The sequence below is a fragment of the Cheilinus undulatus genome, linkage group 4 (genome assembly GCF_018320785.1).
Source record: "Cheilinus undulatus linkage group 4, ASM1832078v1, whole genome shotgun sequence".
NCBI lineage: Eukaryota > Metazoa > Chordata > Actinopteri > Labriformes > Labridae > Cheilinus > Cheilinus undulatus.
The window spans coordinates 21,160,636-21,304,814 of NC_054868.1; the positions used below are offsets into that span (position 1 = coordinate 21,160,636).

Here is a 144,179-nt window from a genome sequence, read left to right on the forward strand (position 1 = left end):
CGTGTGACCCCCGATGACCCGTACTAAGAATGAAAGCAATATGATTAAGCCTTTACATCTTGTTATGCTGTACTTTAAGTCTCCCCATACTGAATACCTATGGTATGGAAAGATTCACCCTAAAAGCACAGCCTACAAAACTGCACCCAATAACCCTGAACTGTGGAACTGACCTAAAATCACAAAGAGGAAGTTTCCTTTTTGTTTGCTGGCAGTGGCACCTTCTTAACTCCAAACAGGGCTGCTCTTAAATAGGTTTCCTTCCTCTCCTGTTACCCCTTGCCGAGGGTGGAGAGGTGAAGCAGGGGCGGGAGGGACCTTCACAGATTCCCCTGTGCGTTGGACTTGAAAGTTTCTATCTCTGTGAACTTAACATCAAACGGTCACAGGCGGCTGCTGGCTCTTTGAAGTGGCAGAGGAGGGGGGTATCGGAGCTGAATACAGCCTCAACATGTTCCGGTTCAAAACGGACTCTGGCGCAGTGTAAAAACAGAACGGCTAAAGGTCCTCTGAGAATGGTACAAGATCAAGGCGAAGGACTTATCTCTCAGTCACCATTCCTGACACACGGTGAAGGATCTATAAACAGGGTCTTAATACACTTTGTCACTGATGTCTCTTTCACTTCACTTTAAGGCTCAAACTAGGTTTTTTCTATTATTCTTATAAAATCAGTTTTAGCTACTGCTGCTTTAATTCTAGCATTCTCTTAACTCTACCACACTAGCCCTAGTACACTTAACCACACTACTACTGTTCTCTACATATTACTATGGAGGCAGTGAAATGTGCACAGCGCATCCAAGATAAATTTCATATCATATCTTATGGTATTGTTTGATATCGTATTGTATTGTATCACATCGTATGGCAGTTTTTGCATGGTATTCTTTCATATCGTAATGTATTGTATCATAATGTATAGTGTTGAATTGTATTGTACTGTGTTGTGTTATAGGTACCGTATCATATCGTATTGTAACGTATCGTTTCACATGGTATGGTATCGTACCGTAATGTATCGTATCATGTCGTATTGTATCGTACCGTACCATACCGTACCGTATGGTATCGTACCGTTTTGTATCGTTTCGCAATGTATTGTATCGCAACGTATCGTATCGCAACATATTGTATCGTATCACAACGTATCATATCATATTGTAGCGTCTTGTATCATATCGTATCTTATCACATCGTATTGTATCATATCGTATCATATCATACCATACTGTATCACATCGTACCGTATCATATCTTTACTTATAATTTTTTATAGTATCGTTTCATTTTTTTATTGTTTCTTATTGTTTTGTATCATATCTAACCATGTAGTGTTGCTTGCAGATGTGGGTATACTCAAATTTATGGCCTAGATTTTTTGTTAGCGTTCCATGTAGGAAACATGACTGGATAAAAAACAATCTCCTTATTCATACTGATTCTCATTTTTGTGATTAAGATATCAAGTCATATAATCCAGAGATATCTATCAAGGCCTGCTCTTTCCCCATGGCTCCTCCTTGCACTACTCACATTATGCTACTTGAGACATGACCTGGACTCACCTCTCAAAGCCTTTGGTATATGATTGGAGATTTTAAACTTATGCCCAATCATTTATTTTGTACATTTGGTGCGTTACCATTATAGGCTTAATGCCGCCCCATAAGGTGCTTGAATATCAGTTCTGGATTTTCCTAGCAATAGAAAATAGTAAGGTCAACTGCACCCTCTGGGAATGGGGGTTGCCTGAGTCAAGGTGTGTCACAAACAATTATTTGTCCAAATACAATAAAATCTGAATATAAGTCACTGCCCCAGGATTTGCTGCAGTTTCTTTTTAAATCTCCCAAAGGGGGAAAAGGTTTAAACCATCCTCTCTACAAAATTCTGTAAGTTGGCTAATAGCCACGAGTGTTAAGGCCATTTTCAGCTCTGTAACATTAGATCATAATTCCATCCTTCAATTCAGTCTTAATGTTTTGCTCTTTGACAGTCAGGCGTCAATGTTAACTCTAGTGAAAAGCTGTAGTTAAAGCCCAACCAACAGAAAACCAGTAACGTTAACTTGGGCGACATCACAATTGTCCAAGTAAGCTAAGAGGCCACGGCTTAGCAAGAAGTCATTTGGTCATGCTTCTGATGTCATACAGATCCCAATTCTTATTTTCATTTTCAATCACTTTCATTTCCTTTTACTATATCGCTGCAACACTTTCTAAGACAGAGATATGGGAAGGACCTAATGACCCATGCCTAACTTTCCATACTGATAGGCCTAAGCAATCATATTTTTAAGAAGTGTGTATTTGATTTAGTCATAAGAGTTATATATTTTAAACCAATTTTACAAACCAACAACTCTAATAGATTTTTACATCAGCCAGCAACTAATGGTAAAAAAATTTACACTGGCAGAGTATAATGTCAGTATCATTTTCACTCACTTTCATTTCCTTTTACTGTATCACTGCAACACTTTCTATGTAAGATAGAGACATGGGAAGAACCTAATACACCGTGTTCCACATTATTATGCAAACTACGTTTGTCTCTGATTTTCTAAAAATCAATGCAAATGACAGTCAGAATATTTTTCAAGTCATCAACAGTTAGAGTATAATTCAAATGTTTTTGAACAAACTTCATAATGATAACTATTATTTTTTTAAAAATAAAAACCTCAAAATGCACTTTTCCACATGTTCCACGTTATTAAGCAGGCCACAGGTTTCAGCAATATGGGAAAGAAAAAGGATCTCTCTGCTGCTGAAAAGTGTCAAATAGTGTAATGCCTTGGTCAAGGAATGAAAAAATTTGATATTTCAGGAAAAAATAAGCATGATCATCGAACTGTGAAGAAATTTGTGGCTGATTCAGAGCTCAGACGAGTTTGTGCAGATAAAGACATAATGAGGGAGGTTTCTGACGGACAAATACATCAGATTAAGAGAGCAGCTGCTAAAATGCCATTACAAAGCAGCAAACAAGTATTTGAAGCTGCTGGTTCCTCTGGAGTCCCACCAACCTCAAGGTGTAGGATCCTCCAGAGGCTTGCAGTCATGTATAAACCTACTATTCAGCCACCCCTAACCAATGCTCACAAGCAGAAATGGTTGCAGTGGGCCCAGAAATACATGAAGACTCATTTTCAAACAGTCTTGTTGACTGATGAGTGCCGTGCAACCCTGGATGGTCCAGATGGAGGAGTAGTGGATGGTTGGTGGATGGCCACCATGTCCCAATGAGACCAGGACGTCAACAAGGAGGGGGCGGAGTCATGTTTGGGCCGGAATCATGAGTAGAGAGCCGATAGGCCCCTTTAGGGTCCCTGAAGGTGTGAAAATGACCTCGGCAAAGTATATAGAGTTTCTGACTGACCACTTTCTTCCATGGTACAAAAAGAGAACCGTGCCTTCTGTAGCAAAATTTTCTTCAAGCATGACAATGCTCCATCTCATGCTGCAAAGAATACCTCTGTGTCATTGGCTGCTATGGGCATAAAAGGAGAGAAACTCATGGTGTGGCCCCCATCCTCCCCTGACCTCAACCCTACTGAGAACCTTTGGAGCATCCTCAAGCTAAAGATCTATGAGGGTGGGAGGCAGTTCACATCAAAACAGCAGCTCTGGGAGGATATTCTGACATCCTGCAAAAAAAAATTCTAGCAGAAACTCTCCAAAAACTCACAAGTTCAATGGATGCAAGAATAGTGAAGGTGATATCAAAGAAGGGCTCCTATGTTAACATGGAACTTGTCCTGTTAAGATGTTTTTGATTGAAATAGCTTTGATTTCAGTAAATATGACCCCCTGATGCTGCAATTTCTACAACAGTGGAACAGCGCATTTTGAGGTTTTTATTTTTTTTAAAACTAATTTTTGTCATTATGAAGTTTGTTCAAAAACATTTGAATTATGCTCTGATGGCTGATGACTTGAAAAATATTCTGACTGTCATTTGCATTAATATTTTGGAAAATCAGAGAAAAATATCATTTGCATAATAATAACATATAAGCCTTAAACTTCCATATTTTTAAAAACTGTGTATTTGACCTAGTCATAATGAGTTTTAAATTTCAAACCATCTTTATATACCAACAACTCAAGAACAGTTTTGTATCAGATAGCTATTTTTGGTAAAATAACATTATGCTGACAGAGCATGTAATATGTCAGTAGCACTACTAATCAGTGCAAAGCTGTGAACTGTGTGTAGCCTTTCTCCTATATTGTAAAAGTTTGTGAATGTTTTCTCTGTTGCTCAAGCTGTATGCACACATGCACTCTTGAAAAATCTGAGAAAATTTCAGGATGCTCTACCCATGAAATTCCTTTGAGCTGCTTTTTCCACATATGTCCCATCAAAGCATGAAGTTTTCCCTATCGAGGAGTAAGGGTCTGAGGGGCCCAAGATTGTTACAGAGCTTTTTAAAGGATGCATGATATTGTCAGTATGGCATTGGTAAAAAAAAAAAAAAAAAGTTTATTATCGATGTCTGCAGATAAAAAAATATTTTGCTCATAATTACAACCAATATATTGGCTGCACATATATGTGCACATCTACAGTAAATATTACCCATTTTCCCTCTCATGTATACAGAATATCTTTGTAAAGTTTTAGGCAGGTCTTTTATTTGTTCAACCTCAATTCCCAAACTTTGAAGTGTTTTCTAAGGACTGAATTTTGTTTCTCTGTCCATCCTTGAGAGTGTTTTAACGACTGTGTTGGTCTGACTTACATTTTTATTTATGTCAATATCAGTATCGGCTTAAATACATTTGTAAAGATCAGCATATTTGCAAAAATGAAATATCATGCATCCTAAGTACCACCCCCACCCTTTATAGCAATAAAATTTATAATTGGACGTATCACCAATAAATGGAAAAAAAAAAAAACATATTTGCGGACAGAAGAGAGTAAGAAAAGGCATCATTACTTGTTTGGCCATCTTGCACACCAGATGTGTTATATAAATGTCATCACTATTGCTGTCTTGTTTGCAGTAATTTTTTCTGAATACTAGAAAACCACTAACTACATTCACTCCAATTAATGTAATTAAGTAGCTTTTTTATGCACTTGTATTTTTTAGTTACATTTTGAAATCAATAATTTTACTTTTACTTGATATATTTTCGAGGATGTCGCAGCATTGTATAAAAAATTAAGCACTAAAAGCCAAAACGAAAAGATCCAAGCTTTCCGCCAACATGAAATTGTCCAGTAGTTTGGCTTTGACAACACATGATAGTCAGTAGCACATTAGGAGAGAATGTTTCCACATTTCCTCCCAAAACAGCTGTTGCATTTTGCTTGAGATTAAGGCATGCTATTTAATAAACACCCTGCTTAGACATGCATCTTATTCTCGTGTTTTTTTTTTTTTGGGCACAATAAGGAACAATATTTCACTGTAGAAGCTCACTGGGTATCAAAAGTAGCTACTTGGCGCTTTGAGGAAACTCTGAATGATCTACTTTAGCACTATGATAGTCTTGTACTTCTTCCATCTCTACTGAATATTACCTGTTACTGTTTGCACAAACAGATGCATGAAGCTCATCCCAGGAGTTTTGTGCATGTGTGATAACAACATACTACTTCTATTGCAACCACCATCATGATACCTATTGGCCCTTTAAAACCCACTGAGTCCTAACATTACAAACCTACATGTAGCTTCGGTTTTGTGTATAAAGTAGAAGTTACAAACCAGAGGTGAAAGAAGTACAAGATTATTGTACTAAAGTAAAAGTACACTTACGTTGGTTAAAATTCACTAAAGCAGAAGTAAAAGTTAACCCGACACACCAGATGATGGTTTCATATATCCATTACATGAGATACATTTCACATTCATCTGGGAAAACTGCCATACAAGAGTTTAGGAACAGCAGGACTTTCCCAGAAACTCGCAAAGGGTTATTGTCACATTCAATACAGGCCAATCAGAGCAACAAGACAAAAGGAGGTGGTAGGCATGCGCAGTTCCCAAGAGTCACATGAGTTTGGCAGGCAGTCTACTTGAACTACAATATGAAGCAAGATACAACTCATGCAAAAACACATTCTCTGCGAGGAAAGGTTTTCAGTTGGGTTCTTTATTGCTTTTCAGCAAAGAAATGATGTCCAGATCTGATAGGCACTACCGTTGCAGCTACATCAGAGCTAATCGCTACACCAGCAGCCATTGTGACTTATACAGTACAGCTAAGCCCAAATATTGCAACTCATGCCAAAGCAGGTCGATAGAAGAGTGAAAGCATCTTTTCCACCAAGAAAAGCTTTCAGTGTTGTTCTTTGTTCTTCTTTTCATTAAGAAATTGGGTTGAGTTCTGATAAAACTGCTGCTATACTAGAGCTATTTGTGCTAACCCCTCAGGACCGCCAGCCGACTGTCAGAACAGCTAACTAAACTGCAGCTACCGCCTTGCTCTCCTCAAAAGACACTGATTGATCCAGTCTGTTCTCACACCTGGCAAAATCGTCCCAGATTGGAGCATTGCAAGATGGATCCACCTGATGACGGACATGGAATCTGGCCAATTCATCTGCTTGAATAGGCAAGGCTAAGAAAAGTAAATCATTCAAAATTCACTCAAAGTAGCCTACTTAGTACTGAGTGGCTACTTTGGTGAAATACGGTCTCTCCTTATTGCGCAATAACAGCAAAAGAATATTAATCTCCAACCACAATATCTGTTGTGTGGTGAACCTTAATCTGAAGTAAAATGCAATGGGGATGAAATGGAGAAACACTTTCTCCCAGCATGCTATTCACTATTATGTTGTCAAAGCCAAACTAATGGACAGTGTCATATCAGCAAAAATCTTGGCCTTTTTCGTTTTGGCTTTAAACGCTTAATTTTTAACACAATGCTTGGTGCTTTAAAAATGTAGCAAAGAATTTTACTTCCCCAAAGATATCATGAATAGTTAGTACTAGTAATTACTTTCCACCTCTGTAAATAGCCTACATTTCTATGTCATAAGAATAATACATTAATATGTAATACTAATAATACTTTTATATGTAAAACTGAGTCGTTGTTTTTTGTTTCGTAGTCTGGGAGACTAAGAGCTTTAGGACCATGCGGACTCCTCAGATAGAGGGGGGCCGGGCTCTGCTTTTCCCATGCACCACCATCTACTGACATTGGCTGCTGTTCCACATTAAACACCCCGCATTCATAAAAAAAGAAAAAAGGAAAGAGGAACCATCTGACTAGAGCAGCATCCACTGGTAGCTGCCTCACTGTTTACTGCGCTCAGCTCGTCACCAGAACAAAAACTACCGCACAAACTAAGAGGAAAAATGGCCAAAAGTGAGAGGCAAAGGAGAGGTTTGAAGAGTGAGGAGTTCTTTTTTGATTCCGAGGCGTCTCTCTTGGATCAGCAAGATTTCGAGATGTCTAGTTGTCCTTTCAATGACGTCTTCAACTCCAAAGACTCCCACATGGAGCAGATCAACACTTTTCTGAAAAATGTACAAGTTTTGCTGGAGGCTGCTAGGTTTCTCGAGAGCGCCGAGAGGAAGGACGGAAGTGAGTTTATTTGTGCTGCGTTTGATCCTTTTTTTTTATTTGCATCTGAATTTCAGGAAAACAAGACTTCATTGTGACAGACTCAGACAACAAAGAGCTGAGTTCATTCAACTAAGCACTGTCTGCTATATGCACTGCCTATGTCCGAACCAGCTTAATAGGAGTGATAGTGATCATTACCATGATTTATGGGAGTATATTAAACAGTGCTTTATTTCTTTGCTGGACTCCATTATCTGCTTGTTGGGAACTATGCATCGCTTTTCGTCTGCACAACTCGCGGTATATTTTCTTACAGCATTGATAAAGCGATATGACATAATCATTGGGTGTGTGGGTGTGCATGTTTGCTTCCAATCCGATATGATAAATTTGGCCACATTGCAGCGCCCTCCAGCTCGGATCATGATGATGTCATTGTGCCCCCGCAAACACGATCGGAAAAATATGAAACTTTAGAGATAAGGGGTTGAGGATGTATCTAAATGCCCATTCTGACTTTTAGTACACACAACAAGATCTGGTCTTGCTGTTTGATTTGATTATAACCTTTAAACTGTGAAAAGTGGAAGACTCATACAGTGCTGCAGCTATCGCATTGTCTCTTCCATTGCAAATGAGCCGTGGCCTAAAAAAGTAACTGATGGTGGATCATGTTAATTTATACTATTTTAAAGGTGATGATTACAATGCAGTAATTTTCAATATTGTCGTGCCTTAATCAAACAAGTTTATTGTTAAACACGTTTCTGCTTCGCCTCCGTATGCACGCACCTGATCACGCAGTGCGATTTTGGGTAGAAACTGGACCATTATGAGTAAACGGGCGTTGCAAAAGTCCTTTAAGAAATATCCCCTGTAATAACGTAACGTGGGAATTCTGCAGCAGCAATCGCAGCGACTCAGCTCTTCTCTCGCTTGTTTGCTTCCTGCTATTTGTGGGCGTGTCGCACTGGCTTCCACATGGCGCAAAGCTCCCCTGCAGTTGGTCAGATGTGGGCTCAACCCTCGACGCCTGTCAAAAACGTGCGCCAATCAGACGCCCGGTGGGGAGCTACGTCATGTGTTGCTGGGCCTGGCTTCGGCCGAGAAATACACACCCCCGGTCGTGATGAATCATGGGACTTGTAGGGCTATGATTAAGCAGACAGCGGGGACTGGAGGAGAGAGGAATAAATGACTCAATAGGAAAGTTGATCACTGGTTTTAAGCGTCCAGTAACCACGCTGATTAAACCAAAAGTAGGGCTTTAATTATTAAAACCTCCCTTATTTTTGCAACTACTGAAAAATGAAACATATTTCTGTCACAACTTTTAAAAGGGAAAATGATTGAACACTTTGTTGAATCTACAGTTGTGGTGCTGTCTCCTTAAACTTAATTAGCAGCAAAAATCGCCATTAAACTTTATGATATATGACTATATTTGCCTTTCGTGAATCTTTGTGAACTATGGAACTATGACAACATCTGAATGAACTTCTGAACAGCTGCCCTGTATGATTCAGATAAAATCATACAGTAACATGGCGACTTTTGGTCAATTAAACTCACTGAAGGCAGATAAAACTAGAAAATAATGATTATAGTCCACAGTCGCCTGTAATTTACAAACTCATCAAAATACTCCTTTTCCCAGAATGCATCGCGCTCAGACCGGTCTTTCCCCCATTAAGTGCCCGCCCCTCAGCTGTGCAACTAGGTAAACAAACAGGAGAGGAGAGGAAACGAGCAGCAGCAGGCACTTTGCTGGCTCTTGGCTCCCTCGGGGGAATTTTATATTGTTTATATACATTTTTTTAGCCATTTAGTATCGTTTTTCCTACCAACTTTTAATACTTTACTACAATGGTTTTATAGCAACAAAGCCTGGCAAGAATTGGTTGTAGCCAGCTTGGAAACCCTTGATTTTTTCCCTCCCTCTCCTTTCGACAAAGGCTGCCGATGAGCCAGCAAGGAAGCTGAACTAGATAATTACACGACGTTTTTATTTGCTAAGAATAAAATCCAGTGAAGTTATTACCGATGCACTGTCTTCCCTTAATTTAAAAGCGACCTACCGTTGCTGCTGTCGCCAAAGCTAACGTTTCGTTGACGGAAGAGAGCAAAGCTAACGTTAACGGCAGCCAGCCTCAGGGAAGAATGACGGCTGTTCAGCTAATCAATATCCAACGGTTATTGGAAGCTGCGGAATATCTTGAAAGGAGAGAAAGAGGTAATTGTGCATTAAATATCTTCTGTAGCTAAAAATGCATGCTAATCGATGGGCAGCGTAAATCACTTCTTATGACTGCGTTTGAGTAAGCGTGAACGCTTGAAAAGAGGAAGTGTTGTAAGCAGCTCTTACCTGCGACACACATCAACCTTGAAATTGTCTAAAGTCAGAAAACTGTTAACCACGTATGTTTTTTTGTTTATTTGTTTTGTTTGTTTTTTCTTTCAACAGAGTGTGAGCACGGATATGCTTCGACGTTTCCATCAAGCCAGAACACAAACTACCAGAGGCAACGAAAATTCAGAAATAAGAAGTTTAGCAGTAACCACAACAGGTAAGAACCACGTCTTGGACATCCTTTGTTCTGTGTTTTAGCATACTATTCACACAGGCCTACTTGTTTTAACTGATAGATGATGGTGAAGTAATCTGCCTTTATTACTGCATGCACTGGGGTGATGAGTGTCATAAGTAGCACGCGTTTATACACTCACTTCCAAGGTTTTATAGCAACGTTTGGTAAACAAGCGAGCTGTCAGCAAGGGGTGATTACAGGTGCTGCCATCAGTACCACGGGTCAGGAAACACATTTTATGCACAATATGTGTACATAGGTCAGTAAAGGACGTGTTGTGGACTTGTGGAGACGATTTGGATATATACGTGGACGAATGACCATCAACAGAGCTGTTTTGTCGGCTTGGGGGAGGGGGAAGCACCAACGGCTCTGCTAGCTTTTCATCAGCTGATTGTCAAACGGACTGCAGTGGCTGAGGTTAGGGACCGCGGTGAAAGTGAAGGTCTCAAAACGAAAAGAACCATTTTGAAGTTGTATTTTCCTCTCGACCACGGATGAGTACACACATACAAATATACTTTGTTTCAAAATTGGATAGGGTAGTTGTTTTTTGTTGTGGTCATACGCATTTTTTCCTACGTCAATCGCATTCTTCGCTGTGGTAGAGAGTGGTAGTTTTGTCATGTGCCCTAAGGGAGAAGAGCAGCTATTTATGGCCGGCGTTGTTTGCAGACATCTAAAGGTGAATACGTGGAGGCTTTTCAGGACAAAAGTGTTTAAAGTAACCAGTGATTTACTGTCTTACAACTAGAGAAAATCATAAATCCAATTTTTTTCCACGTTTGTATGTACCAACATGCATTAAAAGTACTGTGCAAGCTGTTGATGAATGTTTTTGAACATATGTTGAACAATATGCTTTTATTAAGCAGCCTGATGATCAGATTGCCAGCTGCCACAAAGGCTGTGGCACATGTCAAGCATCATACCTGCATTGATAAACAAAAACTTGAACATAGAAGTAAGAGAAGCAGGTGAGAATCTCCCAAGCTAACCCCTATTGGCATTGTGTTGTTCTTGGTGCTAGGCTGCTTACATTGATCTGTCTATAGACTGTCATACATCAAAAGCAAAGCCCACTTTCTCTCTCCTGCTTTCTGAGCCTTTTTAATATTAATGTAAGAGCGGGCCACAAACAGGAACTGCGCATTACTCATCACAAGCGCAGAACGCTGCCTAGTTCTGCATGGCAACAGTCATGATCAGATATAGGTCTGAGGCTGTATTCACAGAGCGTCCAGAGAGTTCTTGTTCATAGGGATTATTCTTTATCAATGCAGATGTGTCAACAATTATCTTTAGTATAAAATGTATCCTCTGGAAACTGAAAGCCTTTCACAGAGAATCTGGCCCTTAATACAGCTTCTACATATTTTTCCCTGCTCCCTTCAGAGGCATATTCACAACTCATTCAGTGAGGTAACACCATTTTGCATTTAACACCATTTCTCAGCTTCATGTTGTGATGCTGTTTATTTCATTCCCGCTGGACTTGCACACCTTGCACAACAACCGAACAACATTATTTTTACATCTGTATTGCTGTAAAGTTCCCTTATAGAGCACACCTTTAGAGGATTACTTTTATTAAACAGTTTTATTTATGATACTGCCAACATGGGTCTTGTTGATTGGACAAAGTTGTGTATTTGTCCTTGTGAAATAACAACTTACCACAGAAGTAAAAGACTAACACTAGCTGAAGAGGGTTGTCGAAACATTAACAACTCACAATTTCATCATCCTCAATGTGTGCAATCTGAGTGAAAAATGGTAGGGAGCGATTTGTGTTTAGCTACTCATAATATCTGATTAAGATGAGTAGTGTCTACGGAATTTTCATGCAAAGTATGGGCTTTATGATAAGTTTGAGCACATTCAAAAATAAGTACTGAGATGAGCACAATAAAACAATGACTTTATAATGATTTCAAAAAAACCTCTAAGAGAGTATTTTAAACATGGTTTGCCGTTGAGCAGAAGCTCACTCCAGCTGTAGCTACCTTCTCAGTAGCGTGTTGAGGCTTAAAGTGATGGGCTTATCTGACTCCATCCTCTGGTATACTGTTTATAGCAGAGGCTTGCTTTATCTCCTTGACCCACTCTGTTTCATGCACACACACATTTGCACACTTGCGTTCAACTCTGCTGGAACTCTGCTGCACTTGTGTGTGGCCTTGAGGCAGTTAGAATCTGTATTGCATTGTTGTTGAGCTCCAAACACACAAGTCTGATTTAGGAGGCAGTTAAAGAAGTTCATGATGATAAGTCGAAGTAAGCTTACTCAGACTGAGCAGTCTGATTGTAGTGTTCTAATGTGTAGTTCACTATCTCATTGTTGGGGACTCAGATCAAGGAGGGCAAGTTATTGTTTGAAGGGGGGAAAAGGTGTGTGGGAGGTTAGTACTGCCCTTCTGGTTCAACAGTTATACCTCTTAATGTTCAGACCAAAGATTTACGACACAACAAGACCACTTTAGAACATTTAAAACTGAGCTAATGCAGGTGAAATCAAACCATCTGATAATGTTGCCTAGGATTCAGCTCATCAGGTTTCAGGCAGCTGATTGCAGGATGTTGCAAACAGATAAATGTTAACAAGAGAAGTAGGAATCTTACATTGAAAGGCTATAAATGGGTATTTTGTGAAATAAAATCAGGCAGGGTGTGAATTTTGGAAATTATTACATCTAGTGGTGGGGAGTAAAATTTAGGGATGGGACCAATCCAATATCGGTATCGGGTCCGCTATGGATGTAATTAATAGATTGGATATCTGACTGATGGTGCCAATCCAAGTGACCGATCCAAATCCATCCTACAGTTTGTGGTAGACCATAAACACACCACAGTCGAGTCACACGAGACCGTCTGTGTGTAATTGAGCTAGGATTAGTTAGGGATGTTCTCAGCGGTATATACCTGGTCGATTAAACGTAAATCTATATTTAGAATAGTCAAAACTAGTCTAAAGATGAGAGAACACAAAGAAGAGTGGGTGTGACGTTAGCCTGATAATACTCTCTACAGCGTGGCTAGCATTGAAAGCTAGCGCTGCCCGCCTTCGTTCCTCTTTGCAGATTAATATCATGCTTTGATATTTGGCCTTTTTTCACTTCAGGTGAGGAGTCATATGTGAGCTTAACCCTTGACAGCCCACATATCACTTTATTTGTATTTACTACTTTGGAAGACTGTCATGCCGCGGTGTTCCTACTATACGCCAACAGCTTAGCCACTGCCGAGCCTCTCATTTTTTACATCAGTGAAGGATCAGAGAGGAAGGCTGGGGACATTAACTGAAGCTACAGCGGTCTCTAGTGGCGGGAGTTTCATTAAAGAGCATTATAGACAGGGATTTCAAGCCCATGTTCATAAAAAATGATAGGTAATTGTTGTTTATAACTTATACTCAGCTGTAGTTGTTTTTTTGGATAATGTTGATATTTATTTTTTAGTAGTAGTTCAAATACATTTGTTTGGAATACTTTTAGTGCTGTCAAACGATTAAAATTTTTAATCAGATTAATCACAGGGTTGCTGTGGATTAATTTCGATTAATCATGATTAAATATCATTAATTTTCGATCTACATTAATCACGTTTCATTGTGCATAAGCAAACAGACTCCAGAAAGAAGGGAATATATATGCCAGGGCTATTCAGTTACAAATTCAACTGGGCCAAATTTTTAAATCAAGAAATATAGCTTGGCCAGACATGTTTGGCACCCAGTAAGCGGCTGGTAATGTCAAATTTCGAAACAATACAGATCAATTCAATGAAAAATATTCACTTTTATTCATAGTCTCCCTTTTAAATATGGCAACATGACAAAACCACATCAAAAAGTGCATAAAAACACAACAACAGAGCTTTTTTTTTTTTTTTGTACTCAAATTTCCCATCAAGAGGGCCAACGTGCTGTTTAGCGTCTTCCATATTGAGTTGGTTGGTCACTATTGGATCAACGGCCCATATGCGTATGCGCGGCGGCATGCTTGGCGGTAACCCTACTTGGACAAACTGCCCGAAACGCGTTGCCAGAGTTGTTTTAGGGATTTTGAGTCATTCTACGCTGTAGATGGGTTAATTTCGTTAAAATTTTTAATCAGATTAATCATGATGATGGATTAATCCACATTAACGCATCAGTTTTGACAGCCCTAATTTAAATTCAATTTGTCATGAAATTTTTTTTTTTTGCTTTTTAATAAGAGGAGCTGGGTGGTTTACTACAGCCTCATGTCAGTATCGGCACATATTTACCGGAATCGGATCGGAACTGAAAAAAAGTGGATCGGTGCATCCCTGGTAAAATTCTAAAGGTATAGTCACGGACAACATTTCTGCAGTAGGTAAGATTTTTACCACACTGTCATCAATGGTTTTGAGTGTTCGTGTGCACACATGAGGCCTAAACGATGCTGCTGTTAGCATTAGCATAACAGAGTGATATGTGACAGACAACAGCTCAGTCTGTGTCCAGTCATCAGCATGTTTAACTCTGATACTAAAGAACAGCCAGATAACAAGCCAAACATCACCAGTGTGTGTCCGTGTGATGAATGTAAAGTACAACAGTAAGTTAAAAGATGTGTTCCCTTTTCCTAAAGTTTGATGTCTGTAATAACAGCAACATCAAGCAAGTATTCGCTTTGCACAACATCTCTGCTGGCTTGTTGCAGTTAGTTTTGAGCTCAGCACTGCAGCGATTCAACTTGCAATGGCTGAAGCAACTTATCAGAGGTGTGTTTTAACTCTTGACTAAGTCCATGATGAGCCAAAGAAGCCCACTGTGGCATTAAACAAGGTCAGAGAAGCAGGGGGTGGGGTGATACTTATCCTGTTGCCACCTGACTTTGCTAGTTCTGCCTCCCATTATATGTATCTGTTATTAAACTCCATCCTTTGATTTCTTAAAGTCTTTCATAAGATTTGCAGCTTTTTGTTGAACACTGATGTGACCACAGTAGTGATAGAATAGTAACAAAATGATTTAACATCTTTCTGAGAGTGATCATCAGCCCAAAAAGCATGATAGTATTAAACACTCTACACAGAATGTGATTGTGGTGAAATGCTTGGAATTTGGAGAAGATTACAGATCTGAATGAGAGTTTCCAAGCAACACGGAAAGTGCAAGCACAGTGGCAGATGATAACGCGGATTAAGCACTTCGAGGTATTTGTCTTCTTGGAGCATAACTATCTCCTGAACTCATAAACAATCGCAGATATCAGTTGATCTAGCTATTAGAAAGTGATTTAATTTGTTCATGTTCATGAAAGCCACCATTCTCACTGCAAAGATAAAGTGCAAACTGTAAGCTCATTGAAAGACATTTGTGATGGTAGCTGAAGTCAAAGAAAGACTGTTTTTAGGATTTCTCAGTTTAGTGATTTCTCTATGTGGCTGGTCGGCTGATGCTGAGCACAGCCATGTATGACTTCAGGCTTGTAAAATATGTAAGATGAAACCTGTCAAGAGTATGCGTGTGAGCACTTACGCTTTCATAGTATTTAAGGAAATGGTACAGGCAGGCCAGCTTCCTCATGAGCACCGTGTTTTGCTGTGATAGCAGCCACTCAACCCGGCTATGGACCTTGTCATGTTAAATCAAACACACTGCCACAGTTCACTTAACATCCAGTCTTGCATACACAACTATATGACCAATAATGTATTCAAATAGAGACATATGGTGTTTTTATTGGTGTAAATAATTAAACTTGAAAAAATAATGTCTCCTGAGGCAGGGCCACATTTTTTACACATTGAACCACAGCCTTGGATGCTCCCTCCGTCCCCCCTCTTTTTTTATCTTGATTTTTTTTCCATATTGTCTGTTTTCTCAGAGAGAAGCTTTGTCAGCTGAGCTAAGAAAAATGGATGAGAAAAGCATATTGCTGTATTAATAACCACCACTAAAGAAAAGTGCTGCATACATGAATCAAAAGAGAATGAGTCCATCATGCCGCTCTCAAACATATGCACCTTAAGGCAAGGTGGAGTGCGGTGATTGTAGATGGGATCTTGGCCATTTATGCATCAGGAAGAAGGGCTGGTTGTCTCCCCTCAGCATGTTGCCACACAAAGAGACTCTTAGGAACCAGCTGATTCACTTTACATTATTAACAGAGCTCTGAACCCTTGCTGCTGCATGCACAGATCAAGTGTGTATGTGTGCATGCTCACACTCGCCCAGCAGTGCACACATACATACAGCTGAAGCAGTGCAGTGCATTATTTAAAAAGTGGCTGTGTAATGCCACAGTGAAGTCCTGATTGTCACCGTGACGTTTGTTGGTATAAAGGCTCCAGTGCACTGGGTCTCGTTTGGTGTAATTAACATCTTCCTAAATTAAATTTGACAAGTTGATTCACCATGTCTCTTTCAGCCCATGCTTATCTGGCTCTTATTAATACTATAAACCTCTTTCCTTTTTATCATGCCTGTGATCAGCTTGTTGGGTTTGCATTAGGTGAAGTTGACAACTTCTGTTTTTTGTCTTTACAGGTCCACACATAATGAGCTGGAGAAGAACAGGTAAGCTTAATGATAACCTTGGTAAGATTACCATATTATTATACCATTCATATTTTATTCAAAGCTAAACACCAGTGATAACTGCACTTTAATGTTACATTTTATAATGTCCAGACAGCATGCTATATAGGTTTGTTTACTGAGCTGAATGGGGAAAAAATGTCTATAGGTTGACCAGAGATGTGACGACACTCTTATCTCATGTGATGAGATGAGACGAGACGAGATTTTACTTTTTTTTTAATTTTGGAAAAAAATACATGAGTGGAAAATATGTCCTTCATACAACTGAAAGTTATAACTCAGCAGTAACAATTCAGGTCTATTCAGAAATGTTTAACCTAACTCCTGTCGTGCTGAATAGGCTGTCAGTGCTTACACATAGTTTGTCTTTTCTAACTCTGACTCAAACTGTACATTTTAATGTACTTCATATCAAACCTTTCATTTTAATGGTCTGCAACATCTTGAATTTACCACACTATGCACTCATTGCTACAATTATAACCATAATTAAAGCATTTAGATTATTTTAAAGTACTTTAAAAAACTGTTTTCAACAGACTGAAATTAAGAGCTGCATGAGTAAAATTGATCTATTTCTTATCTTCCTTAAGTCCATCCATATTTAAAACACTCAAAACGAAACCTTTCTATCAATAACAGGTTTGCTTTTTTACGGTCATATACAGAAATAGATTATTTATCATTTTTTTGTCTTTTTTTCTGATACGAGCTTTGAAAGTGTTGGACATGACATCCAGACAAGCGTGTATGTTAATGTGTGAGTGTGTTGGTGAGCAAGTGTGTGTCTCTGCTCTGTCTGCTGTCAGGCATTTAACAGGGTGTGTTTAACTGGGGCTAGAACTTCGCTTTTTGGAGCTAACAGTGGACTCTATGGTGCTGCAGTATACAACGGCCCGACAAGACATTTGATTAAATCTAGTTGTGAGGATGAGCAGCAATATAATATCAATATAAAAGATGGGATCATGAGCCTTCTAACTTTATAACTCAAAATCGTAAATTTTTATACCACTGCTGTTACAAACAGATTGTCTTTGGATTTGTCTTTCCACCAAACAACAGAAAAGGGCTACTGTAATGTTTACAGTTTTATAGTTACTTTTCTGTCTTATCATGGAAATGCTGTTTAATGCATGTGGTATCAGAAAAATATGAAAGTGTCAAAAATTATAGTACCTTTCTTAGCCGTGATATTTGAGATCATGAGTATCGTGATGTGAAATTTTAATATCATACACCCCTAGTCCAAACATTTTCATAATCACCTGCAGACACATGCTCACCCTAATCTGACACATGCTCACCCTGATCTGGACCTTGGACCTTGTCCTACTTTCACTTTACCCCAACAATGATTTTGCACTTTTGTCAAGCAGGCACTTCCTTTCAGTAGGTCTTTAAAACCAAAGGTATGAGGTGACCCAGTTCTGTTCAGTAAAGGACATACACTTCTCTTTCTTGTCTCCCTGTTTCCCCCTTCATGCACAGTCTTTGCACCTTTTTTGTTACGCAAGTGTTTAATTGCTAGGTGAAGGGCTTTGGCTCAGACAGGCAGGCAAGGTTGCATGCAGGCAGAGCAGAGTCAAAAGTTCAGTGTTTGTTTTGATAGAAAGATGTTTCAATGTAGCAGTGTCAGCAAATTCAGCACTATATCTGAACACAATGTCCTCACTGTCCTGAATACAGTTCTCTCTGCATTCAAGATGGTATCTAGTTGAAGAAATGTGGGGTATTCAGGGAGACCTTAGCTTGTGATGGTTTACCACACATCTTCTGAAAGGAGCCAACGCTGGTTTCTTGGAAGTCCTTATCAGATGGAGTCCATCACCCACATCGGGTGCTTGCTGGTGTTTATGCTCTGTGACTTTGCAGCCTTCAAGAGTCACACTGTAAAGGGGCTTGTTTGACACCATAAAGAAGAGCGGCTAGACTTACAGGATTTATGGTAAATGAAAAAAAGCCTGCCTTCCATTTCATTATCTCCAAGGGTGTGGGTACAATGAAAGGATGTGGGAGGCTGGATCCATTCAGTGTAATTACATATCACCTCTGCCTGTTTTTCTCGCCGTTCTCCCTGGCAGCCTGTTCTAAAAGGATGGGAACATTGGAAGGAGAGGTGTCCAGTGAGTTAAATTTAGACAGGAGTTGATGTGTCATCTCGATGCTCATATGTGATGCCACACAAGGCTTGCCGGTCGGTCGGCTGACTGGCCACAGCAGATTGCGGCATCCATGCAGGGCTGCATTTTTTCCTGTGTTCCACCCACGCAAATACATTTTAAAAAAGCTCAGATGTTTGTTCCTACAACTGCGTGAAGGCTGTTTTCGTCACTCCTACCACATTCTTGCAGCCAGCCACTTTATAGTACGGCCTGTTCCTGTGGCCATTTATGGCCTATACAGTCTTTCCTCCAATCAGAACTGACCTGTGTAAAGCCTGTAGGTGCCAAAGCAGAAAGGATCAGTTGTGACAAGTTTCAATACTGATTTGTGGTTTATGAACCAGTAAAGGGATCACTTTATTGTGGGAAATGAAACTCCATGCATGATAACAGACAAAATGAGACAAAAAGATGATCTGCCCACTCATTTGTGCATTTGACAGCATCACTGTTTTATTCCTGTCATGAGAACAACACCCATTGAAACCTGCATCCTCTGCCTCTTCCCTTTCCTGTCTCCACCTTGCTGGTCCATAGACCCAGTGAGAGAATAGCGCCTGATCATAGGGTCTTGTTGCACAATGCTATACCAGATCCAGATACACCCATTTTTTATCACTACTCTTGTCTTACCTTTCAGCAGGACACAGGGATATTGTTGTTGATCTTTTTCTCTCTTACTGCACAAGTTAAATTTGAATTTTCATTAGCAGGGAAAGAGGGCAAAATTGAAATGGTAATCCATCTTTTTAGAAGCACACTTAAAGTCAGAATAATTTATAATCCCGCTTTTTGCCAGCAGTTAATCCAATTCCCTTTAAGCACATGCCTCACTGTAAGCTATATGTATCAGGCGTAGTTGTTCATCCAAGTGTGTCAGGCTTATACTATGATTCTACAACAGTAGCAGTGGCAGCCTCTGTTCCATTCAGCAGACTTCCAAGTCTTGTAAATTGGAAGCAGCACAGTTATGGTCAAGCCTTTCTGGGGCCCTTTTTCAACACTTATCAACCCTGTTTATCTGCTGCCAAAGAGACAATTTGCCTTGCATGGCTAGCGCAGGTCTCGATAACCTCTGTGATGAGTAGAGTCGTCGTGACAGCAGAGGCCACGGGATGTGGATGAAAGGGACCCAAAGAGGGGGAAGAGAAAATCACATTCCAGATGCTCACACTGTGCAGTGGGACCAGATAACAGGGTGGCTCTGCTGCTTTGATCATGTACCTCCTAACAGCCCTATTTCACTTCCACATGTCGCTGCTAAATTACACCGCCTAAGAAGGATTTAACTGTAAAAGGCTTGTACGAACGCTGTAGTGGCTCTTCTGCTTTGATCTCACAGTTGTCTGCTTATTAGCCCCTTCTCCTTTAAACAGGTAGATAACAAATCCCCTCTGCTCAGGTTAGTTGTTTGGTCCTTGTTTGTTAGGGTGCTTACAGCAAACAGCTTAGGTATTCCAGAGTTTAATCTGTTGTTAGTCAACCTGTTGTTTTTTCCCCTCCAATGATGATTTTGTTTATGGATAATCAATACAACAGCCTTAACTTACCACAATAAATCCACAAGACACATCGCTTATTCATCATCCTACCCCACCTTGACCTGTTCATTTTAATAATGTTTATCCAGGCCAGGCCTATAATACACTCAGTAAATTGTTTTCCCCACAGTGCAAAGGAAGCAGAAGCAATATTAGCTTTTCCGTTTGTTTCTTTATGAGGCGAATTGGGCAAACAGTGTGGGTTAAACACCTTCCTGTGCATGCCTGTGGAATATTAAGAAGGGCCTGGAGCTGGTTGTTCTTGGGTGGCATGTAAAGGCCGGCTCAGACTACACGATTTTTTTGGTCGTTCATGATGGCACCATGTCAGACTATTCAACAAAAATCTTGTCCCGTCTTGGGTGACAGACTGGCCACTAGCGTTAGGCGTTTGGAAGAAACCTGCCAGCTCGATCATCTATAATGTTAACAATCAATTAATTGATTAATCGTTATGTATGTATAAAAACATACATACATGGGCATATACATATAACATTTCCCTAACAAACAAAAACAAAAAACATTAACAAAAACAGGTAACTAATGAGTGTGTTTCTCAATGATTTATTCATTTTCACCCTTCGAAAGCCTAGGGCTCTTAAACATAAACAAGGCATCGTCCCACTCACAATGTCATGACAGTAGATATTGTTGTGCAGTGCAGAGTAAGATGTGTTTAGTCTCTTTATTGAATGCCAACATCAGATCGACTAAATTTTTGCAACACCGATGCCTATGTTGTGTTGTAGTGCACCAGAAACATTTCTACTGCTATCATTGGCGCAGCAGAGTAATATACGACAGGCAACAGCAACACAGGTAACACTTTGAGTCCTGTTATCAGCATGTTTTGCTCTAGCATTATGAGCTGCTGGGTAACTAACCCAAATTCACCCACTCGTACCACTGTAATTAAGCACAGTAAATAGGTAGAACAGTTATTCTTTCCTCTCCAAGTTTGACGTCTGTAATAACAGCAACAAACAACGGGTGTGCATGCTTTGCAAAGCATCTCTGCATGGCCAGTCTAGGGCTGTAACACACTCCGTATGCTGCATTAGACCATCTCAGTTTGTCTTGAGCCCCGCACTGCAGCGATTCAACTTACAATTACTGAAATAACCTTTTAAAGGTGTTTTAAGTCTTGACTTGCTTTTTTTAGTCCACAATGAGTCAAAGAAGTGTGCTGTGGCGTTAAACAAGCTCAGGTACCTCTGCTAAAGCAAATTTCTGTCAAGGTCTTCAGAGTTAAAGCACATAGTTGTTATTTTTCTTAAAATGCTTCAACTGTGAATGCCTACACCAGAAAATGTTCTTTAGTCAGTGGCAGCTTAACACACCGGAGCAGGGCAAAGGCAACACTTAAAACTATGGATCTAGTTAGAAAGAAGGGAACACGGAGACACTTAAAAAAATCACCTTTCTGAAATCATATGCTTAGACATGAGCTCAGTATGCAACCACAAGCTCATTTAAGGAGGAGAAAGGGGTTTCAGCACTTGTATATGCAATTAAATGCATCACCCTTTTTAAATTTTGTAATAATGTGATATAATACCGTTGCAAGGGGCCAAAAAAAAAGTCATTAGATTTTTAGACTGTATTGTTCAGGACTAGCTTAATTGCAATCATTTGTATCATGTGAATGTTTACCTTGGTGTGTGTTTTTGTCTTTGTGTATGTACGTACAAGTCAGATTTGACAAAAGGAGCTTCACCATATGTTGTTGGGTTTTAGACCTTATTGTCCTAATTTGATTTAAATTGTTATATTAAACATAACTATTCCAACTGCAACATGTTCCAAGGCAAAAACATCACTAGAATAGATGTCACATTTTCCGATATGCTGGAATTGAAGGACGTCATGCAGGTCCATTTTTTCTAACCACTGGGCTATAAATCCAGCACCATTGTTCCAGCCTTGGGCAAAGTTGAGCATTCAAACATGCCTTGGTTACAGTTTCTAGTGCTGTGTTCCAGGAAAAAAGGCAAACTGCTTTACCAGCCTTTCTGTTGTCTTCCCAGTGAGTGTAGCCCATTCTCCAGCTTCCCTGCAGGGCCTAAAACTGGGACCATTTGTTTTGTCCAACGTGACAACTTGTAAGCTTTTCTTGGCTCAGAAAAGCAGCTTAAGGGACTTGATCTTTGGTCTAGTGAGCCCAGCTAGAGCATGTACACGTGCTGGGGCACGGCTCCCCCACCTCCCAAAGCCACCCAGTGTTAGTCCTTAACAGTGTAGCTTGACTTTGTCTTAGCTAACAACCATGTTAGAGGAAGAGGATGTAATTGGCAGGCTGATGGGATGAGCACAGGGATAGGTTAAGCACACCTGACTAAGGGAAGCTTTGAGAAGCACGAAGGCTTTATCCAAACTCCCACTGTGTCAGCATGAGCGCAGGGAGCATTTCCGCTTTATGATTAACATTGTGAGACTCGAGTCTGAGTAGAATCAGCCACTACTGTCAGAATGTGACACAATATGGCTGTTGTTTTACACCTCTTTTCAAACCTGCATGAGTGGTAGTCAGATGTAATGAGGAGATCATATTCTTCTAATGAAGTTAGTTTGGTTCACGAGGCGGTGAATACACCTTGTCCAAGGTTAAATTTGCTCTGCAAGAAAGCACCCTCAGGCCAAGAAAAGATCGTTTCATTTTCACCCAACTGAGGTTGAGCAGGGATGAATTACTCCTCATTGATATACCTCTTCATAACACTTGCTTGCAGATTTCTGACATGGGAAAATTTCTGTAGTTTATACTATTAAGAGAGGAGCTTTGCTTTTATTTACATTGTGTTTGGATTTCTTTTAACACTCCGTAGCCCTGAAGACAAAAAGAGTAGAGTCATTTCCTCATCAGACAAATTCTTACATGAAGGGCGCATGACAAGTACGACAGAAGAAAGTTAGACTACATGGACCTTTTGCATCAGAAGCATCCTGTGGAAATAAGCACAACATTTCCTGTAGCTTCTTCTTGCAGAAAAAAACCTCCTTGTATCACAAAGTAAGCCTACTACAATGCATTTGCTACAGTTCTATGGACTGGTATTCCCACTAGCATCCTGTCAGAATATGAAAAAAAAATGTCAAAGATGAGGTCACTATATTTCCTCTTAGAACCCTCAGAGTCCATTCTGCACAGATGTTCTTTCGACAGGTGTAAAAATGCACCACACAGGGGATCAGATGTCAGCACTTGAAGATTCACCCATTACTCCAGATTTGTCTCTCTCTCCTGACTTGTGCTATTTTGACATTTTTTGTTGCACCCTTATTCTGAAAAAGTGCATGTGCGCAGCATTTAGTGGGAGGACAGGATAGTTGAAAATGAACTAAATGGGCATATGGGCTTGGTCAGCAAGTTTTAAGTAGGCTGTCCTGGTTTAATTAAATTAGAACATTTTCAGTCATATCACTTTGTTTGTAGGTGATGAATGAATCAACCACAAACAGACTGTATGTTCAGGCTCTTCTGTGTTCAGCTTAATGTGCTGTTAATTGTACATATTGTTTTTACTCACCCTCTGCCATTAATGGCATGTTAAAAAGGCTGATAAGCCCACTTTGTGTCAAAAAGATGAGGCTATGGTTACATGCTGTTCCAGGAAAAAATGCTCCTGTGCTCCTTCTTGTCTTGGAGCAGAATGTCACGTGAGCAGCCAAGCTAACTTAATATGTACCTTAAGGAAAGAGAGATGAAGATAGAAAGGAGAGAAATAGGATGCTTGTTGAATACACAAGACAGACTCAATTAGACTAAATCTGACCACAGTTTCTATTTTTAGTCATACAGCTGGGGAAAAAGGGGAAAACACCACTGCCTTCTGACCAACCATAGAGGTTAGTTTTTCACCAATGAGCACAGCGAGATGAAGAGAAGCCCCCACCCTTTACATTTACACTCTTAGCATCCACCTTAGATGCTCTCTACATCAGGGTGCACACTGAATATCAGTTTATGCCCTTTTTTTTGAGAACCTCAGCTGCACAATGAAAGTGCCAACTGGGTTAAGTGACTTAGCAAGTTAGAGAGTTCAAGCAAGGTGAGGGAGAAAGTGAGAGTGTGCCTCCATGTGTTCAGCACTATAGTGTGTGTTTGTGCATGAAGTGTTGATTTGGATGATTTGGATTTCAATCCTACCCTATCCTCTTTTGGATGTATTAAAAAACATCCACAGCTGGAGAGAGGACATGGTCTGATGGGACAGCCCTTCACCCTCCCCCCTTTTCTGCCTTCCTGTCCTCAGCACCAACATCTGGCTAGATCCCTAGCTTTACATTGGGCACATTTTTAGGAGTCGGGCCATATTGGAGTTTTAATCCAAAGCCTCTGCCCTCAGTCAGGGAGTCAGGGCTAAAGGGGAACGTGAGGGTTTAGGGATGGGTCAGGGATGTCATGTGGCACTGTGTGGAGAAGGAATCAGGAAAAGTTGAGACCTGGTGCATTAGAAGTAGGGCTGAATGATTTGGGAAAATAATGTAACTGTGAAATTTTTCTCCCAATATTGCAATTGTGATTTAATTTTTAACTGACATTTTGACACATTTCAGGTAAAGGAAATATTGCATCTTCTGACATAATGTGATTTAATCTAAATTTTGATTAATTGCCCAGCCTTAATTAGAGATTTGATGCCCTGAAAGCGCTAATCCGTAGTTCCTTTCAGTTGTTGCACATTCTCATTCTAACTTCAAATACTCCCAAAAATAAGTTAAACCAGTCAGACAAAGCATGATGATACAGTAGTCAGATTGACTACTTGGCTGGTCTTACTCTGAGGTACTGTCACTGATGTAAAGCCCACCTAAAGGCATGTTCTCTCTTCCAAATGTACCCCCCTCAATCCAACCTCATCTCCCATCTCCCCCTCTTTGTTTCTATGCTCCATCTCCTTGTCTCTCACCTACTTTCTTTTTTATCTCCCTCTCTCTTTTCCAACCTTTGTCACTGGAGCAGATTAAAAGGCAGTGTGCACGTGTGAACTAATCCGTGTGTTAGTGATGGGCTTCAGCCACAGAGTATCTTGGCCCTGCTGAGCAGCCAGCATTCCCCCTCTAACCTCACCCCCTCCCACTCCTGCTTCCTCTACTCGAATGAACTCTGCATGTGTGTGTCTGTGTGTGAGCACGTGTATGTATCTGTGGCTACTGTTTGAGGAGGGCAAATTACTGCACTATTTTTTCATTCTTTCCCTTTCAAACTCAACCTGTCTTCTGCTCCGTCTCTGCTTCCTCTGTTCCTACTTTTTCCTGATCTGTCTTAAATCCCTCATCTGCACTGTTGCTATGCATCATGGCAGATGCTGTTGCATCCTTGGGTTTAGCATGACAACTCTGTTGATCTGTGTAGTAAACAACTGTTTCATTCTGTTTACTACTTGTGAGTTTAGTTGAGCAGCATTGGGAATGATAATCATGATTGTTTTAATCAATATTGGGATTGACAATTATTTTTTATAAATCTCAAAGACATTTCTATTTTCATTGCTTATTTGAAACCTTAAAAACCTTATATCCTGCTGCTGACCTCTTGTAATGGTTAGGCTGAGACAACAAAATCAGCTCTGGCATTTTGGTCCTTAACATTTGCCCTAATTTTTGTTCAGATATGACACAGCAGCCCCTAACTGCACCAACGGTTCCACTAGCCTCACAATGTATGAACTAAAAAGAAGACCTACTAAGAAGTGAATGTCAAAGAATAAGACTAGATTTTAGGATAAATCCTCATCTAAGAATGTATTTTATCAAGTAGTACTAAACATTTTACCCTATTATGATTGCTTTTGAAAGTCATTCAGTTAATGTTAATGATTCAACTTGAATATTTTCACAGCAAACAGCTCTTGCTGTGCTTTTATTTTTCTGACATTTCCACAGGTATGGAGATAATTGACTTTTATTGATAATGATTGCCTTATTGATAGTCCTTTTTGATCTGAGTACTTATCAATACCACTATCGATACTTTTCTGTTGTTTGGAGGGCAGGCAAATTAATAACAATGAATTTACAATAGAAGTGGTATAAGCTGGCTAGAGCTTGAGTTAAAAAGTTATAATTCAGTCTGTTTGGTCTATTTTATATCCCTGATACACAAAAATGTTTCTCATTGTCACTACTGTATTTATTTAGGTTTCTCATCAAAAACTGATCTCTGTTTTCTTGATGTGACATTTACAAACACCCTGATATTTTACTCACATCACTCTTTTTTACTGAGGTGATCTGAACGCATCATATGTAGTTATCTTTGAGCTTGTTAAGTCAGCTGATGAACTTTTATTCTGCTGATCCTACCACAGATTGGATTAATATTTTTAACTAACATGACTCGCTGCAAAGTTTGGAGCACTTTGCAGCACTTATCTGAGCAGGTGAAGAAGAAAACTGACATGAAGCAGCTGGAGCCAGTAATATGAGGGCATGCTACTGGCAGTGTCCTTTTGTTCTTCTAGCTGACAGTTGAGAGTAGGGCTGGGCATTAAATCGATTCAATCAAGATTCGGAAAATGGAGATTTTCTTAGAGCAGTAACACCAAAAGTGAAAGCTTTATGGCCTTCTGATGGTCTTGTTTACCTGCATAGATCATAAACCAACATCAGCATTACTTTTAGAGCTTGGGAGTTAATTTAAGCATCCCCCATCATGGGATTTTTTTAGACAAGTCTACAGCTGATACATCAACCTATAGAGGAAAATTCAGTTTACTTTTGTTACATGTTATTGATAAAATAAAAACAAAACCATTTGAATTGTTTGTTTTCCATTTCAAAAGAATCAAATTTGGTGTGAAAAAATCAGAGATTCAATCTTCAACATATAACACCAAGACCTAGGTGAAGGTAGGGCTGAATGATTGGGGAAAAAAATCTAATTGCAATTTTTTTCCCCAAATATTGTGATTGTGATTTGATATGCGATTATTTCTGAAGTTCCTTATCTTATGATGATTTTGACTCATATTGCACATCGGATATGAATTTTTGTATTGAAGGGAGTGATAATTTTTATATCATTCTTATGTTCAAGAAGAAAAATGTACAAAAATGAAGAAAGTAGGATTTTTCCAATACTCTTCTGAAAAAAATGACACTTGAATGATTGCATGGCATGTACTGCATAACATCTCTGCTGCAATTAAAAAAAAGATATAAAATGTGTTTTGGCACAAATTTCAGGATCAAGAAATATTGCACCTTCTGCAATTTGAAAATTGCAGCAGGCCATATTGCCATTTAATCTATGTTGTGATTAATTGCCCAGCCTTACTGCACTTTGGTTAAATTTGAAGCACAATAGTGATGTGCTTTGAGCATATGTTCTTCTTGCAAGAAGTGATGGATGTTTTTACACCAGTGGTATCATAGAATGACATTACAGAGCCTGTGAGACTGGATAGCTGTATCAATAAGCTGAAATGTTACAGATTTTTTTTTTTTAACCCACAACCCATCTTTCAAGGGTTTCAATCTTCATCCCTAGTTATACATGTCTTTGTACAGTCTAATGAGTGTTGCTCTTTACTTTTGGCATGGAAAATGCTTTTATTTTGAAAGACAAACATCCAGTTCATCTGCAGTTACAGTGGTAACTTAAAGGGTGAAGGAATGAAGAATGGAAACAACGTTTAGAAATTACATTCAGCTCACATGTTACAGAGGAATCATGAGGAAAGCTGTGTAAACAAGATATATAACCAAACATGATCTAAATAGGATAATGTATTCAAAATATTTTAAAAAGATGACCACATAGAGTTTGTACTTAAAAAGTAGATAATTAACAGTTGTGTTTCTTCCGCTGTGGGAAGGTAAAAAATCCTGATTAAGATTCAGTTACAATGCAGCTCTAGTGTGAATCTGTGAGTCCAAATACATTTGTGAATCCTCATTTACATTCTTAGACAAAGTTTTAGGTGTGGTTTCTGCCTAGAATCTATATGATTTTTTTCGTTAGTGTTACAACCAATTGAAAGCTTCCTCCACTCTCCTCCACACACTCTGAATCTCTTCTTGGGATTGAGGTCACAACTGCACGAATGTTCAGAAGTATCAAAGTCCCTTTCCCACCCACTCATACGCAGCAATGAATTTTTACTCCTTCTGCATTTTCTTTTTATTTTTTTTTCCTCCTGCTGCTTTGTAACTAGAATATGGGTCATCATATCTCATAGTTCCCATGAAAATTCCAAGACTTTTTGATATTTTTTAAATTTCCAAATCTTGGAAAAAGATGCTGTGCACAGAAAAGAGATGAGCAATCCCATCATTCCTCGGCCATGCTTGGTAAATGTAACAGTTTGCTGTTAGTTAAGGCAGGTGGATAACTGATGTGAAACCATCTGGCCACAGTCAGTAATATCTGAAAACAAAGCGGCTGAAGAAGAGCATTTCTGTCTTGTTTATTCAAGCTTTATGCCAGGTGAAAGATAAAGATGATTAACAGAACTTTTCTAACTCTCAGGTGAATAGTCTAAGGGGCTTTCACCTGCTGTCACTGTCACAACAAAGACCTCACTATGACTGGCTTAGCTCACTTAGTCCCTTCTTCAGTGAGGCTTCGTGAGTAGAGTGCTGCTTTTAATCTTTCAAGGTTAGGGGTTAAATTTCTCCTGATGCCACCCATGCATAACATATCACACTGGTGTCACTTGTTGAAGACACAAAGCACGCATATCTGTGGTGTGTTTTTTGGGTGGTTGTGTTGATATAAAAATTTGATTCAGAACTTGAAGCGAGTGAGTAGATTTGAGTCACTCCCCCATTGCTAAACCCAGCGGAACTCCTGACAGTCTGGCTCTCGTTTGTGCCCATGGCTAGTTTCTGGGCAGATTACACAGACAGAAACCCTCCCCTCCCTCCCCCACTCTCTACATCTCTCACCCTCTCTATCTCTCGCTCCGACTCTGTGCGTCTATCCCATCTGTCCGCCTTTCATAAAGGAAATGAGGGAAGCATCAGTCTGTCAGGAAAAAAAAAGAGAGCCTACCATCGCTGTGGGGCAAAGATTGCTCTAATCTTGTGTGCTTGTAGAAACGTGACAGACTGACTGGCGCATCAGCAGCGGACGAAATCTAACTTTGAGCCAACACACACACAGAAATACAGATCAACTAGCAAGCATGTCATTCAAAGTCCTCCAGTCCTTAAGCTTTCAACAGTAAGCGGCATGGTCCGATGCATTGTCCAGTGGGTATAAATTACATGAGTAGTATCACTACAACACGAGTTAGTGATCACGTGCCATCCTTTAGCTAATGCCATAACCATCTGTCAAATCATAAATCATCACTTTTCAACAAGACAGTAAACCTAGAATGGTGATTTCACCATCCTAATGTGACTCCATTAGACATAAAAGCTTGTTTCCATCTGCATTTGTCATTTCCTGAACCTGCCATTTATAGCTCACATCATAAAGCTAGAGTTGGTTAAAGTACATACTGCTGGCGCCGGTCCTGCTGCCAGGCTGTTTCTGTTTGATGACTGTTCCAGCAGTCAACCTAGTGAGTAGTAGTTTCTCTTGGTAAAAAAAAAAAAAAAAAAAAAAGAAAGAAAAAACCTTTTCAGTCAGGTGCCACTTTCTGTATGGATTAACATGTGACCCTGACAGGCAGCAGTCATGTGAGAGGAGGAGGGAGAGTATGTGTGAAAGAGAAAATGGGAGAAATACGTACATATAGGGGATAAAAAAACAGAGAATCCTAGAAGAAGCAAATTTAGCAGAAAAACAACTATTCTTTGTGTTAACTCAGTGAGCCACAAAACAAAAGTGGTGAGTAAACAGAGAACTGTTGTTCCTATAGTTCAGTGTGTGTTTGTGTTTAAATGCACACAAGTGTAGACACAATGTCACACAGACAGCTGGTTAATGCAAATTTCAGGTTTGTTTTCATAATCTAGAAGCTGCATCGCATTTTACTGTCAATTCAGCCAAATTAAGGAGCTCAACACATAGGTCATTACCATCCTGGAATTAAACTTACTAACTGCTTTGATACTACAGCAACAAAAAAGTCTTCACTACATGCTGTATTGCAGCATTACCAATTGTTTTTTACAGTTTAGTCTACATGAGTTTCCCTGCATTTTTTGATGGATTCATTCCAATGAAATAGATATGTGGTTGAGTGAAAAGCAGAGGAGAACATGGAATTTTACTAACTGATACTCATATGTAACATTGTTTGGCTTATAGGCCTTCATCAAAACACCTGTGTCTGAGGCAGCACTCCAACCACCTGTGTCATGCATGCCTTAAGCCTGCTCTGTAGGTCACAGCAGGTGACATGCTCACCATCTTATCAACAGTGAATAGGCTGCTGGCGCTCTGGCTGCAAAGGGTTATCCAAGGAAATGACAATGGGCTCAAACTTGCATTGTGCCACAAATACGGAGTTCAAGTTGAGTCTGAAGCCTTTGAGGGGCAAGTAGGCCTACAGGTTAAGCCTAAAGGCACATCTGCGTGCCTGGTGCACACACACACACATCTCCCTCTCCCATTCTGTCATTACATTGATGTGATGAGGTAAAAAAATCTTATAGCACAGACAATTATCATGTACTGTTACTTGCTACTTTGTATTGCACACAAAAAATGTTTCTCATGAGCAATTTTCAGTCCATGTCAATGACATAGCTTTGAACATTCATTTCATTTTATCACCTTGATAGATCAACGATGCTACCTGCTCGTTATGTGGTTAAAATTATTTATCAATTGCAAGGTAAATCATAGTTTATTTTCTTAGGGAATTTGGGTGGCTAGATGTAGCTTTCTCTGGTAACATCATAAGATTGGAAAAGGTTGGTGACCACGGTTTTAACTGATACCAATACTGATGCTGATAGATTAATGTAGGTCAGATCAAAAACATGCACGTTTTTGTACCAGCAGAGAGAGAAGCAAGGGGAGGAAGGTAAACACATAGGCTGTAGAAAGAACTGGACAAAGCCTGTGTGACGTCAGCTGTCTGCTTACAATAGGCAGACTCAAACTGCTTTGGAAGCCAATCTGCTGGGGCTTCCATATTGAAATCGTGGTCTCAACCAAACTTTGGATCAACCTAACAGCCCGCCCACTAAGTGCGACTTCCTGTCAGCTGGCTAGCTAGCATTCTGGTCGATAGAAACATAGCTTCTGCCTGCCAAGCTATATGTCAATCAAATGAGACGCGCCAATCAGTCAGCAGTGAGGTTTTTCCTAAATATAATCTAACCATTGTGGTTCAAAAAAATTCACCCCCCTGTACAGTGATAGCACATGAAGACATTAGCTAATGAGACACGTTTGATTTTTTGAACCAGGCTGTAAACCAGTTTATTTCTAGAGTAAAAAGCGGCTTTTTAATAGGTAATCAGACGAGACTTCAGGTGTTCCTGCAGCCAGCCTCAAGTGGACACTCGCTGTACTGCAATTATTTGCACTTTTTATTTTTATATTTCATTTTTCAGGACTGGAGGTTACCACTTGGGTAAACACAGCTGTGTGTCAAGTTGGTGGAGAGATAGCTAAAACCATTTCAGAACTTTCCATACACTATTAAAGACTGAGCATTTCATAATTTATATATTTTTGATTCATTGGTAGAAAACTGAATGAAGTCCTTTTCAGAATAAAACTACTAAATTTGACTTTATATTGATTTTTACCCTTTCTGCACACAATTTTATTAAAAATCCAATAGAACAGTCTATTTTAATCACCAAACTAGTGCCATTTGGGGCTGAATTAACAATCAGCTGCTTAGAGGACATTTCAAAATATATATCATGTATCGGAATATAGCAAAAATATATTAGGATATCAATTTTACACCTCCGAGCTCTAGACCATGTGATAAAACATTCTAAAGGTCTTATTAGTATTTCTTACATTAGTCCACCTACATCCTTGCCCACGTTACACTTTATGTGAAATGTGGGCGCAACCACTGGTGCTTTCGGTCTAATTCTGTAAATATTAAATTAATTTAAAAAAATCACACCCCTGATGCATTCAGACACTAAACAGCATGGTTAAAGCACCATTGTAAAAGGCACATATTTGACCTTATTTAGTAGTACCATGAATAGAGCAACAAGTACCAGGACTCAGGCGCTTCAGAGAATAATGCATAACTTTCAGCTCATAGTAACATTAAGCTGGATGCTTGATTTAAAAAATGAGGAGTACTTATTAAATTGAGAAAGTATTTATTCAAAACAACCACTAGTCACTTTGGTAAGCCACTGGGTAACTGTGTTCTTTCTAATGCTGTTACTGTACTGGAAGTTCAACCCACATTCATAGCTGCAGAAGAAATCCTGGCCATAAGGTGGAAAAACAAAAATGAAAAAGGATTATTTGAATATCATATTTTTTTCAGAGAATTAGAATAATACTAATAATTTGTATTCATGAATTGACTTCAATTGAATCTCTTTATGAAGTAGAAAAAAAATACTGAACTCTACTTTGATATGGATTGTATCATGAGTGGTTACGTCCCTCCTGAAAATGTTTGTAATTGTTGTGCTCTCGCTTCTCCAACTTTTAAAAGAGTTGTGGGTTTAACAGAACAACCTGCCATTACTGCAAAGCATTATAGGCAGCAAGTGTTTAAGCTGCAATGTGGATTGAGTCCCGCCTCTCTCCATGTATATTGTATGCAGCCATCTGGAGAGCATAGATCAGTGTGCTACATGTTCACGTTGCTTTTTCATGTATGATCTGTGGGAATTAGCGTGCTATGTGGATCTGAGGTGACCAGCTTCTCATGCTGGCTATTTTTAACTCTGTAATAATGGATCTGGAACATTTTGGAAAATAATTATCACAGCACAGAAAAAAACACCCTGCATTTGATTTAATCATCCTGATTTAGTCATCCTCCTCCTAGTGAGACAATTTGCTGCTGAATTCATGTAGAGCCCAACGGACAGGGCTTAGTACAATTTAAATGAGGCTTTGCATTACAAAATACTCTTAATCACTCCAGTAATCTGTGACATGCCTGTGAATCTTGATTAGCGGCTGCTTTAAGTGAGCCCTGACATTAGAGAAGATGTAAGGAGAGGAACAAAAGAACTCCAAAGCAAAGTTCTTACTTCCATTCCTCCCTGACAGGGCCGTCGTAATGATGTCTTAATTTCCTCTTGCATGTCAATTTAGGAGATTTACCACTGAGACGGCCATTGGTGATGTGTAATTAGTGTAATAACTGGGTGAAGGGTCAGATTTCCTCCCCCTCTGCATGTATTAGAAGTAGGTCAAATAGGGAGGGTGTGTGTGTGTGTGTGTGTGTGTTCATGTGCATGTCAAATGGGTTTGAGAGTGTGGGATTTGCCAAAGTGAGTATTGACTGGTATCTGGGCTGGAAATCTGACCCTCGCTTTTAAGAGCATGTCCAGTAATTATGTCAGACATCTTGGATGGCATGAGAAGTGATCCATTATTTACGTATTCACAAGTTTGGAATCTAGGGCAGCCATGTTTTTTTCCCCTCTTCTTTCCCTTGCATCTGCTAATGGTGATGCAAAAGTAGCGGCATTGTCAGTGCTGTTTTTAGGCTTCTTTTGCTTTCTAAACAAAAGCACTTCAGTCTGTCTATGCCACTCTAAAGGCATTTCTTTTATTGCTATATTCTGCATTTTAGTCATTGACAAAAAGAAATAGCATGCAAATCCATCAAATGCTTTCTCTTGTCCTTTTAATACTGCCAGCAGACAATAGAATACCTTCCTGTTGCACAAGTCTGTGTCTAAAGTGAACAGGCAGTAATTGATGAAATACTTTTCTGGTTGGCTTTCTGATCACAGACTGAGCCATCACAAGGTATCTTCAAATTATCAGGTTGCATCAGAGCAAGACAAGTTATGTCAGCCATAAAGTGATCCAGACCAACCCTTGAAAGAGTTTCATGTCACCAAAATGTTGAGGTATCATGGAACTATTTGATTAAGAGGAAAAAGCAAAATACTGGAGTGCTAGTTGTTGTTATCATCAGACAAGATCAGGTCAAAACAAATTGTCTCAGTAGTAACTCAATAACAGTTTGTTTGCTATGTGTGTACCAAAATGCGTGACAAATTGCTGGAATTCTTAAAGCCTGCAGCAACTGCAATTTTTTATAAAGAAAGAAGACTTCCAAGGTCACTTTTTAAATTCTGTCAAAGTCTTTCCAACACAGGAACTACTTTAGTGTCAAAGTAAACCCAAAAAAGATATTCGACACTGCTTGTGATTTGTAACAATCTGAAATGTTCTGCTCTTACATAGATATTTAGACAGATAGAGCAACAGCCATTTGGGAGTTAAACCAAATAATATGCTGACTGGCTCCAGTGTAGATCATTAACCAGGCCTACTTCATGTTAACAAATGTGATTTGTCAGACAATAAGTTAAAATATTAATGTTATGTTAATCTCTGTCAAACCTGAATAACTGCTCTATTCAGGAATCAATATTCTACATTGGTAACTGATGTCTGTTCGTGCCAAATCATTTGGCAAATGGCTGAGTTTTGTGAACAGGTCGATATTGGTCAACATCCATGTTGAACGGATGCATCTGTGCATCCCTAGTGTGTACACCCACCAAGCGGCAACCTACGGTCCTGATTGCTATGCTGCGAGTGTCCACTTTAGGCTGGCTGCAGAAACACTGGAGGTCCCATACACCACACATGTTAAAAGTTTTTTACGCTAGAAATAAACTGGTTTACAGCCTGGTTAAAAAACCAAACTTGTCTCATTAGCTAATGTCTTCATGTGCTCTAACTGTACAGGGGGGTGAATTTTTTTGTACCACAACAGTTTCAATTATATTTAGGAAAAACCTCACTGCGCACTGATTGGCGTGTCTCATGTTATTGACAATTAGCTTGACTGGCAGAAGATCCCTATCTGACCAGAATGCTAGGTAGCTATCAGACAGGAAGTCGAGCTCAGTGGCCAGGCTCTTGCCTGCCGTTAGGTTGATCCAAAGTTCGGTTGAGACAGCGATTTCAATATGGTAGCCACCACGGATTGGTTTCGAAAGCTGTTTGAGTTCACCTGTTGTAAGCAGACGGCTGACGTTACACAGGCTTTGTCCAGTTCCTTCTACAGTCTATGACACCCACAAGCAAATACCCAGCCTCATTATCTAGGTTTGTTCCATATAAAAAGCCCTGTGTAATGTGGACATACTCAATAAATCAACTATTATGAACTGCATGTAAACATTCAAAATGACACACATAGGCTTCAGTGTAGTCAGAAGTGACCAGTAGAACAGAGTTACAGCTATAGACGTGTGGTAGATTTGATACCAATCAGCAGGGACCTTTAGGAGAATAATATCTGTCAGTTAATGGAAAAAAAGAATGCGGTTTCTTAAAGTGAAGTGTAGGTCAAGTTCCTATGTTTATGATAAAGATCCCTGGGTGGTTATCATTTGTATGTTTTCAAGACACCACTGCTGCTGATGCTCATGTCAACATGATGATGTTAAATTCCAGCTTGTATTTGTTTCTTGTCACTGGTAAAAGGAAAGTATTATTTGTATGTCTGTTTATGTCAGATCCTGGATTCACACACTACAGAGATCAGATATCAGAATTGCTGTGTACAATGGGGCCACCAAAGGCCCTTTAATACGAGGGCGAGAGAGGTTTGAGTGTGAAGCTGTTGTTCTGCATGGATTAGGGATGTACATATGATGTGCGTAGGCTCCACAGAAACTAAAGTGGGCAGCACTCCCATACCAACCAGGAGAGCTTCAAAGTGCTTCTTTAAAAAGGACTCTGCTTCAGTGGCACTGGCGGCAGGTTGACGTTTTCAGGCATAACAGTAAAAATGAGACGGCAGTGACGACAGATTTGCTTAAAGATCAATTCTAACCAAACAGGACTTTAAGTTGTTACCTGTAATGTTATTTTCTTTATAGTTCTATAATGAGGTGAAGCTTTGTAATATGATTAAACTGAACAGGAAGTTGTTAGATTGGGAGGAAACAGGGCCAGTCATGCACGTGACTGGTATGGAGGAAGGATGAGAGGAGCTGAGGATGAAGAGGAGGAAAGGTGTGGTGCAGTGACCCGGAGGCTGCCTGGCTGCTCGCTCACATGTCAAAGCCAAAAGGCAGAGCTGCCTGCCTGCGTACCCATCTGGGGCCCATCAGGAACACAAGCCACAGGGGCACACGAGAGCATGAAAGAGACACACATGCATGCGCTGCACACAAACACACACTGGTAAGAGGGGAAGTGCTCCATTGTCTCAGGAGGAAAGGACACTGTCTGTGTCTGTGGTGAGCCTGCAAGCCATGCCTTCAGGATTTAACACACCTGAGTTGTCTGTTTTTATTAAGTATGTTGCAGACTAATGATTTAATAATGAGGGTAAATGCTGCACAACAGCTAATAACTATGTTTTGGTTTAATTTTGCAGTGTTGGTACATGTCAGACATTCACAAGGAGAAAATTAAAATTGATTCCTTCGATTTTTAATTATCAGCTTTCCTGTTCTGATTGTTTTAAAAGGAAAGCACACATTAGATAATTGTGTAAGAGACGTTATGACTCTTCTTTTAAAACAAACTAATGACTGTTCTTTATAAATGCTGGTATAAGCAGCACATTTTCACCCTCAACTCCAAGGTAACTCCCATGAACATCTGGGAGATCAGCAGCAGCTTTAGATGTGTTGTTTCAGCTTTAGCTGTGTGTGATGTTTCCTTTGAATAACCAGCTCCATTATAAATCGATCCGTGTTAAGTCCACAGAAGCTGAATGCCTCACTACCAGAGAGAGTGTGGGATTTCAAAAGTATTTGTTTGCTGAGGTATACCTGCAAGGCAGCAAAAAAACCAAACACATAATGGAGCACACATTTGTATTGGCTTGCCAAACACCCAGATTCTCCCTCCAACTGAATCAAGGAAAAACAAGGTTTTTCTCTAAGTGTTGTCTTGTGCACTAGTATCAAGGGATTTGATCTCCCTGCTGTGCGTGACAGTTTGGAGCACAGGTCCTGTTAGCAACTGGCCACGTGTTATGTAATCCGCCACAGATGAAGAGTTCTTCATTCAGGCAACCTGCCCCTCACTGAGCTTTTCATCAAACACTGGAAATACAAAGAGCAGACACCAGGATACATCAATGATAGTCTGCAGTAAAGATAGTTCCTTAATGCTAACTCCCTCTGAACACTTGTTGCACCTTTTATTCTTTAGGCTTTCATCTTCAAACGTGCTTCCTTTTACAGGTAGATCGCTCTTGCGAATCACTGTTAGAAGTTTTAATATTCCATGTAGTTTCCTGTGATTGAACTTTGAGCTAATAATAGTTGCATTTTTGAATCCTAAATCTCAAAATATTGAAGCTAAAAGTTGCAAACAAAGAGTATGTGTCCCCTAACAGCTCTTTTAAGCTGGCAACCTCAGTTTCCAATGCTAACTGTTGCTAAGTTCTAATAGTAGGCCTGCAATGCTTCCATTTCTACAGCTATTAACTATTAGAGGTGGTCAGCATGGCATGCTTTATATATTTTTAAGACATATTTTTGAGCTTTTTATGCTTTTTTTAATGGAGAAGAGGACAGTAGACAGAGTTGGAAATAGGAATGAGAGTGTGGAGGTGAGACATGTTTGAAAGGAGCTGCTGGAATCCTGCATTGACATTAGCAGCAGCTCTGGTCCTCCAAAGACGAGACAAATTAGTTTCTCTTCATTACTAGTGTTGATAAAGTTGACATGATAAGTCCTTTTCCTTCCTGATATAGACTCTGCAGTGAGAGGAAAGTGACATTGATGATAGGGCCGAGCGATTTGGGAAGATAATCTAATTGAGTATTTTTGCCCCTAATATTGGGATTGCTATTTGATGAATTTTAAGTTTTATGTATTTTTCAACAGACACATGTAATAGATCATTTCGCATTATAACCAACACAGTATCAGAGAGATTAAACTAAGGCTAAACAATTTTGAAAAAATCTCCAATTGAGATGATTTTGACTCATTGATTCTTTACAGATGAGATCATGCAACAGCCGAGAACACCCCTTGGGGGGCAAGAAGTGATTTCTGCATAGAGAAATGTAACCAAAAGGCCTTGTTTTAAACATGTGTTGTGAGCACATAAGAAATGTGTTAATGGACACAGGCTTTTATTGCAGTTTAAATTGACGTTACTTTTGACTACAAGCTTTTTCCTCTTTAAAAGGTCATTACTTGCACACGCGTCTCCCAGAAGAGCACAAAGTGATGGCTCATCCTCAGCCACATTTACAGCAACCTACTGACACAGCTCGTCACCTTGTGAGATCACATCCATTAACCAGGTTTACCTAACTAGTCCATAGCCTTAGCATCCAAGGACATGGAATTGTGCTTCACAGTGAATCCATAGCTGTTTATAACTATCACCAGTCTTTTCTAAGAATTCTGGGAAACAGCCGGCTCTGGTGCTTGCTGTGCTACGTGCCTACTTGAGGGCGTAGGCAGTAGCTTGTAGGTATTTATGGTTGCAAGCCGCCACTCATATTCTAAGCTGCAAATGGTGTAAGCTCTTTGGCTGTGGGTTGACATGATGAACAAGCCTTTCTCTGGGATTAGGACTCTTTCTCAGGGGCATCATCGGTAGTTCATGACCTTTAAACCTTAAGTGAGACTGTTAGAGATAGTGCTGGTGGTTCATGATAACCCAGTCTCCATGGCTATCTTAAGGTGCTTGTAAGGTCATAATCGGTTGATTTATTCTCCCTGAGAGTAGACTCTTTAATTTGATTTTCCATTAGCAGGCAATTCAGTGTCATATCTGTGAATTACAAAGTTGTATGCCCAGTATTCTGTCTCTTCTCTCCCACAGTCACATGCTGTCCTCAGACACTCTCTCCTGTGCTTTTAAGGACTTCTACAGTTATCACAGTGCTCCACTGCAGAGCACAACTTGCACCCAGAGATTAGGACAAATGTCAAGCGCACGTCTCACATGTCTATTTATCAATAAAAGGCACAGCCAGGGTGTTTTTTATGCTGCCAGCCTGTAGCATGTGTCCCTGTAAGAGGAGATCACACAGTACATAAGGTACCTGTGGAAATGATAAAACCAGGACTCAGTGTGCTGGATGAGGTGACATCATGGTGGACTTCTTCCCCCTCCTCCTTTCTTCCACATCATGTGGGTGAGGAATGATGTTTTGTGGTTTCACACCGACTTGGCAAAAAGTGGTGAATCAGCAGCTCCAGTCTTAAAGATCAGAGTCATAGTGGTAGATTTTGTCTGGAGTTTCAGATGCCTGCAGGGTCAGTGTACCCCTCAGCTTATTCTGTATTCATCATATCAGTTTGGGTAGACGAGAGGGTGGGAGACACATGAGTGGTGGTGAGTCGAGGTCATCTGAGGTTGTTTGCTGGAATGATTGTTTGAATCTTGATGGGAGTAAAGGGAAAGAAGATTGTGGTCCTGGACGTCTGGAGTTTGTTAACTTGACGCCTGTTACACCCTTACATGGCTGCGTGTGTGTCCTCTTCTGCCCTCACTGTACAGTCTTTATCAGGAAGTTCATGTGAACAACATGTTCTTAATGTGTACACATGCATAAGCAGGACACAGCTTTTAAGATATCTAAAAAGGGCTGTTTATGAGTGGAGCTGCTAGATTAGGGCAAAAATCATAATCATGTTTATTTTAATTATTATTCAGATCATGATTATTAAACACAATTACTAACTGTATCTGTGTTTGAATTTCAGTTGATTAGACCCAAGTAAATCATTGTGTTGCCTTGAGAGGAGGCCACAGCTTTGTATGATTAAGGGTTCATGTTTTAGGTTTTAAAGACTTCATAAGGGAAGATTCCATACTAAAAAGGTTGAAAAGATATGAACTCAAATAAATTTGAAATAATGCTCGTCAACAGATCATATTGGGGATCAAAACCCAGGTCCTTAAAGACCTGATTTTGTTTTCTTCAAAAATCATCTGTGATTAGCCTGCAAGTCATGTCAGGACATTTTAGATTATTGACATTGCTGTCAGGTTTCACAGGCTCTGTGACCTAACATCATTTTATCATAACATAACATACATCAGGTCTTGCAATGGAGGCGTGAGCTCAAAGCACATTAGCAGTGTGAATTAAGTGAAACCAAAATGTGGTATTTAACAATTTTGGCTCACACAATTTCAGCCTGATATCAATTGCTATATTGAAGGATATAATCATTTCTTTATTCTTGTTTTGAATAAGAGAATATACATGAAGAGGAGAAGTAGGATTTTTGTAAAAAAAAAAAAAAAAAAAAAAAAGAAAAAAAGAAAAATTGTGTCTGATATTTTTTACAAATTTCATGTTAAAGAAATATTGCATAGCCTGTGATTTGAAAATTACAGCAGACCATATTGCAATTTAATGTAATTAGCAATTTATTTTCCAGCCCTAGTAGCAACACAGGAGTAAACTTTAAAACAAGGATGTATGCACACCAGTAGATGAATTCAGTGTTTTTGGAAGTAGTCCTTCAGCTTGTCCCTGCATGCAGGTGAATGTGCTTGTCTCTGTTTGTTTGTGAGTGTGCTCTGGATTAAAACAGTAATTCCTGTTGTTTTCATGATGATTTCAGATGCTGTCTGACAGTTTATATAGAAAAATATACCTCAAAGTTGAGGATTCTGCTTGTGGTTCTGCTCTCACTGTGGGAGTATGAGGAGTCACACGACCAAAATGTCAAACATGTCACAAATCCATCTGACTAGTCAGGAGCAGCTGGTGGGACTGAAGTCCAGTCGTGGACAGCCGTCACTATTTCCCCGTATACAGCACAACAAATGGCACACTGAAAGTCGCCTCGACTTCCAATTGAAGCGTGCAACTCATGCGTGAAACATGCTTGTTTTCAACTCTCTGTAGGCCCTTCCCCATGGAGCCTGAATCAATTCAATCTGGTTTAGAACTGAAATGTTTTGTTCACTGTTCCCAAAATTAAGAACATTTAGCATATTCAGGCACAACACTGAGCACTCACTATGTTCTAAAAAGAGAGCGCGTGCGCTCTGTTGCTACACATGACAAAACGAGCACATCGCAGCATGTGGCACGGTAATCATAACTTTTTTCTTTTATAATCGTGGGAAGCAAAAATCAGATTTGTAATTGGAAGTACTAGCAGTGTGTGTGTTCTATCATGTTGTGAAATATGTGTGTCAGCCCTTCAGCTACAGCTGCACAATAAATTATTTATTGGCGTTATCAGGGATGATGAAATATTTCATGTACATGGCCTACTTAATTTGAAAATGGTTATTGGCAAACATGGCAAATTGCAGAAAAATCCACTTAATTCCTTGTTTCCACATGATTGAATCATAATCTTAATTAGAGTGCTCAACAAAACAGTCATGATTGGAATCTCTGGGACAGATATTCTGCCATGCTGTTCTCTCTGTCGCGAGTCCTAGATGTCTCCCAGGTGGAGCAGCGTGTTTCCCCCTCAGGCTGCCACGAAAAAGGGAATGTGGTTAATTGCCAGCTGATATCTGAGTCCGTGCATGTGCGGTGGATGGATGGAGTTGTTTGGTATTTAAATGAGACCAATACAGATAGACACAAAGCCAAGCTGGACTCTTGCCCTATCCTGTGCATAGAACTGATTACAAATGCAGACGACCTCACACAACTGATGGTTATCATCAAACTCACCCAGACTGTGAGCGTGTGTGTACTACCTGTTCCGTGACTTTTAAACTTTTATCACTGCAGACTGAATTGGGACATCACCTCTTTCATCCCCCCACCCCTGACGTTCAGCACTCATGCATGCCGTTTAATCACACACGTTCTGCACGAGTGTAATGGCTCGCTTTGCTCTTGTGTTCTTATCAGCAGCCCCCCCACACACACAGAGACACTCCAGCCAGCACTCACACGTCTCCTCCAGTCTTAAAGCAGCAGAGCGTAGTAGGAAGCTGTCTGGCCTGGCGTAATCAGTGCAGAGAATTCCTGCTCTGGTCTCCTGGGTTTGTCTCCTTTGGGTGCCCCTTAGAGATAGTTCCTGAGTCTTGGTCGTTCCACTGAGTCCACTGACTCTTAATGTCTCTCCACTGTTCCCTTCAGGCTAGCTGAAAGGGCAGCTCCTGCTAATGGAGCGCTGATTGTGTTATAGCCACAATTATCTCTCTTTACCTCTCAACTCTGAGCCATTAGCAGGATAGATAGTACCCTGAGCCTGTCTGCAGTCACAGAATGAGGAACTGTCAGGATGATGGAGTAGAAGAGCCAAGCAAGGTCCATTACACCTTTTCCTTCCTCAACTACACCACCCCAGCACCCAACCTTGCCCCAAAGCTGAAACTTGTTGTTAGTCATGTAGGCAAGGAGGGTAACCAAAGCTGGGTGGAACAAATACCAGCAGAGGATAATGTATCGTCTCGAGGCTGACACGAGACATGAATCATATGTTACCTGCTGTGTTGTTGAACTATAAGCCGGGGATTTAAAATACATGAGCCTCGTTTGTAGCTGGTGGATTCTTACAAAGTAAGAATATAGTCTGTTGTAATGAGCCTACATCCAATAGGATACTTATTGTGTTAAGATGGGATGGTTAAGAGAGAGAGAGATGGAGTAAAAACAATCCATACTTGAATAGTTCAACAGTTTTTATTTCTGAACCATTCTGCAATCATTTTCGACCAACTAGGGGTGCATAATAATAGTGGAATGATCTCTGTATCAGCAGATAGTAGCTTAAAACATCAAATATCCATATGATCTTTATAGCTGATATATTAGCTTAGCTTTTTACCACCCAAAACCTATTGTGCATTGTCGGCTATCTAATCAGTCTGTTTCTCTGTCTATTCTGTTTGCAGACGAGCTCACCTGCGGCTGTGTCTGGAGCGGTTGAAGGCCCTCATACCTCTGGGACCCGACTGCAACCGCCACACCACCCTGGGCCTGCTCAACAAAGCCAAAGCACACATAAAGGTAAGGACAATGAGCCCACCCACATCTGTAGCTGCTCATGATTAGACACTGATGACACACACAGCAAGTATTTTGCAAAGTAACTAAATAAAGATGGGAGCCAGATTAGGATGTGCCATGTCCCTGCTGAGACCGTACTGGTTTTGACCTTTACTGTCAGATTTGACTACCTTCTGCAGAGATTTCTCATCACCTACTTGCGCTGTTCTAAGTAGGGGTTTATAGGTACATGTATTTGTATTGCACCAATTCGGTGCAGGCCTCTGGGTATGATACAGACGTCTACTTAATGTGGAGCTCATACAGGAACAGGAAAACAGGAGCTCGACCCACACTGTCCTGGCAACCAGAAGACCACAGCAAACAACAGCAACAGCCTGAATATACCCCACTAAAATGCCACCTTTTGGGGAATACTTCGTGTCTCAGTGAAAAACAACATTAGACAAAGACAAGGACAAGACAGAAGTACCTCGGACAGAATTCAGTAGGCCTGTCACTGACAGCAAGTCCATCAGATCAGTTAAAGATGAAGTCTGTGTAAAAATTGGCTGGATAGCCATAAATTAGTGCAACTTAACAAGCTCACTAATGTATGATGATGATAGTATGATGTGTTCAAGGTCAGCAAGAAAATTTGAGGATTAGGGGAAAATGTATCAATATGTTGGTATAAATAACCAATTATTTGCAAGATCATTTAAGTATTTTTATATATTGAAGAGCGTTGAGAAGGGAACTGTTGATGCTACAATTTAGACAATGTGTTCATAGGAAGTTTTCTAGTTCCCAATTAAAGAGGTGGGTTGTAATACTTGGTATGCATTTAAAAGCATTATCTTCTTTCTATGTTGTGATATAATCAAACCAGCCAATATGACATTTAAGCCATGCCATCCAGGCCTACTCTTAACTGTACTTGTAGAGTGTTATCACCAGTATCCAGATGGACACTGGTGCCTGATTTGAAGAGCATGTAACACATTAAGACATCCTGCTTCACGCTTTCGCCTCCACTTTAAAAACAGGCATGTGACTGCCTGAGATTAAGCAGTCTGCATGTGAGAAGCCTGGTGAAACAAGTACTCACATAACAGAGAGAAAGGAGAGGGGATAAAGCCAATATTGTTGTTGTGCCCCCTTCCTCCTCCTCCTCCTCTCACTACAACCACCAACACTCTGCACTTCTACAAGTTAAGTCTCTCTGTTTCTTGTTGATGGCCTATTGTTTGGCCCATCAGTGGGAGTCGTGCTCGTCACCGTCAGTGACCAATGCTGCAAGGTTAAGAGTGCAACACAGTTGTACCAGCTCCCATCATGGCCCCTATCAAATGAAATAATGGAGGAAAGCATAAAGAGGGTGTAAACTTGCCAGTGAGAGAAATTCTTGTGGGGTTTGAGGGCTGGCAGGTGGAAAAGCCAGGGGACACAACAAGTTAAATGACTGAATGCTTAAACAGGTGAGGGAGATAGTGTGTTTGTGCTGCTATATTTGTATTCTGTCAGCCAGTAGAGATGAAAGGAGTTTCCTTACAGACTAAACACATCTGTCTTAAGTATCTCTCTCTGCTCTCTGCTGGTTAAGTTGTCATTCCTGCTCTCTCTCTCTCAATCTTATCTCCTTGATATTTCTTTATTGGCCTACTCCACTTGCAACTTATGTCTAACCTTAAACCTTAATTCATTTTTCTCTTTCTTTTTTCCATTACGCTATTTTACAAGTGCATTGTAGCCTGGCTCTGCTCCCTGACACACATAATATCTAATATCTGATTCACCCCCCCCCCATTTCCCCCCTCTCACCTGAGCAGAAACTTGAAGAGACAGACAGGAAGAGCCAGTACCAGCTGGAGTCTCTGGAGCGGGAGCAGAGGCACCTCCAACGTCAGCTGGAGCTGCTGAGGGGAGGCAGCAGTGCTGCGGCCCAGAGCAGCCCAGGAGAGGGCGAGAGGATACGCATGGACAGTGTGGGCTCCACCCTCTGCTCTGACCGCTCTGACTCTGACCAAGGTGAGAGTAGCTCCAGCCTTTAAACAGGAGTTTAATTTAGCCACTACGAGGCCATCAGAGTCTCCAGCTGCTCATTCTCATTTAGTGACATAGAGGTTGTGATATCAGTACCTCTCTGGGACTCTGTATGAGCTGAGGTGTTGCTCAAATAATGAACACACATTTCCTGGATAGAGGTTTGAAATTAACTCTCCCGGAAGGGTTCAGTTGGTTGAATAAAATCAGAACAAGAAAGCTGATTTAGTTTTTATTATTCTCATCCAGATACTCAACATGCGGCTCATGGTAGGTCACATCAATAAATCTGTTACCCACACAAGAAGACAGGCTTTAACTTCCAAATTTAAAAGTTTATTATTTTAAATCCATATATTATTACCGTCAGATGCGCTCCATGGAGAAGCGTGTGTAAGAGAAGAGAGCAGAGGAAGTCCGCCGGTGGTGTGTCTCTTCAGTAAGCTCAGTCATTGAGGTGTGCCGTCTTATGTTCAAATTGAAGCTTCCCATTTCTTCGTTTTGATTTTGTCTCCAGCCACTTCCTGCCGATGCTCTCTCACACCCATATCTTATGACAATTATGCCAATGCGCATCATCATCAGCGAGCATAACACACACAAATCACATGTGCAGATAACGTAATATTTAATATCTAGTGGAAGTTGTTCAAACCTACGTGTTTATTTGATCTTTAATGCACTAATGATCATAAATATTGTCAAAAGAGCAGGAATATAAAACCAAAGCTCCAAAATGAGAGAGGGTGAAACAATGTGTCTGGAGAGCTGCAGATGTGAGGCAGGGCTGGTTTTAGTGATTTGGAGGCCCAGGGCAAAGACCAATAAGAAGCCCCTCGCCGTTTAACTAAAGACTTAATAATGAGTGGAAAAAAATAGAAAGCACCTCTGTTATGTTAATTAAGCCACAGAACTATAGTAAATGCCCCAGTGTGAGATATAAATACCCAAATAGCCAACCATAATTCATCAGCTCTTTTAAAAGCATCTCAGAGCTCAAACTCAGCACATTCTAATATCTTAAAAAAATATTTAGGCCAGGTGGAACTTTCATGATGCTGGTGTTGGGCCAAAGACTGGTGTCTCCAAAATGACCACTTTTCAGGGAATGAAAAAAATGTATCTTTTGACATATTTTATTGCTTTACAATTGGTTAAAACCACTAACAGAGGTAAGGGCGACCTATGGCACTGATTTATAAAACAAATTAAAATAATGAAAAATTGAGATACAAGGTTTCAGCCTGATGTTAGTGATAAATAAAATAAATATATGGTCATTATCAGTGACAGATTGTTTCTTCTGATACTATACAGACATTTGCATCCCATTTAATCTCATAATTATCCACCAATTCACTGTTTAATTTCATTTCAACTACAGATTAACTGATCTGAACTAGGCTCCTATGTTTTATTGTTTTCATGGTACCTGTGATGCCTGTACTCCACTGATCAGTGTTTGATCATGTTTTCTGTTCTTAAACTGTTGGGTTTTGTTGATGTTTCTGGGTATTATTGTTCTGTTGTCTCTGTCTTTTGTTAGATGCTTTGTTCTTGTTGCTAACCATGTCAAAGCACTGTGTAAACGGACCAATCAGCATCATTTCAGGAGAATGAGGCAGTAGCTCAGGTCGGGGTTTAGTTCTACAAGCTGGTAGCAATGAGCTCAGATGTAGCTGTAGTATGGTGGCAGTATTAATCAGAACTAGACCACATTTCTTTATTAAAAGTGGAGCAAAGAACTACACTGAAAGCTTTTCTTGGAAGGAAATGTGTTTCTGCTCTCCTCCAGACTGGCATCAGCACGAGTTTGCAGTAATTACAGGTGGGGTTTAGCTTTGCTGTAAGCCGGTATACAATGGCTGTTGATGGAATCATTAGCTCTGATGTAGCTACAGAAGCAATTTTATCAGATCTGGACAACATTTCTTTATAAAAGAAGAGCAAAGGATTGCAGTGAATCTTTTCTTGGCAGAAAATATGTTTTGCTCTTCTCCTGACTGGCTTGGGCATGAGTTTTATACACCTACTGGTTCAGGTAATAGTTGGCACCTGTAGCAGCTACTGTGGCTAGAGCTACACATTCCAACTATGTCATACATCGTCACTCCAATAAGCCCATAATGAAGGAGGCAGACAAAAAGTTCATTCAATCACCCTTTAAAGATTTTTCTGAAAGGTTCTGTCCTTCCCAGACATTTTCAAAGAGCAATTGATGGATTTGAGACATATCCAATGCCATGTGTCTGTGAAATAGTCCAACTGGTAAATCAGGATAGGCATGTGTAGTAAAAGCCTTTAAAGGCTTGTAAGTCTTTTAAATTTGTTTTTATATTATGTCTTCACTTTATAACTTTAAAATTAATTGGTAAAAAAAAACAAAAATTGGTCTTCTTGATTCTTGTTAGGATGGTGCACATTAACCAACATGTCAGCAAAGACATCCATGTAAATTCGCTGGAATTTTTCAGTAGTTTCCAAGTATGCACAAATACCAGCCACATTTACAGTAACCTAGTAAAAAGTGCAGAAAAGGAACAGATATAAAAAAGCGAAACAAAAATCCAGCATGAGCATATGACTAGTAGATTTTTAACCAATGTTTACACCACCAATAAGCTTCCTGTATACTAAATGTGTTTGTTTCCTTCTTCTCTCCCTCCTCTGCAGAGGAGATCGAGGTGGACGTTGAAAGCACGGAGTTCTCCCATGGAGAGCTGGACAGCGTCAGCACAGCCAGCACCAGCGACCTGGACGACCACAGCAGCCTGCAGAGCATGGCCAGTGACGAGGGCTACTCCTCCTGCAGTGTCAAACTTGCCTTCTCCTCCTAGAGCTCCACACCAACTCCACCTCTACAACCACCACCTCCACTTCCCTGCCAAACCTGCCTGCCCTCCCATCCGTTTGTCCATTGAGCAACGTCTACATACGTATCAAGTCACAACCCACGGAGGCCACAGCTAATGGCGTTCTTGTTGGCACCTTCTTTTGCTCCAAGCTTTTAGTTTCTTCCCTTCTTGTCCCCCTGTGGTGCTGGTGGCGATGCTCCACTCAGAGCTCTTCCTCACCTCTGAACTTTGAGCAGACCCAACCAATGCACACACCAGGGACCCCAACACCGAGACTGCCAGCTGGATTTGATCTTCTTTATTAGGGAGATTATATACTCAGTTAATTTAAAGAGTACAAAACAGAAGTTTTTTATCCCAAGCTTTGAAAAATGATTTTACCTCCTTTAGTTCCTGTAAAAAGTCTGAGTTTTTAATACACACAACCCCTAAATCAATCCAAAATGCACTTAAATTCATGTGATATTGAAATGATTCAGATCTTTTGTTTGGTTTTCTCTCCTGTGGGTGAGTGTTCGAATGTGAGTGTATTAAGCCGATCCTATCTTAATGTTGTCGTGTTGGGGCCTGGATAAACAGGAGCACATGTAATCTGGACTATAATGAACACTGTGGGTGAACTTTGCCATATTGACGCAGCTTGGCCCTGATAAACATCTCCCCTCACCCCCTGAGTTTAATTCCTTACCTTTTTGTTTTCATTACCTCTGCTCTACACCGCAGAAGCTCGAACTGGTGCTATTGTGAAACAAACCAACAGGGGAGCAGATCAGATCCACCACCACAAAGCTTTTAAAGCAAACAAAGTGTGGCTGCCGTGATTGTTTCCAACAGAGCACGGAGGAAAAGCAACCACAAAAGAAGAATAAAAAGCATTCCTGTCGAATGTGGGTGCTCAGTGCTTTTACAAAGAGTGGAAATTGTATTGTGTGTTTCGTTTTGGTTTCTTCCCCCTTCGACAAGCAGCTACAACAAGCTATCCTGCACTTGCCTACTTTAGAGCTGTCCATGGATACAGCACAAACCAAGAAGTAAATACAATAAACCAACAACAGCAACAAGGAAGAAATCCAAACAACAAACTTGTCTCCAGCAGTAACAAGCAATAACTCTTTTAGTCATTTTTGTCTTGTCAGTTTGAACTCCCTCCTTGTTTTTTCTTTTCTTCCCTGAAGACTGTGACCGTCCAAAAAGCAAATTTCCTTTTTTCTTTTGTAAATACAAATAGTTTATTAAATTGATCTTTAAAGAAGATTTAAAAAAAGGTAGAGCTCATGGATAGAACTGTTGCCTCTGTTGCTGTTTGACCTGTGTTTATTGTGCATTTTAAATTTTTGGAAAGATTTTACCCGCTTCACAGTGGCAGCGAATGTGGCACGGACACTCTCACTTTGTTCTGGAAACATTGGGAAGTTTTATTCTGTCGCTGCCCTGAGAAAGAAAAATACTTTTTAAAGTGATAAAAGATAATAGAACAACTTCCCATCCAGTTGCAGAAAACCTCCCAGTAGGACATCTGGTGGAGAACGCAGAGTTCTTGTGGCACTCCTTTTATTTATTAGAGTTTTTCCTCTTGTTTATTTAATGTTCATGATTTTGGGGAGGAAGCTGTTTGTGGCATTCCACTGATGGTGATCTGTGGAGGAAACGTGTGAAGTGTGCAGGGAAGAAAAAACGGGTGTTTATGATGTCAATGTTCGCCATCCAGACTCCACTGGCATTAAGAATTGCACTTCAACCACACTTCTTTGTCTTTTATTTTTCTTCTTACACCGCCATTTTCTCTCTCATCAATCTTTTTATGCCTGAAAGAAAGAAAACACCATACTTTTAAGTATTTATTTCTCAATCCCTCAAAGAACACAAACAACAGGGAGAAAGAGTTTAACTTATTTTGGTTCTGTCTTATTTTACTCTTTATTTTTGATGCTTATTTCTCATTCCTTATTCTAAGAATTGTATATTTTATGGGTCATTGTTATTTTTCTCTTTCTTGGGATGGGTTGGGGAGGTTGGGAGGGGATAAGAAATGTAGCCATTTTGTTTTCTGATGTTTTATTCAATGGACACTTGAAATGTAATTGGCCCCTAAGCTGCTCCTAGTGCTGAGCCTCGCCTGGTAAGAGTCACCTTCCTTGTCTGGAGTCCCCGACAAACACAGACCTGAATGGACTGGATTGGCTAACAGACAAAATTGTCTTCTCCTGTTTGGTTGTGTTTGGAGGTGTGTAATTGAGGGGATAATCTCCACACAAGGCTCATTGATAGCAAAGACTTCACTGGCAAATACTGAGCCAGCTACTACACAATTAAAGGGGTCTCAAACTCCACTCTCCTCTTTTCCGAGGATTGTAGTTTCTATTAGAATTGTATTTTAGTCAACAAAACGTGTCTTACCTTTACAATACAAGGCCTCCAATTGAGGATAAAAGATTCACAAAAGAACAAATCCTTTGCTTTCTCTAAAGGACATTGTTAAGGTGAAGAGTTTGTGAGCTCTTGAGGAGCTGTGTTGAGGTTGGCACTGATTTAAAAAGTCACCATATTTGGTGCTAGAATATATATAAAAAAAAAAACAACCACTCTAAAACCACCTCAGAACACCTCAGTGTCCTCTCTTTATCTCTCTCTCTCTTTGAGGGATAGTTTACATTAATTCTTCCCCTGTTTAAGTTATTAACCTTCAGATTCTCTTTGTTTCTGTCTTTTTTTTGTCTTCATATGTTGTTTTTATGAGCCGTCACTGCTGACAGAAAAAAAAGGTCCCATGTTTGATGACAAGTATATTTAACTGCTCATACACTGCAAAAACTCCAATTTAAGTGGGTTCAGTTGTCTCATTTTGGATCAAAAATACTAGATAAGATAATACTTTATTGATCCCCAGAGGGGAAATTCTGGGTATTTCATTACACGTACTATAAGCCATAGTCCATGACAAGATATGGTATAATAGGTGGAAGTGGCGAACAAGCAGTCATGGCTACGGGCAATGTAAAACCACCAGATAGCTTATCAAGCATGTTCTTTTTAGACCAGGTAGCAGGGGAGAACATGCGCACTTCACATGGAAAGACCCTGTCCAACAGGAATTTGACCCAGGAACACTCTAGGTGATGCCGCCTTTTAAAGCAATTCAAGTCTCATTGGTTTTTTTTTTTATCTTAAATGAACTTTTGACTAAATGTGGCTCAGTACAAGTGTAATTGAATTTTGACTTGAAATTTGACTCCCAAAAACCCCACTTAGATATGAGTTGTTGCAGTGTGGATGAAATTCCGCTACATGTAGTAAAAGTTGTACTATGATAGGAGGATTCTGTTAGTGTTGGGTTTCATTGTTTATCACAAAAAATGTGTGAAAACTCTCTGGAACTCATTGTCTCCTGTGGCAAACAAGTCTGAGCTTGAATTCCAAGAAGGGATAAAACAATCAATAAGGACAGATTTTACTGAAGCCAGGTGTGTTCTCTCTCATGTGAGTGTTTGTGCGTGCATGCTCCGTGTTCTTACTGAGGCTGAGTGTAAGAGAGACACCTGGTCCATGACGTGTCTGCACTGATCTCAGTGGGCTCTTCAGACTTGTGATTTGTCATAAAAAAGATAAGTCTGTCCAGTAGAAAGCGTAAAAACTGAAGGCTCTGTTACATAATTTGCAGATATATTTTTTGCAGAGTTAAACTGTCATAACTGCAGACTGCTCATGGATCAGCCCGAGTTATTCTAGTTTCTGGCTGTGCTGCAGATTCAACACAATATCATATCTTCATAAGCTGGTGATCACAAAGCTATATTTTTACCTCTGTGTTTCAGGTTAGGTGTAGACATGTGCACCATACTCCGGTTCAGGTCAGGGTTTAACTTTCCCAGGAATGTTGAGTTCAGATTTGCAGCTTGGCCAGAAGTGTACCAGCTCCAACAAAGTGGGAGTTGCAGTATTTTTTTATTTTTTTCAGTAAGCCACACTCCATGCTGGCGTCGGTCTCACAGGAAGTTGACTTTCTAGCCCAAACAGACGAGTAGGGAGTCCTCCTGATGTTCTGAACCTGTGGCCATCCTTTGTAAAACATGCAGTCTGATGGTGATGATGATTCTAGCTGTGTAAGTTGAAGATGCAATACTTACAATAAAAACACCAAGATTTTCAAACCTGAATGACTCCAGTGGCCTCTTTATGCCTTGTTTTGAGGCTGAAAGTGGAATACAGACACCTTAAAAAACACCTTACATTCAAACGAGCTTCTGTGACTACTTCTTAATAAAAATATGTCGTAGTGATGTCTCTTTACCACATTCAGCAATATCTCCCAGCCAAAGGTGGTGTAAAACTTTGCCCTACTTTGAGGTTGACACAACTAAATCTGCACATCCATCTGTTTTCTGTACCGCTTCTCCCATTTGGGGGGAGCCTATCCCAGCTGTCGTCGGGCAGGAGGCAGGGTACAGAGAGAACCCACGCATGCACGGGGAGGCCCTGACCGGGAAGCAAACCAGGGACCTTCTTGCTGTGAGGCAACAGCACCAACCCCTTTGCTGCCGTGCAGCCCCAATCTGCACACAGTAACTCAAACTGATGAAACACTAGGTTGTTTCTAAGAATATGTCTAGATCTATTTTCTTGGGGTTTTATAGAGAGCCCATCAGTATTGAAGTACAACCCCATTACCAAAAAAATTGGGGTGCTGTGCAAAATGTGGATGAAAACTAAATACAATGATTTGAAATCAAATAAACCTATATTTTTACAACAGAATGAAACATTATACCAAAGATTGAAAGTGAGACATTTCACCAATTCATGAAAAATACTAAATCACTTTGAGTCTTATGAAAGCAACACATCTCTAAAAAGTAGGGACAGGGTTGCCATTTTGCAGCAGAATCACCTCTTCTTTAACAACAGTCTGTAAAAATCTCAGGAGTGAGGAGACCAGTTGCTGCTGTGATGGTTGCAATATGTGCTTTAGTATCATTTTGCTGAAATATGCAAGGCCTTCCCTGAAAGAGATGCCTGGATGGGAGCATATGTTGCTATAAAACCTCTATCTACTTTTCAGCGTTGATTGTGCAACACTATACCATAAGAGATGCAGGCTTTTTAATTGTGCAGGTAACAAGCCAGATTGTCCCTCTCCTCTTTAGTCTGCATGACACAGCATCCGGGGTTTTCAAAAAGGATTTCAAACTTTTATTAAATGGAGCAAAGAACAGTTTTCATTTAGCCTTAGTCCATTTTAAATGAGCTTTGACCCAGAGAGGATGGCAGCATTTCTGGATCGTGTTCATGTGTCTTCTTCTTTGCATGATACAGCTTTAACTTGCATTGGGGATGGTAGGGTGAACTGTGTTGTTAGGCAGTGATTTCTGTAAGTGTTCATGAGCCCATGTTGTGTTTTCCAGTACAGAATCATGCCTGTTTTTAAAACAGTGCCACCAGAGGGCCTGAAGATCTCAGGCATCTACTATTGACCTTGATTTTTGGCCTTGTCCCTTTTACAGAGACTTGTCCAGATTCTCTGAATCTTTTGATGATATCAAAATCAAAATGAGCTAATATTTTTCATGAAATGGTCAAATGTCTAAATTTCAACTTTTCTTATTTTGTTTATGTTGTACTGTGAATAAAATATGAGTTTTTTAGATTTTCAAATCAATTAATTCTGTTTTTAATTACATTATACACAGCACCCAAATTGTGGTAGTAATTATTTCTACATATCATTGTAGGGGATTGTAGCCCTTAATGTAGCAACAAATAACTGAATTTTCTTTCAATGGCCATAAGAGGAATTGGCATTAATCTAAGTCTGATTTTTAAAAAATAAAATAAAGTAATGCAGGCGTTTTCGAAGCTCTGAAAAGCTTGCTTTTAAAAGCTCTGATTTAAATTTTTCTGTCAAATATCTCAGTCATGGTTCTGACAAAAAAAAAAAAAAAAAAAAAAAAGCATCCTGGAAGAATGCAATGCCGTTAGATAACTGGATTCTCTTTGTGCTTAAAAATAATCTGGGAATTTATAAGATACCTGACACTCCATATCTTAACTTTTCATGTGAAATGGGCATCATTTTTGAAAAATAATAACCCACATATGATGGCTTTTTACAGATAAAAGAAAATTTGATGCCCCTGCTCACAGATCACAACAGGATACAATTCCAGGAATTATATTTTTTCATGAGAAAAGAAAAGCATTTTATTTTGAAGACTGACAGCCTGCCTGTGTTTTCAGGTGACAGATCAGTCAAACTAGTGTGGGTCTGTGTCTTTTTCCTTCAGTCTGCACGTGCATGTAATCTGTTGGAGCTCACATGATGTCTGTGTGATCAAAACAGCCTGATGGAGAGAGTTAAAGTGTTTTCTCTTTAAGGAACCACATGAGCATCCACCACATGAGATGTTCTCCTCAAGTGATCACAGCTCAAGAAACAAGGTTTGACCTCCCATGTTGTAAGAAAACCACCATGATATACCCTTGACATGCACATGGAAGATAAAGATATTCTTCCCTAAATGTCATAAATAAATCTATCTAGTCATTTTTCACCAAATGACAAATTAACAGGAACGCTGGCTCAGTCTATCTGTGTGTCTCTTAATAGTTAAAAATTTATTCGAAAAAAAAAAAATCACATCTTTCACTTTTGTAAAAGGTGAGTTGAAGGAGACTTATTTTTTTTAGTGAGTGCACATCTTTAGAGAAAGCACAATCTTCTACAGCACATCAAGTTTGTTAATGTTTAAGTGCTACAATGCATAAGCAATGCTGCTGATAAATACTCTTTCTGCACATTAACCATGATCGAAAATACCTGCAAGTGACAAATATTACATAGCAACATATAATCCATGGCTGTAATCTCATGGTTAATTTGGGGGATTTTAACACATAATTTGGAATGTCAGATTGAATTTTTAAGATAAAGTGGATCAAACTTGTAGGAATGTAAAGTTTTCAATTAACAGATAATATTTTCTGTCTCCTGTCTGAGCAATCTTTCTATCTTCCTTGATTGTTGTCTGCAGGAGGCAGGGACACAGGCTGCATCCTGCTGCCCCCTGGAGGACAAAACTGTCAACTGATATCACCTGACAGACAGTATCAGTGATTTCTTGATTGGACAGGTCTGGCTCTTATCAGTCCAAGATATACGCAGTCAGGATGGCACATCCATGCGTGCCATGGCAAGAAGGTTTGCTGTGTCTCCCAGCTCACTGTCAAGAGGAGGAGATACCAGGAGACAGGCTGTACACCAGAAGACATGGAGGGGGCCGTAGAAGGGCAACAACCCAGCAGCAGGACCACTATGTGCTCTGTTCTGCAAGGAGGTACAGGAGGACCACCAGAGCCCTACAAAATGACGTCCAGCAGGCCACTAATATGCATGTTTCTGCACAAACGGTCAGAAACAGGGTGGTATGAGGACGCTCATCCACAGGTAGGGCCTGTGCTCATAGCCCAGCACCGTGCAGTCCGATTGGCATTTGCCAGAGAACACCAGAATTAGTAGATTCGCCATTAGCACCCTGTGCTCTCCACAGATGAGAGCAGGTTCACACTGAGCACATGTGACTGACATGAGAGAGTCTGGAGATGCCATGGAGAACGTTCTGCTGTCTGCAACATCCTCCAGCAGTTTGGTGGCGGATCAGTGATGGTCTGGGGAGGCATATCCTTGGAGGGCCACACAGACCTCCATGTGCTAGCCAGAAGTACCCTGACTTCCTAGGTACCGGGATGAGGTCCTCAGACCCATTGTCTGACCATGTGCTGGTACAGTAGGCCCTGGGTTCCTTCTGATACATGGCGATGCTCGGCCTCTTGAGGTTGGAGTGTGTCAGCAGTTCCTGCATGACGAAGGCATCGATGCTATGGACTGGCCTGTCTGTTCTCCAGACCTGAATCCAATCGAGCACATAATGTCTCATTCCATCCACTGCCGCTACGTTGCACCACAGACTGTCCAGGAGCTGACTGATGCCCTGACCCAGGTCTAGGAGGTGATCTCTCAGGAGACCATCCATGCTCTCATCAGGAGCATGCCTATATGTTTGTGGCTGGGCCTCATTTTGAGTTGTCTTGAGGAATTTCACAGAAGTTGGATCAGCCTGTGATCTTATTTTTCCACTTTTACTTTGAGTATGATTCTGAATCCAGTCCTCCATGGGTTAATGATTTTGGTTTCCGTTGATCGTTCTTATGTTATTTTGTTCTCAACGCATTCCACTATGTAATAAAGATTTCCAACTGGACTAATTCATTCATTGAGATCTGGGATGTGTTATTTAAGTGTTCCCTTTATTTTTTGAGCAGTGTACATATCCTGTACCTCTTTGTTTACATCTCTGTTGGGTGACATCACTTTTCCTTTACACTACTCAGCACAAACCACTAGGGGGCAGTGTTGGCCTTGAAATGATGAAAAACAGTTCATTCTGTGGACATTAACCATCGTTTTTTTGCAACGAAACATCATTGACAGAAATCTCTTCAGCATGTTTGGGTTCTACACCAAATATATTTGAGAGCAATTCATTGTTTAACTGAGCAGTTTTAGCTTGCCTCAAAGTGCAGATGAAAAATCAAAACTTCAAAGAAAACTCAAATGTGGTCTTTAGTGGCATTTTCACACAACAGATTCCATCTTTCAAGTGTCGCCGTGGTCTGCAGTCAAACACATGTTAGAGTCTAAAAAGGTCTGGGCATTCATTTTTAAATGTTGCTGTCAAACATAAAACTAGCAAATTGTGTTTCTCTAAAATTTCCTTAAATGAGGACAGTATGAAATATTTCTATTCATTTAGTGTTACAGCTGTATGTTCACGGCATTGTTTGTCCCTTCTCTCTCTCTGTTCTCTCTCTGTCCAGGTGATGCTGCTAATTACTCGACAAGGTCCGCCTGGCCTTCAGTGCTTACAGGACTCATGCTGAATACTTTGTGGTTACTTGTTGCTCAGGTTGGATGTAACGATGTGTTTAACACAATGAATATCAAATCACTGAATCAGTTTTATGGTGATTATGATAATGCTAAAAAAGAAGTTTATTGATTGATTATCTATCTGAAGAGTTAAAAGACTTAAGCTATAGATTATTCTTTTTCACCACTAGGCTGCAGAAAAGCACTGCAGATCACAAAACAACCTATACAAAACAAACAAACAAACAAACAAAAAAACAGGATTTGCATATCTATTACATTTTTGATAACAGAACAGTACATCTGGGTTTTCTTGTATTGGTATGTAGAAATGTGACATCAGTAGATTATGAAGTGAATTTTCTTCTTCCCACAGAGATTCAGTCACAACGAGACCGGAATCAAAGGAATTCCAGTCTCATAATGAAGGTAAAGCATGTACCAAAATTAGAAATTTGTGGAAACTTCATCACTCACAGCAAAACTCAAGTGCACACTTAATATTTTTCATTAACTTTAAGATTAGAAATAGTTTATAGTGAATGAAAAGCTGGCCCCTCCTCTCAGCCAACTCTGCTGAAAAGAAGGAGCAGTGCAGCAAATAAAACACCACTGACCTCCTGTGTGTAAAGGTGATATTAACCAGTTTTTAACAGACGGCATCACATCACCCCGATTTTAGCGTCTTTACACTGGCTACCTATTAGTTTTAGAATTGATTTTAAGATTTTACTTATATTATAGAGCTTTTAATCCCCTATGTCCCAGCCCGCAGCCTCAGATCCTCGGGTGGGAACCTCCTGGTCGTTCCAAAGTCGAGACTCAAATCTAAGGGTGACAGGGCCTTCTCCATCAGAGCCCCTCGACTTTGGAACAACCTGCCCGAGGAGATAAGGCATGCAGAATCATTGACATCTTTAAAATCACTTCTTAAAACTCATTTTTATAGACTTGCTTTTATGTGATGTCATCTTCTTCTTCTTATCTAGTTTTTATCTTCTCACAGATTCTTACCTATTTTAGTTTAATTTCCTCTTCATCTCACCTTTACTCCCTGTCAACTTCATTTTATTTCCTTGCCCCTTGGCTGTTTTTAATCATTACTGTCTTCCTCACTTTACTGCTTTATTGCTTCCCTTTTGTTTACCTCTGTTATAATATTTAGCAATTTTACTGCTTTTACCGTTTTAGATCTTATTTTAGCTCGTTTTACTGTCTGTTTTTGCCCTCTTAATTACATTTTACTGCCTTTTCTTGTTTATCTTCTGTTTTGTTTTTACTCCTCCTTGGTTCTCTTTTAATTCTTTTAATTTTTTCACGTTTTAATTTTGGTCCTCTCAGTCTCAGCCTGTGTAGCTGGGTTCCTGCATTGCCTGGGTTACTATTGTTTTATGGTACTTGATGTCTGTGTCTTGCCTGCATCCTGATGATGTTCATGATGTCTTAGTTATGCAGTATGATTGATAACTGTGATGTCTTAGTTTGCATGGCATCTCATGTCGTCTAAGTTTTGATGTATATTGATGTTGATGAATTACTATCTCATCCATATTTTTGGCTAGTTTCTTTAAGTGTTTGGATTCTGCTGATGTTTGCATGTCATGTCATGTCTTCTTGTCTTCTGTTTGGGTTTGTTGCTTTGTTTTTCTGCTTGCTTCTGCACATCAAAGCACTTTATAAACCCATGTTTTTAAAAGTGCTATACAAATAAAGTTATTATTAAAGTTATTATTATGCATGACAGAGAGGCAGAAACTTAATTCCATCTTTCCTAACCCCAGTGTTCCCCAGTTTATAAAGGACTTTTGCAGCATCAACATTTTAACAAGGTGCGTAATTTATCACATCTCTTCTGAGTTGCGAGTCAGAGATGTCTTCAAATTATTCAAATTTTTGTGCAAATGTTCCTGCAGTACTAAGTGTGCAGAAGCCTTCAGATTTTTAGCACCAAAAGTAAGGAAATTTGTGTTTGGTAGATTATGTCTTTTTTTCTAACAAGGCTTCTTGGCAATGAATCTTATACCATTGGAAAGCCTGTTTATTTCCCTTGTAAATGGTGCCACATTTGTAAGGAACATGCATTTGTGAGATGAGCAGCAGAGCTCAGTATGTGAGTTGCGCCCATGAAAAATCTGCCAAATCCTCTTTGCCTGACAGAGCCTTGCAAATCCATCTGCTTTGCGAGGTTAACCTAGCTTTGCCATACCTTAAAACTTGAAGGAAATTCCTCCTCCTGGAAATGTAATGGTATTATCACTGTTGTTGCTCACATCACTAACCATGTTGTTGTTGTTGTTTTCAGGTTTATTGACCACATGGTGGGTTTGTATGTGGATATCATGTAATTTTTTTTTGTTTGTTTCTTCTTATATAGCTTTAAGCTATTTAAATCTCTTTGTGATTAATAAAGGTAATCTGTTTTGACTAAACATTGATCAAATAAGACTATGATGATTATGAGCCCACAACCACTGTGAGTATTGGAGGGGGAAAAATAAATCTGTGAGGCATTTCTGAGTCTTGCAAAACAAAAAAATAAAAACTTATGTAATAAGAGCACTTAGCCAAAATATAACGTTTGACTTTTGGGCCACTTGTGGAGTCTAACTGACAAACATAACATTATTCTGCAACCTCTCTTATCAAAAATGTACTTCTACCATTTTTTAGCTGGTAAGTTCCCGCCAAATTCTGATCAGGAAATAACTGACATTGTTGAACTTCCTCGCGCAGATCAGCAATTTTAAAATCAGATCCTGGGTGAAATTAAATAAAGACAAGTGTTGAGAGCCCTCACTTTGACCAGGAGGGGCCCAAAACAAAGGGACAGTGTGGAGCAATGTGGCCTAATGCTGCATTCCAGGCAACCCGTAACTCAGAAATTTCCCAGTTGAAATCTCTGAGTTCCAACCTGAAAGCGTTCCAGGCAAATTACAACTTCGGTTTGAGTGCAAGGAATTCTGGTATGTAAACAAACCAACATGGCAGACATTATAAGATTTATGCTTAATCATTTCAATCACCAAAGGAACCTGCAACTTGCTCATTTGAGTGAAACGGAGGAGGGGAAATGGCGCATAAGGTAACAGAAGCTTAAACTTTATATTTTACAGTATTTGTTGTTATTTTGAAACGCTGCCATATTGTTTAGGCAGTGATGTGACGTCACAAGTCGTAACTCGGAGTACATTGATCTGGTACGAGTTCACGGGTGGGAAGTTACGAGTTCGACTGCCTTTCCATTGCACTTTCACAAGTTACAGGTGGGAAAAACACGAGTTACGGGTTGCCTGGAACGCAGCAAAATGTAATGAAGAAGAATATGTTGGGGGGAGGGGGGATGGCAGAACTTAAACTTTCTGATGAAATATTTCTATATTTTGTGTGATTTGTTAGAAACTACAAACATATAAAGGACATGAGCTCACCTGGCAACAGGTGATGTCCTTGTGTGTCAAATACATGGGTCAGATGTGGCCATTGAACAGGCTGGGTGGATCTGGCACCGAGTATAGATAGAGCCTCTCTGTTTGCATTCTTCATACGGGATGGTAATAGGATAACAGTGGTTCATAGGTGCAAAGCAGAAAGCCCTACACAATAAAGATGTGAGTCTTCTCCTCCTCAGTATCAGACTTTGGGATGGAGCAGCAACCATGGATTGAGGAGGCCCTTGTAAGACAGTGAGTGGATTTATTCGTTTATTTTTAACATTCACCTCAACAAAACATGGGTTAGCATGAGGGGAGTGTTGGTTGTAAAAATGCACCGACCTAATTTCATATATCTGTGCCAACAGAGTTTTGCCAACAGGAAAGTTGCTGCTTATCAAGTGACGTCTGAATTTCCGGTTGTACAAAGTTGGCTACTCTATCTAATTAAAATGTTTGTGGCATGACTTTGGTTTCCTGGATGGGGACAGAGAGCGTGAGGAATGTGACACTAGGAGCTCTGACTCATACTCTGGACCTCATCTCCATATCATAACTGTTGTTTCTGTTTTTGTTGTTTACCCCCCGCGCCTTTCCTCGCTGAGAAGCTGAACCCAGGCGAGCAATTATAGCAGTAGTGAAGCAGCAGTGGGACTCCACGGGGGAATAGGAGGGGGATAAGTGAAGCAGGCCAGTGGGGTGAGTGTATGGGGATACGCTAAAGGGGGGTAGGAGAGGGGAGGGTTCTTCTAGTGATGAGCATGAGTCATCATCCCCACGGCGACCGGGCTTTTGACATCACAGCAGCCTTATCAGAGCAAGAAAGCAATTCCCCACAAATGTCCTTCACTGCTGATGGATGAGGGAGGCAGGCGGGCGGATGGGGGGGTGCATCACGTTCCTGCGGTGACAGGCATCATGTAGCCAAGGCCCTGAGATGTGTTATCCTGACAAATGAGGAGGCAGGTGTGTGGGTGGATCAGTGTGATGGGCAGGGAGTGGAATTGTAGTTGCAGGGAAGAGGGTTTTTTGGGGTTTGCTCCACGTCATGTCCTCGACTCCAGGGCACCCAGTCAAGTCCTTCACCCACCCCTCCTGTTTTTCCTCAGGTCCCGCCCCCTCTTATAGTCCTTCCTGTTTGCATCTTGTCAAACACATTATCAGTGGATGAAAGGGTTGTGCTCTGCGACCTGTGAGTCATCCATACAACAGAAACCGTTAAGACGTTTTAGGCGAGAGATTTGTTAGCAGCTTGTTCACCGGTTTGAGTTGAAGTGGTTAATCCTGCAGGATGAAGAGAAGCTTTGATGCATGGGAAGTCAGTGTGATTGGTTTTCTCCTATGTGTTTCAGAAGTCAAATGAAGGTCATTTATTCTAAAGTAGATCTCATACTGGGTCAGGACCCAAAAGTTTGTCATCGAGCTGTTTTTCAGGGGGCATTACCCCCGAAAAAAAAGTTGTGGCAAAGAGTCAGCAGTAATTTGGCAGTTTTCTGGGAAACCCTACACTGTTTTCCAAATTATTATGCAAACTGGATTTTATTGTCAAACATTCATTTTTTTGTTTTTCAATTAATCTCATGGATGGTATTGTGTCTCAGGGCTCTTTGGATCACTGAAATCAATCTCAGATGCCTGTGATAATTAGTTTGCCAGGTGAGCCCAATTAAAGGAAAACTACTTAAGAAGGATGTTCCACATAATTAAGCAGACCACAGGTTTTAAGCAATATGGGAAAGAAAAAGAATCTCTCTGCTGCTGAAAAGATTCAAATAGTGCAATGCCATGGACAAGGAATGAAAACATTAGATATTTCACGACAACTTAAGCGTGACCGATGAAATTTGTGGCTGATTCAGACAGATTTGTGCAGATAAAGGCATAATGAGGAAAGTTTCTGCCAGACAAATCCATCAGATTAAGAGAGCAGCTGCCATTTAAAAAAGCAGCAAACAGGTAACCTTGCAAAGCAAATGGTTATGCTTATTGTTTTTCACTGGTGAATCCATCTTGCAAAGTTCCCATCTGAACTGTTTGGGCCCGGTTAGGAAGTGACAGGACCAATCAGTTACGAGGGGTGGTGTCTCGAGAAAGGTAACACTCCAAAATTTCTACCCAAACTGTCAGACTTACTGCTACAGGAATTGGATAATGCAACAAAAAACAAGATCATATTTTTGTTGTCTTAATTTGTACTGAGAAACAGTGGCCTGTTGATGACTGTAGCTGGGAGGTTTTAGCTGGAAAACTCAACTAGACTAAAGCATGAAACCTGAGCTAGGGGTTTGGGCCTGGTTAGAAAGAGACAGAACCAATCAGCGATGAGGGGCAGTACTTTTGGGCGCAGCGGAGTCATGACGTAAGCAAGCAGCAACAAGAGGCTGGTGCCGTTATGGCTGAAGACATTAGCGCGGAAGCTTCTAAAGCACCAGTTTTATCAGAACTTGATGACATTTCTTTGTTAAAAGAAGAACAAAGAACAGCAGTAAGTTGTTTTCTTTTCAAAAATGGCAAAGTTGTGTACTGACATGTCTACAGTCGCCATGGTTCGTGTTATGCAGTTCTCTATGGAGCTTACTCCTTGATGGGGGCTAGCAGCCACGTCACATGTTTTGTTGCTCTGACCCATAAAGGCCCATAAAGATGTGACAGACAGAAAGTTCATCCAATCACTCTGCGAGTTTTTTTTTTTCAAAGGCTCTGCCCTTTCCCAAACACTGTGTATTAGTAGTTTAATGGTGTGTCAGATTAGCAAACAGGTATGTGAAGCTGCTGGTGCCTCTGGAGTCCCATGAACCTCAAGATGTAGGATCCTCCAGAGGCTGGCAGTCATGCATAAACCTACTATTCAGCCACCCCTAACCAATGCTCACAAGCAGAAATGGTTGCAGTGGGCTCAGAAATACATGAAGACTCATTTTCAAACAGTCTTGTTTACTGATGAGTGCTGTGCAACCCTGGATGGTCCAGATAGATGGAGAAGTGGATGGTTGGTGGATGGCCACCATGTCCCAACATGGCTGCAACATCAGCAAGGAGGTAGTGGAGTCATGTTTTGGGCTGGAATCGTGGGGATAGAGCTGGTAGGCTCCTTTAGGGTCCCTGAAGGTGTGAAATGACCTCGGCAAAGTATAGAGTTTCTGACTGACCACTTTCTTCCATGGTACGAAAAGAAGAACCGTGCCTTCCATAGCAAAATTTTCTTCATGCATGACAATACACCATCTCATGCTGCAAAGAATACCTCTGTGTCATTGGCTGTTATGAGCATAAAAGGAGAGAAACTCATGGTGAGGCCCCCATCCTCCCCTGACCTCAACCCTACTGAGAACCTTTGGAGCATCCTCAAGCTAAAGATCTATGAGGGTGGGAGGCAGTTCACATCAAAACTGCAGCTCTGGGAGGCTATTCTGACATCCTGCAAAGAAATTCTAGCAGAAACTCTCCAAAAACTCACAAGTTCAATGGATGCAAGAATTGTGTAGGTGATATCAAAGAAGGGCTCCTATGTTAACATGGAACTCGGCCTGTTAGGATGTTTTTCACTGAAATAGCTTTTGATTTCAGTAAATATGACCTCCTAATGCTGCAAATTCACTCACTACATAATAATTTGGAACAGTGCATTTTGAGTTTTTTATTTTTGAAAAAAAAAGGTTATCATTGGGAGGTTTTGTTTCAAATAAAATTTTAATTATGCTCTAATGGCTGATGAGCTAAAAAATTATACTGGCTGTCATTTGCATTGACTATTTAGGAAAATCAGAGAAAAATATCATTTGTATGATAATTTGGAATGCGGTGTATATTGAAAACAACTAAAATGTGTGTGGTATTACAAATACAGTACAAGTATGGAAAAGTAAGGAGAACAAAAAACAATATATATACAATGCTTAACAAATTTATTAGACCACCTGTCATATTTGTCTCAAAGACCATTCAGCATCATGAAGTGCTTTAATGTGGACTCTCTCCTTTTCAGTCAGCTCTCCACATTTTTTTTATTTTTATTTTTTTGACATTTTTTACCATTTTGAACAGGAATGAGGGATTTCAAACTGAATTAACCCAAATTTGAGCCAGCTCACTGCCATCAAATTCACAATAAGCTAATATTTTCCTGAAAAATGTAACATTTCTAAGTTTCAACATGTGTCATGTATCTATATGGAAATAGACGTCTGATTCGTAGATGTGGTCATTACAAACACAGGTTTTACATGTTGAACATCTATTTCTCACACAGAACTATTTGTCCCAGCTAGTTTGACAGGCATGTTAGCCTCAGTAGTGTCAGCATGAGTAGCATCATTGTCATCATCAGTTTCATTATCTTCACATCAAAAGTGGGTTGTCTTGAAAGTGGAAGGAGACTTGGGGACTTGGTGATTCATTCCACCACCAAGAAATGATTAACACAACTTCTTCTTGAATAGGAAATAGCCTGATGAGCTGAGTGGACTGTTGATGTTTTGAACAATAAGGTGTATAAAACAAAAGCATCGAAAGTGTATTTTCACCAGCTCTCAGGAAACACGATGAAGTGTGGGAAATTGAGCATTTCTGTTTCTGCATTGAGCTTTTTTTTTTTTTAATCTCATTGTTGCTTTCAGTTTGAGTCAAACAGGAGAGACGATCATTGTATTTTGGTGGATTTACCAGGTAATTCTGAATCAGAGAAAAGTCAGAGAAAGCTCAAACAGCCCATTAAAAACTTGAAGTGACAGCTGCTTCATTGTTATCAGTTGAAACCTATCTGAAGCTCGTTTAAAGAGGAATCATAGCTGTTGGAAATAATTGGATCAATCACTACTTAAATATCTGAGCTGAAATGATCATACATCAATGACATGGATTCTTCCTTAATCAACACTCGGATGTGTCTGTGAGTGCCTCCATCCTTCTCATTCTGGGTTTTTTAATAGCCTTGAGTGGATCAGGACTCTTAGAATAAGGACTTTATCAAAGCACTCAGCTGTGATCATACATTATTAACATGTGTTCAACTACTTCAGACATTGCAGTGATTCTTTAATCATGTTGGCTATGTTAAACCCTGGCAGAACTGTCTAGAAATTACATGTATAGCAAGATAATGGCAGCAGCAACAATGCACAGTGTTTTAATTTGTTTTACATTTCATATATTAATAACTTGTATTTTGCCCCAACGCTTTAGAGAGATACAGTGGAGAGTGGAAAGAAGAATAGGCTTAGGGATCACAATAAAGTTACTCTTCTACTAGAGATGGAAGTGCATTGGTAATGTATGAACTTGTACTAATGTGGGACGTCAGATAAAGTTTATTTGAGGTCAAACATTGGCCTGATGGGGAGAAAAAGAAAAAGAAAAAAAAACAGGGCAGCTCATGAGGTGCAATGCACAGCACATGATCTGCGTGTGGGCTAACCTTAGAAAGCAGATGGATTGGCGAGATTCCATGTCTGTCATTAGAGAAATCCATCTTGCAAAGCTCCAATCTGAAATGATTGTGCCATGTCTGAAAACAGACCTGAGTGATCAGCATTATTTTAGGAGAACAAGGCAGTAGCTATGGGCGGGGTTTAGTTGTACTGCAAGTTGACAGCAGTGGCTGCCACTAGTGTAGTAATTAGCTCGGATGTAGCTATAGTATAGTGGTAGTTTTATTAAAGCTGGACCACATTGCTTTGTTAAATAGAATGCAAAGAACCACACTGAAGGCTTCTCTTGGTAAGGAAGATGTTTTTGCACTTCTCCTGAATGGACTCATGCCACAAACAAGCTCCATGTAATGTTCATTTTGTCAACTCTAAACATTTTAGTGAAGCTCCTGCCTACTACCTTGTTTTATCTTTTTGCTCTGATTGGCCCAGAATGAATGGGCTGTCATGAATGACAGACAGAACATCCATCAAATCACCTACAAGAATATTTCAAAAAGTTCAAACCTTCTCAAACACTTTGTGTGGGAGGTTGCCAAGGTGAATGTGAAATATATCGATACAATTGATAAATGAAACAGTATATCTGATGTGTCAGGTTAGCAGCAGGCCAGATGTTTGTCACCTGAAAGGTGGGTCCTTAACCTCTTGAAAAACATCTGTAGCACCTGAGTTAGACCAGCCACATGCCTTCATGTGAATAAATGTTACCATTCATAAAACTCACTTGAATGAGGTATGGACAAAAATTCCAACCCCTGTAAAGTATGTGCCAATGAAGACATGAACTATTCAGACCAAATTCATTATTTAAACCAGACTGATAACATCTTTATTTCTGCAATAAATCCATGCATTTTGAATGGATGTCTATGTGACTTCTTTGGCTTCTGCATACGGCCTCAAGTGGGCAATTGAAGTACTACAGTTCTTCTGCATTAGCTTTATTTTTCAAGACAGTTTTATGACAAATGAAAGAAGTGGGGCTGAGGAAAAGTTCACCCTCTCTACCATCGGAGCATAGCATTTTTATGAAGGTTGTGTTCTTTGAGAATGAATGGATATGCCCCCTTCCCCCCAAGCTGTACATGGAAAGGTGTGGGAGGAAGGTGTTTCCGGAGCTATTCAAACATCAGACAAGGGCGTTTGATAAAAACACAGGCAGCTTGAGTGACACATCGAGGTAAGGGGTGTTTATGGTGGGGAGGGGGCTTGAGGTGAAAACCTGCAGCGTTTACAACTTCTAGCATGTAAGTAAAACTGCATCACTTACTTATTTTTACATGACAGAGACAGCTGAAGCCAGTCTTTGATTTTCTCTCTTATCTGCAGACTTCAGATAAGAAAGCAAATGAGCGGCAGAAGCATGTCTAGGTCATTCAGGTCACAATGGAGACAATCAGGAGGTTCATGTATGACTAATAACCAGAGCTCACTGCCTTCCTGTCTGCCTCTCAGAATGACAGATGGACAGCCATGACTGATCTCTATTTCCTGTGTAGTTAAGGAAGGTTTTTGTCCCACCCACCCGCTCTGTTCTGCTGAGCATCCTCTCTTTAAAAGTGATTGTTGCAAAAATGGGAAGTAGCATTTTGCTGATGGAGTTACGTGTCATTTCCACTTTTCTCTGCAGATGCACACACATCTAGAGAGATAACAAGCGCTGACACATGTAGGTGACACTTCCATTGCGCTGACTCGGTCACGATGCCACTCACTTCACAGGCAGGCTGCCCTTGTTGAACACTCACAAGGGTAGCCATGAATATTGTGTCAGGCTGAATGATGTATGGACTGACTTCTTGTCTTCTCTTTGGCACAGTTTCTCTCCTCTCTACTTTCTTTTTTCTCACTCTGATCCTCCCTCACGTCTCTGTCTCCTCATGCAGTGTGTCTGGTCATAGCCTGTGGAAGGTGACGACTTCTCTGCTTATGAAATAAAAAGGCTGCAGGGGTCCTTCCTCTTTTCTCCACTTACTCACTGAATGTGTCTCCTTGCTTCACTTCTCCTTCCCTCTTCATCCAGACTGACTAAACCCGGCAGTGAAGCATATACTTCTCATGAGCCCTGTGACTCTATGTGTCATAAAGCAAGATGTCACTTTGTGATTGTTTTTCTGAAAGAAGACAGCTGGGTGAAAAATGGATCAATTTAACTTGACTTTATAGTAGCATTAATGATGTATTTATTCCTGAGATTAATTGATCAAATGTTTATGAATAATTTTATGAAGGATTAAAAGGAACAAAATGTAATAAATTTAAATTTAATAAATAACGAGGTGTGAGTTCATTGTTCACAACATGTCATTTTTGTGACTTCTGGTTAAAAAAAATTTTCATTTCCACTTAACTCTGGACTTCAATGTTTAAACTTTACTGCAGAGAGCTTTTAAAAACTTTTGGGTACTATTTTTTTCCATTATGCTACCTTTTGGGAAATCTTGAGGCAAGAAATTGATGTTGATGTTAATATTTACAATTTCACAAATTTTGTCATAGAATTGGGAATTTTCTCCATTGTTTTCAGAGTTGAAAAACTCCAACCTCAGTCAGACGAATTAAGTGTATGTATTATAACTTCGTAGGGGGGATTGGATAGCTTTGTGTCTGTCACATATTTACGGGCCAATCAGAGCAACAAAACACGTGACGTCATCACCGCTACTGAGGAATAAACTCCATATAATAACACGAACCATGGCGACTGTGGACATGTCAGTACACAACTTTTGTCGTTTTTGAAAAGAAACAACTCACTGCTGTTCTTTTTTTCTTCTTTTAACAAAGAAATGTCATCAAGTTCTGATAAAACTGGTGCTTTAGAAGCTTCCACACTAATGTCTTCTGCCATAACAGCACCAGCCTCTTGTTGCTACTTGCTTATGTCACGACTCCACTGCGCCCGAAAGTACTGCCCCTCGTCGCTGATTGGTCCTGTCTCTTTCTAACCGGGCCCAAACAGTTCAGACGGGAGCTTTGCAAGATGGATTCGCCAGTGAGAAACACGTAAACGGGCATATCCATCTGCTTTGCAAGGTTAAGTGTATTTTACATAATATGTGGCCTTTAATGTCTCAATAGTCCACTGTATTAGAGTCTACAGTTAGAAAATGCCTGGACCTTTCTTCACATAAACTGCTGTTAAATCCTCATTTTCTGTTCTATTGTTATCATCTTTGAACTTTGACTACCTCAGGCTTCATGCTTTAGTCTAGTTGAGTTTTCCCTCCAAGCTACAGTCATCAACAGGCCACTGTTTCTCAGTACAAATTAAGACAACAAAAATATTATCTTGTTTTTTGTTGCATTATCCAGTTCCTGTAGCAGTGAGTCTGACAGTTTGGGTAGAAACTTTGGAGTGTTACCTTTCTAGAGACACCTCTTTTGTGCTTTTATTCAAAATGGTTCAAACACAGCATTCAATTATTTTAGGTATTGCTGTGTAGGATTTTTTTGCCCATCATAAATGTTTATTTAAATCACATACAATTTTATCACCTTAATTTCTATCATCACTTTTTTGTGACTTATACCCTTCAGGCCTCTTTCCTTAAATGAAAAATGGAAATGTTTATCCTGGTAATGATACGTGATGGAAAAAAAAAACAATCAAAACGATTAAATTTACCACTATTTTCATCAAATTGCAACCATGTTATTTTAACAGTTTGATAACATCTATATTATAAAAATGGCAATGTGGACACCAAGCCTCACTTTTTTTTTTTTACCCACACTTTCCTTCAAGACCACCTTACATCTGCTCCATATGGTACCAAAAACATTGCATTGCATTTCTGGTTAGTTAACCCAGTACATAAAGGAACAGTAATATTAAGATTAGCACTACTGAAGTAGTGAGATGATGATTCTTTTTCTGGCAGTTTCAATAAAGAATCGAACATTGTTTATTTTACCTGCATCTATAGGTCAGTTGTGTGATAATTCAGCCAGTAAGAGTAACTTAGTGTTTCTTTTATCCTGGTAAAATATAGCCTGTATTAAATTTTTACAATCCAGTGAGTTTTTGCTCAGGCTTATATGAATGTGTTCAAGATGAGTGTTTAAATGTAGAGAAATCACACACCTCTTCTACTGGATGGATTTCAAAAAGAAAAGAAATATCATTAAAGGGGCTAAATGCTAATGTTAGCTGCTGTATAGTCATAGCTAATACATAAAAATATATGCACAAAAAATATCAGGAAGAGAGCAAATGAAGCAAATGAAATCAGGTGTTTCATAATGCACCTAGACATGCAGTCTCCATTTGCAAACATTTTTATACAAAAAGGTCGTTCTGAAGAGCTCAGTGACTGAAATGGGTGCTGTGATTGATGCCACCTTCGCAATAACACGGTTGGTGAAATGTCATCCCTGCTGGATATTCCAAAGTCAACTGTCAGTGATATAATTACAACGTTTATTAGAAGACTTTCTAAGCTTACAGGTAGGTCTGTTGCAGGTTTTGACTTTTTTAGCCATGGCTCTGAGCCATCCTGTGTTTGTGGGGGGTTGCAGAGATTTTTGTCTCCTGAGCAGCTGAGAGAGCCACCTGTGCCAAAACAGAAGACTTACACTTTTTCCCCTATAGCATGACCACCTGTAATGTCACAGTTTCTTTTCCTTGTATTTCATGTTTTGGTGTCTCAAAGAAAATAGTTTTGGTTTTCCTGCACACGCTGTTTCATTCATTTTCACTGATGTAAAATGTTCCCAGTCACAGCTGAACATTTAAATGTAAGAAAAGCTTTCAAATGAGACTTTTCTCTGTTTTTACAGCTCTGTGTGGCAGACAGATACAGTTTTTACTGTGCACATCCTGTCCTATGATTACTTTCACCACGCTGCAATTGCTGAGACAGAGGAAAGTCCTGTATGCAGAGAGCAGGGCGGGCAGAAGGGATGGAGCCAGTCACAGCAGCTGCCCTGGAGATGTCTCACATGATAATCATCCACACTCATGCTGACTCAGACTTTCAGGGTTTGGCAGGTGATGTGTGTGACCACCAGCCTGTTTGGAGAATGAACAGCAATCTGTCAAATACATGTCACAAAGACTGTTCGTGTTTTCTTTCCAAGGAAAACATAAAGAAAATGATATGTAAAAATAGAAAGTGCTCATCCTGACACTCTGAAGCATTTGGAGTACAGGACAACCGAAGTGTCTTTAAAAGGCAACACTCTGAAGTTTCCTCCCAAACTTTCAGACTTGCTGTTGTTGCTACTGGTATTGAGTAAAAAAACAAAAAACAAAATGTTATTCTTATCCTCCTGAATTTTAACTGTGAACCAAAGGCCAGTAGATGACTGCAGGTTTTAGCTGGAAAACTCAGCTGGACCAAAGCGTGAAGTCTTGAAGTCATTCAGGTTCAAAGCTGCTAACAATTTAACAGAAATTTTGTATTTTTCACCTGTTTTTATGAGGAAATGCCAAGATGTTTTCAAACTGGAGACTCTAGAAAGGACCCTTGTGGTCATACACTGTACCTACAGTTAAAGGCTGATACTCCTGAATGCTTCAACAAAGGCATCACTACTAGTATTACCGGCACAGATATATAGAAATAGATCAATTATAGCACATTTTTCACTATACGGCTGAGTTTGGTGACATCATAAGAGAGACGAGCACTTCACTTCAACCCAGATCCTCATGGGCTCTTGTAGGCTCTAGAAGAACAGTGGCTCTCAAGTAGTGGGTCAGGACCCAAAAGTGGGTCACAAAGATGTTTCCAGTGGGTCGCAAATATGTGCCCAAAAATAAATAAATAAATAAATAAGAATAAAAGCCTTAAGTGGACATAGAGAATATCTATACATTTTCTTTTAGTTTTTCTTGTGTTGGCAAGTAAATCTGGGTCTTTTTCTCTCAATCTCCTTAATCATCTCAATCTCCTTTTCCTGGTTAACAAAGCTGGTTTTGCCAAGATAATTTGGAAAATCCTTGAGAAATTGACAAATATCCATGCTATCTTGAGAAAAAATTATTTAAAATGTGTGCATACTTGTGCTTCTTAAATCGTGAACTTTTTAAAAACACATTTCTTTTGTCCCATGTCTTATGTTCCATTTATGATCCAAACTGTACCATTTTTTTTATCATAATGAATTTAAGTGGTTGAACATTTTAAAGAATTTGGATCCCTATTTCTTGTAAGGCTAATGCCCGGCCAGTTGAGAACCACTGCTCTAGACAGAGTAAAGAAGGTCCCACCTGGCCAGGTCAGAGGCCAGACATGTTGCTGTGATCCTAGGATTGTAGGTAATGTAACATATTACTTGGCTGAGATCCCAAATAAACTATGTTTTTCTTGAAACAAGGTTGATATTTTATATCATCCTTTCACTATCAGGTAGCTCGTGGTAGGCTTCACTTTGATACTTCTGACAATATGGCTAATAATCAAATCCACAATGGAGTAAATAAACAGAAGTTTTACTTCTAGGTGTATAAAGAAGTATGTATATACAATGCATTCAGAAGATATTCAGACCCCCTTCACTTTTTTCAGTTTTGTTATATTGCAGCGTGATGCTAGTCATTTTTATTCTCATTGATCTATACTCAGTGCCCATCATGACAAAGTGAAAACAGAATAAAGGAGGAGGCTGGGGTGGAGGTGTGTTAAGCTGTAGCAGCAGCGTGGTGCATCAGCAGTAATGCAAGCAAGGATTAGTGGGAAGTACGCCATATTTAAATGGACTGCTGTGTTGAGGGAAAGAGCTGTGATTGGCTGTGGAAGCTGGTGGGTGATAACTGTGATCAGCTGGCCATCAGCTGATCACAGCTGGGCGTATGACTACTGTGTCCTGCATGAACTACCGCTGAGTTTCATTGCATGTTTGAGGAAAATTAATTTTATATGTAATCTGGCTTTATAGTCTGTCCCATCCGTTACCATGGAGGTTGCATAGATCGGATTAGATAGATACTTTGGAATTTCACCTTGTAGGACTAAAAATAGAATATCTTGTCTTGCTTGACTGATCCTGAGGTTACGAAGTTTATGACCTGTACTACACTGAACCAGGGAGAGCTGTAACTATTTTGGCTTTTTTGGAGGAGATTTCCCATTTTCTTTTAAATGCAGTCTTTATTTGGACTCACAACAATGTCTCTCAGCACCCATGACTGAAATCAGACCATCAGCAACCACAAATAAGAGTACTCTAAGCAGTCCCACATATATAGCATACAGACTACACTGATCTATATTTATTATATCTTCTTGTAATGTTGTAAAGAAACCATACAATTTTGCTGAGAAGCTGTATTGTGAATTTGAGTTTCTGGTAGCTTTGAATAAGTCAATTTTCAAAGAGTTAAAACAGTTCACACAGAATATAATCCTTTCTGTCCATGACAGACAGGGCTATCTCCCACACCTGGTTATTCTGAGGCTGATTCACCTGCAGTGCACCTGGTTTGTTTTTTTGGAGCAGATCTCTGAATGTGGGTCTGTGTTTGCTGCACAGTGAGAGCATGGCTGTCTCAACACACCAGCTAATGTGTCAGCACTGATACAGGAACACATCATGGAAAGTGTCAGCAGCAAATCATCCTCAGGCATCTGACTGTATGTGTGTGTTTGTGAGAAGGAGAAGAGATTGAAGGGCAATAAAAAGAGCTACACGACACAGATAAAACAGAGGAAAGGTGACAAAAGAGAGTACAGCCGGGGAGACGTGGTAGTGTCTGATGAAATAAAAAAGACAAAGCGGGGGCTGATGAGTCACTGTGTTGTCGGTATGAATGACAAGATGGAGCATCAGTGCGGTCCTGTCTCTATCAGCCTTTCAGAGTGATGGAGTGAAGGCTGGATCTGTTTTTATGGATCATTAGAGCAGAGCCAAGTTCTCATAATAACCTGTTTTCATTAAGTGTTCTGCTCTGAATGTTAAAGACCTGATAGATTCACAACCCCAATTCCAAAAAAGGTTGGGGCACTGTGTAAAGTTTAAATAAAAACAAAATGCAATCATCTGTAAATCTTATAAAACCATATTTTATGGGTGTCCTATTCTTGTCTGATGTAGTTTTCTAGCTGCTCAACAGCTCTGGGTCTTCTTTGCAGGATTTTATGTTTCATGATGCTCCAAATGTTTTCTATCGGGGAAAGGTCTGGACTGCAGGCAGGCCAGTTCAGCACCTGGACGTTTCTGCTGTGAAGCCATGCTGTTGTGATGAGTGCATAATGTGGTTTAGCATTGTCTTGTTGAAATATGCAACACCTTCCCTTAAAGATATGTTGTCTTAATGGGAGCATGCTTCTCTAAAAGCGCCATATACTTTTCAGCATTGATAGCACCATTCAAGATGTGCAAGCTACCCACACCAAAAGGCACTAATGCAACCCCGTACTATCAAAGATGTAGTCTTTTGAACTGTGTGCACTAACAGGCTGGATGGTCCCGCTCCTCTTTAGTCCACAGGAAATAGCATAGGTTGTTTACAAAAAGAATGTAAAATTTTGATTTATCTGACCACAGCACATTTTGCCTCAATACACTTTAAATAAGCTCCTAATGTTTTGTTTTAAGCCATTCTTGGCTGTTTTTAGCGCTGTGTGTTTTGGGTCATTATCCTGTTGAAGGACACATGACCTGCGACTGAGACCAAACTTTCTGACACTGCAGCACATTTCGCTCCAGAAGGCCTTGATAGTCTTGAGATTTCATTGTACCCTTCACAGATTCAAGCCACCCTGCGCCAGATGCAGCAAAGCAGCCCCATAACATAACTGAACCTCCTCCATGTTTCAAAGTAGGTGCAGTGTTTTTCTCTTTGTATGCTTCATTTTTGCATCTATGAACATAGAGCTGATGTGACTTCCCAAAAAGCTCCAGTTTTGTCTCATCTGTCCAAAGGACATTCTCCCAGAAGCTTTCTGGCTCATCAATATGCATTCTGGCAAATCCCAGACTGACATTTTTATTATTTGCTTTCAACAGTTGAGTCTGCCATTAAGTCCACTTTGGCTCAAACAGTGACGTATGGTGCGTTCTGACACTGATGTACCTTGACCTTGGAGTTCACCTCTGATCTCTTTGGAAGTTGTTCAGGGCTCTTTGGTTACCATTCATTTTTTTCCACCTCTTTAATTTTTCATCAGTTTTCCTTCTGTGGCCATGACCAGGGAGGTTGGCTACAGTCCTGGGGACATTAAATTTCTAAATAATGTGCAACTGTAGTCAAAGTAACATCAAGCTGGTTGGAGATGGTCTTATAGCCTTTACCTTTAACATGCTTGTCTATGATTTTCTTTCTAATCTACTAGGACAACTCTCTCCTTAGCTTTCTGTGGTTCACGTTCAATACCATGACACCAAAACAGCACAGTGGTTACTTACAACCTTTAAATAGGCAGACTGACTGATTACAAGTTCAAAGACACATGTGATGCCAATTACAGGACACACCTGAGTTTAACATGTCCCTATGGTCACATTGTTTTCAGTCTTTTTAAGGGGTGCTATCAATTTTGTCCAGGCCACTTTCATTATTTTGTTTTTTAAAATGATTTAAAATGACTCTTGAGCCACCATACAGAGCAATGTCGGATTTTCATTAGTTAATTCTTAGACAATTTTTATCTATTATTACTTTGGCAGTTTTAAGTTATTTCAGTGACCATCATGAGGTACCAACAATTAAGTCCACGTGTGTACAAAGGATGGAGGAAGCTCCATCTGCTTTGAAGACCCTCTAAAAGTTTTCCTTCTCTCTCATTGACATCTTCTCCTGTTAGTGAACGTGAGGCTCCAACCGTTTAATTAACAGCACCGCGATGACTGCTCACAGCTGATGACGCTCATACCAGGATAATGACTAACTCTTCTTCTTCTGCTCTCTTAATCCTCCATGATTGGCTGTTGCACTGGAGCACCAGATGATAAGGGATACGTCAAGACCACCAGCAGAAGCACCAACCCCCCTCTCAGAGGAGAGGAGTGAGTGGAATTTAAATTCAGCGTGTGGTACAGAGATCAAGAGAGTGTGGGTGTGTGCTAGTGAATGTGAGATATTAGGATGGACAATATTACTGCATTGACATGCTTCCTTGCTTGTGTGTAGCTGTTTTTGTGTATTTCATGTGTTTGTGTTGGTGAAATATGTGCAGCAGAGCTTTCCTGGAAATGTGTGAAGGTGTGAGAGTGCCTGTGTGGGTTTGCTTTTGTGTGAAAAAGAATCACAGACATTTTGTTGTTATTCCTTCTTTTCAAGCAGCCTCCAACCAGTCATCAACAAAAACATCAACAACAACAACAAAAGCAACAACTAGAACATGACTCAAGACACATCAGTCCAATTAGATGTGAGACTGAGACCATGTAAGATCTGTCACGCCTGACACTCAGCGTCATTCACACCTTATCATCACACACACGCCGCCACTAATGAGAACTGGCCCAGCTAATGGTGTTCATGATAATGAAGGAGTCAGGTTTTCGCCCTCGTCTTTATCAGACTCTAATCAGAGCAAATCTGCTCTCTGTCGGCCTTTATCCATGTGGCACTTTGTGGCTCCTTGACAGTGGTCAACAGGAAATGAGGAGGGTGAATCACACACTGCAGCGTTCTTTCACACTTCTTAAGAAGCCCTCATGCCGAGACTTGACATGCTTACAAAGAAGAGCCTCCGACTTCCTTGTAAACAATGAGTGGAAGAGTGACTTCTCGGTATCATTCTTCATCGAGGGATGTCTTTGTGTATATATTTGGTAAAGGAGCTGAAACTTCAAGATGGCTGAGGAAAAAAAGGTTAGAGAAAATCATTTTTTTAGTCCATGTGGCTTAACCTCCTGGAAGCTAAGGGTAGCCATGTTTCCTCTGCATTTGAATTTAACAAAACCTGCAAATTTCTCTTAGCCTCTCTGCATGCCCTCACCCACTGTGTGTTTTCCCCATTCACAATGGAGTGCAAAAATTAAAGATCAACTGTTAATTTCCTGCTAACTTGGAAATTATTCCATGATTTGTTTGCTTTTACCATGAATGCCCTAAGAGCATCAACTTTTGGGCCATATGTGGCATTTATCTGGCACCTTAGTCTCAGCATACAGACTGTCCTAGCATGTGTGCTCAAGTGTTTTTAGTTGTTTTTATGGATCCATGTGCACAGCTGTTGTTATACAAACCTTGGAATTCAAGCTCTTAACGTCTTTCAAACTAAACACAAAAACAGTTCAGTTTTTCGCGGATTGCTGTCTTGTAAACATGGCCTTAGACATCATCAGCCATCTTTTGGTCTACCCCATTGTGTACAGCTCAGATGACATCTGAAGTCATCTTCCTGTCTGGACTTTTCAGTCTCAAAATGACTTTACTGTTAGCCAGGATGCCAGCACCAATGCTACTGCTCCAACACACATGCATTGACATCTTCATAAAATCACAGCCGGGGAGGGCTGATTCACTGGGGTTTTTAGCTTTCCAAAAATTGAGGTTAATTACAATTAATTCATTTTTTAACACGGGGGGGGGCAATGGGCTCTATGCACAGCAGGGGGTGACGTATTTCCGGTGGAAAATAAGACAACTTCCGCCCAATGATACGCGCTAAGCCAAAATGGAATCTAAACCCTCTTATACTGCCTTAATTTGTCCGTTTCATTGGTTTTTTTTTTGTTTCGATTGTTGTTTGTGTTTACTCTATCATCACCGCTTGGCATCCAAACATGCTAAAATGACGTTTCAAAAACAGGTTAAAAGCACTTCTGGACATCGTTGCTGCGTGCTGCGATGTACATCTTCAGCTCATCAACTGGTCATTGACAGTCAGCTCAGGTAAGTCATGCAAACAGTGAGTAAACCGCAATGAATTTGCCATCATACGCCTTTCTCTTCTACCGACTGGAAGTGTGGAAGTGGTCTAATGCCAAATGCAGAAGCAGTTAATGCATAGAGCCCATTGTTTTTATGTGGGCCAGGTAGGTTTGGATGGCTGTTCTCCCCTTAATAAATTAATTCTTCTTTAAACAACTGTATTTTGTATTATCTTTGTCTAACATTAAAATTTTTGATATTTAAGCGTGTATTCTCTGTTTCCAAACTGACATCCAATCAGATGCTCTTTTCTTATCAGAATCAACCCTAGAGGTCATTACAGAGAAAGAAAAACAAGTTCTATAAGGAGAGAGGCACATGTACAAAGTAGAAGGGGGGTTCTTTGCACATTGCATGCTCTGATTTTGGAGGGTCAGTTGAACGGGTCATTTGCTGTTACATCAGGCCGATAAGGGGTGCTGGGTCACTCAGCCATCCGCGTCCCCATAGGCCTGCCTGCTTCATACTTGAAAAGAACAAGGTTAGAAAGGCAGCCGGAGCTTTTTGAATCTTGTGTGTTCGTGTTGCTGTGTGCATGTGAGCGTTTTGACAGAAGTGTATGAGTCACCACTTGATTATATATTAAAAGCCTCTTCTTTGTGCTTTCTTTTCTGTGGCTTCTTTTGCTCAGAGTTTGTGCTTGTAGACTTTCTCTCTCTCTCTGTCCCTCATATTGACTTTCTCTTCCTGTCTGTGTCCTATTTTTTCTTTCCCATCTGTCTCACCCTCTTCTTTTGTTCTCGTTGTATGTTTAAGCCTTAAGGTTGGTCATCTGGGCTGTGTTTGCATGTGTGTGAATGTGTAACACAGCATATGTAATAAGTAACACAGCACAGCACACTTTGACATAAACACATCACCAAATTTAACAATGGAGCACGCTCATTTGATTTGACATTTTACTGTCCTTATTCTTAAATGCTGCCCAATTTGGTTACATTTATTCATTTGATTTTTTTAATGAATACAGTTTATTATCTAATATATCGAGTCCTTGGTATTGAGTCTATCTTTTTGAAAACAAATGTTATTTATTTTGTGCAGTGTGAAGACAATTCTGTGTCACCTGTACAAAAACAGCTTTGTGTAGTGTGTCATGCAGCCTGTGCACACACATACAGACACAAAAACCAAACAAAAGCATTATCATCATGCAGCCTGAAGTCGATATTCAGCCAGAACCTGTTTCAAATGAAACTCATTGCAGACAAGGTGCCTCCAGGGTAAAATTACAAGGTAGGCCTTTGATGCCTCCTGAATTTGTTATTGCGCTTGTTTTTATCTTAAACTGTGACACACTTATTGAACATACAATGACGCCAGCAGGTAGGTGTCCTGTGATGATGTCACTGATGACATGAAGCTAAAAAAAAAAAAAAAAAAAGCAGACAGGAAGTGGTTATGCTGTCGAGTAATACGGGGTTTTAGATAACTGAAAATGGCTGGCTGATTTAGGAAAGATCATAATATTTTCAAAGCTGCAAAATTTAAATTTGGGAAGTTGGAAATGATGAGTTATGCCCTATTGCATGGGATAAGTATTAGATGGGAACCTTTTTTCATATATATATATTTGTCTGATTTATTTTTAGGAATATATTTTCCAGGCTTTTTAGTATTTCATGTAACTTTCCTGCAACATCTCTCTGATATAACCTGGCCCAGAGTGGCAATTCTGGAGAACTGGAGAACTGGGAGAATTCCCAGTGGTCCGGGCTGCTTTCAGGGCTGGCTGGGCTGCCCTACTAGCTAGGATGGGCACAAGCAGGAGCAATTATTGTTTTAGTTACGTTTACCCCAAGCAGCACCTCCAGTCCTAAAAAATGAAGCCAAAGCGGTAGTGCAAAAAAATTGCAATATGGCAAGTGTCCACGTGAGGAAGTCCCATACACAACACATGTTAAAAAGCCATTTTTTTACACTAGAATTAAACTGGTTTACACCTGAAAACGTCTCATTAGCTAATGTCTTCATGAGCACGCTGTACTGGGGTGATTTTTTGTTATCACAATCATTTCAATTATTAAATGTGTGGACAGGTAGGATTCAATGTAAAAAGAGAACAGAAACTGTTCCAAATAAAAGGTGCCCAGAAAAACCCCAGGGATATGTTAACAAAACAGACTTGACAAACAAATGATGTTAGTCATATGTTTTTTTTTGTTTGTTTGTTTGTTTCATTTTTCAATAAAGGTAAGACTTTTGCTTAAGCTGGGGGGGTCAAATGGCTTTAGCATGCCATGCCTTGTGTGAGTGTGTCCCGAGTCCCGCTCCAGCCCTGGACATGAGTTTTCTTTCACGTGTACAAAGGCAAGGGTTGACTGTGATCATATCTGAAGATCATCGCCGCTCCTGCAGAAGTGTGCTGCCTGTTGAGATGTGCGTCATCCAAAACCTTTCAAAGACTCATGCCGTTCATGTATTGACAAAGGCAGGCCTCACACCCACATGTTCACACACACACACACACCCTCCTGCACTACCTGCTTCACACTCCTTACACACACACAGCCTCTGCTGCTTCATAAACACGTTCATACACACACTTTCAGCAAAGAAACACAGTCATACGTAGTGTATGTTTAGGGCTGCATGATTCAGACATTAACACCTAAGAGCAGTGCATATGTGAAAACATCCCTCCTCCTCTCCTTCACCAACTCACACCTCCAGCTGCGTTATACGCTGATACACCTTCATACGCAAGCAGGCAGCTCAAAATAACACCTCGGCCGTCATCGCCTGCTACCAGACCAAACTTTCTTTAAAGGTCCCCTCCCAAAAGGCCTCGTGGGAGGTTTCAAAGCAGTGGTTGTGACTAGCCCACTCCAAGGAGAGGCTGAGATAACAAAACCTTTAGCCGAAGACAGCTATACCTGTGTTTGAGTCACACAAAGTACCAAGGGAGAAGTTTGGAGCCTAAGCCTAAGACGCCAAAGCACAAGCTGATTTCAGAGAGTAGGTTCAGAGCCACTATTTGTGAGTAACTCTGACATATGGGACACTGTTTTTTTTTTTTTTTGGTTTCAGTAAAGGAGGTAATTCTGGTGGAAAAGGGGCAGGTCAAACCTGTTCCAGAGAGAGATACAGGATAAGCTCTGCTATGGTTTTTATGGTAACTGAGGCTGTGAACCTAACATTAGTGGACAGTAAAAGCTTATTTAAGCTCTACCTTTAAAATAGATACAGATGGAGCTTTCTGTCCATGTTCTGCATTCATCTCATCTGTATTTCGTACGTTTATCACAGTACAGATAGAGATCAGACTTGCAATACTGCTGCCAAATGTGGGGGATCTATCTATCCATCAACTTCAGGTTACATTGGCAGCAGGTGAACTCGACCCAGACATCGTAATCCCAAGCAACATTTTCCAGTTCCTCCTGAGGGATTCCCTGGCACTCCTAGACCAGATAAGATATATAACCCCTCCCTACCTCTATAGGGAGGCAACCTGGAGGCAGCCAAATTAAATGCCCATACCACCTCAACTCTCTCCTTTTGATGCAAAGGAGCATTGGCTCTACTTTGAGATCCCTCTGTATGTCCGAACTCCTCACCCGATCTCTAAGGCTGAGCCCAGACACCCTCCTGAGGAATCTCAAATCTACCAGTATGGTCATAATCCAAAGTTCATCACCAAAGGTTTATAGTTGGAATGAAGGTCAAACAGTTGCCCTCTGGCTCACCACAACAGTCCAGTACAGCACCTGCAACACTGCTGATGTTGCACCAATCCGCCTGTCCATCTCACAGCCCATTCTACCCTCACTAATAAGCATGACCCTGAGACACTTAAACTCCTTCACTTGGGGCAGGGGCTCACCCCACCTGGAAGGAGCAATCCACTGTTTTCAGGTGGAGAACCATGGCCTCAGACTTGGAGGTGCTTAATTCTCATACCAGCCACTTTGTACTCAGCTGCAAAACCTGCTGGAGGTCCCCCGCTGAAGAAGCCAACAAAACCACATCTTCATGCAAACAGCAGACATAAAATTCTGGAAACCCTCCTCCCTCCAACTGTCCTTGACATCACAAATAAAATCCCTGACAAGTGGAATGTGTCCAACTTTGTGCCAAGAGTGGAAACAAAACTCCCACTTTGGTCATACAGGAATCTGATGGCTTGCTGCAGTGGCCCCAGGACCCCATATTTTCACAGTACCCCCTACACAACCGCCCATGATGGGGGCATGATGATAAATACACAAAACACATAGACTGGATGAGCAAACTCCCATGCCCCCTCTAGAAGCTCTGCAAGGGAAAAGAACTGGTCCATTGTCCCACAACCAAGACAGAATCCACGTTGTTCCTCTGTTTGTCTGCATCCGACTCTAGGGCAGTGTTTCCCAACTGTTTCTCCTTGGCAACCAGTGGCGGCTGGTCAATTGTGGGCACTAGGGTGCAGCCCCCCCCATGACTCTCCACAAAGAACAGATCTTAAGTTCACTGAGTAATTCTTTAAACATTTGCTTTAAAGGTCAATAAATAAACTCTATCATGCACTGTAAAAAGATAATTTCTTAAAGAGATTTAAATGTATAATGTGCAATAAATCAGTAGATCATGAACGTAGCTGGCATTTGCCTTTACTTCCTGTTCACTTATTTTGTCCCTGAGAGCCTTATAGACATTCATTATAAAGCGGCGCATGTGCATACGCTCCTCTTCAATACATGAGAAAGGTGCTCTGTGGGCGCAATATGACTGCGCACCCGAAGGGATTACCGCTAACCACTCACCAGATGCCAACAGGTGGCAGCAGAGAGATACGCTTCGTAATCTGAGACACACATAGGAAGTCATGCAGTACATCTCTGGCTTTCTGCCAGAAATTGCACCTGTGTTCATTGTTGAGCTCATCAAGAGATGCTAGGAAGACACTTCAGCAAAATGCAATAAGAAAACTCAGTTGAGTGTTTAAGAAAGGCGTTCTGAGAGGAGGACATCGGAGGAGAAACTTAGAATTAAAGAGCTTGGACCTGCCGGCCAGATAACAGGATGAAGCAACAAAGCTGTGACTAATATTAAGAAGTAAGTAAATCAATCAATAAATAATAGTTTTGTGGGTTTATGCATTTTTGCTGAATTCAGATCTGGTATATATATTTTTTTTACTCAACCAGTCACTATTGAAGCAGTGACTACTTGCACCTTATGCCTTTTGTAAATCTTTCTATTTAAAATTAACATTCAATCAGCTCTTTAACATAATTTTGCCATGTATTGAGTTGATAATGTGTAATAAGTAAAAAATTTAAATTGACTGTAATAGAGTTAGCTACGTGTGGCTACTGATGACCTTTATTATAGCCATCTTATTACCTCCGCCAAGGAGGTTATGTGATTGGCAGGGTTTGTTTGTTTGTTTGTTGGTTAGTTTGTCAGCAACATAACTCATAAAGTTATGGACGGATTTTGATGAAATTGTCAGGAAATGTCAGAAATGGCATGAGGAAGAACTCATTTGATTTTGGGAGTGATCTGGATCACCGTCTGGATCCAGGAATTTTTTATAGGATTCCTTACTATTGAGGGATAGGGCTAATGGCGGAGGTCTGTGCTCTTCGAGTGCTTTTCTAGTTTTAATATTTGTTCACCAACCAAACAAATGCAGATGTAAAAAAGGCATATTAATATAACTTAACTCTCAGTGCAGTAACATCTTTTGATGTATCTTCCATGCATAACATATCAAATTGGTATTTTGTTGTAGCCCCTCCCTGAAGAAAAATGCACCAGCTGCCACTGTCGGCAACCCCCCACCAGAGAGAGGGAATGACGGTTTGAGCAAGCGCTCTGTGGTGTACCAGCACACGGAGGAAGAGTTTGTGTGAGAGTATAGAACGAAATGAGTAGATTCTTTTTGCTGACGTTTATCTTTGATCAATTTTGTTTTTTCCACAAAAAAGAAATATTAGTGTGCTTGCACAACAGTTTTTCTGTGCTCAAAGTTTCCCATTTTTCCCTCAGAATTGAGGCTCAGATGTAACTCCATACTATTGTTCTTTGATTGACCTGGTTTTAGTTTGTTTATGGTTGATTTTGTTGTATTTTAGCGACACAACAGGTGAGCAGTAGGAATAGCAGTCACACAATGCAGTGGATGCACAGCCGTGGATGCACAGCAGTGGAGCAAGTATCGAGGAACACGAGACGTGTCAAACAGTACTCAACACAACCCAGGCATCCATCTCCATTTTAACAAGTGGTGTAACTCTTTGAGGCCCCCTGACTTTTAAATAAAAATGCTCAGCCCCCTTTTAATTGACTTTACCATCTTGTTTTTGGCCTACCATTTTAAAGACAATTTTACATAATTTTAGCTGATTAATTTTAATCTCATCATTGATTTTTGAATAATAAATCCAATGTGCTGCTCTTTGATTATTAACAAGCTGCTATCACCTAAATTTTTTACACTGTCTATAATTGGCCAATTCAAATTTCCACATTATTCCCTCTTTACCACAGAACGGTTACAGATTTTTGTGACTTAGGGGGTTTCTTCATCACATTCTCTCCTAATTATATCTGCCTTGTTTATGACCACTGAGGTCTACATGAGGATGTCATCTGCAAATGACTGTATCTTATTTAAGAAAAGTTGGTTGAAATTGGTGCCACTGCCAGTGTTTTCGCTCTTGAATACCTCCCTTGACCCTCCAGCCCCCTGTTAATTACTGCTTCTGTCTTTGGTTTAGGGACTATTCTTTGACCTTTGACTTCAAAATCCTTTCCTCCATAGGTTTTCTTTCGTTGAGTTGGTGGTGGAACAGATCTTCCTGAGACTATTGGCACCGGGGCACTGGAAGGTTCGGGTGGCTGACTGTCTGGATCAGATTTTGGCCCTAAACTATCTGCAGATTTTGCTGCTTGCCCCCTGATGGGTGGCAGTACAGCATAGTGTCCACTTGGTCCCCTCTCGATACTGTTGGTGGTTACTTCCAAACTTTCTGTGAAGCTACTTACTGCCATGGATTTTGAAGCAGAAGCATCTGCAGGTGTTACTGTTTTCCCCTTGATTGGTGGCAGTACGGTGTTGCCCCCACCTGGTCCCCACTTAACAACATTGGTGGTTTCTTCTGCCTTGGTTTTTGGCACCAAACTATCTGGAGGTACTTGGGACTTTTTGAGAAAGCAGTGCTTTCCTGGTTTCTCCTACTATTTCTTCATCACCATCAGTGGTTTCCTGCTGCCTAACAGAAGCCTTCACTGAGGACACCCTGCGTTTCTTCAGGATGACTTCTTGAGAAGCTGGTGCAGGCCTCCCTTCTCCTTTCACAACTAGAAAAGGAGGAGGTACCTTCTTTCCATGCTTTTTTCCAATAATGCTTGGTGGTGTTGGCTGCATGGGAGTCACTGATGGCTTCTGTGGTGTTTTTGGTGGCTGCCTAATTCCTAATAAATCCTTGTACACTGTCTTTACTGTCGTTTCTACCTCAACTTTAGATGGTATATACGGAGGCTCAGCTGACTGTTCGGTGGAGTCTTTGTTGTCCTCCATATTCATCAGGAATTGATTCTCTGGTAAAAGACAATTCAAAGAAAATACATTAATGCACAATAGAGGGTTTCCATAATATGTACTCTAAGTACTCTAAATAGAATCAGTGTCAAGATATAAGGAGAAGTATGTACTTTGTCCTTATTTCCTATTTGAGTTTTAGATTTATCATGGTATGTTGTTTTTAACATATGACTCACGTGACATGAGTAATGAAAGTTTCATTGTTTGACTTTCTATTATTTGGATATGGGCAGTGAGAAAATCCATTCAATTGATGCGAAATGACTTTGAAACACTTGAATCTTGAGAGGAATTCTCTCTGGCTGCCATCTCTAACACAATAATTTCCGATTTTACCGTATATTACGTGATTTCATCATTCTTAAATAATTATTTCACGTCGATCAGTTATTACAAATACTAGCTTATGATATCACAAATAAATATTTCAAAATATAATATTTGATACAATTAAACAGCAACTTACCCCATTGTTGCTGGAAGTTGTAGGACACAACATCTGGATCGGTTTCAGGGTGACGTTTTCGGAAACAGATCAGGTCTTAAAAATACCGGTATGTGGAAAAGGATTAGGGCTACTGAAAAAAAAAATTCTGAAATTAAAATCTGAAAATTCTTACCTCAGAATTAAGAGATTAAAGTCAGAAGTTCAGCAAACTTTAATATGACATACTGTTAATGCAAATATATTGGCAATGTATATGTGTTGCATCAGTAGCATTGATGCTAGTGTTATGGTGATCAGCTCCCTCTCCTTGTCCCTGAAGAGTGTTAAGATTTTGTTGGTTTCTGCTAATGAAATTCTTTGGACATTCTACATTTTAACCCGTTTCACCACTTACTAACTCTTTTTTGCACTAACCAATTTAAGATTCTTTTTGCCCTTACTTGCAACTGGTTTTTCCACTTCTAACCCATTTTTGCTGTTTTGCCAGAATCTGCCACTTTTCTTTTTTTTTTACCAAATTTAACCAATTTTTGCTGCTTTTCACCTTTATTTTCCCCTTACAATTGAATTTTGCTGCTTTGTGCTCTTATTTGCCACTTTTTTTTGCCACCTTTTTGCTTCTCAGCCAATTTTGTGACTTTTTTGCCACGATTGAGACATTTTTTTCTGCTTTTTACCAATTTTTTGCAACTTTTTAGCTACCCTTTGTCTTTCTTCACAATTATTAAATTTTTGCCCACAAAAGTTGTCTCAGTTTCTTCTACTTTATTTTCTGGCACCCTGATGGTAGTATGCAAAAGAATTCCTCAGAAGTAAAGATGGGCAGAGGTTCAAAAAACTGCTAACAAATTTTGTGGAACAATTTCAGAAATAGTTCCTGAACTTCAAAAAGGTAAAGCCTTTGAATATCCCACCATCTACAGTACATAATATCAAAAGATCCTGAGAATCTGGAGAATCTCTGTGTGCAAGGGACAAGGCCAAAGGTCAGTATTGGATGCAGGTGATCTTTGGACTTCAGGCGCTACTGCATTAACAACAGTCATGACTCAGAACTGGAAATCACTGCATGGGCTCAGGAACACTTCCGCAAATAATTGTCAACACAGTTTACTATGCCATCCACAAATGCAAATTAAAGCTGTATCATGCAAAGAAGAAGCCATATGAGAGCACAATCTAGGCCAAAGTTCATTTAACCCTCTGAGCCCTAAGACAATTTTTTAACCATCTTGTCTCACCTGGACTTGTCTTAAAAAGCATGTAAATTATCAATCCTGTGGTGCTCAGTCAAGCTCTAAACATCACTCTTATTCAGTAACCTGGGCTTAAAGCATATGTGTGCTTCAGTGATGTCACCTCAAAAAGAAAGAGAAGATGGAGGCCTGGCCTGTTGTACTGAGGGGCCCCTTTGTTCTTGCACATAAACATTACTATAAGACAGACAACTGAAAGCATGTCAGATTTCTTATATCAGACCAGTAAGTTTGTATTTAATCTACTACTCAAATAGCATGTTAGAATAAAGGCTGAGATTAATTGATACTGTCCTCCAACCCTCCGACTGTTCCCTGCTGTAGTTACATGTGGTTAAAAAAAGCACAAACCCCTGTGTTATGTTAGAACAACCAATCACAAAACTTAAAATTACAACTAATTTTACAGAAAAATAAAAGGCTACTGGTCTGTAGGAAATTCCATCTCATACGGGCAGCTTTTAATTTTCAGCTTTTAGAATGAAGATAATCCAAAATTTTCTTGCTCAGTTTTTCAAACTTCTTTTGGATTTTTTAGGTGACAAATTACCGGAAAAGAGCGGGTGTAACTGGCACAAACTTAACCAAGTTAAGTTTAAAATGAGGCTTTACTTTGGTGGCCTGCAGGCGGAGACGATGACGGATTCATTATCAAGCAGGGAGTGCTGCTGTGACTCATCTTGACACCTCTCTTCCATTAACAGCACTCCTACACGATACCTTATTTCCCCATGACTACTCCAGTAACCTATTCATTATTACACATCTAACTTATTTTTGTTATGAATCCGTCATAGCTTTTCTTTCTTCTGTAATTTTTTAGGAACAGGGCTATTGTAGAGCTCACACTGTAAGGTGGATGAATCTTAAAAATGGTGACACAAGTATTAAATTTTCTTTTCTGACAACATAAAACTAAGAGATCTTGATAAACATGCCACTTCTTTACACGTGAACTGACAAAACGCCTGCTTCCATCAAGTTATCACCTGGACACACCCATTTAGGTGTGTATGCAGGTGAGTCATCTGTGTTAAGGCTTTTAGATGAACTTCACGTGTTGTTTGTCTCTTGATAACATGAAAGATCATCCAACCCAGTGACCACATTTCTGCCTCTGCCCCCGGCTCAGAGCTAACTACGCCCACCTCCGTAATTCAAAAGATGCACAGAAAGTGGGCAGTTTGGCTCTGAGAGGAGGGAGGGGAAAAGGACGGGGCTTTTCAGATGAGGCGGGAGTGACAGTGATGTCCTCTTGTCAAAGAGAGACACAGAGTCCCACGGCACTGCTGCCTCATAGCGATGTTTTAAAGTGGAGGAGTTTTCCCCTCTAGAGTCCCCCTGACGCAGGCTATAGTGTCGTGGTGGTTCTGAGCACAACCTGTTCGGTCCGTTGGCTCCAGCAGCAGCGTTACTATAGCTGGAGCTCTGTGAGCCGAGACAGTGCAGGTGCAGGCAGGACAGGATGGGAGTGGTCTCTGAATGGTAAAGTCAGTTAGAGGCAGTAACGCTTCATCTTTTATAGAGAGTTTGTGATGTAGAAACCTACTGATGGTCGGTTTCTATGTCAAATAAGCCCCAACTTTTCAGAAAAGGTTTTACAAGGCAGATGTCCATTTGAGCTAATTCAAAGCTGCAACATCCCGATTTTTATCAGTTTAGTGCAAATTTCAGCTATAACACCAACACTGATGTGTTTTATTGTAGACCTCAGTGTACAGTTAAAAAAAATGTTAAACTGTTCACTATCTCTTTAATGTCAATGACATATTAATCTGGTTCTTCACTGAGCACAAATTCTTAATCTTTCACTTGTTTTCAATGTTCAAATTAACACAATATAGTCAATGCAACCAACTGTCCATAACATATTTACATTGTTTTACTTTAGATTTTATTTCTTCAAATTTCCTATATTTTTTCATGTTAAATTTTATATCTTTTAAGGTAATACAATAGCTCAGTAGCATTTAAATCTTCCCAGTTTAACTCCTTAGGACTTAACACCTTTATTCTAAGGATGTGCAGCAGATTTTCAATAGTGTGAAGTAGTTTGAGTATAATGATTGTATGCAATGATAATTTCAGATGAAAAAAAAACTTAACCCCTTGAAAGTAAACACCTCAGGGATTGTGAAGGGGTTGAAAAGAGTTAAAATGGTGTTTACGTTGCTGTTTGAAATGATTGGCTATGTACATCAGAGCATAATCAGTCATCAGTGAAATGGGATGAGTATTATTTTGCAATGTAAAAGTTGAGGATGGCTTTGAGGAACCTTAAAGTCTTTACACACTGGGTTTTATTTCAGATCTGTAATCCGAAAAAACGTCACGCACTCGGACATTGCATACTGGGTCCAATGCGTTTTTTATTTGCCTTCACTGTGAAAATTCGTAGAAGGTGCCAAATAGTTTCGTACTGCAAGCCTGTATCTCCGTCATTCCTTTTAAATGCCGCTGAATCCATCCTGACAAAGAGTTTTTATTCTGTCTCTGTTAAGAGCTGTGAGTAGGCTACAAACTTATGCCTCTGTTATATTTCCATAGCTGATATCCACGTCACACACCTGCAAACTACGGTGTTTTAAGTGAGGTTTCAGGAGTGAGAGAAGGAAGAGTTAGATAAGGGGGTGAGCAAGAGAGAATAAAGTCCAGGCGCTGATCTGAATCATCAATCACCCATCTATCTTGTGTGTAGTATCTGCAAAGTGGCTGGAAAAAAACAGTTCTTTAAAATTTAGAGATCAAAAATGTCTTTGCAATTTCGAATTTGTAAACTTGTTTTTTTGTGCTTGGTAATGTTTGTATGGCATGCCAATTTGACAAGTTTCATTAAAAGTAACAAGCTATTGGCTTATGTTGCCAAAGTTAACTTTGCTACATTTGCTTTTTTAGTAACATTAATTACATTGAAAGTTTAGCTGTGTTAGCTTTTGCTATGTAGCAAAATCTGACATAAATACGCTGGTGTAACCACCTCTAAAATGCCAAACAAAATTTTTTACTTCTGATGGTGATGACTGCAAGAGGGTCAGCAGAGAGCTGCAGCCAGACCTCTCTTGAAAAAAAACGTGATCCACTCTGCCATTTACACCTTATAAGGTCTCCTATAGAAAGGTGTGTGCCTTTTGAGAGACATCTCAGAAAAAGTATATTTCTGTTTTTTATTTTTAATACATTTTCAAAAATTCTATTTCCTTTTTGTCATGATGGGACACTGAGTGTAGATTCATGAGATTGACTGCAGCAACATTAAAATGAAAAACAAAGTGATGGGGGTCTGAATACTTTCTGAATACACTGTACATCATGCAAGGTTGTTCTTGGAAATATACAGCTTAGCTTAATTACAATCAGGTAAAATGCATACACATAGCTTATTGTTAAAACTGCCAAATGTGTCTGATTAACTAAAAAATCAAAACAGTACCAAATGAAAAGCTGCATGAGCTGAGTCAAACGATCCGCATCTTTAAAGAGCCAGGAATCCCATGACCGGTTGCTATGATGAGCATTTCTGTCAAGATGGGCCTGCATTTGTTACTGTACATCAGCTTCATCATCAGCATCACACTGACAGTTATCATCTTCCTCTCATATCACAGTCTAGCAGCCAGGTTGGCTGAGTGCTCACAGCTCATTGTCCTCCCGCCTCCCATGACGTAGGTTGAGCGATAGGCTCGGGTGTGCGATCTGCTGGAGGGAAGCAGCAGCCAGAGGAGAGAGAGGAGCAGAGGAACAGACTGGCTGAGATTACTCACTGATGTCTGAACCCAAGGCAGGCCTATGGGTGTTGTGTGTGCAGGATGTCAGTGTGTAAACAGTTAGAGGCTCAGAGGCCCCCACCTCGTCTGCTCTCCACCCAGGATCAATCTGACAGGCAGTCGGAAAATCGCAGACATATCTCATCTTCTAACACCGAAAGTTGCTTGAACTGAACGTCGTCTTCATTGTTTCCTCCGTGTGTTGCCGCCATATTAATATAGGCAAGTCCGCCAAAGAAGGAAATACAAGTAGACAAAAAAATACGTGACTTTTCAGACTAACAAGCACAGCAATTACATAACATTAATTTTAATAAATTGATTTATGATCCTAATTCAAGCATCACTGAGCACAGGCATAATATGTGATGGGAGATTGGCTGGCTGGCCGGTCAAACGCCAATGTCACCGCCATGTTGCCAGAGGCAAGTCGGCTACGTTATTCAATACAGTAGACAAGAACTATGTACGTTTTTGGAATAAATAGCTCAAACAACGGAAATACATGGATTTGAATTAATCATTTATAATAAATGATCCATTTTAGAATAATAACTTAAAGTGATACATAAAAGCAGAATCTGCTTTCTTGTATTTTCTCAGTTAAATAAAAACACGTACTCCATGCATGATTTAAAATAAAATAATTACCCAAGCTGATGAAATCGGCAGGTGGTTATGTAAAGGGTTCCATATCTTTGTTTGTTTCTTTGTTTGTATGTGTACAAGATATCTCCAGAACGGAAAGTCGGATCTTCTCCAATCTTTCAGGGAATATTGGGATGGTGACAGGGAAGAATCGATTAGATTTTGGTGATGATCCACGCACCCATTGGGTTTTTCTCGGACTTCGAAATTTTGAACACCATAGTAATCAATGGGAGTATAAGTTCCACGGTGGAACGGCTGGAAGTGCTTCGGTGTAGGGCTGAAACGATTACTCAAATTATTCAGGTGATTCGAATAAAAAAATTCCTCGAGGCAAATTATCTGCCCCGAGGCTTCACTTAAATCAGTCATGTATCCATATACGCCCGTACTGTAGCCTGGACATCGCGCCTCATCCATTCATTCATCTTCTCTCGTCTGGACTACTGCAACTCACTCCTTTCCGGTATTACAAATAAATCACTCTCCCACCTCCAACTGGTCCAGAACACAGCAGCTAGGCTTTTAACTGGTTTTAACAGACAACATCACATCACCCCTATCCTTGCTTCCCTCCACTGGCTACCTGTTACTTTTAGAATTGATTTTAAGATTTTACTGATCACTTTTAAAGCTTGTATTGGTCTAGCACCAGGCTACATTTCTGAAATGCTGACCCCCTATGAGCCACTGCGCAGCCTTAGATCCTCGGGTGGGGGCTTCCTGGTCGTTCCAAAGTCGGGGCTGAAATCTAAAGGAGACAGGGCTTTTGCGGTCAGGGCTACTCGACTTTGGAACGACCTGCCTGAGGAGATAAGGCTGGCAGATTTGGTGACATCTTTTAAATCACTCCTTAAAACTAACTTTTATAGACTTTCTTTTATGTGATGTCCCTTTTAACTATTTATCTATATCACTACTTCTCTTTTGTTTACACTGCTCTACTTATTCTTTTTATTATTTTATACTCTTTTGATGTTAATTTTCTTCTTTATCTCTTGTTAACCTACTTCAATTTTACTTAACTGTTCTCATCTCTACTACATTTCTGTCTTGAATCTTATCTTTGTTTTATCCCCACTGATGCGATGTCGTCATTATCGTCATTATCTTCATGTATTTGTTTGGTTGTTTGAATATATGAATTTAACTCTCTCCTCCTCCCACATCCTACCATATCTTTTGGAATATTATCATAGGAATCATTGCTTTTCACATTCATTGCCATTATATTTTAGATTTTACAGTCTTCTACCGTAACTCTCATTCAAGTTCTACTTATGTCATTTTCATTTTTGTTATTTTTCCTTGTTATATGTCCACATTATGTTCTTCCCTTCATGTTTGATTTTACAGAGCTCCTATTCTGCTCTGATTGCTGATGTTTATTTTTCTCTGAGTTTTTGCTCTTGCTGTATGTAAAGCACTTTGTAAACAACTGTTTTTAAAAGTGCTATATAAATAAAGTTGTTATTATTATCATTATTATTATTATGGCGTAAAGGTCGAATCTGTGCTTATCTTTTTAACTTCACAGAAGTTCAAAATTGTCCTAAAATTTAAAGATATTCAACCCATGCTTAGTCTCAGGCATGCTTTTCAGGAGGATTGCAACTGGTTACTGATGAAATCAACCAGGTACACCAGATCCGAGTAAGTTTTATGATTAAAGAGTCTCCTTTCACCCAAAATGCCTTCAAATGCCTTTCTCTGAGTTGAAAAGCATGCCTGCAACTAAGCATGGATTGAATTTCTTTAAATTTTAGGACAATTTCAAAGTAAAATTCAATGGATCTCCCCCACAGATGCTTGCCCACCATTGTTTTGGTTGGTTTGATCCGGAATTAGTTGCTGCTACGTCATTTCAGGGTGCACTCACACTGGGCCATCCAAACCGTGCCTGGGCCAGTTTCAGCCTAAAGTCCAGTACGTTTGGCCAGTGTGAGTGCAATCATTCCGTGCTTTGGCACGACACAGTTAGCGACCCCGGCACGGATGGACAAGGTGGGCCTAGGTACAGCACGGATGCAAATGAAGGAGCACAAGCGAGGGAATGTGACATAACATGAAGTAACATCAAGAGGACCTGCTTGAGAGTGCAGAGAGCTCAGCAACTGCATGCTAGAGACAGCAGGGTCCCAGTCCAGTCCACATTTCTGCCCCAGTTTCTAGCAAAGTCAGGCTTTAACGACTGTGAGAGGATTTTTTAGTTTGTGTAATACAGCTTCTTCCCTTGATTGAGCCGCAAACAGCAGCTCACAGGATCACAAACATCTTTCATCCTCTGTGCATAAGGGAAGTGCCAAATATGAGGACAAGTGTGTGTGCCGGGGTTAATCACACGGCTGATTTAACCTCTCTTATTATAAAATTATAATGCCTAACTATCATCCACTGAATTAACTTACTTCTAATTCTATTTCATGTCATCAAGAAGTGAAATTGTGATCTTGATCGCTGACATTTGAACGAAGCATCACTTATTAATACTTCCAGCTCTCATCAGATGGTTAAAATTGCTCTTATCATGGTAAAAAAAAAACTAAAAAACTTTTAACTGAACATTTAATCCTGCTCTGGACACAGGCTGTCCTGTGACAGGAGAGCTTGTTTGGTGCAGCAGGCATCCAGAATTACGCTGAGAAATGGCACAGTTCATAGCACATAAAGGAATGTCAGAGGGCTTCAAATAGTTCACGGACACGCAGAGGAATGACTGTAGGGGCTCATACGAGTTACAAAATTGGGGTTTTGTTCAGCAGAAGTGCTTGGAACTCTGATCAGGCTCCAGATTATATGCTGCGAGCGATAATTCTCCGCTATGAACCACTTTCTCTCTCTCTCGCTCTCTCTCTCTCTATCTATCCTCATAGAGCTCTGTAGAGTTAACGTAGTTACTGATCCCAGGTCTGCTGAAATAACTCCGGTGTCAGATCAGGTATCATAAAAAATCTGTTGCTATTGTACAGCCTAAAAAACAATGCTTATGCATACTGAGTCATCAACACATACAAATTCATCAGCGGTGATTGCTTCGTGTGATGACGTCGGAGCGTGACTCATCCGTGCCCAGGCCTGGATGCGTTGAGCAGTGTGAGCGCAGGCCAAAGGGGGGACAGGGGAGGGGGTGAAATGGGCTTCGGCATGGTTAGAATACGGCACGGTACGGTACGGATGGCCTAGTGTGAGTGTGCCCTTAATCTACTTTTGCAAGATCTTGCAATGTTTTTGCAAGAACTCGCTAACTGTTTAAAAAAAAAAAATTCTCCCACTTTTTATTTTTTTCTCCTATGTCCCTTAAGGGGCTCTGTACTTATTAGTCTGAAAAGTCACGTACTTTTCGTCATCTTGTATTGTAGCTGATGAACAGCCTATTTCAGTGTGTTGTTTTATTGAAATTGCTTACTCAAACTTTTTGTTTTGTCTATCTCCCATTTCTTCTTTTTTGCATTTTGAAGCTCTGCTTAGACCCTGATAAGACCCAACAGTGCAAAATGTAAATTCTTGCAATTTTTCAACTGGTCTTAAAATTTTGATCAGGAGTATATACCCTTAAATCCTAACTTTTTGGGGGCATTTTTCAAGGGTAGTACAGGGGCTCCCTGGTATTTTATTTTCCTCTAATTGATTAAAAAAAATAGTATGTTAACCATTTTATTTAGTTGCTTTTGATTCAGGCTGGAGACATTAATTACTAAAAAAAAAGTTTAAAAACATTCCAGGTTTCTTAAGGCCCTCTGTCTATTGTGGGCCTGGGTACCCATCAGACAAGACGTATTGTGTCGCGCCCAAATCAACGTCATAGTTGGTTTCGTAGACTAAAACTATGACCAACAATGTTACATTACCTTTTTTCCATGAGAAAGACTAGACTCAGACTAGCTAAGAGTAGATCTTTAGGAATAAAAACTGTTGACAAAGCCTGAGCATGTAGCATTACTTCAGGTCGGCCATATAATTGCTGATTTCACGCAAGCCCTCATCAGCTGATGGCCAGCTGATTTGCTTCAAACCACACTATTGGCTTATCACACTCAAGCTGCCATACTTCCTAAGCCTGTCTATGCTTTGCAGCTCCCTCTACAAGCCACTTTTTGCAACCCTCCTCCACCACAGCTCCTCCTTTATCCTGCTTCTGACTTAATCAGTGCCATTCTTTAATCACTGATGACTGCTCCGCTCTGGGGTTTTGCTGCTTCTCTCCCTGTCTCAGGCTTTCCTTGGAGACACAGGAAAGGCAGGAACATGTGCTGTTCCTACTTGATTCTTCTCTTGTAGGCTTGAGGAGGGGCAGGAGGTTTTGAGTTTTTGCCAACTAACACTATAAAGGTGAAAAAATACCCATCCGTGACTACAACTACAGAAGTTTTTGCCTTAAGGACACATTTAAAATCAACACTGTTTACAAGAACTTATTTACATAATTTAAATAATTTATTGGAAAAACCCATGAAAACAGAGTGGATTACATGTCGTTTGGACAGACATGAAGCTACGCCCTTCTGTTTGTCAGGTCTTTACTGTGATCCATGCCACCACTCGGCCTGTTACAGGCTTTGTGGGTCTGGAGCTGGGAGATGCCTGAGTGAGGCGTCGTCTCTTCTGGTGTTTGTACTCACGGCGCCATGATGGAGTAAGACCTTCTTCTGTTTTCTCCATGAAGAAGTATTTTCTTCAGATTCTCTTTGGAGGTCATCTACCTCCTTCCACAGGACAATGCAGGAGGTTGTCTTCTCCTCCAGCTGCTGGCGGTTGAACTCTACCTCTTTATTCAGGTCGTTCACCTTCTGCTCCATCGTACGGTCTCTTTCTGCTGCCTCTGTTGCCCCTTTTTGACCGAGTTGGCGCTAGTGCTAGTTCCAGGCTAGTGCCTGGTTTAGCACCAGTTCTTTCTGTTTCCACTGACAAAGCACTGGCTCCAGGTGTTAAAAACCGGTGCTTAGCAGGCACCAACTCTTTGCTGGGCCAGAGCAGGGGCCAGATCGAAGCACCAACTACGTCAGGGGGTGGGGGGCGCGGTTATCGTGATGATCGTGACGTGGTGGAAAACAGCCATTCTGAAGTCGGCCACAGCCACTTAGGAGTACATGCCGGTCGGCTCCGCCCTGCATACCACCATTACTGATCCTGTTAAGTTTTATTTCACCCTGTTGTTCGCCTACTATAAATACGCTTACTACAATATTCTCTCATCAATATTATGAACATTACGCAAGTTAACGTGGAGCTAACCTTGTTTGCTAACCAGTTAGCCACTAGTAAGCTAACAAAGAATAACAATGCCTGAACTGTATTCAGAACAAGAGTGGAACAAAGGGGATAAACTTGTGGTAAAGGGGTTTAAAAGGAGTTAGAGAATGGAAAAAATGTTTTAAAGATGCAAAAAGTATCAAAAATGGGTTAAGTCTTAAAAATATAGCAAAATAGCCTGGCACAGTAGTGAAAAAGGGTAGAAGAGTGGCACACAGGAAGAGCAATTAGCAGGAAAGGTGCAAAAATGGGTTTAAGAGTGGCAAAATGGGTGAAAATAGGTTAAAAGGGGCAGAAAGTGATGCAGAAATGACCAAATGAAATAATGAAAAGGGGCTAATAGTGTCAAAAATGAGTTCATCCACACATTCTTAGTTTCAAACATAACAGCATATGTGTTTTCTTTTTTCATACCAAGCCAGATAAACTGCCCTACTCCAGCACATATTTGATTTGTATTGTTGATTTCAATCAATTTATGGAAAAAGTAAAGTTCATGCTATGCTGACATTTAAAATGGGGCATTTCAGTAAAGAATGCAATGATGATTTTCTCATCTCAAAGAATTTATTGAAACAAGTCAAACAACAGCACTGGGTACTAAAACGTGAATGTTGTGACGTGTAGTGGAGGTGTGGAGCCCAGAGTGCGGAGACGGGTAAAGGTTCAAACAATAATCTGTAATAAAACAAAGGTTCAGGTAAACTGGTAGGGAAAATCTTCGTGGGAGAGAGTGCTAGTGCTGGGAGGCAGGTAGATCTTCAAGTGAGGCACTGGAAGGCAAAAGAGAACACGTTAGTAAACGTCTCACTGGAGGCACTGGAGATAGACAAATTACTCATGTGAGAAAACTTAGCCGAGCGCAGGAGTTACCCCGGGTGAGTAGTCTGCGAGACTCTGGCACTGTGGAGAAGGAGACGCCACTACTTCAGTGCTCCTCTAATTAGAAACTCGCCTCAGGTGCGGCCACTCTCCACAGTGCCATGGGGGGATGGTGAAACCTAGGGAGAAGATAAGGTAAGTTGCCAGCAAACACAAATGACCAGCAGAAGCTGGAAACGGGAAGCTCAACAAAATAAACTCAATTTTCAAAATAAACACCACAAATGTCACAGTAACTTGTCATGCATCCTTGAGCATCAATTACAGCATCAACTAAAGGTGAACAGCACAATGAAGAGGACTGTTTATTCACGAACATCTGTACATCTCATGACAGTTTATTTGGATAGAACAGCATGCCTTCAGTCACACGCAAAGAAAATCACCGATCTGCATGGTTAAATATTATGGAGTACACAGCAGGTCATCGACATTTTCTTTTAGCTCCAGATTGCAGTCATTTCTTTTAGGAGGCACTCTTCACAATCAGCTTTAAGACCATCTAAAACGATAAACAAAGATATCATAGTCAATTTATTACATTTGTTTAACTGCTATGAACTTGATGCAAGTGTAGTCAAAGCTAAGTAGCCTAGCAAAGGCTAACACTAACACGTTCATTGTTATGAATCAAAATGTCTTTGATAATTACCTGTCTTCTCAAACATAGTCAACGTTCCCTGTGACTCCGATGAAGATGGATAGCCTGTAGCAGTTGTTTTATTTTTGGCTCTGGATCTTTATGTAGGCTTACAAAGCCAGGTTAATGACTTGCATGCATATGATAAACTCCTCCATTGTAGCTTTGTTTACTTCCGCATGCGTCCTTGGGTAAAATGCAGTGACATACTGATGTTTTAAGGTGATGCAATGGCGTGGCTCCAACTTGGCTCCTTGCCGATAGAAAACCAAACCGGTTCTTATGAAGAACGTGGTTAGAACCAACTAAACACTGGCACTAGCACCAGCACCTAATGAGCACCTGGTTCTTTTGATGGAAAAGGGGTATAAGAGTTGCCCTTTGACACTCTGTAGCTCTTTATCGAGAGAGTCAGCCCTCGATGTTTCACGCTGCAAGTGGTCATTCTGGGATGCAATAATTTCTTTTGCATTTTGGACCTCCTTTTTCAAAGTCTGACTCTGAGTCTGACTTTCTCCAACTGGAGTTTAGAATCCTGTTCCTTGATGCTGCAGTTGGTTAATTCCTCTACTTGCAGGTGAGTAGAAGTGTTGTTGGAGGCTTTTATCTGCAGGTCCCATTATCCTCCTTTTGGGAGTTGATCACTGCGATCAGCTAATGCAGTACTTCCCGGATCTCTGTTTGGAGGGTGTCAGACCTCTTTTATTCCCCCTGCAGACGGTCATTTGAGTGGAAATGAGATCCAAGAGCTCTCTCAGCTGTTAACAAATTTTTGCGTCTTGTTGGACCGCTATAGGAGTCTCTCTAGGGGTCTCTTTAGAAGTATCTTTATGAGCTTTTTTTTTTTTTTCTGAGTTGACAGCTAAGAGCACCAGGCTTGGATTCTGTGTATGAATCTCCAGCTGTTTTCTGAGTGCCTGCATCTCCCTTTTCACCACCTAACCGGCCGTCTCATTAGTCATGCATTTGGCCATCTGTTGATGCAGCTCAGCCCTTAATGCTTCTAACTGCAAGGTACTGCTCCTTTCTTGGGTGGTTGAATTCTGCTTACTGCGGGACAGCTTTTCTTTTAGCACCCCGATATCCTGCTCTGCCTCCAGTCTCTTTTTCTGCTCTGCCTTCAACATCTGCAGTAGCTCGTTGATCTCCTTCTCATAAAGATCATTGTTGCTCTCCGCCTTCACTCTCAAACAGGGCTTGACATTGACACCCGTCAACTAGCCAAATGCGGGTGGATTTTGGCCGTGGCGGGTAGCAGCGTGACTCTAACTAGCCACGATGGCGGGTTGAATTTATCAGTGTTAACTTATGCTTCACTCTGACCGTGCTTGTCAGTTAGCCCTTATGATTTAGACTTGTTACAGAGAGGCTGTTCGGCACATAAAAGCTCAAACTTCCCTCCAAAATAAACTGAAAAGTGGCTGGCGTCTTCATCCATTTGTGCGTATTTTACGCAGCGCCAAGGGCTTTGATGCTGTATGACACACACAAACATGACACTAAGAGACATATACGGACACACACTCGCACTGATGTGTTGGTTAGACTGAAGGCTTCTGTCTGTTTAGGGAAAATGTTTCAGAATTTGCAGGATAAACTCAGACCTGAACTTTCTCTTTCTGTGTTAAAGTGCCTCTCTCTCCATGCGCATCAGCGCCATTTATGTGTGTGTGTGTGTGTGTGTGTGTGTGCTCTCCAGCTGTGTGTCTCTGTCGCTTGTGTGAGCCAGGGCGGGCAGTGTGTGTAAATGTTGTTTAATTAATACTCCATCTATATTCTTTGTTTGTTGAGGGCGATCTAAATGATAAAAACCTCCACAAAGGTGTGCATACTTTAAATGTCATTGAAACTTTTAAGCGTTTGTATATTCAGGGTTAATTATAAATTTGCCATATATCGATAATTAACGGTTATAAAAGATGAGAGAAACTCTGAAACTTTTAATCAGTTCACCGAGGCAGTGAGAAACAGGGGGAAGCATAAAAGTCTGTAACTGATCACTTAGGAGTCAAACAGAATTCAACTAAACGCTGATTTTTTTTTCTTCTTATATTATACATCAGTTGTTTAATGTTCTCCAAATGTAAGCTGTAGCTTTTTCTAATAAACAGACAGTTAACAGTATTTTAATTTTAGCATAAACTTGATATCCATTAAGAAAATAAAAATCTAAGAGTTTTGACTCTTAGATGACTGTCTCTAACAGTCTGACCCGTATCTCAGTAGTGTGCTGTTTCATATGTACAGGGAGAAGTGCTTTATTAAGAGGAGAGCTGATATTGATCATATTGGTGAGGGAAAGTAGAGCACATGTGTCATATCATACCCTTTGTAACAAATTTGGCATATAGCTCAGAGTTACCAAACACCAAAGTTGTGGCTAGTGGAAATACTGAGTGGCTAGTAAGTTTGCAGAACCACTAGCCACTGTAGCTGGTGAGCAAAAAAGTTAATGTCAAGCCCTGCTCTCAAAGCTTTTTCCTCCTTCAGCTGAGACCGTATGACCACCAGCTGGAGGTACACTTCTTTGAGATGGATGGGATTGGATGACGATTATCGCCATATTGCTTTTTTTTTGTCCCACCCCTAGTATTCACCATGTGTAAATAAGTAAATAAGAGAAACAAGATAAAGCCTTTTTTCATCTGTGGATGTTTGATTAAAAATACTATTTTTACTTTGACATAATTCTCAGTATTTAAAATCAACATTACTATGGACCAGTGTTCATTTTGACAGCACTTTTTAATTTAGTTTTAGTTATAGTCTTTTGCCAAAAATATCTTTTAGTTTTAGTCATAATTTAGTCATCTAAATTGTTTTAGTTTTAGTCTAGTTTTAGTCGACAAAACTTCCCAACATTTTAGTCGACGAAATTTACAGTAAATTTAGTGGACTGATTGGATCTCTCCTCAACTTACCCCGCCAACACACAGCAAAAGCAGTTGTGATTGGATATATGCCTAACTTGCCCCTACTTTCTACATGATGAAGTTAGGTCTGATTGGATAAAGTATCTGTCAGACATTATCGTCTCGTTTTTATTTGTTGACTAAAATGTCAACTAATTTAGTTTTAATTTTTGTCTATGTGCACTTGTTTTTATTAGTTACTGTCTTGTTTTCGTCACGGGAAAAAAGGCTATTAACGAAAACTATAACGAAAATAATTAGTCAGCAAAATTAACACTGCTATGGACATGGTCTGAATTTCTAGGATTATTTTTGTTAGCAAGACACTTACACTTACTCCTATTAATTTAAGGGAAGCAGAGCTCAAAACAACTTTAATTTGAGAGACATGCATTTTTTTCTTCATTAATTAAAGGTAACCTTGCAAAGCAGATGGATACAAATATAAAAAGATGTCTTGATGATGCTTCAGAAAAGAAAAATCACAAGCAGATTTTTTTTTAATGTTCATTCAAAGCAGCACTACCCATTCATAAACTCTTTCATTGAGTTAAAATTTGCTTTTTAAACTCATTTTCACAGAGAGTTTTTCCTGATAACAGGAAGTGACAGTTGTTTCCGAGAAAGAGGATCTGCCTCAGGAAACTGTAGTCCTTCCTGACTTCAACAGTGACATGCTTGTCTATAGACTAACTGTGGCAGTTATTTAAAACACAGGAAAAATACTTAACCACGATGCATAGGACAGCTCAACCTCTCACGCACTCAGATTTTAATGCTTTCAGTGACAGGACTGAGTTTTGTTGCTGCGGTCAGCGCAGTCTCAGTTCTGTTATGAGCAAACATCCTTTTTAAAAAGCGGTTCATGCTGACAAGCCCTGAGAGCTTGACATGATGACTCAAAGACTGCCTGTGGTGGTTCAGTCTGTGTGTACCAACCAAATCCCCTCAAGTTAATGCACGACATGGTTTTATACTTACACTTTGACTTTATTTCCTGCAAAACATTTTGTTTATATCTGAGCCCATCACTAATGACTTCTGGGAATTTCCCTGGAATCAGCAGCTCCAACTGAGTCTACTTATCAAGTTTTCAGCCATAAATTGCATTTAGATTTAAGCCTTAATGAGAAGAAATGTCAAAGAAAAAATAGTTGGTGAAATTTCATCCCTGCTGGATATCCCACAGTCAACTGTGAGTGATATTATCAGAAAGTGGAAGCGTTAAGGAACAACAGCAACTCAGCCATGGAGTGAAAGACCACGTACAATCATGATTTGTGAAAGTTGCCAACGCTCTCCTGATTCCAGAACTAAAGAACTTCGGCTAGTATTAATTTAAGCACAAAAACTTTGCAGCAGGAGTTTCAAGGAATGTATTTCTAGGGCCAAGCAACTGCATGCAGATGGAGTGGTGAAATGCACACAGACACTGGACTGTGGAGCAGTGGAAATGTAGAGTGACTTTGGCAGTCAGCTATGGGTTTCACTGTGCCAACTGTAAAGTATGGTGGAGGAGAGATAATAGTATGAGGCTGATATTCAGGGTTTAAGCAAGGCCCCTTATCTCCAGTGAAGGCCTATCTTAATGCTTTTGCATTCCAACATTGTGGCAACAGTTTGAGGAAGGTCCTTTTCTATTCCAACATGATGGTACCCCAGTTCACAAAGCAAGGACTATAAAGACATGGTTTGATGAGTTTGGTGTAGAAGGACCCAAGCACCCTGGGATGAACTGGAATGGAGAATGTGGGCCAGGCTTTCTCCTCCATACCTCATAAATGTTTTACAGAATGAACGGGCACAAATTCCCAATAAACACCCCCAAATCTTGTGGAACGCCTTTCAAAAAATGTGGAGGCTGTTATAGCTGCAAAAGGGGGGCCATGAATACAAAGTCATTACAGTCCTTGTTGGTGTAATAGTCAGGTGGCTGAATAATTTGTCCCTGTGGTGTAAGAGTTAAACTCCGAGGAAAAGCTTCAAAAGGAAAATGTAAAAGAGAGAACTTCAAGTTTAAGATACTTTAAGAATAACATTAACTACAAAATGCACCCAAAATAATCAGAATGTCAGTCTGTAGTTTACAGAAGTTGCCTTAGTTGTGTATAGCACCCAGTCTCACCCATCTGATAACAGAGTGACCATTTCCTGGTTAAGAGGAAATCCAAGGCTGGTTTTGTGTCAGTTGCTAGATTGGGACAGGAAGTGTCAGCTGGCCAACAGGAAACAGTCCCTTTCCACATTCCAAACACTGTCCACAGCCACAATAGGATCAACTTTACATTAAGAGCCAGCTGTCTGAATCCATGGTGTAGTTTTATACACTGGAATGACTTAAAAAGATTCAATCTGGTCCTTCTTCTCCCTGTGGACAGAGGTATGCAGTAACACACATTTGCTTCCTTAAAGGCTGTTATATTAATTCCATTGCTGTAAGAAAATTGAAATACTTTTTTTTTAAAGACCAACAAATACTGCTAGATTTTTTCCTCCAAAAATGTGCTGTGGAACATGTATTTAGACAACAAGCAATTTTCAACCCTTTTAGGGTTTGTTTACAACATTAAACAGACTAACTCTGATAATGGCCTATCAAAGCAAAAAAGGCAAGTTTGATTTTTTTTCCCGTTTCCTTCTCACTAAAGGGCTAGTTTCTGTTTTTGTGTGTCTGTGAGCCATTCCTGCAGGACTTTATAAGAATCTTGAGATTCTTCTCTTTCTAACAGTCTATAACCTGACGAAGTTTACTCAATATTTCATGCTTTTAATGAGTATTTTAACTGCTTAAATGCCATAATATCAGCGAGGAGAAAGGGTTAAGTTAATTATGTCTTCACAGGGCCCCTAGTAGTCTGGGACCCCATGCACTGCCTGCCTTTGCCTAATGGTAAAGTTTAGAGCGAAGGCTGTCTCCTCTTTGACAGTGTGGAAGAGTGAGGGTATGTGCTACCCACAATTTCTACCTACAATGGCTGCACCACAGTTTTGCTACAACTGGAGGCATGCGACCTTGCACACTTGAAGCGTGTCTAGAGCACTGTGCAGCAAAGTGCAGCATTGATCAGAGGGCAGATATTACAGGAGAACTGCCAGTTTAAGCATGAAAAGTATGTAAACAGCAGATTATTTTACCCTTTTGGGTTGATTTGTCATTCATTCCAGCATGATTCCATGATATTATCGCTTCTGCCATTGGATGAGTACATCAGGGAGTTAAAAGTTTACTGTTTGCTTACAGAATGTGTGGTTTCATGTAAAACTCTGGGGCTTTTTACCTAAAAAGAAAAAATGAACTTTTCCTCATCAATGACACTGTTGTAGCTTTGTGGCACTTGGACCTCCAAGTGACCGGATGACCCTGAAGGATGAGACATAATGTTGATGTTGTTGCCGTCGCCAGACTGGAGTGTGGGCAGTGGAACTGCTCTGATTGGCTGGAGAGGAAGTGATTTGCCCCACAGTACGATTTGCCTGCGGATCACAGCGCAGCCCCCGTATGTGGGAGGGTGAGGTTATACAGGGGAAGTGATGTAATTGGGGCAGGTCAAACTAAAGTGAAAGGCACAACAATTTAGCATTTTATTGAAAATCTGTTCATATTTATGATTTTTTTCTGGCACCAGTTTCAAACCAGTACAACCAAGAAGTCTTCTGAGAGGTATCAAGGATAATTGGAGCAGAGTGTGGCCTGCAAATCAAGACAAACAGACAGGCCACCAGTTATAGTACTGGTGTGAGTTATTGTGTGCCTGTGCTATTTCTTAATCTGTATTTTTTATTTTTTTATTATTTTTTTTTTTTTTTTGCGGCATTTTATTTTATCATCCACTTTGTCGTTAAGCTTCTATTTATTGTGATTTTATGCTGTATGATTGGCATGGCTGAATGTTTGATAAATTGCCCTTCATGAGGGATAACAAAGTGAATCTTGACCTTTACCCTAATGTAGGACTGGGAAACGGACCTTTTAGGGAGAGGCTTTTAAAAGGGTCATTACGTAGTTTTATTAAATATTCTGTGTTTAACAGTAGATTCCATTTCTATCGCCCAATTTAGCAAATCCATCAATTACATGAGCACAGAAATCATAAGGCCCCTAAACTAGGAACACAAGAAATATGGATGAAAGACCCTTTATGAAGAAACGAATGAGTCAGAGGAGTGACCACCCACACCCCACCAACACTCTGACATTCATGCCTTGAAAGCTTATTTTATCCCAGTAGATGGCAATTAACTTGCCTATTGACTCATCCTTACATTTTGCACTTTGATCATCAAACCTCATAGATTTCATCTCCAATCACCTCCGCTTACCAACCCCACCGCCACTGTCATCTTTGAATTAAACCTCACCTGCTCATCTTATCCATTTCACCTGAAGTCAAAACTCTGGGAGTTTTATTATTGCATCTTTTCCAACCAACCTCTTTCTCTATCTCTACATTCACACTAACACAACCAGCTTTTCTTCAGCTGGCATCCATTTTGAAAGGTGAGTCACCGTCATGCTGCTGCCAGCCTGCGTTCACACTCTCACAGCAGCTGCTGTGGTCTGAGTGGAAATGGTACCACTAACCTACGGCGCAGATACTGTCTGAGGTCACGATGATACGCCGCTGAGCTGATTGTGGTGTTTTTAGGTGTGATTTCAGCACTGACAAGAATGTGAGAATATGGTAACAGCAGGAAGAGATAGAGGAGGTTCATGGAGTTCATCTTATTCCCAGCCAAGACCACAAGTACAACTTTTTATTTATCCAGTTTCACAAAAGAGGCCTCTAGTAGCAATCTACCAGGGTATCTCTGCTTATAAACACTTAATTTCCAGTGACTTGTGTCCAGTCATCTTAAACTTTTAGCTGAATGATCCAAAGTCAAAATTCAGGGCCTGGTTGTTTAAATGTAATCCAAAAAGATCAAAGCCTTCTAAAAGGCTCAAATCTTGAAGTCAGGTTGATCAAAGAAACAAAAGATAATGTAACTGGATAAGATCAGGTAATCCAATGCTGGTTTTTATCCGAATAAAACCTCCAATTTGTGTTTAAAACCTTTGAGTAAGATTGTAAGAATTGATCCAGCCGTAGTCATCCTGGTCCAAAGTTTAAACAAAACAGCATTTTGTTCTGTCCAAAAGTTTTAGGCAGGTGGGGGACAGCCATTAGCAGTTGAACAGGGACAGATTTAAGTTGGTACTTTACAGCTCTGAATGAACCTCTACGCTGCAGTTATCATCAGAAACTTTCTACAAACTTTGAGAACAAGTCTGTTGTATGAAACAGCTCTTTAAAGTGAGCCACAGTAGCTAGTTCCTATCTGAGTGCCAGTTTCCTTTCCCACATCCTTAATCCACAATTTTAAACTGGCACCAAGTGAAGAGCCTTTTGGCAGCCTAACAGTCAGCTCCACTGAGCTAAGCCAAATAATCTTGATCTCTTAAAAGAGACAGATTTCCCATCGCTAGGTGGGCATTATCAGAGTGAACAAGAGCTAAACCAGAGTTGTGCTAAACTGGGACAAACTGTACTTAACTAAGCCAGACTGCTTTGTGGAAACAGACAGTACATGAGCATTGTGTTAAACTACTCACCAAGGCTTTAGGTTGAAGCTTTTTTAATTCCTGCCTGCTGCCATTTCTCCATGAGCTTTTTTTTTCTCACTTTTTTTTTTTGCATGAATATCTTACGACTTTAGGGACACAAAATGGCTTAGGAATAGGGTATATGCACACGTGCTTCCATATTCGGAGTTAACCAGCCCAACTACTGTCATCCCATCCCTTTGCAAGTATGCCATTTTTTTACACGGCCTCTCCAAGATGCCCCAAAAATAACAGTGCACGATGTGAGCTACATGATTCAAACACTATCCCACATTAACAAACTTTATGTTTCAAGCTACATCCACAACTAGGACAGTAAGGTCTAGAATGAATGAAAACATTAGCATGCCTATCAGCTAGCATGCTAGTACTCTGATTGTAGTATGGATGTTAACGTGATGAATCTTTCTATCATGTCAAAATGTTGTAAACATGTTTTTAAATCACAGTCTCTAACAAGGACGCTAGTAGTGGAGAAATAATGATTAGGGCTGAGTGCTTAAGATCAATGAAGAAAAGTCTAAAACCTCACAGTCTGAGCGTAAGGGAACGTTATCCTGCAGGTTCAGTGCAGGTTGTTCCATCACAGACTTCCGTTCGTCTTATCAAGTTTCCGTGAATCATACTGGTTTTAAAAAAGCCTTTTAAAGATTATTTAAACTATATTATTAATTTGAAACCCAATTCATAACATCACAGTAAAAACATATGCAACTGGTACACTCAAAGCTCTGGAGGTGCACAGGACGTGAATCGCTTAACACAATCGGAAAAGGAAAAATTAAAAGATTGCACAATGTCTGCTGTACTACCTGCATGTGCAGTGAAGTTATAAAAGTTTAAAATACTAGCTTACCGAACATTTATTTAAAAGGAGAACACATGCGTAAAATTACAAGAGAGTAAATAAGTAATCTGATCTGTAATTTATAAAAGGAACTCAGAACTCCATACCTAGCTTCTGTGAATCCAGTTTTTTTTGTTTTTTTTTGGTGCAACACTTGTTGGGTCATGTTCAAAAAGACTCAAAGCTGTAATTGCTGCCAAATGTGCTTCAGCTAAGTACTGAGTAAAGCATTTGAATACTTATGTTAATGTGATATTTCAGTTTTTGTTTTCATACCTTTGCAAAAAATGTCTACAACACTGTTTTCACTTTGTCGTTACAAAGTACGGAGTTTAAATTTATGAGATAAAAAAATGTATTTAAACAACTGTGGCATCAAACTGCAACATAACGAAGTAAAAAAAAAGTGAAGGGGGACTGAATACTTCCTGAATGCGCTGTATCTACCAGCAGCATGCTGATTGGATGCCTCACTTTTGTATTTGCCTTAAAGCAAAATTGATTTAGTAGAATATGAAATGAATAAACCTACAGATAAACAGATTATTATTTAATTCTTCGCCCCTATTTATTTCATTTTTAAGGAATTAGACTCTGAAAGTAAAAATTGTATAGTTTAAAGATGACATTCTCCACTGTAGGTTGTGTGATGAGAAGATTAGACTTGCAATGTAAAACAAAAGCCAGAAAATTACATAAATTTTGTCAGAAATTTACTAGAATAATAGTAAATGATAGGATCAAAGTTTTTATTTTACGAGAATAGAGTTGGAAAACTCTAAAATAATTTGCGACTATTAGAATATTTTAGAAAATTACCCTTTGATCTCATAAATTTAAGACTTGTTATCATGTCTGCAGATTCACACACTCTGTCATCTTAACCGTCTACAGTAGCTTTGTAAATTTACCACACATGCCAGCTTTTGTGTATAATAAAGTTTGTATATGACTCCTTGCAGACAACCCGTCCTCCTTGCCTCCTGACACCAAAGCTGAAAAAATCCCATAATGTGATAATAACATCACATTATTAAGTTAGGTTGATTTATGATCATGTCAACTTAATTTTGTTTCCTTTAGCACCGTCTCACACAGAGTAAAGGGTGACTGTTGGACACCTTGGTGCTTCCTACTCATAGATCCTCTCAAAGATTTCCTCTCGTAGGGGAAATGCCTCTCCAGTCTCCACCCCGCCCGACTCCTCTCAGCTGGGGAGACGTCTGCCTGCCTCGTCCCCTTTCATCAATGCCAGAGCTACTTCATGATAACAGGCTTGAGCTCCCTCACTGATTGAATTCAGGTGGAAGGGCTCATTTCCAGGGCATTGATCGCTTCCTTAATGAACAGACGGCACGGAGCCCTTTCATATCAGGACTCCTAGTTTCACATTTATGGCGGTTAAACTCAGACAAACAAAGAGGAGATATAACCTGGCTGTAGAGCCTATAGGCCTGCACTTCTATCTAAGGAGGGATCATAGCAAAATGCTCCGTTAGAGGATGGGGTACATTAAATGTCCATTAGCGTACGTCAGTGGCATGACTTTTAGGAGACAGGAAATGACCTTTTCTTTTACCTCTCTACTGGGCAAATTGATTTTTACGACACAGAACAAACACACAGTGGCAGTTTATTTTCCTGGAAGGCTAGTAGAGCAGAAAAAACAAGTTACTCCAACCACAATTTACCAAACACAATCCTTGATCACAGCTGATCAGCCTGTGCTCTTCAAAATGCTCTATGACAAAGAGACATAGATTAAGATCATTTAGACCATACTGTGATGTGATAGCAATTTGTGTGGCTGGGGAGAAAGGAGCTGAACTAAAGCAGGGTTTAAACTACAACAGGATGTGTTGCCTGGATGTGGACCTGAGTCCCCCTTCAAACAAAGCTAAGAGTAGTCACAATTTTTATAGCGGCTCTAAAGATCGTCTTGCCAGATTTTCCAGGTTTAAAGGAGTGATACAACGTGCTCAGAAGAATGTTATGGGCGCAGCAATTCCTGACTTCTTTTTCTTACCCTTTTTTTGCACATTAGTCATACCTGATTGTTTCAAGTCATCAAACAAATTTCAATATCAGACAAAGATAACCAGAGTAAATTCAAAATGCAGTTTTTAAATGATGATGAAATGGAAAAAAGCCATCCAAGTCTACCTGGCCCTATGGGAAAAAATGATTTACCCCCTCCCTGCTGAGTGTATAGTATCAACCACATCCAGGCCTGATTACTGCCAGATTTGTTAAATAAAGAAATCACTTGATTAAAACCTGTCTGGCAAATTGAAGTAGGCTAAAACAGCTCAAAATGTCACACATTATGCTACTTTCTGAGGAAGTTTAACAACAGATGATACTCCAGTGAACCATGGTGAGAGCCATTATCCACAGAAAGAGAAAACTTGGAACAGTGCTGAACCTTCCTACCAAAATTACTCCAAGAGTACATCAATGATTCATCCTGTAAGTCACAAAAGAACCCAGAACAACAGTGCCTATAAAAACTATTCACCCCTTGGATGTTTTACACTTTTATTCATTTTATAAATCAATTATGGAAAATATAATATGGGTTTCTGACAAAAAATAAAAAAGAAACAAACTCTTCACTATCAAAGGGAAAACGGATTTCTACAAAGTTATGCCTATTTAACAAAAATATTTAAGGTCAAATAGGGAACTGTATAAATATTTACCCCCTTTAACATGACTGACCTAATTCAACAGAACTCCAGCAAACTGGTGCTAGTAGTGTCCGAATTATAAAACATACATCTGAAACACACATCCATCTGGAAAACCACTCATAGACAGCGTCTGGGAAAAGGCAGAGCCTTTGAAAAAAAATTCAGAGGCTGATTGGATGAACGTTCTGTCTGTCACATCTTTACGGACCAATCAGAGCAACAAAACACGTGACGTAGCAGCTACCAAGCTGTGCCCCTACCAAAGAAGTGAACTCCATACAGAACTGCATAACGCGAACAATGGCAACTGTAGACACGTGAGTACACAACTTTAGTCGCTTTTGAAAAGAAAACAACTCACTGCTGTTCTTTTTTCTTCTTTCAACGAAGAAATGTCACCAATTTCTGATAAAACTGGTGCCTTAGCAGCATCCACACTAATGTCTTCCGCCACAGTTGCACCGGCCTCTTGTTGCTGCTTGTTTAAGTCACGACTCCGCTGCACCTGAAAGTACTGCCCCTTGATGCTGATTGGTCCTGTCACTTTCTAATGGGGCCACAACGGTTCAGATGGGAGCTTTGCAAGATGGATTCACCAGTGAGAAACATGGACACATATCCGTCTGCTTTGCAAGGTTACACAAGCACAACATCCCTGATGTAAAGTACGGTGGTGGCAGCATCATTCTGTGGGGATGCTTCTCAGGCCAGATTTGAACCTGGGCCAACCGCGTACATGGGCACGCCTTAAACCACTAGACCACCTGCGCCCTGGGGTGTATACTTTTTTAAAAGCACTTTGCATCTAAAGATCTGCAGGCCTCACTTGACTCAGTTAAGGTCAGTGTTCATGATTCAACAATAAGAACAAGACTGGTCAAAAACAGCGTTCATGGGAGAATTCAACTGCCAAAACCACTGCTGACAAAAACAAACACAAAGGCTTGTCTCACATTTGCCAGGAACCATCTTGATGATCCCCAAGACTTCTGGGAAAATATTCTGTAGACTGACGATAAAAAACTGAACTTTTTGAAGGTGTGGGCCTGTTACATCTGGTATAAAACTAACACAGCATTTCATAAAAAGAACATAATACCAACAGACAAACATGGTGGTGGTAGTGTGCTGGCCTGGGGCTGCTTTTCAGGACCTGGACGACTTGCCGTATTTGATGGAACCACAAATCCTGCTCTACCGGAAAATCCTGAGGGAGAATGTCCAGCCATCAAGCACACTAGGATTATCCAGCAGGACAATGATCTGAAGTACACCAGTGAGTCCACCTCTGAATGGCTTAAAATAAAAGCAAAATGAAGGTTTTGGAGAGACCTTGTCAAAGTCCAGACCTAAATCCTACTGAGATGCTGTGGCATGACTGAAGCAGGCTGTTCATGCTCTAATAACCCCCAATGTGGCCCTTGTTATTTCTAGGGGTTGCTGAAATAAAATTAGGGGGACTTCAGCACCCCTGAAAGGATCTAAAATCACCTATGGTTTGTGGTATTTTCATCATATTGTTGCTCTGTTTACCCTATAGGGACAAAAAAGTGAAATCTTGATTTATTTATTGCTATTTGAAGACATCCAACAGAGTTTTATTAAAAATTAAAATAACACTGGCATTATTGGACAGTTTATTTCAGCATGGAGAGAATTTGTAAAAGTGCAGTGAGTTACCTTTTCTTTGCACAGATATGTTTCATATTTGTCTTGTTTCATCATTGATTTTAAAATCTTCCTGAAATGAGAATCAGAAACTGTGAGAGGACATGCCTGGGCTTGTTCAGTCTGTGTTTATGGAGAGGGAAAGTAGTGATAGAATCCAAAAACTAAGATCTTTAGATGGAAACTGAAAAAAATGCAAAATGGGTTATTCAGTTTGGTGAATAAGGGCTTTATAGGGTTCTTTTTTAAGGCAGATGTTGCTGGCAGACAGAAATTTTAAGGCAACCACAGTGAAAAGCCTTGTTGGGACACTGACCATGGCAGCTTCTTTTGTAGTGTTATTGTGAATAAAGATAGACTTATTCTCCGAGCTTTGCTATTTTTGTGCTGTTTTCATCTGCTTTAGTACAAAAATGATGCTGTTTCACTGCAGAGACACAATGACTTAGCCCAGGTATTCCCAGAAAATACATCTTTTTATTCTCAGTTTTGGTGTCCTTTCAGTATATGTGTGGAGGGCTTTTGTTACTCATCATGCCTTTCTCTGTGACTCAGGGATGAGATTTATTTTCCCCTGGCTGACTCATGAGGGACCGTTTTGATCACCATCTCAAGAACCATCACAAATGATTGGTCAAATGCCACCCTTCATAACATTCACACATTCCTGTGTTTTTTTCCTTATTGGTCAGTATTGAATTTCACTCAGAATCTAATTTATCCAATTCAAAATCACACATCTCTGAATGAGCAAACATATTCAACAACAGCTTTGAATGAACCCATGAGCTTCATGATGTAACACAAACTTTGGAACTGTACTCATTTGACATCTAGCAAACAGTGAAACAGTTAATCAATGGATGTTCACCACAAAGATGATAAATGATCCACACTAATCGGTGAGCAGACCAGTCACAGAGGATCGATGAGTTGACGATGGCTGGACACAGCTGCAAATTACTCACCGATTTTATTGATTTAAATGTTTAACAGGTCACCTTAGAAAAATAATGACAAGGCCTAAAACTGAAAGGTTATTGAAATACAGAATGTGTGGTCTGTATTCTGGATTTTGATATTAGAAGTTTTCTGGTTTCTATTTCTAGCATGTTTGCAGTCAAGTGGTATTGACCAACCATGAATCAGCAGGCCTTTGAGCTTAAGCAGATGCATCTGAAAACATTAGAATATCATGAAAAAGTTCTGCTTTCTAGTAATTTGATTCAAAAAGTTAAACTTAATAATATTTCAGGTTCATCACATGTAAAGGAAAATATTTCAAAGGTTTTTTTTATTTGGTTTTAATCTTATTACAGCTCATAAGAATAAAAATAACATCCCAAAATATTAGAGGATTGAGTAAAACTTCAATTTCTTCAATAATTCAAGTTTATTGTCAAAAAGAGAGAATTTTCCTGCATAGAAGTTAAATAACAGTCTTCTGATGATTGATTAATGGGTCTCTAGATAGAAAATGAACACAATCATATTTTTGGATTGGGCAGTAAGAACTGCATGCTTTACTAGCACCAGTTAATACATTAAAGACTGACTCTGTCATGGGATATTGTTATTAGTTGGTGCAGAAAAAGTTGGAACTCTGGATCTGTACCTGGTCTGTCCTGATTTTGCTTGAGAACTCCATCTGTGTGCAACTATCGGACAGTAGTGTGCAAACTAGTGAGAGATGTGTCTAAAGACTTCAGAACAACTGCAACGACACTAGTGAATGACTTAATCAAGTCAGGAATTTTAGTCTCACATCATCAAATGAACCATTTAAAACCATTAGATTAAAGATTTTGGAAAAAACAGGCATATTCTTAAAAGAACTTATCTCTCATACAAACACAAACTTGAAATCTATTTAATCTTAGATGAAAGATGATAACACAACAAACCATCTGGAGGCCAAACAGCTCATGAATGAGCCCATCATCATGATGCATGAATGAATCAGCTGAAGCAAATAAGCTTGTGCAAACTTGCTTGGCTTGAGTTAATGCTTTATTAAATCCCATTTTTTATACTCACTGCTTATTTTTCACTTGTTTCTTTGCTGCACACTTCTCCAAAAGTGGGTCAGAGGCTGTTAAACTAAAATGTAAGCTTTGCTGTCATCAAATCTTCTCATACACAAACGCACACATTCATCCCCCCATGCCTTCAGCACCGGCATCACTGACCCACATGTCTGCCCTCCTCTGTCCCTGCAGAATTCTGGAGGATTAATGTCTGTTTCTCACTGCTGATGACGACATGGCAGCTTAATTTCAAACTGCCTCTGCACCCACAAATATACAAACACACACACAGGTTATTCTTCAAAATTCCTCAGCTTATCAAATCAGTCATTATAAGAGATTCATTATTAGATAATCTCTTTTTAAAATACGCTGTTTGTTATTAACATGATGATTCAAAGACAAAACCTCCAATAACCTCCACTTCAAATAGAATCGATAGATTCACTGAGGTAAAAGGAATGTTGATAATTCATATGACTCAACACTTTCTAAACTATCCTACCATGAAAACACACCCTCTGAAATGGCAAAACTCCCAAAAGGATGATCATGGCTCAGGTTAACCGCCACTAGTTTCATGATATTAGGCCACAACTTGAAGTATCTGTTGGATCATGAATGTGCTAGTTTAGTATCAAGGTGTGGGAGATCAGCCCAAACTGTGGTTTAAGGTTGAATGTAGTCTTCTGCCCACAAAGCTTGCCTCACATCTGTCGCCTGTGACTCAGTCATTCACAAGAATTTATGCCCTGTGCATCATCTCACATTGCAACATGTTGGCTCAAGTTTTGGGTGTATAAACACAAAAGATCAAGGCTTTGAGTCCTCTGAGATTTGCACATTTTAATTAATATCATGATAAAACACTTAAAACTCCATTTTCTTAGGGTTTAATCAACGAAACAACAAAATTTAATAGATTTTTGACAGCAGTGTATCCCTTTTTATATCCACAGGGTTATATTATATTCTGGTTTGAGACATAAACACCACCAAATATTTGTTCAATGTAGAATATTCACCTATACTATCCGGCCATTTTATTAGGTACACCTTGCTAGTACCAGGCTGGACCCCGTTTGCCTTCCTAACTGCCTTAATTCTTCATGGCATAGTTTCAACAAGGTGTTGGAAACGTTCCTCAGGGATTTTGGTTCTTGTTGATATAATAGCATCACACAGATTTGTCTGCACATCCATGATGCAAATCTCCCATTCCATCACATCCCAAAGTTGCTCTGTTGGAGGATTGAGATCTGGTGACTGTGGAGGCCACTGGAGTACAGTGAACTTATTGTCATGTTCAAGAAACCAGTTTGAGATGATTGAGCCTAAAACATGCTGCTGGAAGTATCCATCACAAGATGGGTAGTTTGTGGTCAGAAAGGGATGGACATGGTCAGCAACAATACTCAGGCAGGCTGTGGCGTTTAATCAATGTTCAAAGGGGCCTAAAGTGGGCTGGGAAAATATCCTCACACCATGACACTACCACAAGCCTAAACTGTTGATACAAGGCAGGATGGATCCATGCTTTCATGTTGTATGCACCAAATTCTGACCCTACCATCTGAATGTCACAGGTGAACTCAAGAATCATCAGACCAGGCAACATTTTTCCGGTCTTCTATTGTCCAAGTATGGTGAGCCTGTGGGAAGTGTAGCCTCAGTTTCCTGCTCTTTTTACTTTACTGGTCATTGTTCCAGCCCTCACCTATGGTCATGAACTCTCGGTAATGACCGAAAGAATGAAATTGTGGTACAAGCGGTCAAAATACGGTTCCTCAGGAGGGTGTCTGGTGCCTTAGAGATAGGGTGAGCAGCTCAGACATCTGGAAGGATCTTGAAGTAGAGCCACTGCTCCTTCATGTTGAAAGGAGTCGGTTAAGGTGGTCTGGGCATCTGATCAGGATGCCTCCCGGGCGCCTTCATGTGGAGGTCTTCTGGGCCGGTCTTACTAAGAGAAGACCTCAAAGCAGACCAAAAACTCACTGGAGGGATTATATATCCCATCTGGCCTGGGAATGCCTCGGAATCTCCAAGGAGGAACTGGAAAACATCGTCTGGGACGTCTGGGTTGACTTACTATGTCAACACAACCTGACCCTGAATAAGCAGAAGAAGATGGATGGATGGATGGATGGATGGATAGATGGATAGATGGATGGATGGATGGATGGATGGAGAGATAGATGGATGGATGATGGATGGATGGATGGATGGAGAGATGGATGGATGGATGGATGGAATGGATACTCAGAGCAGGCCCACTCCCTTCTGTCCCTTATCAGCCACAGTACCATTCAGTCAATGTTTTATTTTAGATTTGACTATAAGCCAGAATGTTATGACTTGGGCTATCAAATTATTCACTTTGAAATTTATTAACTATGATCCTCAATCAGTGCATTGATTTATTTTGAATGGTAATTAATCGTATGCTTTTTTGTCCCTTTCAACAGACTTTGGTGAAACATTTCCTTGCAGCAACAGTAAAAGAAGTCCACCGTTACTCCTTAATGTCTTATTTTATTTAAAAACAAATACTAACCAGCAAAAGTAACCTGCAACTTGTATTATCAGGTCTCCCCAGGACCCCCTCGAAAAGAGATCTTAATCTCTAGGGTCTACTCAAATTTGATTACCTATTAGCAAAATTTCATAGCAGCAAAGCACATCTGTACATCTGCACTGTGATAAAGGACACTGACTACTGTTAAATTCCAATAATAATATACAATGGCTTTTAATTTTGTATTTCACTAGATGCTTACATGATTTTGTAAAGCATCTATGCTTTACTTTTATGCCAACATTACCTGGATCAGGAACTTTAACATCTGTGTTGGATGCCATCTTGCTTTAACAGATGGGCTGCCTCTCCTTTCACCCCATCTCCACCGACAAACCAGTGTTATCTAGGAGCCATGGTTTCTTTTAATCAAGGCGGAAGGTTTTCCAGATAAAAAAAGGTCCCTCATTTTATCTGATAACTCTACTGGAAGGAAGGATGGGGGAGGGGAGAAGCTGAGCCTCCAGCTAAGAGGGATGTGTAACCTTCATGTCCTCTTAGAGAGCCAAACTCCTCTCAGACTCAGTGGGTTTGAGGTGACAGCCTGGGGAGTCACAGCTCACATAAAATAGAGATTTACAAAAAAACTAAAACAAAGAGTCAGCCCTCCCACACCCTCTATCCTCTCCTCACTGACTGGGGGAAGTTAAATGAAGACAGACAAAGTGTGAGTCACCATCCCAGCCCCACCTCAGCTCCTCTGACAGACCGTTAAAAACAGAAGAAATGTCAAAGCCCACTCGAGCGTGTGCTGAACCTGACGCCAGTTTGTGGTGTCTCTTATGTCTTTTTTACTCAAGAAAATTCTAACAACATGATGTCTTATAAAAATATTAGCTGTAAGGTTGCAGTGAAAACTGAAAGAAGACACCTCCAAGTTAAATCAGTGTGTTTTCCCCAAAAGCAACCCTGCCCTATGCTTATTAAAAAAAGATCAGTATTAATTATTCATTTGTCGCAGTTTCTTAATTACCAAAATAACTGTTCTGAAGTAAAAGTTAAAAAAGACCTAAATCTGAGACAGCAGAACCAGAGTTCTTTTAGTTCTGCACAGATCCTTTCTTGATGACCATCACGGTCTCTTAATTAAAGGGATATTTCGGTATTTTTGAAGTTAGGTTGTATGATGTACTTGGCAATAGTGGCATTAGCCTCCATAGATTTCAGTGTGTTGCCCCTTTAGGCAGAACAGGCTGGGACGCTAGCAAGGAAGCTAGACTATACAGTAAATCAGATGGGTACAGTTTTCACACTGCAAAAAATGGGTGCCTTGATATAAGATAAAAACACTAAATCTGAGAAGAAAGGTACTCAAAACTAGTGAAATTTTCTGTCCATGCAGCAAGATAATTTGACTTGATATGATATCTTGAAATAAGACTGTTAAATCTAGAAATAAGTAACTCAGCAGAACCCTTCAAAAGGCTTGAAATAAGCAGAAAATGCTGGTTTTAAGCTGAGATTGCTTAAAACTGAACCCCAGTGGCTAAAGATTGAATATATGAAAAACACAACTGTTGTGTTTTCTATAATTATCGTGCCGAAAATATTTTTACATTTATGCGCCTCCTTCGTAGTCCGTTGTGCCATTTCACAAGTGAACAAGTGCGGTCCTGATAAATCTTCATTACAAGGGCTATGTGCCTTTAGCCCTTAGCCCTAGCCCTCAATTCAAAAAAAAGAATTGGGACACCCCTAACCTGACATGAATGCGCAAAAGCAAGGGGTAGGGCTAAGATAAGGGCTAAGGGGAGAAATGAGATTCCACCTTAGTTGAGTTTTTGTCATGTAAAAAAGGCTGTCAACAAGATTTTTAGTCATAGTTTTAGTCGACAAAATTAACACTTGTCTCTAGATGAAAATGTTCTTACGTTTTATCGACATTTTAGTATTTTTTTTTTTTTTACCTTTATAGATTTAGTTGACAATTTCAAACATGTTTTAGTCTAGTTTTATTTAGTGCTGCACATTCAATCTAACAGCAATCGTGATAGGCTGTGCAAGTACATGATCGCATAAAAGGCTGCAGTCATTGGTTTTACAAAATGTCTGCAGAAAGGCCTTTAAATGTACAGAGGAGAAACTATTGCAGTTTGAGGAGTTACCTTTATTTTCAAAAAGTTTGAAAGAAAAATGTTTTTGTTATTGTTGTTGTTGTTGTTGTTTTTTAATATAACTTATTGTTATTTTGCAAGCAGTACTGTAAACACGTTTTTTTTTATTTTGTATGCTACTTAATATTGCACATATTATTAAAGTGTGCAGCACTGGTGTCAGTCAGTAAAAACTCCTTACAATTTAGCATTTACTTTTAATCACAACATTTATTCTAGTTAAACTAATTTAATCAGCCAAAATGTATAATAACTGTGAATGTGAAACACTCAAAATGCACTCTCAAGATGTGAACTGATTTAATAGGTGCCATTATTAACACTGGTCTGTAGTCTAAATATAGAGGACAAAAAAACTACTGGGTCAAAAATATTGGTATTTCTTATGCTGAATATTAAAGCCTTAAGGAATACAGCAGTAACTGTAATGTTCCTACCATGTTTCTTCAGGATCATGAGCTTTCACAAAACTAACTTATAAATTCAAGATATTATTATTATTATTATTAACTCTAACATCTGATTACCTACAATCATCCGCTTCAACATGTATTTGTTTTTTGTTTCCATCATAATGCCACCTGCTGTCTGTAATAAACAATCTGTAGTTGCACTTCTGCATATATACTGCATATACAGTGCTTAACAAATTTATTAGACCACCCTAACCCTAACCAAAGTAAGGTTTATGCCACAGCTGCCCCAAATCAACAGCATTGGCAACCACCAAAATCACCTTCCATGTTTCTGCAATGGTCAATTCACCAATATGTAGAAGCTCTTCAACTGAAACGACATCCCCAATGCCAAAATACAATTATCGTTGTTATCCATGAACTTTCAAATTTACTGATCCACAAAAAACTGAACAAATAGCAAAACACATTAATATTTCTTGATTAATATATCAAACTATAGCTATCTACTTGCATTCCTGAACAGAAAAACCAGTTCCAGTGGTTGAACACCATGCTTGATTAATTTCTGACTTCTCAGAGAAGCCCGGTGAGCGGGCTCAAATTTGGGTGAATTCAGTTTGAAACCCCTCATTCCTGTTCAAAATGGTAAAATGTGGAGAGCTCACTGAAAATGAAAGAGTCCACATTAAAGCACTTCATGATGCTGGATGGTCTTTGAGACAAATATGACAGGTGGTCTATTAAATTTGTTAAGCACTGTATGTGATAGTAATGTCCACACTGACTTCCTGTGACGTGGGCACTCCCTGATCACTGCCGGCTCCCAGCACTCCTATCTATTACATCTTTCCATCACCGGCTCTCTGTTTCCATCTGCTGAGTGGGAGAGCGTCTGTGTGATGATTGTGTGTGATTCTTTGTGTTTGTGTGCAGGTGTGTGTGTGCCGTGTGATTAAAGCGGAGCTGTGCAATCTGTAAGGTCCCAGTGAGTTTAATTCCAGCTGAGTGGATTTGGCTTTGTGCCTCCCACACAGGTGATGAGAGGGGAGGATGAAGATGGGGGGAGGCCAGACGACAATGGATAAGAGGAGAGGGCAGAGAGGAAAATAAAGAGAGAGAGAGAGAGAGAGAGAGAGGGTGGAAAAAGGAGACAGACAGACAGAGGAGAGGAGGGGTCGGGCTTCAGGAGTGACTCTCAAGTTCCGGTCACTGATAAAAAAAAATATATAGTAATTATAATCCCCTATCTCTGCAGGAGATAGAGAGGGGGCTCTGATATGTCTTCACATGAAGGTCATATTTGATGAGCCACACTTCTCAATTATTTCTATGGACCAATTTGGAGTAGACGTCACTATTGTATCAAAGCTGCATGTGCATAGTGGTAGCAGAAAGAGAGGAGAGTAACACCAGAAGCAGGCCAGACCACATGCATGAGGGGGAAATTGATTTTGTGTGCTTGTTGGATGTCAGAAAACAATTGCCTTGTTGAAAATAACTCTCTGATGTAAAACAGCTGAGTTAGCAGCAGTATTTCTAGTGAAACATACAGGTCTAACATGCAGTGCTTATAAAAGGTATTTACCCCCTTGGATATTTTACCCTTTAATTGATTTTATGAATCAATCACGGTCAATGGGATTTGGATTTTTTGACAAAACAAAATTAGAAAAATCTTTAATGTCACAGTGAAAACAGGTTTCTACAAAGTAATGTCAATTAAATTAGAATATGTAATGTGAAATAAGTGACTGTATAAATATTTACCCCTTCAAGTCATTATTTAGAAGCACCTTTGACTGAAATCACAGCCTTGAGTCTGTGTAGATGGGTCTTAATCAGACTTGCACATCTGGACACTGCAATTTTACTCCGTTCTTCTTTGCAAAATTGCTCAAGCTCCGTGAGGTTGCATGGGAGATTGAACAGCCCTTTTCAAGTCCAGCAACAAATTCTCATGGATTGAGTTCTGATTCAGCCCCTCCAGAACATTCACCTTGTTGTCTTTAAACAATTTCTGTGTTGTTTTCACTGTATTCTTCAGGTCATTGTCCTAAGCCGTAGCTCTCTTGCAGTCTGAATCAGATTGTCCTCTGGGGTTTTCCTTTATTTTGCTCCCAACCAGACGTGTTCTGAAGGCCTCCACGAGGAGGTGACCAGGAGGCATCTTGATCAGAGCAGCGGCTCTACTCCTAGCTACCCCGGATGTCTGAACTCCTTACCCTATCTCTAAGGCTGAGCCCAGCCACCCTTTTGTATCCACGATCTCATTCTTTCAGTCATTACCCAGAGTTCATGACCATAGGTGAGCATGGGCGTAGCGGACGCGGGGTACGCGGGGGACACGTCCCCCCGCACTTCCTGTACCTGCCCCTTCTGTCTTTTCTGGCCTGTAATTCTGAGTTTGAAAACGTTAAATGCATTTTAACAAGTTGATCCTCATATTTCCGAGTTGCCATGAACGTACCATGGCTTGTAGGCTACAGCGCTGCATGTCTTTCTGGGAGCAGTGAGCACTGACGGTGGGACAGGTGCTCTGATTCTGGATGCCACGGGGAGGATGCGGGCTAGGTGAACTGTATGGTTTGAACGAACATTAAAGGCCCTCTTAAGTCAAAGTAGCTGTTGTGGTGCTTTCTTCCCGGACTTCTTGCTTCATATCTCACCTACATGAAATTATCAAGACCAAAAACAGCAAAAAAGCTGCTTTTTCAATGACTTTAACAGTATTTTGGAGTTTGTTAACTTTCTGGAAACAAATAAAAAATTTTGATGACTCATCCTGTACTCGGGGGCTTACTGAATATTTGTATATACTGAATATTTGTCAAATGCTTTCTTCATTTCCTGGCGCTACCATCGATGTATAAAAACAACTCAACCAGTGCTGCTCCTTACTGGACCTCACAGATTACTATTGTGCATTCACGGCTTTATAACTTGTTAAAACATACCATAACTTTTTGACTTTATTCGGTGATTTGTGTGAAACTGGGTCGTGTGTTTTGTGGAGAACATATGATCTGGTTTTCCACTGCAGCCTTGGCTTCAGCTGCACTAAGCAGCAAGCCCAATTCGTTGCCAAGCGGGTAGCAAACAGACAGGCTAACAAACAGCACCTTTTCAGTGAAAAACTCCTGACCAGAGCAGCAAACAGCCTTCAATAACAATTACGGAGACCATTTACAGTAACGATGTGGTCCCTGGTGGACTGACTTCGACAGCTTTGTTGCTAAAGTAACAGCTAACTGCGGCTAAATGTAGCCACTGTCACTAGCATTAGTTAGCGACTGTAGCTAATGTTAGTTAACTCTGTGAGCAGTCCCCTTCCCTGACTCAGCTCTGAGTTGTAAAGCAGCAGTAAATCAGTGCGGTAAAATTGGCCGTCACTCGCAAGTCCGCGGTCAAATCAGCCAAAACTAAATTTTAGGTGTCCGCTCACTCCAAACTTTAAGGCAAATGCATTGAAACCATAGACTGTAGAAAGAATTGGACAAACCCCGTGTGACGTCAGTCGTCTGCTCATAATAGGCTGACTCAAACGGCTCTTGAAGCCAATCAGTGGAGGCTTCCATATTGAAATCGCGGTCTCAACCGATCAACCTAACAGCCCGCCCACTAAGTGCAACTTCCTGTCAGCCTGCTAGCTAGCATTCCAGTTGACAGAAACAGAGCTTCTGCCTGCTGAGCTATCTGTCAATCAAATGAGACGCGCCAATCAGCTTTCATCCTAAATATGATCCAAACGATCATAGTCCAAAAAAATTCATCCCCCGTACAGTGAGAGCACAATAAGACACTAGCTAATGAGACACGTTTGGTGTTTTGAACCAGGCTGTAAACCAGTTTATTTCTAGTGCCAAAACCGGCTGTTTAACATGTGTGCAGACGGGACTTCTGGTGTTCCTGCAGCCAGCCTCAAATGGATACTCGTGGTATAGCAATTTTTTGCTCTTCCACATTGGTTTCATTTTTCAGGAACGGAGGTTGCCACTTGATTGAAACGGCCCAACGCAAGCTGACGTAAAGTTGGCGACAATTAAATACACCCAAGAGTACTTCCAGTTTTCAAAATAAGACATTAAAACAAATGTATATACACAATATTAAGAAAGGTTCCTTTGATGATGTCATTCACAATTTCAAAATAAAAGTCTTACATTATGACCCTGGAATTACACTTTTTATGAAATTGGGAGGCTGTAAAATTATGAAATTCTATAAGTTTTGACAATGGCTGGTCTGAGTGTGTTCAGGACCACTTTGATTACACAAGACCAAATATCAAGCATTTTTTGTGAAGAATTATGGAGATACTCAAAGTAAAAGTCTTACGTTTTGACCCTTAAATAGCAACTTTTCCAAAATTTGGGTGGCTGTAATTTGTTTGTTTTCCATAAGTTCTGGCATTTGCTAGTCCAGGTGTCTTCAGGACCACTTTGACTACACATTGACCAAATATCAAGCATTTTTACCATAGAATTATGGAGATTTTCAAGTAAAAGTCTTACATTTTGACCTTGAAATAGCAATTTTTATGTAATTTCGGTGGCCTGACACATGCTGCAGCAAATTGAAATGGGTCTGGAGAGGTCATAGGATTAAAAGGTTTTGAGAGTTGTGAAGAGGTCAAATCATTTGAGACATTTTTTTCTTCATTTATTTTGCACATTTCATAAAATTCTCACTTTCATGCTTCTCCCTAGTCATCAGGTGTTTTTGGTTGTTTGGTGCAATTGAATGGGAGGGGATCTTTCAATAAATCATTTAATAAAAATCATCTTGCTCCTGAACAATCTGTCCCCCTCACTTCTGAAATGAAGGCTACGCCCCTGTAGGTGAGGGTTAGGAGGTAGATCGACCGGTAAATTGAGAGCTTTGCCTCTCGGCTCAACTCCCTCTTCAACAAAACAGTCCGCCACAACGCCTGCAGTACTGCTGATGCTGCACCAATCCACCTGCCGATCTCACGCTCCCTTTTACCTTCCCTCATGAACAAGACCCCAAGATACCTGAACTCCTTCACTTGAGGCAAGGACTCACTCCTCATCCAGAGGGAGCAATCAACCGTTTTCCAGCAGAGAACCATGGCCTCAGATTAGGAGGTGCTGATTCTCATCCAGACCGCTTCACACTCAGCCGCAAACCGTCCCAATGCCTGCTGGAGGTCCCCAGCCAAGGAAGCCAACATCTCCTATCATTCTGATGGGGGATGTTCCGTTCCTTGTAATATTTTTTCTATTTAGCCCCTGACATCTATTTTTCAAAAACCTTTTCTCTGAGTTGTTCATAGTGTTCTTTTGTTCTTATGGTGTAATGGTAGCAAGATTAGCCACTAACTGGACCTTGTGATACTGTCTTATCTTAGCAAATGGCATTACCATGACTGTTATTATTTTAATATACTTTTTCCCTCTTGAGTCTATTTATTATGTTTTTGACTGATCCTGTGTGCACACTTTTCCCACGTAGAACTAAATTCACACTTTATAAAAAAAAAAAACAGCCTAATTGCTGAGAAAATTCTGCTATTTTACAGATATAAAGTCAGAACTCTGGTTATTACAGTCAGAATTCTGAGAAAAAAAGCCAGCTGTCTGGAATTAAAGTCAGAATTATGGGATTAAAGTCAGTATTTTAAGGAAAAAGTTCGAATTTTGGGATTTAGTCTGAATTTTGAGAAAAAAGGTCAGAATTCTGGGACTAAAGTCAGAATTCTGAGAAAAAGTCAGAATTCTTGGAATAAAGTCGGTATTCTAGAATTAAAGTCAGAAGTCTGAGATTAAAGTCAGTATTCTGAAAAGAAGTCAGAATTCTGGGATTAAAGTCTGAATTCTAAGAAGAAGTCTGAAATCTGAAATTAAAGTCAGAATTCTGGAATTAAAGTCAGAATTCTGAGATTCAAGTCAGTATTCTGAGAAGAAGTCAGAATTCTGGGATTAAAATCTGAATTCTGAGAAAAAGTCAGAATTCTTGGAGAAAGTCAGTACCTGGAATTAAAGTCAGAAGTCTGAGATTCAAGTCAGTATTCTGAAAAGAAGTCAGAATTCTGGGATCAAAGTCTGAATTCTAAGAAGTCTGAAATCTGAAATTAAAGTCAGAATTCTGGAATTAAAGTCAGAATTCTGAGATTTAAGTCAGTATTCCAAGTAGAAGTCAGAATTCTGGGATTAAAGTCAGAATTCTGAGATTCAAATCAGAATTCTGGGAAGAAGTCAGTATTCTGGGATTAAAATCTGAATTCTGAGAAAAAGTCAGAATTTTGTGATTAAATCTGAATTCTGAGATTAAAGTCAGGATTCTGGTTATTAAAGTCTGAATTCGGAGAAGAAGTCAGAATTCTGAGAAAAAAAGCCAGCTGTCTGGAATTAAAGTCAGAATTATGGGATTAAAGTCAGTATTTTAAGGAAAAAGTCCGAATTTTGGGATTTAGTCTGAATTTTGAGAAAAAAGGTCAGAAATCTGGGACTAAAGTCAGAGTTCTGAGAAAAAGTCAGAATTCTTGGAATAAAGTCGGTATACTAGAATTAAAGTCAGAAGTCTGAGATTAAAGTCAGTATTCTGAAAAGAAGTCAGAATTCTGGGATTAAAGTCAAGATTCTTAGATTAATGTCAGAATTCTGAGATTAAAGTCAGGATTCTGAGATTAAAGTCAAGATTCTTAGATTAAAGGCAGAATTCTGAGATTAAAGTCAGTATTCTGAGATTAAAGTCAAGATTCTTAGATTAAAGTCAAGATTCTTTGATTAAAGTCAGAATTCTGAGATTAAAGTCAGTATTCTGAGATTAAAGTCAAGATTCTTAGATTAAAGTCAAGATTCTTCGATTAAAGTCAGGATTCTGAGATTAAAGTCAGAATTCTGAGATTCAAGTCATTATTCTGAGAAGAAGTTTCAAATCCTCTTCCGTACTTTACAAAGTGAAGACTGTCTGGGAAAACTACAGCGTGATTACCACATCTCAAACAGTTCTGAGATTAAATACATGATTTTGTTCAATTTGTTTTGACAGTGTTTGTACATCTCAGTGCTCAGTTTGTCTTCTTTAGGTTGACTTTCACATGTGAAACACAGACACAGCTGCAGATACAAACACTCGATTGTCTTCAGGAATGTTTTCGAGCTCGTACGAGAACGTACTTCCTGGAACAACAAAGTCTTTGCCAGGCTTTGGGAAATGCTTGATGGAAGTGGAAGGCTGTTATTCCTTTAAATCTGTTTATTTTCTGTCCTGTGGTTCTGGTGACGTTACCTCCAGAGATGTAAAAGAAGGAAATTTTTATTGACTGGCACTGTGTCTGATAACTAACTCAACAAAGCCTCTTAAAAAATGTGCTTCCACCTTACAGCTTTGTTTCACTCCTTGATGTAAGAAGCCCTCAGCATCCCTTATTCATTAACCTGGGATTGTTTTGTTCTAAAGTTCAGTGTAGACATGGGCATGTCAAGAATTATTCAGCAGGGCTCTGAACGTGATGATCCATCAGCTGACTCATCATCAAAAGCTTAATCTATTTCCTCCTCAAAGTAGCCTTAACACACTCTGAGACATGAACAGCTACATTTCCACTGCTGCCCCTTTGAGTATTTATCTTCAGGCTTCTTTCCTCCTTCTCCTCTGTGACCTGCTGCACTCAGCAGAAGTGAAGAAGGATAACAATATAGTGACATATATACGTATATTTATAGATGCTAAAATGAAAGAGCAAAGCTGCAGAGGAAGCAGGGCTTTGCAGAGGCATTGTTATATTTAATGCTGAGGAAGTGGTGGAATAATGCAGAGCGGGCAGACATGAGGTGACTTTATTCAAACGAGCTCCTTCACATTCTCAGTTTGATGAATTACCAAGCCTGTGAGGCTTTGTGAAGAAACATTTCTGCTCTGATTTTAAATGCCCTGCTGAAGCAGGAGGAGACAGCTTTAGAAATGTGAGCCAAAGAAAGAAAGTCACAAGAGTCAGAATTAACTTTATTGGCAACATATAACAGACAGAAGATTTTTTTCAGTATTTATAAAAGTAGAGCACAAAGACTGAAGTCAGATGTGATTACCTGTGAAAAACAATAATCTTATTTACATTCAACAGTGAGTGTTGTGTCACAGGGTTGTTGTACGTGACTATTAATCCTTCCAATTCTATAACAGCAGCTAAAAAGGGTTAAAAGATTTTTTGGCATCAGTTTTATTCACAGAGTTTCCGCCATAACAATCTACAGCAGAGGTGGTCAGCTCTAGAGTACCACATAAGTACTACATCATTTTGTCTTGTCATTCTGGTTGGCCCGTTATGATCGTGGCAAACAGAGCGTTCCTCCAACTACCTTTTGAGATTCTTTTTTTAAAGTCCTGCCCTTCCCAAGCACTTTCTATGGGAGCTTTCCCAGAGGAATGTAGACTATGTGAATGCAATTGAAATTTGAAATAGTCTATCTGGTGTGTCAGGTTAGTACAGCAACAGGATAAACAAAAACATGACACACTTTGTATGTGTTATCTAATGATGAGGCACACCCTGGCTGTAAAGCATGATTTATGACAATGAAACCTCATGAAGTCCTTGAATGACACATACTACACATGTGGTCATGTGACTGATCATATAAATGTGTGTTTCATAAAATTTTCAAGCTCCGTGTGTGTGTGCCAGGTTACCACAGAAGTAGGTAATTTTGAGAAGCTTGTTTTTGTTGCTTAATGTAAGGTCTTTTATTAAATTTAGCTTCTTCTGACCACATTAGTGGAATGAACTTATATGAAACAAATCAGGAAAATATTGCAGTGACATATATGTCACATCAGGACTTTCACCCAAAGACCAAATGTGACATTGCAGACAGACAGTATTCAGACCCCATTCACTTTTAATTTTCCTATGTTGCATCCTGATGCTACAGTCCAAATATATATATATATAGAATTATTAGAGAGAGAGAGAGAGAGAGAGAGAGAGAGACAAATTTATCAGACCACCCTAACCCTGACCAAAGTAAGGTTTATGCCACAGCTGCCCTAAATAAACAGCATTGGTAATTACCAAAATCATTTTTTTGTATGTTTCTGCAATGGTTAATACACCAATATGTAGAAGCTCTTTAACCCAAATGATATTTTTAATGCTAAAATATAATTATTATTGTTATCCATGAATTTTCAAATTCACTGATTTCCAAAAAACCTGAAAAAATAGTAAAGCACATTATTATTTCTTGATTAATATGTCAAATTATAGTTATTTACTTGCATTCCTGAACAGAAAAATTCGTTTTAGTGGTTGAATGTTATGCTTGATTAATTTCTGACTTCTTTTATTTTTTCCAGTCATTTCAGAATTTCTTCAGGGGTTAGAATACAGCTGCTGTAAACTTCTCTGTGATTTGATTACTTCCATTTGAGGCTGGCTGCAGGAACACCGGAAGTCCCGTCTGGACACCTGTTAAACAGCCAGTTTTAACACTAGAAATAAACTGGTTTACAGCCTGGTTCAAAACACCAAATGTGTCTCATTAGCTAGTGTCTTATTGTGCTCTCACTGTACGGGGAGTGAATTTTTTTGTACCATAATCATTTGGATTATATGTAGGATAAACCTCACTTCACGTTGATTGGCGCGTCCCATTTGATTGACAGATAGCTCAGCAGGCAGAAGCTACATTTCTGTCAACCAGAATACCAGCTAGGTAGCTGACAGGAAGTCGCGTTTAGTGGGCGATCCAAAGTTCGGTTGAGACCGTGATTTCAATATGGAAGCCTCTGCAGATTGGCTACAAGAGCCGTTTGAGTCCGCCTATTGTGAGCAGACAGCTGACATCACACAGGGTTTGCCCAATTCTTTCTACAGTCTATGGTTGTTATGTGCTGCAAATGAAACGCTAAAACGTCAGAGATATGAGCTCCTTAAGATTTTTATAAGCCAAAGTCTCTTCAGGATGAGGAACTGTGACTGTGAATGTCCAGAACAGTAGAAACTTTTCTTTTAATCTGAATTTTCTGCTAAGCCAATACGACTAGATGAATAATGTTCAAGTCCTTTTATTTCACAACAATATTAAATAGTTTTGCTTTATTCCCTACCTATCCATTTTTTCTTTAATTCTCTTGTCTCTGTTAATTTTATTTCAGAGTCTACTCTGGTTTCGTCTCTCTTTCAGCTCGTTATGTGAAAAGCTCTATAAACCGCATCTTCCCTGTGTAATTATGATGATAGATATAATATTCACAATATGGCAACATGCCAACTTTATCGCTTTAATTGGTTGTGATTTACAAAAGTTTATCACATTTACTTTAACATTTCAAAATAGCAAAACAAATACAGTTTAAAATACTGACTGATCAGTACTATTTGAATAAAATGGAGATGAGAAGAAATAAAATCATTATCATAAGTTGAATGATAAAGTTGTCATGTCTGTAATATTCCTCTGTTCATCCCTGCTGCCTTCCATTTATCATATGTATTATATGTTCGATAATGAATTTTTATGGTTTAATTGGGGGCTAGTAAGGTTACAGTCAAGTTATTCACTTCTTCTGATGAACGGTCAATAGGTGCGTCACTTTAAATTAAGTTTACGCAAAGAATTGTGGGTCGTCTTTTCATCTCTCCTTTGGTAAAAGATGGTCCAGTGTTTCCTAGGCTAAAGGAGATGATAAAGAAAATAATGAAGCTCCTTTCCTTTTCAGTTGGAGAATTTGAATGGCCTTTATCATGGCCGACACTAAAATACTTCCGGGTCGTTTCACTCAGTTAGGAACCTTCCTAAGCAAAATGGACTAGTCAAACAGACCCCTAGTCTGAACTCCACTACACTGCCAGATAATCCTGTGTTGTATGGTAGAGCTCTGCGTTCTCTGTTTCCCCAGTGTTCATGATAATTTCTGACCCTTTTGGATTTTGTTTTACCTTTGTTTCATCTCCTGTGCTCAGGTTTTCCAGTGTGCCGCGTGGTGCTGCAGCTTCAAAGATTTTTGCCTTGACCAGCCTGGACCCTGCCTCCACAGCCTGCTTTACTTTTTGTTTGTTAATAATCTTTAGTGTGAGAAATCTGCCTGCCTCCACCTGCTTTTGGGATCCAATTCGAGTAAAACATAACACCCACAGCACTGCTGCCTCAGAGTGATCTTTTGAGGTGGAGGATTTTTCCCCTCCAGAGTCCCCTGAAGCAGGCTTTAGTGTGGTGGTGGATCGTGGTGGTCCTGATCACTACCTGTTTGGGCTGTTGGCTCTAGCCCAGGCGTGTCAAAGTGTTCACTACTTCTTTAAAGAGAAGAATATTTCTATAGATTTAGAATTTTATTTGCTCTGAAATGCAAAAGATTTGTGCAACTTTAAAATGTCACCGTTTTTCTCCAGGGGGAGCATGCTCATAAAGTGTCATAAAGTGTGCTCATAAAGTGTCAACCTCATTTTCACAAGTAATGAATGACTTAAAAAAAAAAAAAAAAAAATAGATAAATCAGCAATGATGATAAATGATTTTGACATTTAAAAAAAAGAAAAGTTTAAAGGCTCAAAACCTGACATAAAAAAGTATTTGTTTAAAAGGTCACACAAAATTAAAAGTCAACGTTTTTAGGGAAATATTTGAGATAGAAAAGGTCAAACTATAAAATAAAGTTAAAATCATGAGTTTAAAAGGTAAAAATATGGGATTAAAAGCTAAAGTTAGGAAATGAAAAGGTCAAAATGTTAGGTTGAAAACTAAATCATGAGTTTAAAAGGTAAAAATATGACTTAAAATCTAAAAATATAAATCTAAAAGGCCAAAATATGAAATAAAATTTGAAATCATGAGCTCAAAAGCAAAATGTGACTTAAACCCTTAAATCTGGAAAAGGTCACAAAAAAAAAAAAAAATTAAACTAATGAATTGAAAAGGTAAAAATAAAAAATAAAAGGTCAAAATCCCAAGTTTGAGTTATAATTGTGAGATGCAAAATTAAAAATCTGAAATGAAAACACAAATTATTTGCTTTTAACTCATTCCTGACTTTTTATCTAATTGTTTTTACTCTTCAAAATTTTATGACTTAACAAGGATATTTTAAATCATAGAGGTCACATTTACATTTTTACACTGGAGGAAATCTGCAGACCAAACACTGGTGGGCCAGTTGTAATTAAAACATGATTTGATCTTGCCGGATGGGTTTAACTGTAGCACATGCTGGATTTGCCCTCCCGGCCTCAAGTTTGGCACCCCTGCCCTAGAAGGTTCGGGGTCCCCCCACCATAGTCTCCTAAAGTCCTGTGGGAAATCTGCATGGCTTGGTTTTTGCTCTGATATGCATTGTCAGCTGTGAGGACTTCTCCAGAGAGCTTTGTGCCTTTCCAAATCATACCAATCAATTTTTTGTACCCCAGGTAATGCTAAATACTAGGGTATCTGTAGGAGCAATGGTAATAAAGCAGAGACAAGCCAACCCACACAGCTGAGCACCTCTTTGAATGGGGGTCTATTTCTCCTCGGTCACATCTGTGCTGTTTATACTCTCTGATTACATGTGAATAAAGCCCACAAGGCCACTTAATACAGTCATACAGAGACATTAGAAGCAGTCTTGACAGAAAATAGCACACTGACCATGTCTTTGTGTGATTATGTGCTTCTGGGTGATGTGTGAGTGTGAATATTTAGCAGGTGAAGAACATGTACTCATCTCCTCTGGATGGTCATCTGCCCTCACAGGTCTGCATGTGTTATTTAAGAGATGCGATGAACGCGGGCTCTGCAGTAAACCCGTATAACCAGGTCAGGCTGTGATTCACAGCAGAACAAAGAGAATTCAGCTCTGCTTTCAGGTATTTTTTTAAACAGAACATCTGGATACAAAATGTCAACATGTATCGAAACAAACAAATAACCAGGTGTGCTCTATTTTAGCTGTCACGTCACAGAGCGGTGTGACAACACCTCCTGTTCAGCTGTGAATTCCCAGAGATCTCTCTCACCTCTGCAGCTCAAACAAACGAAGCCAAATATAACAACACCTGAGGCTTCAACTATTTATACACACAGGAACTTTCACCCAGGGACTCACAGCGACTTTTTCTCCGAACAACACTTGGCGACAAGGAAAGGGTGAATTACCTTGTTTTTGATCTTCACACTCACAGGCACACACTCAGTCTCTGTCTTTCTTCGAAGAGTCATGACATGACGGTGAGCGGTGGGTGGAAACAGGGAGGGGTGAGTCAGGCCTTTGAAGTGCTCTTGTGTGTGTGTTCAGCATGTGTCATCTGGACCGTCATATCATGACTTGATCTCAGGAATGCCAAACATTCCTGTTTGGCACTGGATCTGGCAGCCTCTGTTTGGCTGCTGTGTTTTGGATGTGATGTGACTTGAGTGTGTGATACTCAGCATGCTGACGTGTGTTGTTGCTGCATCTCATTAAAAACGCATAAACAAGAACTGACATGTGACTACATGACAACAGCCCAGCATGAAATTCTTTTGGATTGACTTGGCTGAGAAACTCATTGGAGTAAATACTGATATTGCTACCAACACTTAAAGGACTGGGACACTCCTACACTCATCTGTATTTACTCAAAATTATCATTTCTCTCTACAGTCTAATGTCACAGCAGACTTTTCTCCTGATTCTGTGGTTTTCTACTGTTTTGGCCTAGTTTCAGTGTAATTAGTTATAAAGTTGGCTCTTGTCATGTTAGGATTATTAATTACATTGACAGGGTAATGAGTTCAGACCAGAACTTATAACTGTCAACACTTTACTTTCACTATTTAAAACTTTTTTTCAATCCCCATAACTATGCTCTCCCAGATCTATAAGAAACTCCTACGCAGACATGCATCATTACATTTGATTTTACTCCATTTCCTGTGATAGTGAGTCATTTCCTGCTGTTTTCTTGAATCTCAAGTTATTTATGTTGTTTATTAAATTCTGACAGCCCACCAACAGGCCAGCAGATTTTCCTAGAAACTATTCTGTTATATAAATGTTCATGAGTATAACACACGCAATACATCCCCAGAAAGCGCTGGTTCTCAGGATTCTGGCCATGTAAACTAGTCTAGTATAAAACCACTAAAGCAGCATGCATTTGTCAGACTACATACAAACAAAAACTAAAGTGGCATCATTCACTATATAAAGCTTCACTGTACTCTCCTGATCATAAAATTCCATCTAAAACAGTCCTGCCCAAAAACATTACTTCATCCATAAAGATCTATGGACTGGTTTTGTATGGTTTCAAATTGCTGTTGTTTTTCCTTGATAGTCCATTGTACTGGCTGTAATAATGTAATTTTTTCCAGGAAGTTATTAGCATGGCTACATTGCCTTCAGGAACTATCCAGACCCCCTTTGATTTAAAAATTTTTAGGACTCAGCCTGATGCTACAGTAAAAAAACAAATAAAAAAAAAAATAAATAAAAACATTTTTATTATCATTAATCTACACTTTTTCCCCCATTATAACAAAGTGAAAACAGAATTTTAGAATTTTGCAAGTCAAAAACACTTGAAATTTAGCTCAGGTACCTCCTATATTTCTCTTGATTTTTGCCCAGGGTTCAAGACTGATTGGACATGATTTCAAAAGGCATGCACCACTTTACAGAAGGCCTAACAACTGACAATGCATATCAGAGCAGAAACCAAACCATGGGGTTAAAGATACTACCTGCAGAGCTCAGAGACAGGATTGTGACAAAGCACAGATCTGGGAAAGGCTTCGTCTGCTGGGTTAAGATTCCCAAGAGCACAATAGCCTCCATAATTCTTAAATGGAAGAAGTTTAGCACAACCAGGACTCTTCTAAGAGCTGGTTGCCTGGCCAAACTCAGCAATCAGGGGAGAAGGACCTTAGTATGAGTAGTGACTAAGGTCACTTTCTAAGTTTGGCAGGGCAACCAGCCGCCTGAGCTAAAGTTCAAGGGTTTTTGCAAAGGGTCTGAATACCTATGTCAATGTGATATTTTACTTTTTTTTATTTTCAATAAATTTGCAAAAAAAATTCTAAGATTCTGTTTTCACTTTGTCATGATGGGGTACTGAGTGTAGATTAATGAGAATATTTTTTTTCGAGTGTAGCATCAGACGGCAACATGACAAAATTGAAAAAGCAAGAAGGTTCTGAATACACTGTACATAGTGAAATGACTGCCAACTTCTGACCTTTGGATTAATGCCCTATGTGGCCAGTTGGGACTTTCCTTACTCTGCCTAGAGACTACAATAGCCAATGAGGTCCTGTGTTGAAGGGAAGTGCCTACCCCAGCCATGTAGTGACTGGTATTCTGTAATAAATTGCAAAAATGCACTGTATTTTATTTAGCCCTCTATTTCTGTTCCAGTTATACTGATAGTAATTCTGGACTGTGGTCGAGATTCCTCTATGTGTCACCTTTCCATTGAGCCAAGATGATGCCTGTATGTTAAAGCATTCAGGAGTAGCAACCTAAAAACACAGGTGTAAAACTCATTTTACTCATTTTCTGTTCTATTGTTATCAACTTGAGCCAGGTGAGGTTTCATGCTTTGGTCCAGTTAAGTTTCAAGCTAAAATCTCCCAGCTGCATTCATCTACAGGCCTCTGGTTCACGATATTTTTTTCATATTACTCAATACAAGTAGCACCTAGGTGAGTCTGACAGTTTGGGAAGAAACTTCAGTGTTACCTTTCAAAGGACGCATTGTTTGTGCTTGTACTCCAAATGGTTCAAACACAGCATTCAGTTTATTTTGGGTATTCCTGGAAAGGTGTTCTTTGACTCATTTCACCCAGATTTTTATGTGGTTACGTTTCTTGAGACTGAAATAGAATCTTTATCATAGGAACACCAGCCTTGATGTCCTGAAATGCTTTTTTAATAGACCCCATTCACTCACAGTAGCCTGCTATTTTTGTTCATTCTTTAGTATTTGTCATAATTCACTTTCAAAAACAGACAAATCCCCTGTACTCATAACCCCTCCTTCTGATTCTGACAGTTTCAGTTTTTGACCATTTTAAGCAGGAGCCTGCATTTCTTAAGAAGTGTGTTTACAGAATAACACAGGCATTTCCTTAGCACAACCCTCATTCTCACTCTGATGCAACAGAAAGCTGTTACTCATTAATCAGCTGTGTGGAAACACACTTCTCACATTGTTTTATTCTTTTATTGACACGATTTCTTTCTTGTGAAATTACCAGAAATGACTGTGGCTTTACAGTGAATGTCCTGAAAACCGTGACGTGTGTTTCTACTCTTAGAGTTTTGTTTTTGAGTCATTTTTTGGAGCCAGAGTGGGATTCCAACGTCAGAGATGAGCAATGGTCAACAGCATCATCATCTGCAGCCTCTGTTAGAGAACCAGGAAGCACCTGCACTGAAGGGGGAATTTGTGTATTTGGGGGAGGTGGGGGGCACACATGTCCCTGTGAAAGCAGCCCATTGTGTTTTGGTGCTTTTAATAAGTCACGTGGTAAAGAGGGAGAATTTGGGCAGGAAGTGACCTGACGCACCCGCATACCGAACTAAGGCTGTCTGACCAACAGTTATTGTCCGGTGTAAATAAAAGGTGTTGTGACAAAAGATGGTAAAAAAGACACAGAAAAACAGCTGAAAGTGTTCTGTCTGCAAATAATGTAAACAATAAATCATGTGCCCTATTTTTGAGTTAGACATGCTTCCTCTCTTATCCACACCTTAAACATTCTGTTTTAGGATATATTGTCTATATCCTATGAATTATGAAGTGGTTCTTTTCAAGTATGCCCATTTGGAACAGCTTCTTTTTGGCAGATAGACTGTTTAATACATCCACTGCATGGGATCAGGCCTGCCCCAAGAATTGCCTGGGCCCCTGAACTAGTGAATGGGCTCTCTAGATTTATTGATGTTATCAGTATGTGTTGGGTCAGTAGCATTCATGCTAGCATCCTGGCTAACATTTACCTCAGATTACCTTGGCTTAAAAGTGTGTCCAGCTATTATTGGGTTCTGATGTTCAAGTTACTTATTCATGCCACTTTTTATCCCTTTTCATCACTTTTTCTGCCCATTTTTTCATATTTTTCCACATTTGACCCATTTTTGCCTCCTTTTACCAATTTTTGCCATTTTTGCCTCTTGTATTATTATTATTTTTTTAATCATTTTCTCTACCTTACTAACCACCCATTTTACCACTTTTTACCATTTTCCTCCTATTTTAACCCTTTTCTGCCTTTCTTAATCCTTTCAAATTTGCTGCTTGTATCCAATTATCGCCTTTCAGGTACTCTACTCTACTCTGCCACTTTTATCCATTTTATTTGTTTTTTATTTTTGCTTCTTCTTGTAATTATTTAATCATATTTACCATCAAGTTATTTCAGTTCCTCCGACTTTAGTCTCTAGCATCCTGATGTTTGTGCACATCACGGCTTAGCTATGATGTCTGACATTGCCTTTCCACTTTTCAGTTTTGCACCTTCGCCCAAAATGTTTTACTATAGCCACATTCGAGCAAAAACCTACACCAGCAGCAGCAGCCTCTGCTTCCAGAACTAAACCCCGCCCATAGCTATCGCCTTGTTGTCTGAAAATGATGCTGACTGGTCAGGTCCGTTTCCAGACTTGGCACAGTCATTGTCAGGTTGGTGCTTTGATGGTTTTGCCTGATGACAGACGTGGAATCTGGCCACCCATCTGCTTTGCAAGGTTAGAAGAAGAAGGCCTGTGGTTTTATTATTGTTTTTCTTAAACTGAGATGTCCAACTTTATTTTTATAGGAAGTGGGGAAAGTGGGTTGACTGAGGTGCAAATGGTAAACTGAACTGCATTTTTTTTTACTTGAATATAACATTTTAGTAACAAATGTCAAATAAAACAACTAAAACCTCATTTATTTTTAGTGAACTGACCTGAGGCTTGTGCGAATGGCTGCACCTGACATGTGGATTTTCACAAATGTTTGCTGTTTTAATTTATTTCATGTCTTTTAATTTCATTGTGTATCTCATGTTCTGCTTGTTCATATGGCCCTCCTTTAAAAACTTTGCTCACTCTTCTGTGAGATTTTAACTCAATTTTTTCTCTTGGTTATATAAGGCTTAAACAGAATATACTGTATATAAAACAAGTCCTTTATGGTCATTCCCACCTTCCTCCAGCATGCTGTTATTGTTTTTCTCTTGCTAAGTTAAAAACACTTCTCTCATGTAGTGCTGATAACATTAGTCCAAGTGGGGAAAAATGGTTGTGTGAAACTGGTGAGAATATTATCTAAAATTAGTTAAGAAAATGATTAACATTGAAAATATTACACTATTACAGTTCTGGATGTTACTGACTCGTTTACTTAACTCTGAAGAAGTTAAGCAAGTAGATGATTTCAGGCCATGTTTTACCCGTCAATCCTTTAAAAAGTTTTTATACAAAAATACTTCACAGCTTTAAGATTTTTCATCAGGTTATGAAAAAGACTGAAATGAACACTAGTATCTCTTCATGGCTTAAAAAAACAGGAAACAAAATCTGCATAAATAGACTGTTTCTATATATTTTGAATGCCAGGATCCACTGCTGTGAGAAAGGGTTCAAGCTGATTAACAGCATGTTTCAGAAACACTGCCATGGTATTAAAAGAAGAACCATGCCTTCCTGAGTAAAATCATTGTCATGCAAGACAACGCACCATCCCATGCTGCAAAAAAACAAAAAACAAAAAAAACACTGTACGTTAAATGAATGACTGCTACATAATGAATTGTGCACTGCAACAGGAAACAGCCGTTCATGTTTTGTGCTGTTTACTTGGGATAGACCAACCAGAAGTGCATCTACTAAATACTGACTTGAAGGGACTGAATACTTACACAGTCACTTATTAAACATTACATATGTTATTTCATTGAAATTACTTTGTAGAAATCTGTTTTCACAAAACAACAAAAAAAAAAAAACACTTGGTTGCCATTGCCCTAAAGGTAGAAAAAATCAGGGTGTAGCTGCCATCATTTCATGACTTCAACCCTATTGAGAACCTGAGGAGCATCCTTAAAAGGAAGCTCTATGAGGGTGGATGGCGCTTTACATCAAACAGCAGCTCTGGGAGGTAATCCTGGCATCCCCAAAGGAAATACAGGCAGACACTATCCAAACCACATCATTTACTTGAATTGTCATCATTAGTAGTTTTGTCGAATAAAATCCAGATTACAATATAATCGTTGAGAAATGAAAAATCCTTTTGCTTGCCAGTTATACAGACTTTAGAAACCAATTAATTAAAACTGTATATGCATAATAATTTTGAACACAGTGCATGTAGATAGGATAGCTGAAGAGAGACAAGAAATATTAGGAGAGTTAGTGAGGGGAATGCATGCACCAAACAGCACCAAGGTTGAGGACTATGGCCTCTGTATATGGGCTGCTGCTGTACCCACTAAGATAAACAAGCACCCATCTGTGAGGTGAAATGAGACATTAAGGAGCAATGTCAGACTGTTTTACATCACTACTGCTGCAGGGAGATGCTGAAGTGGTTTAACCAAATGGACAATAAAGCATGCAATTAATAATCCACTAATTATAGCCCTTAATTAATCAGAATAAATGTAATGAACCTAACAGCCCTAATATTAAGCTAACTTTATTACATCCTTAACAGTTTTTGCATAGTAATAAGGATGATCATATTTCGGTAAAGGATGTTAAACTAGAATTGAAGTCCAGCCAGAGCCTTAACATCTACCATTGTAGTTTCACATTAACTGCTATTAATTAAGGTCCAATTCATCACATGATTTATTGTCCCTTTCAGCACATTTTTTCTTAACCCACTGCAGCATCTCCCTGCAGCCACAGTGATGTAAAATAAGACCACCATAGCTTCTTAATGCTTGACAATAGTGGCTCGTGACATTTCAAATACTTTTATGAATTAATCGATTTAGCCTGGCACTTGTGGCTCTGTGACATGAGCAGATGACACGGTGAAAACACACAATCAGACACAGTCATGGTGGTGCCGTAATAGCTGACCAGCTGACAACAGCAGGATCCTCTGTGCTGGCAGGATTGTGCCTGGTTTATTAGAATACCCAACTTCTTCCTAGCAATTAGCTCAGTTACAAAGCTTCTCAAGCAACCTTGTTGGAGTGATATGCATGGCTTAAAAAACTGCAGAGGACAAGAGGGAGGTGAAGACAGAGAGAAAGAGTGAAAGTGGAGTAAACAGAACTAGCAGAAAGTTGTTTCTCTGCTTATGTGGGTCTTGTGTTGTTATTTACAGCTGACACTAACAGACTCCATAATGAAGCGAGGGCTTGGGAGCGGATGGATGGTGGGCCTCCCCCCTCACCAGCCATGATGTCACAAGCCCAGATTAGACTGGACCATATGGCATGCTGCCTGCTGTCCCTGTAATCCTCCGTCCAGCACGTCTCCACCCAACCCCAGCCGAAGCCATTCATCTTTACTCTCTCTTCCTTGTGCTGTCTCTATGTATGTATCTATCTGCTATTCTATCACTCATTCATCTCTCCATTCAGCTTTACCTTTTCATTCAGCTAATCAGAGACAGGCATGACTGGAATTTACACCTCATGCAGAGTCACAGCAGTGAACGATACAGTTATGAAAAAATTGCTGTTTATGTTTTTGCTTTTGTTTTTGTTTATTGGTTTTCTGTCACTGGAGCTGTCGCTGTGTCTGCTTTGCTGTCTCTCCATTTGTCACATTTATGTGGATCCCATGCCTCTCTCTCTCTGTCTCTGTCTCTCTCTCTTTTCTGTGTTTTCTGTTTTGCTCCAGTTATCATTCCCACGCGTTCATGCAGCAGACACAACATGATGTAACACATGTTTGTTGGATTCATTTCACCAAAGAGGCTTTCAGAGACTCTTGTTTACAGTTTGGAGTGTCTGCTTTTCTACCATAACTCTGACTTAAAATCTCAAGCTCACTGGACCAATATTCTGCAAAGCATAATTACACAAATAGTATTCAAATGTGTGTAATTAATGATGCAGGGGAGAGGCTCCACCGGTAAAACCCTGTCTTCATAATAATAATACTATGTAATAGTTCAACCTTTTGGCTCAAATATACTAGTAAGGCTTTCTTGCTGACAATTAGCTTGGAAAATAGACAGCAGTTGGTTGGCTTTCACTGTAAAAAACACAAATCCAATCAAGTGTTTGTGTTTGATGTTTTAACAAGAGATCTAAATTAACTCATTAAAGCACTGGTGAACTCAAGGGTCCACCTGTGCTCCAATGTTCAAAACAATGCTCCAAAAGTGCCTTTTTGGTTGTCTTTATGGTGTATAAACAAGATAAGGTACTTTCTTTGGTGCTCAGTAGGTGGACAAAAAAATGACAAACTGCTCTCTTCAGGGCCCTGCAATATGTCACAATTTGACAAAGCCTCTTCAGCTCTTTAAGTGTACAAAACTTCTCTCTTTTCTCCTGTGTAAGTGAACAAATTTTGACAAAATGTCAAATTTACAAAACTTGACAATGGGCCCTCTTTGTCATCTTGAGAATGGACTAAATTTGACATAGTGCCCTTTGAGGTGTCCTGTAAGTGGAAAAGAATTGTCAGAGTGACCTCTATGGTGACCTCTCAGTGGAAAAAAAAAAGAAAAATTGCACTCTTTGGTTCCCTGTAATATCTAGATGAAGTACCTTCTTCAGCCTTTTCAGTGGACAAAACTTAATAAAGTGCTCTCTTTGTGGCCATGTAAGTGGACAAATTTTGACAAAGTTGTTATAGGACAAAAGTGAGAAAAAGCTATCTTTGACCTATAAGTTGAAAAAATGACAAACTGTAATGTGTCCTTTTGACAAGGTACCTTCTGTAGTACCCTTGAAGTGGAAAAACTTAGCAAAGTACTCTCTTTGGTGCCATGTTAGTGGGCAACATTGAACACTTTTTCTTTAAGGTGGCCTGTAAGATGAGTAAATATGACAAAGTGCTTTCTTTTGTGCCCTTTAAAGTGAAAAAAAAATCTGATAAAATGCCTATATGGCTTCCTCTAAGTGGAAAAAAAAGTTCATTTTCACTCGCATTAACGCTTGTGTATCTTTATATAATAATTGTTTAAATAGTTAATAATTCCTTATCTGTTTTGTTACAGTGATGCAGTATTGATCACATAATTACTATAAATTAATGATAACTGTTGTGCTATGGTCTCCCACTGCATACAGACTCCTGCCCCCCCAAAAATCCAAAATCCACCGCTGTATATTAAAGTGACATTCACTTAACAAGTCAAGAAAGAAACAATCCTATTTTAGGCTTCCAGGTATGAAACGTCAAAAAAAGGTGTATTGATTATAATGAAAATAATAACTACCCAATTTAATTCAGTTTTCTAAAATGAGATAATTTACTTAATTTAGTATCTAACTTCAGAATTATTACTCAGTAATAACTTTAATTAAATTGCACCTTTTAAAACAGAGTTACAAAGTGTTTCACAGTCAGAATTATAGCAATGGGACAAAAATAAAATTACCTAAACTACCAGTCAGGAAGATATTGGTAAGTGTCAAAAAATAAGAGATAGATAAAATAAGTTACAACTAACTTAAACCCAGTTAGACCAAGTTAAAACTCAGTTTAAAAACTTAAGTCAGTCAGAAATGAATAAAACAATATAAACTAGGCTCAAACTCAGATGCAGTGAAAGAGCACTCAAATAAATTTGCTTTTAGGAGAGATTTAAAAGAAGATAGGGAACTTGCCTGTCTGGTCTCCTCAGGCTGATTTTTGAGATAGTGGAGGCCTTGAAAAAGTCCCAGTCCCCCTTGGTTACCTGAGGACCAGAGACTCAAAAAGGTAAAGGAGATCAGTGATGGACCAGAAAGTGCTTTAGAAGTTACTAAAATTTTAAAATCAGTTCTAAAATTTACTGAAAGCCAGTGAAGGGAGGCTAGCAGTGATATAGTCTCTCTTTCTTGTTTTGTTGAGGAGTCTGCTGTTACATTTCAGACTAGCTGTAATTTATGTAGACTTTGTTGTACAGGCAAATGTAAAGAGAATTATAATCTAATTGGGATAAAAATAATGCATGTATTATTGTTGCCAGGGGATTTCTGGGAAGGATATGACTAAATTTTTGTCTTATGTCAAGGCATGACACAAGTCATTTAAGTTATTCATCAGTAGCTAATTCAGCTCTTGTTTTTTGTACAGAGACTTTTTAAATGAATGTGTGATAAATTTAAAGAGATATTTGTATACAAGAAACAAGAAAAACACCTGCTCAGATTTTTTGCAGTGCATTGTGGTCATTAAAAAACTACACAGGAAACAGCCTGGCTCAGCCAAATCTGCCTTCGGGTACGTATAAAGCTCCTTAAACCTGCATGAACTGTACTATTGTATAAATGATGTTGTAGAATGTGAACTCAGAATGTCTCAGTGAATTGTTTACTGTGCATACAAAGATCCCAAATTATGTGCTCACACTGTATGGTCTGGTTGTCAGGCATTGCCAAGCAGCAACCTCCGTGGTTGCAAAACAACTGCAGTTCCTCGAGTGTCCTCTTGAGGCTGACTACAGAAGCATTAGAGGCCACATACCATAAATACCCCATGTTAAAATGCCCATTATTACAGTAGCTTGTTTAGGCTGGAATCATTTATGTCTTAATGGCTGACTGAACAGTACTGTACTTCAGTGGTCCAAAGTCCTGTTTTCAGATTAAAATTCATTTTGAATTCATTTGGAAATCAAGGTCCCAGAGTCTGGAGGAAGCTCAGAGAACTTTGTCAAGTCCAGAGTCACCGCTGTCAGCTATCTACCAGGAGATTTTAGAGCTCTTCTTGCCTGAGGAGCTTTATGGAGATACCAATCTCCTTTTCCAACAGGACTTGGCACCTGCCCACAGTGAAACTGGTTTGCTGACACTGGTGTTACTGTGTTTGATCGGCCTGCCAATCTGACCTGAACCCCAAAGACAATCTCAGGAAATATGTCAAGAGGAACATGAGAGGCACTAGACTCAACAATACAGATGAGCTGAAGGCTACTATCAGAACCAGCTTCATAACACCCCAGCAGTGCCACAGACTGATTGGCTCCATGCCATGTCACATAGATGCAGTAATTTGTGCAAAAGCAGCTCCATTCAATAACTGATAGCATGAATGAGCATAGTTTTTCAGAGGGTCAGCATTTCTTGTTACAAATCCTTTTATTTGACTGAAGTTTAGTGATATTCTAATATTTTGAGATAGTAGATTTTTTTAATTTGTGAGAGCTGTAATCATCAAGATTAAAACAAAAATTATTAAAACATTTCACTTCATGTGAGATGAATCTAGAATATGAGTTTCACTTCTTGAATTGAATCATAGGAAAAAATATGATTTGTTTTCATGATATTCTGATTTTTGAGATGGCTCTGTTACGTCATTCATAAACACTCTTGTTGTCTCTTACACACATTCAGCATGCCCAGAGAAATCTTGGAAAACAAGCCCTGAAGTTTGTAAATTGGCTGCTGAGACTGCCATGTGTAGGACCAAAAATTTCAACACTTATCTCATTCGCAGCAGCTGAATGTGTCATGACGGGCCTACATGCTCAGCTGTACACTGAATGATACAGTGAATGTGAAAATCAGTCGTGTGGTTAAGAGACATGTCAGAACCAATCTTAAATCACATGCTCTGTGCTACTTTCATTGACTGTAACAGTGTGTTAAACACCATCACATAGAATTTTGATGTTAGTAGCTATATAAATGCAAAAAGATGCTCCGTGACTGGTGGTGCTACCATAGGATTTAACCAGGCTAGCCATTTACCTTGGATTCAAGCCTTATATGCTAGGCTAACTGGCTGCGACCTGTAGGCCTGTGAGTCTTAGCATATTATTAATGAGTCATGTCAGTCTTCTCAACTTTAATCTGGTTTAAAACAAAACTGCAGTGATCTTTGTTTTGATTTGGGTTGAGAATCGGTGAAATGTATGAGAATGCTTTCACTTGGGTTATTGGGCTTCAGGTGCATGCTTATCTCTTAACAGGCTCAAACAAAACCCAAACACAGGCCCGAG

The 144,179-nt window shown here is 39.8% G+C and overlaps 1 protein-coding gene across 2 annotated transcripts; it reads left to right on the forward strand.

The window, feature by feature from the left end:
* The first annotated feature begins 7,225 nt into the window (after window positions 1–7,225).
* mxi1 (max interactor 1, dimerization protein) lies at window positions 7,226–52,406 on the forward strand. Of its 2 annotated transcripts, none has more exons than XM_041785138.1 (6): window positions 7,226–7,559; window positions 10,006–10,108; window positions 16,653–16,682; window positions 43,266–43,380; window positions 45,192–45,390; window positions 48,079–52,406. In XM_041785138.1, exons 1-6 carry the CDS (start codon window positions 7,331–7,333, stop codon window positions 48,240–48,242), a joined length of 840 nt encoding a protein of 279 aa, XP_041641072.1. In that variant the 5' UTR covers window positions 7,226–7,330; the 3' UTR covers window positions 48,243–52,406. The 2 variants fall into 2 exon arrangements, with proteins under 2 accessions (XP_041641072.1, XP_041641073.1); XM_041785139.1 differs by lacking the exon at window positions 7,226–7,559 and adding an exon at window positions 9,279–9,774.
* The last annotated feature ends 91,773 nt before the right edge of the window (window positions 52,407–144,179 follow it).

What these genes read in the sequence shown, in the direction of transcription:
- mxi1 (XM_041785138.1), top strand. Translation starts at nt 7,331, where the DNA reads ATGGCCAAAAGTGAGAGGCAAAGGAGAGGTTTGAAGAGTGAGGAGTTC. An exon ending in TTTAGCAGTAACCACAACAG is followed by an intron (nt 10,109 to 16,652) that starts GTAAGAACCACG and finishes TTGTCTTTACAG; the next exon opens with GTCCACACATAATGAGCTGG. An exon ending in AAGCCAAAGCACACATAAAG is followed by an intron (nt 43,381 to 45,191) that starts GTAAGGACAATG and finishes TCACCTGAGCAG; the next exon opens with AAACTTGAAGAGACAGACAG.